A 138,602-nucleotide genomic window follows, 5' to 3' on the forward strand; every position below is an offset into this window, starting at 1 on the left:
GCAATACAGGTGACATCAGAACTTGATGTGCATTTTCCTCTCTGTTGGGTTGCCTTGACCACGTCCATTCTTTGCCAAAAGGAGTCAAGTATTGGGGGAAAGGATAAATAGAGATTTAGAATCCTTGAATTGGATAGAATCTCATTAGTTCATCCTCCTACCCACAGACAACGCTGTGCCTTTTTTTATTATTTCAGATTGATATGAGGGTACAAATGTTTAGGTTACATTGTTTTCAATCTAAGGTAAAGTTTAAGTTGTAGTTGAGCCCTTCACCCAAGGAACATGATGAACACCCTCACATGGCATACCAACACTGTACCTTAATCAAACAGATGCCTATCCATCTTCCCACCCATAAATTTTTCCCGAGGAGATTTCACAATCTGTGACTTGTTTTATGCAACCATACTGACAAGAACTTCTTTTATTCTCTATCCAGGCTGTCCTAAGGAAATGGCAAATCAAAATTCCTGTAATTTGAGGTGTTTGTATTCTTGGGGGATGGAGGCTGGAACTACAAAGAGGAAGAAGGGAGAAGTCTGGGTGTAAAAAAGAGGTAGAGCAGTGATGAAAATAAAAGAGCAGCATTCATATGTACAATCTGTTCTCCAGGGAATCTGAATTCAGAGTTTCACTGCCTTTCTGCAGAACTCCTCTCTCTTTCCATACATACTGTTACTTTTAGTGTCTGCTCCCCTTCTCAAAGTTCGTTTAATCCTAATTTCATCTGGCACCTCCCTGGGGGTAGTCTCTATTTTAAATCCCTTCTGAAAATTGTCAGTTCACTGTTGATAAAATGCCCTTTAAATACTCAACTTGTCTACTTAAGTCGATGATTATATTTATTTTACTGAAGTATCTCTGGATCACCTAAGGGTGTGGGCAATCTGGGAAAAAGTGGTATGGTCTAAGTGTGTGAGTGTCTATGCATGTTTATAGAAGTTGCTAAAGACCTAACCCATCAGCTGACAAGAGCCTGAGCTCCAGCTTCCATAGAGGTGTTCATTAATTACACAATTAATTATCTAGGGACAGTAAGATCTGGAATGATAATAATGTTGAAATTAGCCAGCCTTCTTCCCTTAGTAAAAGCTAATATTTATTGAACACATATTATATGCCAGGTACTATTTTAAGCACTTTACATGTTTTAACTCAGTTAATCCTTAAAATAATCCTATGACATAGGTGCTATTTTTATATCTACAATGTACTGATGAGGCATATACAGATGAAGTAACTTGCCCCAAATCACACAGCTAACAAGTGGTAAAGTCAGGATTTGAATGCAATCTGGTTTTGAACTCAGGGTTTTAACCTGTCTCTCAGAGATGTTTTTAGCCCTTTATGTCACTACAAAGAGATGAAGAGGGAAAACATATTGAAAAAGGAAAAAGAGGCTCAGAACCTGTAGCTCAAGTGGCTAGGGAGCCAACCACATACACGGGAGCTGGTGGGTTCGAATCCAGTCAGGGGCCGCCAAACAACAATGACAACTATAACCAAAAAAATAGCCAGGCATTGGGTGGCGCCTGTGGCTCAGTGAGTAGGGCGCCAGCCCCATATGCCGAGGGTGGCGGGTTCAAACCCAGCCCCGGCCAAACTGCAACCAAAAAATAGCCGGGCGTTGTGGCGGGCGCCTGTAGTCCCAGCTGCTCGGGAGGCTGAGGCAAGAGAATCGCGTAAGCCCAAGAGTTAAGAGGTTGCTGTGAGCCGTGTGACACCACGGCACTCTACCCGAGGGCGGTACAGTGAGACTCTGTCTCTACAAAAAAAAAAAATAGCCAGGCATTGTGGCAGGTGCCTATAGTTCCAACTACTTGGGAGGCTGAGGCAAGAGGATCGCTTAAGCCCAAGAGTTTGAGGTTACTATGAGCTGTGATGCCACAGCAATCTACATAGGATGACAGCTTGAAAGTCTGTCTCAAAAAAAAAAGAAAGGAAGAAAAGAAAGAAAGAAAGAGAGAGAGAGAGAGAGAGAGAGAGAGAGAGAGAGAGAGAGAGAGAGAGAGAGAGAGAGAAAGAAAGAAAGAAAGAAAGAAAGAAAGAAAGAAAGAAAGAAAGAAAGAAAGAAAGAAAGAAAGAAAGAAAGAAAGAAAGAAAGAAAGAAAGAAAGAGAAAGGGAAAAAAAGAAAGAGAAAAGAAAAAGGAAAAAGAAGGCAGGGCCTAGTGGCTCATGCTTGTAATCCCAGTATTCTGGGAGGCCAAGGTGGGCAGATTGCTTGAGCTCACAAGGTAGAGATCAGCCTGAGCAAGAGTGAGACCCCGTCTCTAATAAAATAGCCTGGTGTTGTGGTGGGCGCTTGTAGTCCCAGCTACCTGGGAGGCTGAGACAAGAGGATTGCTTGAGCCCAGGAGTTTGAGGTTGCTGTGAACTATGACACCACAGCACTCTACTGAGGGCAACAAAGTGAGACTCTAAAAAAAAAAGGAAGGAATGAAGGGAGGGAGGGAGGGAGGAAGGAAGGAAGACGGACTAGGCGTGGTGCCTCACACCTGTAATCCTTGAACTCTGGGAAGTTGAGATGGGTAGATTGCTTGAGTTAAGGAGTTCAAGACCAGCCTGAGCTAGAGTGAGACCCCACCTCTAAAAAATAGCCAGGCATTGTGGTGGGAACCTATAATCCCAGCTACTTGGGCAGCTGAGGCAAGAGGATCACTTGTGCCCAAGAATTTGAAGTTGCTGGGCGGCGCCTGTGGCTCAGTCAGTAGGGCGCCGGCCCCATATACCGAGGGTCGCGGGTTCAAGCCCGGCCCCGGCCAAACTGCAACCAAAAAATAGCCGGGCGTTGTGGCGGGCGCCTGTAGTCCCAGCTACTCGGGAGGCTGAGGCAGGAGAATCGCTTGAGCCCAGGAGTTGGAGGTTGCTGTGAGCTGTGTGAGGCCATGGCACTCTACCGAGGGCCATAAAGTGAGACTCTGTCTCTACAAAAAAAAAAAAGAATTTGAAGTTGCTGTGAGCTATGATGTCACAACACTCTACTGAAGGTGACAAAGTAAGACTCCGTCTCAAAAAAAAAAAAAAAAGAGGCGGCGCTGGTAGCTCAAGCGGCTAAGGTACCAGCCACATACCCTAGAGCTGGCAGGTTCAAATCCAGCCTGGGCCTGCCAAACAATGACAAATACAACCAAAAAATAGTTGGGTGTTGTGGCGGGCACCTGTAGTCCCAGCTACTTGGGAGGCCGAGGTGAGAGAATTTGCTTAAGCCCAAGAGTTGGAGGTTGCTGTGAGCTGTGATGCCACAGCACTCTACCCAGGGAGATAGCTTAAGGCTCTGTCTCAAAAAAAAAGGAAGAAGGGCAGAAAGACAGACAAAAAAGTGCTTATGGTGGGAAAAAGATAGAATGACACTAACAACTGCTCGGTAACATCCTGCTATGAACTGCCTACTCCTGCCTACGTGCTGTTCTTCAACAACAAGAGTTTTAAGGAGAAGCCAATTCACTTTTTGTTGTAAATTCTACCCTATTATTAACTACGAGAACTTTGAGCCTATTTAATTTCTGCCCATCCTTCAGAGCCCAGTGCAGGTCCAGTTTTTAACAAGTTTTAAACTGGGCTGGGTGCGGTGGCTCATGCCTGTAATTCTAGCACTTGGGAGGCCAAGGAGGGCGGATTGCCTGAGCCCACAGGTTCAAGACCAGCCTGAGCCAGAGCAAGAACTCATCTCTAAAGAAAAAAAAAAAAAAAATGGCCGGCGCCTGTAGTCCCAGCTATTTGGGATGCTGAAGCAAAAGAATTGCTTAAGCCCAAGAGTTTGAGGTTGCTGTGAGATGTGATGCCACAGCACTCTACCAAGGGCTACAAAGTGAGACTCTGTCTCAAAAAAAAAATGCTTTAATATAATGTTCATTTGGCTCTCACATTTGTATGTCTCGTCTTACCAAGCATATTGTAAACTCCATAAGGATAGGGACCAAGACTTATAATTGTTAGCATGGCATATTGCAAATAATAGGCACTCAGTAAATATTAGTTGGTTGACTAATTGATTGGAAAAGGCCAGAGACTGCATCGAATCTTGGTTAACCTTCGCATCATTTAGTGAAGAACTATACCCTCAATGTGTACTCAATAAACATTAATAGTATTACAAAATCATTCAAAAAGCTTTTATGGAGTTTCTACAATGTGGGAGAATGGTGCAATGGAAATAGAGATTAAATAGAAGACACAGCTTCTGCCTTTGAAGAGCTTAACTTGGTTCTCTTCTTCATGAAGTCATCTCTTCACTACCTCATGTACACTATCTCCTTTCTCTGAATTCCTAATGCATTTGAAGTCAAGACTGGTTATCACTCAATTGTTTTGTCTCCCTCAATTTGATTGTGAACTCCCTGAAGGAAATGGATAGCACTGTGCTGGGAACATAATAGAATCACAGAAGTGGAAGGAAGTTTACTGTTTTCCCTATCTTCAAACTTCCTACTTAATGCAAGAATCCCTTTTGCAACAGCTCTGATGCAGCTCTTATTTACATCTATGCTTCTGGTATCAGGAATTAACTGAAATAGGAAACACAGGGGTAAGAGGAGTTTTAAAGGCAAGATAATGAGTTGGATTTTGATTACATGCAGTTTAATGTGATTGTTAGGCAATCAGGCAAAGAAAAACAGATGAAATTCAAGTCTCAACCTCCGGAAAGAGGTCAGGGCTGAAGATAGAGATTTGGGGGTCTTGGACATGAAAGAGGTAGTTGAGTAAGATTGCAAAGTACAAAAGAATAAATGAACTAAGTATAGAGTCTCTGAGAATTCCCCTACTTAGAAAGTGAATGGAGAATCAATGAGGTGGGAGAAGAACTGGAAGACCAAAGAGTTTTAAGGAGAAGCTAGTCACCAGAGTTAATGGAGGATGGAGCAAAGAAGTTAAAAAGGATAAGATCTGGGTGGCACCTATGGCTCAGTGAGTAGGGTGCTAGCCCCATATACCGAGGGTGGTGGGTTCAAACCCAGCCCTGGCTGAACTGCAACCAAAAAAAAAAAAAAGAAAGAAAGTTCTAAAAGGATAAGATCAAAAAAAAAATTATTTTGGGTGGCACCTGTGGCTCAGTGAGTAGGGTGCTGGCCCCATATACCGAGGGTGGTGGGTTCAAACCCAGCCCTGGCCGAACTGCAACAACAAAAAAAATAGCTGGGCATTGTGGCGGGCACCTGTAGTCCCAGCTGCTCGGGAGGCTGAGGCAAGAGAATCACATAAGCCCAAGAGCTGGAGGTTGCTGTGAGCCGTGTGACGCCACGGCACTCTACCGAGGGCTGTAAAGTGAGACTCTGTCTCTACAAAAAAAAAAAAAAAAAATATTTTATCTGGTGATTGAGAAGCCAGATCTTTGACGACCTAGGAGAGAGCAGTCTCATTGACGTAGAGTCTATTTTTGCTTCCTCTTGATACCTATAACACCTAGCACAGTGTCTGGCACAATACACATTTGTTGAATAAATTAATGGATAGATGGGTAAATTATAGCTCCTGCCACAAATAGATGATGGGAAAAGGGGAAAAATAGACAAGTAGGCCCTTTTTTCCCTGAAGCAAGAGGAAAATATGAGTGATGATATACAGAAATGTTAAGGTAAAAAAGAACAAAGTTGAGAGGCCATGATTTTCCCCCAAAAATATGGAGTATGCTAACCTGAGACTCTCTCCCAGGTTCCATTCTCAGTATGATGGGTAAACTCTCAACAGATAATATCTATATATACTTACCTGGCAGAAGAGATATCATGATCACGCAGGTGGTTTTCCCAGGGCGAGGCTTATCCATTGCACTCCAGATGTGCTGACCCCTGTGATTTCCCCAAATTTGGGAAACTCAACTGCATAATTTGTGGTAGTGGGGGACTGCATTCGCGCTCTCCCCTGTAAAAGAAAAAAATAGATAACACCTGTAAACTCTGGACAAAATAAAGACACATACACACACAACCTACCTGAAGGCTCCAGAGAACAAAAGCAAGCAAGTTTCTACTTTAAAAATAACTAAAGAGTGGAAATGGAATGTTCCTAGCACAACGAATTTTTTTTTTTAGAGAGACAGAGTTTCACTTTGGTGTCAAACTCCTGGACTCAGTGATCCTCCTGCATTAGCCTTCTGAGTAGTTCAGACTACAGGCATAGTGCCTGGCTTTTTTTTTTTTATTAGAGACAGTCTCACTTTGTCGCCCTCGGTAGAGTGCTGTGGCGTCACAGCTCACAACAACCTCCAACTCCTGGGTTTAGGCGATTCTCTTGCCTCAGCCTCCCAAGTAGCTGGGACCACAGGTGCCCACCACAACGCCTGGCCATTTTTTGTTGCAGTTTGGCTGGGGCCAGGTTTGAACCCGTCGCCCTGGGTACATGAGGCCAACGCCCTACTCACTGAGCCACAAGTGCTGCCCAAAATATTTTTTTGTTTTGAGACAGATTCTCATTATGTCACCCTTGGTAGAGTGCCATGGCATCACAGCTCACAACAACCTCAAACTCCTGGTATTAAGCGATTCTCTTACCTCAGCCTCCCAAGTAGCTGGGACTACAGGCGCCTGCCACAATGCCTGGCTATTTTTTTTTTTTTTTTTTTTAGAGATGGGGTCTCGCTCTTGCTCTCGCTCTCGCTGTCACTCTCACTCTAGCTCGGGCTGGTCTTGAACTCCTAAGCTCAGGTGAGCTGCCAGCCTGGGACTCCCAGAATGCTGGGATTACAGGCACAATGCCCAGCCCTAGCACAAAGAAATGTTAAATGCCTGGGGTTATGGATACCCCAATTACCCTGAATTGGTTAATTCACATTAAACTCCTGTGTCAAAACATCACATGTACCCCCAAAGATATACAACTATTATGTACCCATAATAATTAAAATTAAAGCAGGCAAATTTCAAGAAGTCAATTGGAACTTGGAAGGGGATCAGCATGTGATAAGGACCCCATTTTATGGCTTTAGCCTGAGGACAGGCTGCAATCACTGGCCACATCACTAAAGATCTATTAAGAAACCCTTATCTTTCTAGCCTAAAGAAACAGAGGACAGAGCCTGTGACAACCACAGTCTTGGGAAAGTGAGAGAATATTCAAGAAAGGAAAGAGTCTGAGAAAAGGAACCCTATATTATTTGTATAAACTCTTCCCAAGAAGTAGCTTGAGCCATGAAGGCATGGGGAAGATGCAAAGAAGTTCCATCTAAACTGAAAGAACGGCCAGGCACAGTGGCTCACTGCTGTAATTCCAACACTTGGGAGGCCGAGGAGGGTGGATTGCCTCAGCTCACAGGTTCTAGACCAGCCTGAGCAAGAGCAAGACCCCATCTCTAAAAAATAGCAAGGTGTTGTGGCAGCCGCCTGTAGTCCCAGCTGTGATGCCACAGCACTCTACCAAGGGCAACAAAGTGAGACTCGGTCTCAAAATTAACTAATTAAAAAAACATAACTGAGACTTGATTTGCCACTCAGCATAGGCAAGCCAGAGCATAATTTCAATCTATGCAAGTCAACTGCCTACTGAAACAAATACATCCACATTCTTTAGAGAATATAATAGAATCCAGAGTGTCTACAACATAGCATTCTCACAATGTCCAGGAATCCCTCTAAAATTACTCAACACATCAGCCCTCCATATCTATGGGTTCTGCATGCATGGATTCAACCAACCACAGATAAAAAATATTCAGAAAGGGCGGAACCTGTGGCTCAGTGGGTAGGGTGCCAGCCCCATATACCGAGGGTGGCGGGTTCAAACCTGGCCCCAGCCAAACTGCACAAAAAGATAGCCGGGGGTTGTGGCGGGTGCCTGTAGTCCCAGCTACTTGGGAGGCTGAGGCAAGAGAATCACTTAGGCCCAGGAATTGGAGATTGCTGTGAGCTGTGATGCTACAGCACTCTACCCAGGGCAACAGCTTGAGGCTCTGTCTAAAAAAAAAAAAGAAGAAGAATTAGGAAAATGTGACCCATTCTCAAGGAAAAAGACAATTAATGGAGGCCAACCTCAAGATGAGCTTAAGAGAGAAAAATACCCTGGTAACAAATGAAAAAATAGGAAACCTCAGCAGAGAAATAGAAAAGGTGAAAAAAGGCCAGGCACAGTGGCTCACACCTGTCATCCTAGCACTCTGGGAGGCTGAGGCAGGTGGATTGCTTGAGCTCACAAGTTTGAGACTAGCCTAAACAAAAGTGAGAACCATCTCTACTAAAAATAGAAAAACTGAGGCAAGAGGATCACTTGAGCCCGACCTGGAGGTTATTGTGAGCTATCATGCCATGGCACTCTACCCAGAGCGACAGCTTGAGACTTTGTCTCAGTTTTTTGGCTGGGGCTGGGTTTGAACCCAGCACCTCTGGTATATGGGGCTGGCGCCCTACTCATTTGAGCCACAGGCGCCACCCGGGACGTTGTCTCAAAAAAAAAAAAGGTGAAAAAGAACCAAATGGAAATTCTAGAACTAAAAAATATAATATGTGAAATGAAAACTAACCTGATAGTCTTAATAGCAGAATTAAATAACAAAGACAGTGAACTTGAAGATATACATGTCATAATAAAAGGTATACAATTTGAAGAAGAGAGAGGAGAGAGAAAGGATTAGAACAAAAACATGAACAGAGCCTCTAAGACCTGTAGGACAATACCAGAGATCTAAAATATGTGTGATTATAGCTCCAGAAGGAAAAGAAAGAGAGAACAGGGCAGAAATATTATTTGAATAAATATAATAGTTGAACACATCCTAAATTTGGCAAAGACATACATTTACAGATTCAAGCTCAGAAAAGCTCGAGCAGAATAAATATGAAGAAAACTGCACCTACTTAAATCATAGTCAAACTGCTGAGAACCAAAATTAAGGAGAAAATCTTTTTTTTTTTCTTGTAGAGACAGAGTCTCACTGTACCGCCCTCGGGTAGAGTGCCGTGGCGTCACACGGCTCACAGCAACCTCTTAACTTTTGGGCTTACGCGATTCTCTTGCCTCAGCCTCCCGAGCAGCTGGGACTACAGGCGCCCGCCACAACGCCCGGCTATTTTTTGGTTGCAGTTTGGCCGGGGCTGGGTTTGAACCCGCCACCCTCGGCATATGGGGCTGGCGCCCTACTCACTGAGCCACAGGCACCGCCCTAAGGAGAAAATCTTGAAGCAGCCAGAGAACAACAACATTGCACATAATGATTCAAATTATCATAAACTTCTCAGAAACTATGGAGAGTACGGCCAGGCGCTGTGGCTCACACCTTTTAATCCTAGCACTCTGGGAGACTGAGGTGGGTGGATTGCCTGAGCTCACAGGTTCAAGACCAGCCTGAGCCAGAGCGAGACCTCATCTCTAAAAATAGCCAGGCATTGTGGGGGGCACCTGTAGTCCCAGCTACTTGGGAGCTGAGGCAAGAGAATCGCTTGAGCCCAAGAGTTTGGGGTTGCTGTGAACTATGATGTCAGGGTAGTCTACCAAGGGCATCAAAATGAAACTCTGTCTCGGAAAAAAAAAAAAAAAAGAAAGAAAGAAATTATGGAGAGTAGAAACCATGGGAAAACATCTTTAAACTGCTGAGCAGAAAACCACCATCAACCTAGAATTATAGTTATGTTCAGTAAAATATCCTTTAAGAATGAAAGCAAAGGGCAGCACCTGTGGCTCAGTGAGTAGGGTGCCAGCCCTGCCCAAACAAAAAAATAGTCGGGCATTGTGGCGGGCGCCTGTAGTCCCAGCTACTCAGGAGGCTGAGGCAAGAGAATCGCCTAAGCCCAAGAGCTGGAGGTTACTGCGAGCCGTGACACCACAGCACTCTACTGAGGGCTACAAAGTGAGACTATCTCTAAAAAAAAAAAAAAAGGCCAGGCACTATGCCTGTAGTCTGAACTACTCAGGAGGCTAAGGCAGGAGGATCACTGAGTCCAGGAGTTTGACACCAGCCTGGGTGATACAGAAAGATCCCATTTCAAAAACAAAACAAAACAAAGAACGAAGGCAAAATAAAGACATCTTCAGATATTGATAAAAGAGTCTCTCTCATGCCTATAAGACTTTACACATGCTATTACCTCTGTCTGAACACATAGTCTCTCTCTCCGTGCTCTCACTATCTTTGGCTTACTAACTCCTAGTCATCTAACCAGGAAAAAAGTCACATCTAACTTTAGATGCTACTTCCTCCAGGAAGCCTTCCTGATCCCTTAAGTTCAAGTTAGACAATCCTTTTTTATATACCTATTGCCTCCATATTTCCTCCTATCTTAGCACTTACCATGCAGTATGTAATAGCTTATTTGATTGCCCGTGAACTCCACTAAACTATAATATATGCTCCATAAGGGCAAACACTTTATTTTTATATTAGTGTATTTACATCCCCTTGAACATAATAGGAACTCAGTTAATGTCTATTGAATAGAAAAAATGTCTGGGACTCAGCGCTTGTGGCTCAAGTGGCTAAAGCGCCAGCCACATACACCTGAGCTGGTGGGTTTGAATCCAGCCTGGGCCCGTCAAACAACAATGATGGCTGCAACCAAAAAATGGCTGGGCATTGTGGCGGGCACCTGTAGTCCCAGCTACTTGGGAGGTGGAGGTAGGAGAATTGCTTAAGCCCAGGAGTTGGAGGTTGCTGTGAACTGTGATGCCATGGCATTCTACCCAGGGTAACAGCTTGAGGCTCTGTCTCAAAAAAAAAAAAAAAAAAAAGCCCTGTCTGGGCTGGGTGCCTATAGCACAGTGATTACAGTGCCAGCCACACACACCAGTGGGTTCGAAGGGCAGTGGGTTCGAACGTGGCCCAGGCCAGCTAAACAATGACAACTGCAACAAAAAATAGCTGGGCGTTGTGGCAGGTGCCTGTAGTCCCAGCTGCTTGGGAGGCTGAGGCAAGAGAATCACTTAAGCCCAAGAATTCGAGTTTGCTGTAAGCTGTGACGCCATAGCACCCTATGGAGAACAATATAGTGAGATTCTGTCTCAAAAAAAAGAAAAGAAAAAATGTCTGATTCCGGGCGGCGCCAGTGGCTCAGTGGGCAAGGCGCCGGCCCCACATACCGAGGGTGGCGGGTTCAAACCCGGCCTGAACTGCAACCAAAAATAGCTGGGCATGGTGTCGGGCTCCTGTCGTCCCAGCTACTCGGGAGGCTGAGGCAAGAGAATCGCTTGAGCCCAGGAGTTGGAAGTTGCTGTGAGCTGTGTGATGCCATGGCACTCTACCCGAAGGGCATAAAGTGACACTCTGTCTCTACAAAAAAAAAAAAAAATGTCTGATTCCAAAGTATTTTTTTTTCTTTCTACCACACCAAGCCGCCATCACAGATAGGGAAGTCCTGACAACACTGTAAGATTCACAACTATTATACTCTCTTAAACTTTATGGGAAAATCTACCATTCACTGAAAAGTTGCAGCTTTCAGGGCGGCGCCTGTGGCTCAGTCGGTAAGGCGCCGGCCCCATTTACCAAGGGTGGTGGGTTCAAACCTGGCCCCGGCTGAACTGCAACCAAAAAATAGCTGGGCGTTGTGGCGGGCGCCTGTAGTCCCAGCTACTCAGGAGGCTGAGGCAAGAGAATCGCTTAAACCCAGGAGTTGGAGGTTGCTGTGAGCTGTGTGATGCCATGGCACTCTACAGAGGGCCATAAAGTGAGACTCTGTCTCTACAAAAAAAAAAAAAAAAGAAAAGTTGCAGCTTTCATTGAGCTGTGATTACATGGGTAATTGCTGTTTTGGGACAATATATATGTGTTTAACATAAACCCTTGATAATTAGTGTTTGTACAAATACTCATTTTAATACCACTTCATGATAAATGGTTAATATACAAAAATGATTATACTATGGTACATCCAACTGATAGAATATTATACAGGTGCTAAAATTATATTTATGAACCTGCATAATCATTTGAAAATATGCTTATATGTTAAGAGGTTAAAAAAACACAAGAATATAAAATTGTACATACATCGTGATTACAACAATTTTTTTAAATCCACATAGAAGGAAAAAATCGTACTGGAAAGAAATATACCAAAATATTAGCTGTGGCACACATTGGGTAGAAGGTAAGTTTTTCTTCTGTATTTTACAATTTTTCTTTAATAAACATGTATTTCTCCTATAGTGGGGAAAGGGCTTTCTTTTTAAAATAGAAAGTCTCAGGGTAGGAAGAAGTCTTGGATATACCAAAGTACAGTCACAAGTAAAACAGGACTGTGTTTAAACCTCCTTTCTCTTTAACTTATATCTTAATGACCTGATACCACTTATAGATTAACTGAGTGCATGACCTTGTTGAAGGATGCTATAGGACTGGCCTCAAGAAAAGAAGAAAGGGGATCAGCAGTGGAAACTGCCAGAGGCAGATGGAGAAAGAGACTAAGCAAAGAGATCATAGAAAGTAAACATAAAAGAACGGGAAGTAGAAGAAGGAGGGAGAGACCAAAGACCATGTACTTTGGGGCCCATATGAAAAAGAAAAGCTAGTAATGGATTTTTGTAGTAGGCATATCTGGCACATTTTTTGTGTTATTTTATTGTCATCTGTATTAAAAGTGTACATATTTGTGCCTTTGAGCCTCTCAGTATTCCTCCCAGAGGCAGGCTGTGTATTTCTTCAGCTAACATGTGCTATCATATCTGCCTGATACTGCCAGGAAAGATCAACTGAACACAAGATCTGGACATTCTGGAGCCTGCTCTGGAAGCAAATTGCATAACCACGTGCCTATCTACGTGAGCTATAGATTTAGCAGGCTTCCATGGGACAGTCAAAGACCTTCTGGATGATAAAGGAGATCTGGATAGGGATTCAAGGAGCCCCAGAGGCATTTATGAAAACAAGAAAGTAAGTCTGTTCTCTCTGGGTCTAAATCCCATTTATGACACACAACCCAACTAAGTGAACAACACTAGCTCTTAGCCAAGACCATTTTTGTAAGATGTTTATTCTCTCCTGTTGACTTTTTGTACTACTTCTATCATTCTTGAAGCCTTTAGTGGGCTGGCGGGACGATGGGGGATTTTAGTTTATTAAATGTCAAGTGATGGTGCTGGTATTAGAAATGAATTTCTACATGTTTCAGTTTTAGTACAGTTATTTCCTGAAAGACAGGCTTTCTAGCTACCTTGTCTTTTTTTTTTTTTTTTTGAGACAGTCTCATTATGTCGCCCTTGGTAGAGTGCTGTGGCATCACAGCTCACAGCTACCTCAAACTCTTGAGCTTAAGTGATTCTCTTGCCTCAGCCTCCCAAGTAACTGGGACTACAGATGCCAGCCACAATGCCCGGCTATTTTTTTGCTGAGGTTGCCATTGTTGTTTGGCAGGCCAGGGCTGGGTTCGAACCTGCCAGCCTTGGTGTATGCGGCTGGTGCCCTAATCACTGAGCTACAGGCGCTGAGCCTAGCTACCTTGTCTTTTCTTTTTTTTTTTTTTGAGACAGAGTCTCAAGCTGTCGCCCTGGGTAGAGTGCCATGGCTTCACAGCTCACAGCAACCTCCAACTTTTGGGCTCAAGCGATTCTCCTGCCTCCACCTCCCAAGTAGCTGGGACTACAGGCGCCCACCACAACGCCCGGCTATTTTTTTTTTTTTTGGTTGCAGCCAAAATTGTTGTTTGGCGGGCCCTGCTGGATTCGAACCTGCAAGCTCAGGTGTATGTGGCTGGCGCCTTAGCCACTTGAGCCACAGGCGCCGAGCCACCTTGTCTTTTCAGTATAATGATACATCTTTAACTCATCTTGAGGCCAGTAATGAGGAGAATTATACTTTGATAAAAGGTGTGTAGGTGGACTGAGATATTGGCATCATCCATTGACCTTTAGAGGGTGAACACAATTTTCTTACAGCTTCTGATGATGTAACCTGTAATATAAAAGATTGTGGCTTTCATTACCATTTACGAAATCCTTTACCATCCAATATGGTAGCCACTAGCCATAAGTGATCAAGTTTAAGTTAAATTAAATTGCATTAAATCTTCAGCCCCTCAGTCATATTGGCCACATTTCAAATACTGAATGGCCACATGTGACTAGTGGCTACCTTCTTGGATAGTACAGATATTTCCATCATCACAGAATGTTCCACTCAACAGCACTATGAATCTAGATTCACAGGATGGTAACCTGGGGTCCAGGCATCTCTGCACCTGCGTGTAAAGTGTTTTTTTTTTTTTTTCTTACTCCAGATTGTCTCTTTGCCCTTATTTGATCAGAGTGACACTAGGGAAACTGAGGCAGATTAGCAGACCTATTAGCTCTCTTGCCACAGTCTTTCTAAAAAAGTAAGAATACAACCAGTTACAGATTCCTTTGTTCCTCCTCCACTCCCACTGCTTCACTTAACCAACCTAAAAAAAAGACAAATAAGGTGGCGCCAGTGGCTCAGTGAGTAGGGCGCCGGCCCCATATACTGAGGGTGGCGGGTTCAAACCCAGCCCTGGCAGAACTGCAACAAAAAATAGCCGGGCATTGTGGCGGGTGCCTGTAGTCCCAGCTGCTCGGGAGGCTGAGGCAGGAGAATCACAGAAGCCCACGAGCTAGAGGTTGCTGTGAGCTGTGACGTCATGGCACTCTACTGAAGGCGGTAAAGTGAGACTCTGTCTCTACAAAAAGAAAAAAAGACAAAATAAATAAATAAAAAGGTAAGAATTCTTCAGGAATGGCCAAATAAGTGTAGAATATTTACTAAATGGAATACAACACAGCAGTTAAGGGAATGAGCTAGATGTAACAATAAGGATAGACCTCAAAAATATTTGGAGGTGGCTTGGCGCCTGTAGCTCAAGCAGCTATAATGCCAGCCACATACACCGAAGCTGGTGGGTTCGAACCCAGCCTGGGCCTGCCAAACACAGGCTACAGCCGAAAAAAAAACATAGCCGGGCGTTGGGGTGGGCACCTGTAGTCCCAGCTACTTGGAGGCTGAGGCAACAGGATTGCTTGAGCCAAAGAGTTTGAGGTTGCCTTGAGCTATGATGCCATGGAACTCTACCCAGGGCACAGAGTAAGGCTCTATCTCAAAAATAAATAAATAAATAAATCATCTTTAAAAAAAAACAGATTTTTAAAGGACAATATACTAATGTGGGTGGCGCCTGTGGCTTAGTGAGTAGGGCTCTGGGTTCAAACCCATCCGGCCTTGGCCAAACTGCAACAAAAAAATAGCCGGGAGTTGTGGCAGGCACCTGTAGTTCCAGCTACTCAGGAGGCTGAGGCAAGAGAATCGCCTAAGCCCAGACGCTGGAGGTTGCTGTGAGCTGTGATGCTACAGCACTCTACCGAGGGCGACAAAGTAAGACTCTGTCTCAAAAAAAAATTTTTTTTTAAGAAAATATACTAATGGGGGCAGCGCCTGTGGCTCAAGGAGTAGGGCACCGGTCGCATATGCCGGAGGTGGAGGGTTCAAACCCAGCCCTGGCCAAAAACCACACACACACAAAAAAAAGAAAATATACTAATGAATTACTTGTGTAATTATAATTATTATTATTTTTTTTTTTTGTACAGACAGAATCTCACTTTATCACCCTTGGGAAAGTGCCGTGGCGTCACAGCTCACAGCAACCTCCAACTCCTGGGCTTAGGCAATTCTCTTGCCTCAGCCTCCTGAGTAGCTGAGACTACAGGTGCCCGACACAACATCCAGCTATTTTTTTGTTGCAGTTTGGCCAGAGCTGGGTTTGAACTCCCCCCACCCTCGGTATATGGGACCAGCGCCCTACCCACTGAGCCACAGGCACCACCTATAATTATAATTATTAAAATAGGACATAGGCCATATGTGATGACTCATGCCTATAATCCTAGCACTCTGGGAGGCTGAAGCAGGTAGATTGAGCTCAGGAGTTGAGACCAGCCTAAGAAAAATGAGATCATATCTCTACTACAAATAGAAAAATTAACCAGGCCTTATGGCAGATGCCTGTAGTCCCAGCTGCTTGGGAGGCTGAGACAGGAGGATCCCGTGAACTCAGGAGTTTGAAGTTGTTGTGAGCTAAGCTGATGCCATGGCACTCTAGCCTGGGCAGCAGAGTAAGACTCTGTCTCAAAAAAATGATAATAGGCTCAGTGCCCGTGGCTCAATGGTTAGGACACCGGCCACATACACTGAGGCTGGCAGGTTCGAGCCCAGCCCAGGCCTGCCAAACAACAACTACAACCAAAAAATAGCCAGGCATTGTGGTGGGCACTTGTAGTCCCAGCTACTTGGGAGGCTGAGGCAAGAGAATCGCTTAAGCCAAGAGTTTGGGGTTGCTGTGAGCAGTGATGCCATGGCACTCTACCAAGGGTGACATAGTAAGACTTTGTCTCAAAAAAATATATATAATAATAAAGGAGGTACACAAAACCCTAAGGAGACTTGTGCTAAAATGGTGGGATTATAATTATTTTCTTCTTTTTCTCTGTTTTAAAAAAGGTTTTTGTTTTGTAACTGTAATGTTTATACAATAAAAATCTTAAAATAAAAAGTGAATCTGGCTTTATACTGCTGACATAGCTATATTACTGTATATTAGATATAGTTCTTAAGAGGCAATTGGCTCTGGTATGTAATTAGTGCCAGAAATAACAGTTTAACATCATTTATGTAAAAAAAAAAAATTGGAGGGCCGTGCCTGTGGCTCAAAGGAGTAGGGCGCCAGCCCCATACGCCGGAGGTGGTGGGTTCAAACCCAGCCGTGGCCAAAAACTGCAAAAAAAAAAAAAATTTGGTGGGGGACCCAGAGTCTCAAGCTGTCGCCCTGGGTAGAGTGCTTTGGTGTCACAGCTCACAGCAACCTCCAACTCTTGGGCTCAAACAATTCTCCTGCCCCAGCCTCCTAAGACCACAGGTGACCGCCACAACGCCTGGCAATTTTTTGTTGTAGTTGTCATTGTCGTTGGCAGGCCCAGGCTGGGCTCGAACCTGCCAGCTTCAGTGTATGTGGCAAGTGCCCTAACCATTGAGCCACAGGCACCACCCTTTTATGTAAAAAATTTTAATTGTCCTTGGTGACAGCCTCCAAAATTCAATTGATCAATATAAACTCCATTCTGCAACTAATTCATACTAGCTGGCACACTGAGACCCTATAATTCCTAAAACCGAGGTTCCATTGGGATATTTTGAGACTTCTTTTCTTATGCTACCTTACTGGTTATGGGTTTTGAAAATTGTTTGGATCAAAAATCCCTCCTGTGGGGCATGGAATTCAGATCCAAAAACTACCTCCTAAGAAAAATCTGGCTTCACCTGCACTTTACCTTCATGGGGATATGAGATAAACTTCTACATGGGCAACAACACCAGTTAGGCTTCTCAACTTTCAAGCCAGAATGGACCTTGTCACCCAAACATACCATCTGTGTATCTGCTTTTCAAAACATATAGATCCTGCCTCAGTGAACAACACAGCATGCTAATGCTTTTGGCCCTCATCAGAGAATAGATGTAGTCAGCCTCCGAGATCCTGTTAAAAGCCTGGCCATGAGAATAGATATTTATGGAATATATTTTAAGGGACATTCTATCCATCTACTCCTTTAGGTGTCATTTTAAATTGTGTCCTCAGATCAAGTTGGAGCATCAGAAGGTTACATAGCTGAACCATCTGAGCTGAACTCAATCTTGGAGAAGTGCTTTAATGTTATGTATGCCCTTGGCTTTTATCCAGGGTAGTTATAAGAAAGTAATATGAAAATCTCTTCTGTGTGCATTATAAAAATGTTACTGAGGACATTGTCCCTTATGTTAATCCCACCTGAGAAACTTCTTATGGAATTTAGTGCCAGCAATAGACCATTATGTAGCTGTGAATAATTATAAGTATAGAAGACTAAATACGAAAACATGTTTATAAGTTTATTGAAAAAAACCAGAACACAAAATGGTATGTAGACTCTAGTTGTAATCATGTACAATTTTATGTGCCTGTGGATAAGGACTAAACGCTGATAACCAAAGATGAAAACTGAATGAGGGAAATGGGATTATAAGTGTTTTTGTTTTTTAAAAAAAAATTGTTTGCTGTAGTTCTGTTTTCTCAATTGGGAGATAAAAGAGTTTAGTAACAGGAAAATCTCTCTCTTAGGAATTGCTCTGCTTCTTTCCTTCTGATAACAAGAATTGTGTAATTTACTGCATTTCTCCCTTTCCCCTGACTACCCAAAAAGGAGAATTTAATGCTCAGACATTGCACATAAGCGTCCCCTTCCTTTCCATGTCTCTGATTTTCTATATCTATAATCTTATGACATTTGTACCCTTCTTTTGGAAAGGTACTTCAAATCCCTTGTAGAAAGACGGAAAATATAAAGCAGTTTAAAAGTTATACACAGTAACAGTAAATGGGAAAAATATAAAAAAGGAAAAGGAAAAGAGATAACCACTGTAAATAGTTTTTGGTATTTCCTTCTATAGTATCTCAATGTACTTTATTAATTTAATTTTTTTTTTGAGACAGAGCCTCAAGCTGTTGCCCTGGGTAGAGTGCTGTGGCATCACAGCTCACAGCAACCTCCAACTCCTGGGCTCGAGCGAGTCTCCTGCCTCCACCTCCCAAGTAGCTGGGACTACAGGCGCCCACCACAACACCCGGCTATTTTTTTGGTTGTAGCCATCATTGTTGTTTGGCGGGCCAGGGCTGGATTCGAACCCACCAGCTCAGGTGTATGTGGCTGGCGCCTTAGCCACTTGAGCCACAGGTGCCAAGCCTTTTTTTTAATTTTTTAATTTAAATTGCCTTGGCGCCTGTGGCTCAAGCAGCTAAGGCGCCAGCCACATATACCTGAGCTGGCGGGTTCAAATCCAGCCTGGGCCCACCAAACAATAATGATGGCTGTAACCAAAAAAAATAGCCGGGCATTGGCGCCTGTAGTCCCAGCTACTTGGGAGGTGGAGTCAGGAGAATCACTTGAGCCCAGGAGTTGGAGGTTGCTGTGAGCTGTGATGCCACAGCACTCTATCCAGGGTGACAGCTGGAGGCTCTGTCTCAAAAAAAAAATTAATTTAAATTAAATATACTTTATTAATTTAAATTAAATTAAATATACATTATTAATTTAAAAGTTTAAACTGGGAGCATTTCTCCCAGTTTAAAAGTTATACACAGTTGGGCAGTGCCTGTGGCTCAAAGGAGTAGGGCGCTGGCCCCATATACTGGAGGTGGTGGGTTCAAACCCAGCCCCGGCCAAAAACTGCAAACAAACAAACAAAAAAAAACAGTTTAGCCGGGCGTTGTGGCTGGCGCCTGTAGTCCCAGCTACTCGGGAGGCTGAGGCAAGAGAATCACTTAAGCTCAGGAGTTGGAGGTTGCTGTGAGCTGTGTGAGGCCACGGCACTCTACCGAGGGCCATAAAGTGAGACTCTGTCTCTACAAAAAAAAAAAACAGTTATACACAGTCATAAAAAATTGGAAAAATATAAAAAAAGAAAAGGAAAAAAGATAACCACTATAAACACTTTTTGGTATTTCTTTCTATAGTTTCTCAATGTACTTTATTTATTTATTTATTTTTTTTTTTTTTGAGACAGAGTCTCACTGTGTTGCCCTGTGGCATCACAGCTCACAGCAACCTCAAGCTCTTGGGCTTAAGCAATTCTCTTGCCTCAGCCTCCCAACTAGCTGAGACTACAAGCACCCGCCACAACGCCCGGCTATTTTTTGGTTGTAGTTGTCACTGTTGTTTGGCAGGCGGGGCTGGATTCAAACCTGCCAGCTCCAGTGTATGTGACTGGCACCCTAGCCGCTGAGCTACAGGCACCGAGACTCTCGATGTACTTTGAACAAAATTATGAGCATATGGTATGTAAAGTATTGCATCCTGCTCTTTTTTTTTTTTTTAATTGAGACAGAATGTCACTATGTCGCCCTCAGTAGAATGTCCTGGCGTCACAGCTCACAGCAACCTCCAACTCTTGGGCTTAAGCGAATCTCTTGCCTCAGCCTCCCAAGTAGCTGGGACTACAGATGCCCGCCACAACACCTAGCTATTTTCTTGTTGCAGTTGTCATTGTTGTTGAGCTAGCTTGGGGCTGGGCTTGAACTCACCAGCCTCAGTGTATGTGGCTGGCCCCATGCTACGGGCACTGAGCCTGTGTTCTCTCTATTTTAAACGTGACCTTATTTGGAGATATGCATCCTGCTCTTTTCATGTAACTTTAAAATAGAGCATGTTTTCACGTATTGGAAATTCTTCGGCAAATATCTCTGGTAAAAACTCTTTGATGAACAACTCTGGTAAATATTATATCATGCCCGTATGACTTTCAAAGGTCAGAACCATAGAGGTCTACCACAGGAAGGGTTAAAGAAGAAGCATGATGGTCCCTTGAAGCTTGAGGGATGAAGCATTGTAAGTACCAGGACCAAATTTGTCTGGGTGTGAAGTGTAAGCTCAGGGCAGCCTAAAACTACAGGAGCAATTTGGGCTCTTATACCCATATCCGGATTGGAAATCACAGGAAATCTAATTTTAGGGCTAGAAGTATAACATCTTACAAAAGAGCAAACCAAAGCCAGAAGGGGAAAATTGACTTACATTGGCTCTAGAGTCAGACTGCCTAGATATGTACCTCTGCTCTTACCAATTATAACTCTGGACCTTAAGCAGATCCCTTTACCCTCCTTAAGGCTCATTTCCCTCCATGAAATGAAAATGAAAAGGTAGTAATAGCATTTAGCTTACATTCTTGTTGTATAGATTAAATCAGATATTCATGTAAAGCACTTAACACAGTGCTTAGTATATAATAAAACCCAATAAATGTTACTTATTAATATTAATATAATTAGTATTATTATTCAACTAGTTAGTGACAGAACTATAACAAGGACTCACATTTCCTGATTCAATCAAGTGCTATTTTCACTGTCCAGAATGACAACTCAAATATATTTGGGGCTAAAATCTGAGTATTTTAGTCTAGGGTATACTTTATGGGAAAGCACCTACCCCTACATCTGGAAAATAATAGGCCCTTAACAAGTGTTTATTAAAACATCTCTCAGGCCTCAGGGGAGAGGCATACAGGTCTGCACTCTTCTCCTGCACATCTTGATGCCATGCCTCAGAAAAATGAGGAAATCAAAGACTTTCTACTCACAGCCAGGCAAAAGGATGTCAAGTCTGTCAAGATCAAGAAAAATAAGGATAGGCTGGGTGAGATGGCTCATGTCTGTAATCCTAGCACCCTGGGAAGCTGAGGCAAGAGTATTTCTTGAGGTCAGGAGTTCAAGACCAGCCTAAGCAAGAGCCAAACCATCTCTATTTAAAGTAGAAAAATTAGCCAGGTGTTGTGGTGGGTGCCTGTAGTCCCAGTTACTTGGGAGGTTGAGGCAGGAGGATTGCCTCAATCCCCAGGAGTTTGAAGTTGCTGTGAGCTAAGCTGATGCCATAGTACTCTAGCCTTGGAATCAGAGTGAGACTCCGTCTCAAAAAAAAAAAAAAGTAAGGATAATGTGAAGTTTGATGTTTGATGCAGCAAATACCTTTATATACCTTGGTCATCACAGACAAAGAGAAGGCAAAAAAACTGAAGCAGTCTTGGCAGTGAAGGAGCTGAAATGAATCACACATGATGGTTTGAATCGTATTACATTTTTAAAAAATAAAGAAGAATTGTTAATAACCAAAAAGTTTTTTTTTTATTTTTTGTAGAGACATTATCTCACTTTATCACCCTCGATAGAGTGCCGTGGTGTCACACAGCTCACAGCAACCTCCAACTCCTAGGCTTAGGCAATTCTCTACACTACAGGCGGCCGCCACAACGCCCGGCTATTTTTTTATTGCAGTTTGGCCCGGACTGGGTTTGAACCCGCCACCCTCAGTATATGGGGCTGGCGCCCTACCTACTGAGCCACAGAAACCGCCCAACTGAAAAGATTTTAAAAACAACAGGCAGGGTTGGGAGGGTGGCTGCTAAGACATGGTCTTTCACAAAAACACATAAGACTCAGGGGCCAGGCTCAGTGGCTCACACCTGTAATCCTAGCACTCTGGGAGGCCAAGGACTCTGGGAGGTGGAGGAGACTGGATTGCTTGAGCTCACTGGTTCGAGACCAGCCTGAGCAAAAGTGAGAACCCATCTCTACTAAAAATAGAAAAACTGAGGTGGGTGGCACCCGTGGCTAAGTGGGTAGGGCGCCAGCCCCATATACCAAGGGTGGAGGGTTCAAACCCAGCCCCGGCCAAACTGCAACAAAAAAACAGCCAGGTACTGTGTTGGGCGCCTGTAGCCCCAGCTACTTGGAAGGCTGAGGCAAGAGAATCGCCTAAGCCCAGGAGTTGGAGGTTGCTGCGAGGTGTGATGCCACAGCACTCTACCGAGGGCAATAAAATGAGACAATGTCTCTACCAAAAAAAAAAAAAAGAAAGAAAGAAAAAGAAAAACTGAGGCAAGAGGATCGCTTGAGCCCAAGTTGGAGGTTTTTGTGAGCTATGACACCATAGCACCCTACCCAGGGTGACAGCTTGAGACTCTGTCTCAAAAAACAACAACAAAAAAAGAAAACCAAAAAAAACAAGACTCAGGGAAAAGGGCAATCATACACATCTGTGAAGATCAGGGACAAGTAGAGGTGGTGCTTTCTGAGAGTCCTTGAAGTTTCTTATTGTTATTTTTGTTAACCTCTGTATCTTTCCAAGTGGTTACTAGCACTAGCAAAAATCCTATAAAAACTCTAGGTGGGGGCCGGGCACAGTGGCTCACACCTGTAATCCTAGCACTCTTGGACACCAGGGTGAGTGGATTGCCTGAGTTCATAGGTTCCAGACCAGCCTGAGCCAGAGTGAGACCTTGTCTCTAAAAATAGCCAGGTGTTGTGGCGGGTGCCTGTAGTCCCAGCTACTCGGGAAGCTAAGGCAAGAGAATTGCTTGAGCCCAAGAGTCTGAGGTTGCTGTGAACTATGATGCCACAGCACTCTTGACAAAGTGAAACTCTGTTTCAAAAAAAAAAAACCAACCCAGGGCAGCACCTGTGGCTCAGTGGGTAGGGTGCCAGCCCCATATACCGAGGGTGGCAGGTTCAAACCCGGCCCTGGCCAAACTGCAACAACAACCAAAAAAAAATACCTGGGCATTGTGGCAGGTGCCTGTAGTCCCACCTACTCGGGAGGCTGAGGCAAGAAAATTGCCAAAAAGAAAAAAGAAAATTGCCTAAGCTCAGGAGTTGGAGGTTGCTGTGAGCTGTGATGCCACAGCACTCTACCGAGGGCAATAAAATGAGACTCTGTCTTTACAAAAAAAAAACTCTAGGTGGGCAGAATAAGAAAGTAGTGGAGAAATGTTTATCTCAATTCAAATTTATAAAGTGAGTTTGGCAGCAGGCTTAGGGGGTGGCACCCTGTTAGAAGAGTGGGTGGTGGCAATGAAAGAAGCAAAAGAGACAAATCCCTATGACCTTCAATAGAGGGGAAAAGTAAATGGGGAGCCATGTAGGAACATAAACTCTGGGGTTTCAACTGGGAGAAAAGCCTATGTCTCCCATATCTTTATTTTTTTTTATTTTTGTGAGAGACAGGCTCTGACTCCATCACCCTAGCTAGAGTACAATGGCATTATCATGGCTCACACCAACCTCATTCTCCTGGGCTCAAGCAATCTTCCTGCATCAGCCTCCTGGGTAGCTGAGACTATAGGCACCCACCACCAAGCACGGCTATTTATTTTATTTTATTTTATTTTTTTTGAGACAGAGCCTCAAGCTGTCGCCCCAGGTAGAGTGCCATGGCATCACAGCTCACAGCAACCTCCAACTCCTGGGCTTAAGCGATTCTCCTGCCTCCGCCTCCCAAGTAGCTGGGACTACAGGCACCCGCCACAACGCCTGGCTATTTTTTGGTTGCAGCTGTCATTGTTGTTTGGCAGGCCCAGACTGGATTCAAACCCACCAGCTCAGGTGTATGTAGCTGGCGCCTTAGCCGCTTGAGCCACAGGTGCCGAGCCAGCATGGCTATTTATTTACTTACTTTTTGTAGAGACAGAGCCTTGCTCTTGCTCAGGCTAGTCTGAAACTTTTGACCTCAAGCAATCCTTCCCCTTCAGCCTCCCAGAATGATTTACAGGTGTGAGTCACTGTGCCCAGCCTCCATAACCTGCCTTATGTTTGTAATATATGACTACAGTGGTGTTCTGGGGGCCTCCTGTTAGCCCTCTTTCCTGACCAATGTCTCTTCTATTCTCCAAGGCCACCTTGCTATCTCTGTCTCTAGATTAACATATACTCTAACACTTCTACAAAAATAAGGTGAGCAACCCTGACCTCTCTAGCTGCACACTTTGAAATCATGGTGTTTTTTGTCTCACCAGTTCTTTGTCTCACCCTCCTAAATCATCTGGTCCTATGGCTGGTCATTTTTATTTGCCCAAGATTTCAAGATACATTCTCATCTTAATGTTCAAGGCTCCATAAACATCTGTTGATTGATGGCAGAGTTTATAATCTAGTTAGGGAGATAATTTACCTTTCTGAAATGAAAGGCCATGTAACCACGAGCATAAAATTAAAGAATAAAAATCAAGTTAGTAGAGATTCAGGAGCTACAAAGTAGATAAGTGATCTATTTTTTTTTTTTTTTTTTTTTGCAGTTTTTGGCGGGGGTTGGGTTTGAACCTGCCACCTCCGGTATATGGGGCTGGTGCCCTACTCCTTTGAGCCACAGGCGCCACCCGATAAGTGATCTATTAAGTTGAGCTAGTTGGGGAAAGTATCCAGGAGGCATGTAAGTTTTAAGCTTTGAATTGGAAATTTAAGGAGGTGATGGACAGGAGTTGGTGGAGAGGTAGACCTTTTCAACCAAATGTACAAAGGGAGACAATGTGTGCTATAACTCAAGCCAGGTTAGGTACCTGTCCCACCCTGCCATTTCCCTGTCTCAGCAGTTCTGTGTGATCTGCCACCACATCTGTTACAGTTAGAAACAAGCTCCTTGTGACCTAGTGCCCACCAAGCTTTAGCCTCTACTAAATTCACCACTTACGCAGCACTCACCAGATACTCCAGGCTAGGCTGCAGGAGGAAGAGGCATATGCAGGGAATACTTGCAGGCATTGTAATTATGTCCCATCTCTCTAGTCTGGACTTCAGGTAGGAATATATGGCCTTCTATATACTACCTAGGTGACAAATGCATGTTGGAGTAGAAGAAGGCAGGAATATGAAGAATCAAGACAGCTATTTACCATGAGTAGTTAATGTCACTTTGAAAGCCCAATGTATTGTCACTTCTGAAAATCCCAGGTTGCATGGATATCCACACAGGAGGAAGGCTTCATCATCACAGAGTGTGTATCAAGCAACACTGCAAATGGTAGACAAGTTATAGTCCCTGCCTCTAGGAGCTTGCTGCCTAGCAGAAAAGTTGAAAATAGCCAGGCGAAAAATACATATGATACATTTATTTAAAAGTTGTTAAGGGTGACACCTGTGGCTCAAGGAGTAGGACACCAGCCCCATATACCGGAGTTGGCAGGTTCAAACCTGGCCCCGGCCAAAAAACTTCAGCAACAACAAACAAAAAAAAGTTGTTAAATGTCCAAGTGCAATAAGATTTGATTTCCGATCCCATTCATTCATTCAACCAACATTTATTGTCTACTATGTGACCCTGAGATGGGGTCACAAAGATAAATAAAATTTGTTTCTGCCTTCAAGGAGCTCACAGTTTATTTTGAGAGACAGTTAAGTAAACAAATAATTACAATACAATATAGTTTATTCTATATAAGACTTCACAAAGTGCTTGGGGATGCTGAAAAGGGAGAATTAACTGCATGTGAGGGAGATAGGGAACGCTGAATATGAGTTTCCCACAATAAGAGAATGGAGAGTGGACCATGACAGATGAGAAGGATGACATCCCAAGAAGCAGAGGGGAAGGCAGAAAAGGGCACCATATTTCCAGGAAATAAAGCAAAACTCTGGTTGGAATTCAGTATGCCTGTGAAAGATGAGGCAAGAAAGGTATGAAGTGGCCTGAATCTGAAGAGCCTTGCTAGGGAGTTTGAACTGTGTTATATAGGCAATGGGGAAGATCAGAGAAGTTTTAAGCAAGGAAATTATATGATCACATATAAGTTATATGAGCCCAGTTCTCCAGCCTTCTTGGGTAAATCACTTAATCTCTGAACATTATTAGTATCTTCATCTATAAAATGGGGTTATAGTATCTACCTCACAGGGTTGATTTGAGGAGTAAATGAGCTAATGTCCGCAAAGCAACTTACAGAGACTAGCACATAAGTGCTCCATAAATTTTAACTGTAACTACCAGGCATGTTTCTTAGAAAGATAGCATTGTCAGCAGCATGAAACATAAACTGTAGTAGGAAAAAGATTAATGGAAGAAGGCTCAATTAAGATGATATTGCGGTACATGTGAAACTTACTAAATGTAGAATATGTCTTACAATAACTAAGAAAATGCCAGGAAGGCTATGTTAACCAGTTTGATGAAAATATTTCAAATTGTATATAAAACCAGTACATGGTACCACATGATTGCAATAACGTACACAGCTATGATTTAATTTAAAAAATTAAAAGATGATATTGCAATTTTTTATTTTTGTAGAGACAGGTTCTCACTTTATCACTCTCAGTAGAGTGCTATGGCATCACACAGCTCACAGCAACTTCCAGCTCCTGGGCTTAGGCGATTCTCTTGCCTCAGCCTCCCAAGTGGCTGGGACTAGAGGCACCCGCCCCAAAGCCCAGCTATTTTTTGTTGCAGTTTGGCCGGAGCAGGGTTCAAACCCACCACCCTCGGTATATGGGGCCAGCGCCCTGCTCACTGAGCCACAGGCACCGCCAGATATTTAAATCCAGTTATAAGGTCTTGACTGGGATTCAGAAGTAGAAAGTGAAGGAGAAATATTTTTTAAAAAAAGTTAATTATGGGGCGGTGCCTGTGGCTCAAAGGAGTAGGGTGTTGGCCCCATATGCTGGAGGTGGCGGGTTCAAACCCAGCTCCAGCCAAAAATTGCAAAAAAAAAAAAAGTTAATTATGGCTCAGCGCCCGTAGCTCAGTGCTTAGGGCTCTGGCCACATACACCAGGGATGGCAAGTTTGAACCCGGCCTGGGCCTGCTAAAAAGAACAATGACAACTACAACCAAAAAATAGCCGAGCATTGTGTCACCTACCTGTGGTCCCAGTGGGAGGCTGAGGCAAGAGAATCATTTAAGCCTAAGAGTTTGAGGTTGCTGTGAGCTGTGATGCCATGGCACTCTACCGAGGGTGACATAGTGACACTCTGTCTCAAAAAAAATTAAGGGTGGCGCCTGTGGCTCAGTGAGTAGGGTGCTGGCCCCATATACCGAGGTTGGCAGGTTCAAACCAGGCTCTGGCCAAACTGCAACAAAAAAATAGCCAGGAGTTGTGGCAGGTGCCTGTAGTCCCAGCTACATGGGAGGCTGAGGCAGGAGAATCACCTGAGCCCAAGAGCTGGAGGTTGCTGTGAGCTGTGATGCCACGGCAGTCTACCGAGGTTGACAAAGGGAGACTCTGTCTCAAAAAAAAAAAAATTAAAATTAATTATTTTTTGATACAGAGCCTCACTCTGTTGCCCCAGCTAGAGTGCAGTGGCATGATCATAGCTCACTGAAACCTCAAAGTCCTGGGCTCAGGTGATCCTCCTGCCTCAGTCTCCTGAGTAGCTGGGACTACAGGCCCACGCCTCCACTCCCAGCTAATTTTTCTTTTTTTTTTTCTTAGAGACAGAGTCTCACTTTGTTGCCCTCGGTGGAATGCCGTGGTGTCACAGCTCACAGTAACCTCCAACTCCTGGGCTTAGGCGATTCTCTTGCCTCAGCCTCCCAAGTAGCTGAAACTACAGGTGCCCACCACAACGCCCGGATATTTTTTGTTGCTGTTTGGCCGGGGCTGGGTTTGAACCCGCCACTCTCGTTATATGGGGCTAGTGCCCTACCAGCTGAGCCACAGGCACTGCCTAATTTTTCTATTCTTTTTTTTTTTTTTTTGTAGAGACAGAGTCTCACTTTATGGCCCTCGGTAGAGTGTCATGGCCTCACACAGCTCACAGCAACCTCCAAATCCTGGGCTTAAGCAATTCTCTTGCCTCAGCCTCCCGAGTAGCTGGGACTACAGGCGCCTGCCACAATGCCCAGCCATTTTTTTTTTTTTTTGGTTGCAGTTTGGCCGGGGCCAGGTTTGAACCCGCCACCCTCGGTATATGGGGCTGGCGCCTTACCAACTGAGCCACAGGCGCTGCCCTAATTTTTCTATTCTTAACAGAGACCGGGTCTCACTCTTGCTCAGGCTGGTCTCAATCTCTTTTTATTTATTTATTTATTTTTATTATTTTTTTTTTTTTTAGAGACAGAGTTTCACTTTATTGCCCTTGGTAGAGTGCTATGGCATCACACAGCTCACTGCAACCTCCAGGTCTTGGGCTTAGGCGATTCTCTTGCCTCAGCCTCCGAGCAGCTGGACGACAGGCGCCCGCCACACAACGCCCGGCCATTTTTTTGTTGCAGTTTGGCCGGGGCTGGGTTTGAACCCACCACCCTCGGCATATGGGGCCGGCGCCCTGCTCACTGAGCCACAGGCACCGCCCTGGTCTCAATCTCTTGACCACAAGCAATCCTCCCGCCTCAGCCTCCTGGAGTGCTAAGATTACAGGCACAAACAACTGTGCTCAGCTCATCTTTCCAGTCTTAAAAAAATTATTGGGGTGCTACCTGTGGCTCAGTGAGTAGGGTGCCGACCCCATACATTGAAGGTGGCAGGTTCAAACTCGGCCCTGGCCAAACTGCAACAAAAAAATAACCAGGTGTTGTGGCGGGCCCCTGTAGACCCAGTTTCTCGGGAGGCTGAGGCAAGAGAATCGCCTAAGCCCAAGTCCTGGAGGTTGCGGTGAGCTGTGACGCCACAGCATTCTACTGAGGGCAACAAAGTGAGATTCTGTCTCTAAAAAAAAAAAAATTATTATATACATTATTACAAATGATATCATACTACAATATGTCTTACCAACTTCTTTTACTTTTTCATGAATATCATTTTATATTATCAAGCATAGAACATTATTTTAAGTTGATAAATATGAGAACCTGAGAGAGTGTACTTTTGGATTTCTCTGAAGGCCACATTTCCCAAAAACAAAAAAAGGAAAAAAAAATAGGAGTAGCCAAGTTTGTCCATTTACACAAGAGACTTAGTTTTATGATAGAGGTGATTGAGATAAAAAGTCTTGTAAAATATAAAATCCACTACTCCTGGGCGGCGCCTGTGTCTCAGAGGAGTAGGGCGCTGGCCCCATATGCCGGAGGTGGCGGGTTCAAGCCCAGCCCTGGCCAAAAACTGCAAAAAAATAAATAAATAAATAAATAAATCATGGATTACATTAAAAAAAAATCCACTACTCCTTATAAAGGACTTGCAATAAAGCCCAAGTGCCCATCGATCCACAAATGGATGAATAAATTGTGGTATATGTATACCATGGAATATTATGCAGCCTTAAAGAAAGATGGAGACTTTACCTCTTTCATGTTTACATGGATGGAGCTGGAACATATTCTTCTTAGTAAAGTATCTCAAGAATGGAAGAAAAAGTATCCAATGTACTCAGCCCTACTATGAAACTAATTTATGGCTTTCATATGAAAGCTATAACCCAGTTATAACCTAAGAATATGGGGAAAGGAGAGAGGGAGGAGGAGGGTGGGTGGGGGGAGGGTGATTACACCTACGGTACATCTTATAAGGGTACGTGTGAAACTTACTAAATACAGAATATAAATGTCTTAACACAATAACTAAGAAAATGCCAGGAAGGCCATGTTAACTAGTGTGATGAAAATATGTCAAATGGACTCAGTGCCTGTGGCTCAAGTGGCTAAGGCGCCAGCCACATACACCTGGGCTGGCCGGTTTGAATCCAGCCCAGGCCCGCCAAACAACAATGACGGCTGCAACCAAAAAATAGCCAGGCGTTGTGGGGGGCGCCTGTGGTCCCGGCTACTTGGAAGGCAGAGGCAGGAGAATTGCTTGAGCCCAGGAGTTTGAGGTTACTGTGAAGCTGTGATGTCACGGTACTCTACCCAGGGTGACAGCTGGAGGCTCTGTCTCAAAAAAAGAAAAGAAAATATGTCAAATGGTATATAAAACCAGTGTATGGTACCCCATGATCGCATTAATGTACACAGCTATGATTTAATTAAAAAAAAGGAAAAAAAGAAGACTTGTCATATAAACAAATCCACAATTAGAAGAATATGGCTACAAAAATGTTGCATAAAACCAACAAATATTTCCTCTTTAAAAAGAAAGTGAAGGAGATAGAAAAATTAAGGGTGGCGAGGGCTGTGGCTCAAAGGAGTAAGGCTCTGGCCTCATATACTGGAGGTGGCAGGTTCAAACCCTGCCCGGGCCAAAAACTGCAAAATAAATAAATAAATATAAACAATAACATTTATTTTTTTAAAAAGAAGAATTAAGCGTAAGTCTAGCTCGGGAGACTGGGTAGATCAGGACAACCATTAACCAAATTCAGAGATAAGGGTAGCTAAATAGTTGGGTGTGGGTGCAGGAATGGATAATGAGTTTAGTTTGGAACGGGTTGAATGAGAAATGAAGCCATTGAAGATGGGAACCTGGAGAATACCAATATTTAACGGGAGGCCAGAAGAGCCAGTGGATCCTCAGTGTGAACTGCGTATGGCAGGAAGATTGCGGGAGCACCGTATCAGCTAACCATTTGCTTATGTTACACAAGCCCCCTACCCAACTCCTGAACGTGCATACATCCTATTTGCTAGTCGCTTCTTCCTTCTCAGTTTCCTGCTTCATGTAGAGACCGCATTTTCCCTCCTGTCCTCTCCTAACTGAAGGAGGGAAGAGTCTAGCATCTCTCAACACAGTCACCTAGGCGACCTCGAATTACAGGGAGGAGATAAAAAGAAAAAGAAAAAAAAAAAAGAATACAGGGAGGAGGGTGGCTCCTGTGGCTCAGTGGGTAGGGAGCTGGCCCCATATACCGAGGTTAGAGGGTTCAAATTCGCCCCCTGCCAAACTGCAACCAAAAAAAAAAAAAAAAAAACTAGCCGGGCGTTGTGGTGGGCGCCTGTAGTCCCAGCTCGGGAGGCTGAGGCAAGAGAATCGCTTAAACCCAGGAGTTGGAGGTTGCTGTGAGCTGTATGACGCCACGGCACTCTACCGAGGGCAATAAAGTGAGACTCTGTCTCTAAAAACTAAATAAATAAATAACAATTTTAAAAAAAGAATACAGGGAGGAGGTGAAAGGAGGTACAAGAGGGAAATGATTTTTTTTTCTTAGAACAAACGTGTTCCATTCAATACCTGGGATATAATTTTTTCAAATTGTATATAAAACCAGCACATTGTACCCCATGATTGCATTAATGTACACAGCTATGATTTAATTTAAAAAATTATTTTAAATTAATATAAGGGCACAAAATTTTAGGTTACATTGTTCTCACTTCCAAGGAAAAGTTCAAGTTGTAGTTGAGTTCTTCACCCAGGGGGCATGCTGAACACCCTCACATTGTGTACATTAGGTGAGAGCCCGCCACTTACCCTCCCTCCTCCCAGGACAACGATTTTTAAGAAAAGAGAGTCTGCGGCGACCGCTAATAAATTAAAATTCCACCTCCCTATATCCTGCCACGCCGCTCTCCTGCCGCTGTATCGGGCTCCTGGCCGCGAAGTCGGACGGGAGATGTAGTCCTCAAGACCGATCAGGGTGGCACGACTGAAGAACTCGGTTTCCCAAGTGGCTCTCGAGGCGCGTGCGCAGATGGCTGCCCCAGCGAGTGGTAAACAGAGACGTCAGGCGGGGGCCGCTGCTTGGAGCAAAACAAAAGGGAAACCCGGGGGGCGGGGGGTGGGGGGGGTTGATAGGGGAATTGGTGCGGGAATAGAGACGCTGGGTCTGCGGGGACCTGGACCCTGTCAGGAGTGGGGAGAAGGGAATAGGCGGGGGGAGGGGGAGTTAGGGGAGGGACAAGTGACGCGGGGAAGCGGGGCGTGGGGGAGGGCAGCGATCCGGGTGGAGGAAATTTGGGAGGAGTGTCCGGGGGGCAGCAACTTAAAAGGGGAGAGAACTGCAGCTAAGGAGACGTTCGGTGATGGGAGTGCAATGTACGACGAGATAGGGTGCCTCAGGTTTAAAAGAGCAGGAAGCTGAGTGAGAGGTTGGAGAAAAAGTGTCTTCGCTCAGCCTAGGTTACAGGTGGTGTCTCAGAAAGAGCTCTGAGCCTGCAGGCTGTAGTCGGGAAGAGGATCAGAGAACTCTGTGTAAGGGACAGTTTCGGGGCTTAGCGTCCTGGGGCGAGGGGAAGTTCACGACTTTCTGAGGACTGGCAGGAATGTGCCTCCCGGCCCTCGGTGCTTCCCCCCTCGGGGGAGGCATCGTGAGGGACTGTGTCAGGCTTCACTGAATGCTGAACCGCGGAGGTCCAGCTCCACGTATGGATCCAGGGAATGAGAATTCAGCCGCAGAGGCTGCCGCGATCATAGACCTCGATCCCGACTTCGAACCCCAGAGCCGTCCCCGCTCCTGCACCTGGCCCCTTCCCCGACCAGAGCTCTCTACAGAGCCGTCCGAGCGGCCCGAGGTGGAGCCAGGTCTGGGAGAGAAGGTACACACGGAGGGGCGTTCAGAGCCTATCCTGTTGCCCTCCAGGCTCCCAGAGCCGGCAGGGGGCCCCCAACCCGGGATCCTGGGGGCTGTAACAGGTCCTCGGAAGGGAGGCTCCCGCCGGAATGCCTGGGGAAATCAGTCATATGCAGAACTCATCAGCCAGGCCATTGAAAGCGCCCCTGACAAGCGACTGACACTCGCCCAGATCTATGAGTGGATGGTCCGTACTGTGCCCTACTTCAAGGACAAGGGCGACAGCAACAGCTCGGCAGGATGGAAGGTAACTATGACCCCCATGCATTCTTCCCAACACCATCTACCCCTGGTACTCTGCGCTCCCTTACTTCTACTCCAGAGCCTCTTTTGTTGTCTCCCCTCCACCCTTTTGGGAAGCTCAGAGATCCACCTTCAGTCTTCTCTTACAGAACGTTTACTTAGTACATAGTATAAGCCACTCAGTGATTGATGCTAGAGGATCACAGATGAATAAGACACTGTCCCTGCCCTAGAGAAAATCAAATTCTGTGCTCGCTGCTCAACACTCCTAGTACTTTGGCTTGGGCTGCCCCAAACAATTATTCCCACAGAGGAGTCTTTATCCTACATACAGCAGAAACTGTGTAGATTTCCCAAACAAACCTAGCTTTCCCTCTTTCCGACATCCCACTCCAACACCTTTTCTCCCATTCCTGTGGGATTACTTGGATTCCCTGTTTGCCTTCTTGTACCTCAATGTAGAAGTACTATTCTAGGACCACTCTACCCAAGAGGAGACAGTGGGTTGTCAAAGGGTAAAAACAGTGATATTCATGGGGAAAGGTAGCTGATCTTATTATGCATTAAGAAAAAAAGGGGCTGTGAGCTGCTTTGTTGACCTTGTAATGCCAAAAAACTCTCCCTTGTGCAGTACTAGTCAAGTTTTGGAGGAAAGTCTTCATTTACTGTTGAAGAATATTAGTCACGAAAAAGGAGGTAGGGCTCTGATTTTAGAGCACAAGGTTGGGGGTTCCCTTGGACTTCCATGAACTGTGAGGAAAGATCTCATAGGATACTCTGGAAAATGTACCCTGAGAAGCACAGGGCTCTAATCACAGAATTGAGGAGCTTAACCCCTATTGCAATCTTGTACCTCCATAGGTGATGAGGTCAGAATATAACAAAGTACTGAGGGTTGAGTGAGCAGAGAGTCTTCTCTTATGTATAAGAGATTGAGGGATCAGATCTGTGGTATCCCCAGGGACTGGGAAAAACAGAAGATGGGTCAGGTGACTGAGGGGCACTATTTCTGGATAGACTGCCACACCAAAATCTCAGCTCATATAGAACTGCCCTCCTTGGACCCAACCTATGTAGCTATTTTTCTATTCCCTTAGGTTCACTTTCCAGGTTAGAAGAAATAACCATAAGTTGTGCAGCACCTGTGACTTAGTGGGTAGGGCACTGGCTGCATACACTGAGGGTGGCAGGTTCGAACCCAGCCCCAGCCAAACTGCAACAAAAAAATAGCCGGGTGTTGTAGCAAGTGCCTGTGGTCCCAGCTACTGGGGAGACTGAGGCAGGAGAATCACCTAAGCCCAAGAGCTAGAGGTTGCTGTGAGCTGTGACACTATGGCACTCTACCAAGGCAACAAAGTGAGACTCTCTCTAAAAAGGGAGAGAAATAACCACAAATTGTTGGTTATACTATGGGAATATGGTCCCTCCTTATAATTTACACTTATACAATACTTTATAGTTTACAAAATATATATTTTTTGAGACAGAGTTTCACTTTGTCACCCTCTATAGAGTGCTATGGCATCATAGCTCACAGCAACCTCAAACTCTTGGGCTCAAGCAGTTCTCTTGCCTCAGCCTCCCAAGTAGCTGGGACTACGGGCACCTGCCACACACCCGGCTATTTTTAGAGGTGGGGTCTTGCTCTTGCTCAAGCTGGTCTCAAACCTGTGAGCTCAGGGCAATCCACCCACCTCAGCGTCCCAGAGTGCTAGGATTACAGGCGTGAGCCACTGCACCTGGCTACAAAATCTTTTTTAAATATTTTGTTTTATTAATCTTTGCAGCTATTTTGAGAGTCCACATTTTACATATTAGGAAACTAGATACAGAAAGGTTAGGAAACTCACCTAATAGCAGCGGAATGAGAACTTGAACTCAGGTCTAACTATAAATTATTCTTCAAAAGCATGGCTTGCTCTCATTGGAATGATAGCAAAGCCAAATCAGGCTGAGCCTGGGACTTGCGAGGCTTCCCTACCCTTTCTGAGGGGAAAGTCTTACACCTGAACTGGCTTCCCTGAAGATGTGCCAAGGTTACTCCCACCCCAGCAGGGGGCATCGCTCACTTAGAACAAGAAAGCTTAGGTTAGGTGACTTGGGGAGCAATTAGCAGTCACCCCCTCTTTCACACATAGGAGTTATAGGCTTCTAGAGAACTGACCTCTCTAGTTAAGAGGCTGTGCCATAAGTAGTAAGGAAGGGAATTGGCCTTCTCAGTAGACCCAGAGTTAGAGGATGAAAGGGGAGGAAATCATGGTGCCAGAAGTTACTGTGATCCTCAGTTACTATGAGCCCAGATGGACTGACAAGTGTGACTCCATGAAGGAGCTAGAAGCATCACCACAGCCAGAATAGTTGCAGTGCCATTACAAGAAGGTCCCAGGGACACAAGGACTTTATTTGGCTGAAAAGCCCTGGAACAGGAAGCTGCTCGAGCATCATTCCCCAGGCAAGGGGTCTGCTGTTAGAGCACCAGTCAGAGAAACACAAGCGGTTTCTGATTGTCCATTGCCTCAGCCTCCTAGTTTCATCAAGCCTTTCAGGGCCTTCCTGAGTTTCTAAACCAAAGAGCTCCGTGTGGGAGGTCAAATGGCCCCAAGGTTAGAGAGTTTATGCACAAATTCCTGAGAACTGGGGGAAAGGAGCTAGGAAGTAGGTAGGGAAAAGAAAGCAGGTTCCCAGAGGGGGAAAAAATCAAAACCATGGTAAAACTAGCCTGCAGCAACCAGTAAAAATAAGCTGCACTGGCGCAGCGCCTGTGGCTCAAGTGGCTGAGGCGCCAGCCACATACACCTGAGCTGGCAGGTTCAAATCCAGCCTGGGCTGCCAAACAACGATGGCTGCAACCAAAAAAAAATAGCAGGGAGTTGTGGTGGGCGCCTGTAGTCCCAGCTACTTGGGAGGTGGAGGCAGGAGAATCGCTTGAGCCCAGGAGTTGGAGGTTGCTGTGAGCTGTGATGCCACAGCACTGTACCCAGGGTGACAGTTTGAGGCTCTGTCTCAAAAAAAAAAAACATAAGCTGGGCAGCGCCTGTGGCTCAGTTGGTAAGGCCCCGGCCCCATATACCGAGGGTAGCGGGTTCAAACTCGGCCCCGGCCAAACTGCAACCAAAAAATAGCCAGGCATTGTGGCGGGCGCCTATAGTCCCAGCTACTCGGGAGGCTGAGGCAAGAGAATCGCTTAAGCCCAGGCGTTGGAGGTTGCTGTGAGCTGTGTGAGGCCACGGCACTCTACCGAGGGCCATAAAGTGAGACTCTGTCTCTACAAAAAAAAAAATAATAATAATAATAAGCTGCACTGGAGGCTTCAAATGCTGCCAATCCAAGTGGGCCACTGGAAGAAAAGAAGCATAACCCTAATAGAATATCACCTTCCTCCTAGAAGGAGGAAGGAAAAATACATAGGTTCCAATACTCAAGGCACTCAAGAGCTGGCAGAAGCTAAAGGGGAACCTCATGATTGTCACTCAGGGGCCTTTCACCAGTCAGGCAACAAATATTGATTATATACTCTGAACTTGAGTACATATTGGGTATGTGCTGTGTTCTTGGCACTCTGAGAGGGCACTGTTGGGGGGTGTGGGACTGGAGGACCTTATCTGTGACCTTGGCACTTACTCTTGATGAGACAAATTACATGAAACCATAAACAACACAATACAGATTGGGTGTAAAATTGTGTGGAACATATTTAATATGTTTTACAAGAAATTTGAAGGTCCTAGCACTCTGGGAGGCTGAGGCCGGTGGATTGCTTGACCTTCGAGTTCGAGACCAGCCTGAGCAAAAGTTAGACCCCCATCTCTACTAAAAATAGAAAAACTGAGGCAAGAGGATCGCTTGAGCTCAAGTTGGAGGTTACTGTGAGCTATGACGCCACTGTACTCTACCCAGGGAGACAGCTTGAGATTCTGTACAAAGAAAAAAAAAGAAGAAATTTGGCGGTGCCCATAGCTCAGTGGGTAGGGCGCTGGCCACATACACCAAGATTGGCGGGTTCAAACGGGCCCAGGCTGGCTAAACAATGACAGCTGCAATAACAACAAAAAAAAAATAGCTGGGTGAGTGCCTGTAGTCCCAGCTACTTGGGAGGCTGAGGCAAGAGAATTGCTTAAGCCCAAGAGTTTGAGGTTGCTGTGAGCTCTGACACCAAGGCACTCTACCCAGGATGACAGCTTGAGACTCTGTCTCAAAAAAAAAAAGGGCAGCGCCTGTGGCTCAGTGTATAGGGCGCCGGGCCCATATACCGATGGTGGCAGGTTCAAACCCGGCCCTGGCCAAACTGCAACAAAAAAAATAGCCGGGCGTTGTGGTGGAAGCCTGTACTCCCAGCTACTCGGGAGGCTGAGTCAAGAGAATCACCTAAGTAGAAGAGCTGGGGGTTGCTGTGAGCTGTGACGTCATGGTACTCTACTGAGGGCAACAAAGTGAGACTCTGTCAAGAGAGAAAGAAAAAAAGAAAGAAAAGAAAGGAAGGGAAGGAAGGAAGAAAGAAAGAAAAGAAAGAAAATTTGAAGGCTATGCTAGGGACGGTGGCTCACGCTTGTAATCCTAGCACTATGGGAGATTAAGGCAGGTGGATTGCCTGAGTTCACAGGTTGCAGACTAGCCTGAGCCAGAGACCCCCATCTCTAAAAATAGGTAGGCATTGTGGTGGGCACCTGTAGTCCCAGCTACGGGGGAGGCTGAGACAAGAGAATCACTTGAGCCCAAGAGTTTGAGGTTGCTGTGAGCTGTGACACCATGGCGTCAAAGTCAGACGCTGTCTCAAATAAGTAAATACATAAATAAATGTGGCTGCTGAAGTCAAGCAACCACCCTTATAAAAGAGGTGGAACTTAAGCTTGTTGAACTAATAGAATTTAGAGACAGGAGATCTTTCCTAGGAAAAGGGAAGAGGGGTTGTATTTTGTGTATCTAAGGCAGAGTGAGAGAAGCCTGGACTGAATGTAGTTGAGGGTATGTGTCATAGATTGGGAAAAATAAGGCTGAGATTCAGAAAAAAAGAAATCTTCAAATCCTATAGAGCCCAAATGCTCTGTGGGGAATGGAGCACCAGCTGTGCTGAGATTCTAGCTCTTCAGCCTATTCAGAAAACTGGCTCAGGGCAGGGTGGTGAGTCAGTCCTGGGCTGATGTTACACCACTGTCCTGTAAACTCCACCTAAACCTGCACTCAAGGAAAGGGATGGAATGCTTTTTCCCAGCTGAATCTAGTTCTTCCTGGCCCAGGAGGACATCTCCCCCACCAGAACCAGACACCCTCCCTCTCCCAAGACCCAGGAGTAGCATAGTGCTGGGAGCTTTTCCAGGGTGAGCACCATGCCCTCTACAGTAGCTTGTTATCGCATTGTCTCCCCTGCCCCTGTGAAGAGAAGTCTGCTAGTCTTGGGGTAGTAACTGTGTTTGGTTTCCTCCCCCACATTCCCCACACCCATTCGCACTTCAGTCTTGCCAGTTTACCCCCTGGGGGAGGAACCAAAATCTCCAGGAACACCCCTGTTGTATCTCACCATCCTTTAAGACTACTTCTAGCCACTGACCTCCCCTATGTACACCTCATGCCCCTTTCCTGCTGCTTCTGCCCCCTCCAGAACTCAATTCGCCACAACCTGTCCCTGCACAGCAAGTTCATCAAGGTTCACAATGAGGCCACTGGCAAGAGTTCTTGGTGGATGCTGAACCCAGAGGGAGGCAAGAGTGGCAAGGCACCCCGCCGCCGGGCTGCCTCCATGGATAGCAGCAACAAGCTGCTCCGGGGCCGCACCAAGGCCCCCAAGAAGAAACCACCTGTGTTGCCAGCTCCATCTGAAGGTGCCACTTCAACGAGCCCTGTTGGCCACTTTGCCAAGTGGTCAGGCAGCCCTTGTTCTCGAAACCGTGAGGAAGCCGATGTGTGGACCACCTTTCGTCCACGAAGTAGTTCAAATGCTAGCAGTGTCAGCAACCGACTATCCCCCATGAGGCCAGAATCAGAGGTGCTAGCAGAGGAGGAAATACCAGCCTCAGTCAGCAGCTATGCAGGTGTTCCTCACACTCTAAATGAAGATCTAGAGCTGTTAGATGGGCTCAATCTCACATCTTCCCATTCCCTGCTCTCTCGGAGTAGTCTCTCTGGCTTCTCTTTGCAGCATCCTGGGGTTACCGGCCCCTTACACACCTACAGCACCTCCCTCTTCAGCCCAGCAGAGGGGCCCCTGTCAGCAGGAGAAGGGTGCTTCTCAAGCTCCCAGTCTCTGGAGGCCCTGCTCACTTCTGATACGCCACCACCCCCTGCTGATGTCCTCATGACCCAGGTAGATCCCATTCTGTCCCAGGTTCCAACACTTCTGTTGCTGGGAGGGATACCTTCCTCCAGTAAGCTGGCCACAGGAGTCGGCCTATGTCCTAAGCCCCTAGAGGCTCCAGGCCCCAGCAGTCTGGTCCCCACCCTTTCTATGATAGCACCACCTTCAGTCATGGCAGGTGCTCCCATCCCCAAGACCCTGGGGACTCCAGTGCTCACACTCCCTACTGAAGCTGCAAGCCAAGACAGAATGCCTCAGGATCTAGATCTTGATATGTATATGGAGAACCTGGAGTGTGACATGGATAACATCATCAGTGACCTCATGGATGGGGGCGAGGGACTGGACTTCAACTTTGAGCCAGGTACAGCACCTCCTAATCACCATTGCTTTTACAACTTATGGCCCTCCTCCTACGTGCCCAGCTAGTTCCATGATCTGAGCAAGGGGGAGCTTTAGAACAAGGGATAGCTAGAGCTCCAGAAAATGATGTCAGATTACAATGGCATAGTGTCCAGATGAGACCTCCAGATCCCTCAGCAGTGCCCACCCCTGCAAGGTAACACAGAAGAGGTGTGTGTGGAGGGAGGGAGGTGTTTCTATTTTCCTTGGTGTGAATCTTGATGGAAAGTTGACATGCCCCAGATAAGCCCCTTACTTTGTCCTCCATTTCTTCTTCCCACAGATCCCTGAGTCATGGCTGGAAGCTTTGTCTCCTGCTTGAGAGGTGGACCCAAGCGTGTCCAGTGTCCATATCCACTTTTTACCCTTGAGCCCTCTCCAGGAAATTGGGATCCTGCTTTAGAGCTAGGGTGGGGTCTAATCATGCACGCAAGCAAGCAAGCACACAGGCACACGGGTGTTGAGGAAATTATAAAGATAAAGCTGCCCTAGTGGGGACTATGGGGGGAGGAAAGTGGGAGGGGGAAAGGGAGAGGGTTTATTTTCACTGTGCCAATTTAGGGGGTAAGGTCCCCTCTCAGGAGCCATCCTTGGCTTCCCCATTCCCACCCCCTAGGCTTTGTAGCAGGGGCGAGCAATGCTGTTGGAAATGTGAAGTCACCAGTGGCCTTACCCCTGCCTTTGGAAGCAGGATTTTTTGTAGAGAGTCTTATCTGAGCTGGACCAGGCTAGGTCAGCCTGGAGTTTTTATGCAGTGGCCCCCTTAGGCCAGTGGTGTGGGTGGGGGGTAGAAGGGATCTGAAATGGCCAAGATCTGAGCACAGAGCTGCAGATAACAGAAAGGCTTTTTATAAACTTTTAAAGAAATATAAACACAAATATAGAGATTTTTAACAGTGGCAAGGTGCTAGTGATGGAGAGAATGCTTTTTCTTTCTGAAGGCTTTGTCATAGTGACATGATACAAACACTACAGACAATATACTAGCTGAGACACAGGGAAATGGGGGAGGAGTGAGAAGTAACAGTGAACAAGGAAGGGGAAGACCTCTTACCTGGACCAGGTCTAGAAAAAGGTCTGTGCATAATGCTTTAAAGTTTCCCTAAGGAAAAGCCATATCCCCTCATTCTGTCAACTTGTGCTTGGGAGTGTGTGGTGTTGGGGTGCAGCCACACTCTTCTAGTGTGAGTTAGTGCTACAGTGGGAGAGTGCATTGAAAGCCTGGAATTAGCTTGGGGCCTGGGAAGGGGGGGAGAGAATAGAATGAGGGAAAGATTTAGGGTGGTAAAGTTAGGTATGGAGGCCTCCCTGCTCAAGGTCCCTTCCCTTCTTCCCCTTCCCTGACTGCAGGGGTTATGTAGAAGTGTGTGGTGGCAGGCAGGGGGGAGGGGAGGAGCGTGGAAAGGGGTAGCTGAGAAGCTTGGCTGAGGGTCTGGGAAATGAGCGCGGATGGGGGAATGTGGATCAGGTTTACTAGCACCTGCCAGGGAAGCCATCTGGGGCTCCTCCCCCCCAGCCCCCAAGCGGCCCCTCCCCTAGTGCCCTTTGCTTTGTCCTCTCCCCCGCCCCTGCTGTGGGTTCCCATCATTTCCTGTGTCAGTGCCTGGCCTACCCAGATTGTATCATGTGCTAGATTGGAGTGGGGAAGTGTGTCAAATCAATAAATGAATAAATTCAATAAATGCCTATAACCAGCTCTCTTGTTTCTGCTGCCTTGCTGCTCTCCTCGGATAAAGGGGAGGATGGGAGGAAGGCAAAGGAGGAGAGAGCAGGCAGGGTGGAGGAACTGCCCAGAGGCAGAGAGGTGGGGGTGGAGGAATTTCAGCCCAGGGAGGTGGTGGAGTGTGGTGGGGGAGGGACACCTAACCTCAGCCTGAGTAGGCTGGCTATGAGATAGGGGAGGTAGTCTGGTTTGAGAAGACCCCACCCCCACTCAGTCCCTCAAAGGTTCATTGTACTAAACTTCACAGTCTTTCCTTACCCCCACCCAAGTGCTGGCCCCAGCCCTCTCCTGCTGCTCCCATCCAGCCTCAGAGCCTGGGGCATACTTAAGTCTTAGTGCAGATATTAGGCGAAGGAGTCTTCCTAGAAAAAGAAGTCTCACATTAAATACCAGTAATTTCATACCTAGTAATACTGCTCTCACTTGGTCACTTTATTGAGTTAGCGATGTTTATCCCTCCTACTGAGAAAGTCTGCTCTGGTCTTAAAGAGCGGACCCCTGCGAGTGGGCGCCTCTTCATCTGATTTTCCTGGTGATTTGGGCTAGAAAAGAAAGTAAGTAGATAAAAAAGAGGCCCCTTCAGGGAAGGTTTCTCCAACCTAGGGCCAAAGGAAGGACAAAAACGGTTGGAGGCAGATCTTGAACATAGATGTTGGATTTGGAAAGGAAATTTATCCCAGGGCCAGGGTGGAGGAATATTCAGTCGGGCAATGGGGAGAGGGGCGTGCTGGGACAGACCATATTCAGGGAGACTTACTGGGAGGTTCACAGAAGATTCAATTGGAACGACCTTCTTGGCTTCTTGGGTTCTAAGCAACTTCACTCTGCTTCTCTCCAGGAAGTCACATTGTGTGCGCAGGGCATCTAGGAACAAGGAAATGGCATCTGCACCTCTGAGGCCTAGAAACCTTACCCATCCAGACCCTCCCATCATTCAAACAAACAGTCAACTGGAGCAATCTGGCCTAAGATAGAAATGATGAGGTGGTGGTAGGGAGATAGACTGAGAAGGTAGCCAAGAAATGGGGGAACAGGGGAGTAACACATGCATATTTGACCTAGTTTGAGCTAAACATCCCTCCTAAAGTGGACCTGGATCCTGTACCCCCTTTCCCAGGCTCCTATGACCCTACCTGTCATGTGGGGGATCTTAGTCTCACTCTATGTTCTTCAACACACAGCTATATACAGACCCCTCCTTGTTCTTCCTTCTCCCATTACACTCCTTACCAATTAGCTCAGGCTCTGGATTCTTCAGGAGGGGCACGAAAGCTCTGTAGGAATTCTCAAGTCTTGTCCCTGTGAACATAGCAGTTTGCTGTCCCCAACCCCTTTTGCCCAGTCTCCACCTCTCTGAAGCCCAAGATTTTAGGATCCTAACACTAAACACTACCTTGAACTAGTTGAATCTTATTTCTTCCCCTTAGATATGGAAGAGTTATGGTATGGACCCTAGGACAGACGAGGGGATATGGTATGTGTGAACTTAACCTATTGGTACAGAGACAGTGCCTTTTCTTTTCTTTCTTTTCTTTTTTTTTTGAGACAGAGTTTCATTATGTTGCCCGGTAGAGTGCTGTGGTGTCACAGCTCACAGCAACCTCAAACTCTTGGACTTAAGCGATTCTCTTGTCTCAGCCTCCCAAGTAGCTAGGACCACAGGCGCCCGCCACAATGCCTGGCCATTTTTTGGTTGTAGTTGTTGTTGTTTGACAGGCCTGGACTGGATTGGAACCCACCAGCTCCAGTGTATGTGGCTGGCACCTTAGCCGCTGAGCTACAGGCGCCCAGCCTTTTTTTTTTTAGAGAGAGAGAGTCTCATTCTGTCTCTCGAGTGCCCTAGCATCAGCCTACTTCACAACAACCTCAAACTCTTGGGTTCAAGCAATCCTTCTGCCTCAGCCTCCCAAGTAGCTGAGACTGCAGGTGCCCACCACAATGCCTGGATAATTTTTCTATTTTCAGTACAGATGGGGTCACACTCCTGCTCAGTGCCTTTTCTTAGACTAACTTTTTTTTAATTTTTTTAAATTTATTTATTTTTATTGTTAAATCATAGCTGTGTACATTAGTGCAATCAAGGGTACAATGTGCGGGATTCATATACAATCTGAAATATTCTCATCAAACTGTTCAACGTAGCCTTCATGGAATTTTCTTTGTTACTGTATGTAGGCATTTGTATTCTGCCTTTAGTAAGTTTCGCCTGTACCCATTCTAAGATGCACGGTAGATGTGGCCCCACCCATTCTCCTCCCTCCATCAAAACCTCCCTTCTTAGACTAACTTGAGATGGTCGATTTGGATCTAATTGAGGCTGCCCTATTTTAAAGACAAGGTTCACAATTCATCTTGATGGCCTTGTTCTATTTCTGGGGAACATTCCCAAACCACTACCTGGTGCCCCACGCTCCACCTTACAAACGTAATAGGTGCTTCGAGCTGTAAGGAATTTGCTGGCATTGTCTCCAGGGGTCTTCATCAGGAAAAGCAACTTCATTGTCCCCGTTTCATCACACAAGTCGATGGTGTCTGGAGGGAGGCCACAGGGTAATTGGGGAAGCTAAGGAAAGAGAGTGGAAGCCAAAGGGGCCAGTGATCCTATACAGAATGAATTGGAGGAAGCTGTAAGGATGCAAGTGAGGGACTTCCTTCTTGCCAGGCCTTCCTTCTTCTAAGGATTTGGGGGCTAAGGATGACTCTACTACCTCTGACCCTTGGCCATTAGTCCCCTCCCCCAAACTCCTCACCTGTTTTAGGCAACCCCACTTTATTTCGGGTGTAATGTAGCAACAGGAGGACAGAGCAATTGACATTGACCAGAAACTGCTGATTATCTGAGAAGAGATGGGATGAGGCATGTGGCCTCTTCTCTAGTTGTACCACTTCATTGGTCTCTACTTCCCCCCATACACAGACTCCAATTTGGTGCTGCCCCTCACCTCCATGTTTGATGAAGATGAACATGCTCTCAAGATGGTGTCACTGCTTGGAGAGTACCCTGATGAGTCATGGAGAAGGAGGGTGTTTAGGAGGTCTTAGAGAACCAAGTAGACCCATGGGGTTGGCGGACTGGAGAGTCAGATGGATCTCATAGGCTGAGGAGGCCCAGACTGGGCAGGTGGAGAGAGTTATTAGCAGTTGTGGATAACCAGCATTCCCTAGGGGTGGGGCCTGAGGCTGCAGTTGAGGGATTATGAGGTCAGAAGTGGTATATGAGGCAGAAAGTGGAGTAAGGATAAGGAGAGAAGAACTTGGGTGGAGCCTGTAACAGATTGGTTAGGCATGGGGGCAACATGGTAAATCCAACCCTAAATTGGACAAGGGAATGAGTGCAGGACACCTGGCGATAAGTTTCCAGAACAGTACTCTTTTACCACTTCCACAGCAGGTCTACTACTTTTTGCTACCCTCAGCACAACTCCCACCCTCATTGCACCTCATATTCCCTTTCTCCCTGGCACGTAATAGACAGTCTTGATGATTATCAACAAAAACTTTATTTATCTTTAATTCAGGAACAATTGAAGGGTAAATGGAAACAGGGATGGAGGGAGAAAATGAAGGGCTAGATTGAGGGAGATGAAAAACATGTACAGGGCAAAGGGGCAATTTTCAAATAGGGGATACTGAATAAAGGGACAGTTACACAGGGGCACAATATTTAATATCAGCCACAGAGGGGTCAGACCAAGACTGGTTGGATAAAGGGAAGTTAGTGCCTATAGTTCCTTGGGTTTCTGTTAGGGGGTCAGGGCTCAGGTTTCAGGCTTCAGGGTATAGCATGGGGGGGCCCAGTAGGGGCTATGCTGGTTGCCAGGGGAGCCCCCAGGTCCCTCCCCAAGGGTCCCTCCTTTTGAAGGAATCTCACTGACGAGGCAGAGTCTTTCACTGTAGTCTGGCTGCAGACTCTCCGCCAATCCCTTAGACACACCACTCCAGGCCTAAAGACAGATAAGTCCAGAGGTCAATTAGAGGCAGGAAGTAAAAGGACCCAGGCTCTGTGCCAAAGGAGCTCTCACGATGTCTGCAACCACTATGATTATGGAAGGGACGCACAGACTCTTGTGCCCCCAATACCACTGTTTCATTCACTTCATTCTATCTATAATCCTTTCTTCTGTGTGTCTCCCTCTCTGTCTAACCTATCCACCATTTGGTAGGCCACATCCTGACAGTTAGTGCAGGCCCCCTCTCCCTCCCCTCTACCCACCTCCCACCCCTGTCTGTCTTGCTAGCAGGCAGTTGGCAGTTGACAGACTGCAGCATGCTTATGACAGGATTCTCACCGAAAAGTTCCCATGGTATTCAGTAACAAGATCCTCTAGGTTCTTGAGGGTGGGAATTCGGGGCATTGTCCTTATGGAAGAGAAATAGGAAGCAGGAACACACAGGTTAAAGTTTTTTGCTTACTCTTCTCCCAGTTGTCCTATACAGAATGAAGTGATTCTGTGTTCTTTGTGCCTGTGGTTTCCTTCCATTATCTTGCCCTCTTTTTTTTTTTTGGCAGTTTTTGGCCAGGGCTGGGTTTGAACCCGCCACCTCCGGTATATGGGGATGACACCCTACTCCTTTGAACCACAGGCACCGCCCTATCTTGCCCTCTTGAGTGATCCCCCATTCCTTACTGTCCCACCTTCTACTCCTGGAGACCCTAAAATAACCCTCCTCTACTATTCCCAGCCATCCCCACCTCACTTTTCTAGGCTTTCCAAAATCTCACCGTTCCAGCCAGCAATACACACAGATGAGGCAAATAATCAATCCCATAGAACCAAGGGGGATAAGCACAGCTTCCAGTGTAAAAAATGAAGGATTCTCCCCACTTGACGTTAGCCAAAAGGCTGGGAAGGAATACAACGAAGGATTTTCTATAGGAAAATAGAAAAGGAAAATAAACCTTACATCTGTAGTACCCCTACTACGTGCCAACATTTGTAAAGCTCCAACTTGGGGCTCCACGCTAAACACATTCCCTATACTTAATCCTCACAACAGCTCCTGAGCGGAAGGGACAATTATTATTTCCTTTTTATGGGTGAAGAAATGAAGAGGTTAGTGACGTGCTCAAGGCCAAAGAAGTAGTATGTGGGGCAGTGCCCGTGGCTCAGTGAGTAGGGCACTGGCCCCATATACCGAGGGTGGCAGGTTCAAACCTGTCCCTGGCCAAACTGCAACAACAACAAAAAAATAGCCGGGCATTGTGGAGGGCGCCTGTAGTCGGGCATTGTGGAGGGCGCCTAAGTTTAGGGGGCTTAGCTACTCAGGAGACTGAGGCAAGAAAATAGCCTAAGCCCAAGAGCTGTAGGTTGCTGTGAGCTGTGATGTCACAGCACTCTACCGAGGGTGACAAAGTGAGACACTGTCTCTAAAAAAAAAAAAAAAAGAAAGAAACAAAAGAAGTAGTATGTGGCAGAGCCTAGATCTGTCTGATTCCAAATCCTTCTTCGCCATGCAGGCTCTCTGGGAATGCTGTAGGGAAATCCTACTCAGTCTCCTTCTCAATCAACTCCCCTACTGCAACAACACAGCAATCCAACCCTACCCAGAAAAGCCCTGTTTTCTAGGGGCTGGGGATGAACAGCCAGGGGAGATAGATAAGGCACTAAGTTTAGGGGGCTTAGAGATGGGAGGTACAGCAAAAAAAACAGTGGTATTACGAAGGTTGGAGTGTTGGCTTGGCGCCTGTAGTTCAGCAGCTAGGGTGTCAGCCACATACATTGGAGCTGGCAGATTTGAATCCAGCCCCGGCCTGCCAAACAACAGTGACAACTACAACCAAAAAATAGCCAGGCGTTGTGGTGGGTGCCTGTAATCCCAGCTACTTGGGAGGCTGAGGCAAGAGAATTGCTTAAGCCCAAGAGTTTGAGGTTGCTGTGAGCTGTGTCACTACCCAGAGCGACAGCTTGAGACTGTCTCAAAAAAAAAAACAAAAAACTAGAATCATGTTTTTTTTTTTTTTTTTTTGAGACAGAGCCTCAAGCTGTCACCCTGGGTAGAGTGCTGTGGCATCACAGCTCACAGCAACCTCCAACTCCTGGGCTTAAGCAAGTCTCCTGCCTCTGCCTCCCAAGTAGCTGGGACTACAAGCGCCCGCCACAACGCCTGGCTAGTTTTTGGTTGCAGCCATCATTGTTGTTTGGCAGGCCCTGGGCTGGATTCGAACCCGCCAGCTCAGGTGTATGTGGCTGGTGCCTTAGCCACTTGAGCCACAGGTGCCGAGCCTGGAATCATGTTTTTAACATTTTAAAATAAAGCTTATTTAATACTAAAAAAACAATGGAAAGGTTGGAGTGTTGGACTCATAAATTGGGGTCATGTACATAGTATTAGACCCATTTTACCCTTTGAAGTATTGCTTCCCCAGTGGATTGGATGGCTCCATTCACTCCAATGCTGAGCACTTCCACAGAGTGGGTTAAAGCGGCTCCGAACACGGAATGTGTAGAGTTTCTGCCCATCCACACTAGGTAGGGAGAAGTGATGTCTGTGATCCACTGATTGTTCCTTGGGGAGAAAGAGGGTGAGGAAAAGGTGTCTATAAAAGATGATAGAATTAAAATGTACTCCTTCACTCTATTCCACCCCATGACATCTCTGATTCTTCACAGTTCCTCCCTCCTGTCTTGACTACTCAAGCCACACTGACTTCAATCTAATGCCTCCTCTACAGATCCCCATAATGAATTCCTTTTGTTTACTTGTTTATCTGGTATCCAAAAGAGTATGGGTAGGCAATCCTCAATGAAGACTCACTGCTGAAAATAGGGAAAGGATTTGGAGGAGGGTGGGGATGAGTAGAGGAACTGGGAGGCAGAAAACAGGAGCTTGATATCAGGTTTTTCTATCTGGCGAATTGAATACTTGATCCCCACTTGCTTGGGCTCAGCTGCTACATTGACTTCCCCAGTCACTCACAGTCCAGCTGTGGTCCCGGTCACTCCGGTACTGCACCAGGTGCTCCAAGCAATGGTCCAAGTATGTGTTGTTCCAGCTCAGTTCTAGCTGAGAGTCACTCAAGTTGCGAAGGGTTAGATTCTTTGGAGCCCAGGGGATCACTGGAGATATGTGTGCATGTGTGGTCATTCCCCTGGCCTAGATAAGTCAGGATCCTGAAGGTAATGCTCCTTACCCCTCCTCCCTTCCCATCCTAATCCCCTACCTCCTCTTTTATGCCCATGTACCCTTACAGTGAAAGAATACCACTGCTTAGACTCCAATATCCCACACTATCCCTGGCTCTTGACTTCTTTCCAAATTACCCAGATTCTGCAGTTTCAGTATCTGTGTAGCCTGCCTCATGGGTTCCCGTGGGTCCTGAAGCTGGACAACAAATGTTTGGTAGAGATGGATTTCCTTTTTTTGTAACCAACAGCCAAAACTAATCTCTTCGGAGAATAGATAATGGCCACACTCCTGGACATCATTATCAGAGTTCTTGTACCTGGAAAAGGGTTGGAAGGAAGAGGAACAGTGGGACCAATTTGGATACTGCAGAGATCCATAGCCCAGCCTTACCTCCTCTGAACTGATTTATGCCTTACACCATGAGAAAAGAATGGGACACCTGGGGGGCTAGCTACCCTGTTTCTTGGTCTCTGATCCAGTCTACCTCTTCTTCCACCCCTGTGCTACCCGCCTTCCCTTCTTATACCAATAGCGCAGAGTCAGGTTGGTAGGCTGAGGCTCAGAGCTGATGTTCCAAGTACAGTTCATGTATTCAACATTGAACACAAAACACTGAACCTCTGGGAGGGGCAGGGAGGAAACATTGAGGGACCTAGGAGGCATAGAGATCCGGAAGAAATCTAGATTGAGGAGAAAACGAAGAGGGGGAGGAGAAGAGAAAAAAACAATGGTCAGAAAGAGTAGCATGAGAGAAAGAACATTTTCCCCTTGCCCTTCCCATTCTACTCTTCATTCTGCCCGCATGGTTGCAGTGGCCAGTGGCAGACTGCAGATTTTTGCTTGGCCTCTTCCCACAACCTCCCTTCTCACCAACCCCCACCAGTCCCAGATTTCCCACCAGCTGTGATGTCTTCATTCCCATTGAGCGTCAGGACTGTTGTGTTCAATCCCACCCCCAGCAGAAGGAGCTGCAGGAATAAGAGGGATCTGAGTGGTGATGATGGCCCCAACATGGCGTTTGCTCTTCGTTCCCTAGGTATCGTCTGTGTCAGGAACCTGGGCCCCTCACCCACTACCCCTCCCCACCCACACATTTCCTTCTGTCATAGCTTCCGGTGGAAAGAACCTAGAAACCAGGGCTTTACAGAGGGCGTGGCAAATGTGTAGGGTGACATAGGCTAAGTTTCTAGGAGATTAGGTTCTGCTATAGCAGTGGTTCTCAACCTTCCTAATGCTGTGGCCCTTTAATACAGTTCCTGTGGGTTGCAACCCACAGGTTGAGAACCGCTGTGGCTATAGGGTGGTATTAAATAAAGTCTGGGTATCTAGTAGTGTCATAGACTTAAGAACCTTCCGCCACCTAAACCCTGGGAAGGATCTGTTCGGTACCACTACAACCATTCCCAATCACTTCTCCTCTAAATTATTATATCATATAGTAGAGGGTCTGAACCTCTACCCTCCCCATTCTACACTACGCTCCTTCTTTGGCTCATCACCCTTTTTTTAATTTTTATTTATTTATTTATTTTTATTTTTATTTTTTTTATTTGGCCGGGGCTGGGTTTGAACCCGCCACCTCCGGCATATGGGACCGGCGCCCTACTCCTTGAGCCACAGGGGCCGCCCAATTTTTATTTATTTATTTTTTTGAGACAGAGTCTCATTATGTTGCCCTCAGTAGAGTGTCGTAGCATCACAGCTCACAGCAACTTCAAACTCTTGGGCTTAAGTGATTCTCTTGCCTCAGCCTCCCAAGTAGCTGGGACTACAGGTGCCTGCCACAATGCCCAGCTATTTTTTGGTTGCAGTTGTTGTTTATCTGGCTCCAGTCGGGTTCAAACCTGCCAGCCTCGGTGTATGTGGCCAGTGCCCTACCCACTGAGCTACGGTGACCACCCCACCCTTTATTATTTTTAATTTTAATTTTTTTTGAGACAGAGTCTCAACCTATTGCCTTGGTTAGAGTGCTATGGTGTCACAGCTCACAGCAACATCAAACTCTTGGGCTTAAGCAATTCTTTTGCCTCACCCTACCAAGTAGCTGGGACTGCAGGCGCCCACCACAACTCCTGGCTATTTTTTGTTACAGTTGTCATTGTTTTTTTTTTTTTTTTTGTCATTGTTTTTTTTTTAGAGACAGAGTCTTATTTTGTTGCCCTCGGTAGAGTGTTGTGGCATCACAGCTCACAGCTCACAGCAACTTCAAACTCTTGGGCTTAAGCGATTCTCTTGCCTCAGCCTCCCAAGTAGCTGGGACTACAGGTGCCTGCCACAATGCCCAGCTATTTTTTGGTTGCAGTTGTTGTTGTTTAGCTGGCTCCAGTCAGGTTTGAACCTGCCAGCCTCAGTGTATGTGGCCAGTGCCCTACCCACTAAGCTATGGGGACCACCCCACCCCTTATTATTATTATTTTTTTTTTGATGCAAACAGCAAGAGGATTTTATTCCAGCATGCTGGGGCTTGACTCACAACTCTTTTAGGAGCCGAGGAGTCAAGCCCACCCTTTATTATTTTTAATTTTAATTTTTTTTTGAGACAGAGTCTCAACCTATTGCCTTGGTTAGAGTGCTATGGCGTCACAGCTCACAGCAACCTCCAGCTCTTGGGCTTAGGCAATTCTCTTGCCTCAGCCTCCCGAGTAGCAGGGACTATAGGTGCCCACCACAGTATCCGGTTATTTTTTTGTTGCAGTTTGGCCGAGGCCTGGTTTGGACCCACCACCCTCAGTATATGGGGCCGGCTCCTACTCACTGAGCCGCAGGTACCGCCCAGTTGTCGTTGTTTAGCAGGCCTGGGCCGGGTTTGAACCCACCAGCCTCGGTGTAGGTGGCCAGGGCCCTAACCACAGAGCTACGGGAGCTGAGTCATGGTCTCTCTTTCTAAAGGCCCTGTGCTCGTGAATCCACTTTTCATCCTGTTACCAGATTTACCTTTCCCCAATACACAAAGCTGATTGGAGAAACAATTTATAAAAATTGCTTATTCAGCAAACATTTATCGACTCTTTCATATGTGGCACTGTGGTTATGTTCTGGGAATATACAGTCAAATATGACATTCTTGTTCTTCTAGAACTCATAGAAAAGTGGAATGCATAAACAAATAACACAATATAGCATAATAAGTTCTATAGCATAGATGTGGAGATAATACAAAGTATATGAGCACAAAAGAGGAAGTAACTAAATTTACTAAGATGAAGAGGGGGGTAATTCAGGGAAGGCTGTGCCAAAGAAGTGCTATTTGAGTGGAATTTTAAAGAATGAGTATAATTTTATCAGACAGAAAAGAAAGTAGGACATCAAGCAAAAGAAAAGAGCACTCGACTGGGAGTCTCAGGAAAACTGGATTGTATGGTCCAGGGTGTATTAGACTGCTAGGGCTGCTATAAAAAATTACCTCAAGGGCGGCGCCTGTGGCTCAAAGGGGTAGGGCGCCGGCCCCATATGCCGGAGGTGGCAGGTTCAAACCCAGCCCCGGCCAAAAATCACAAAAAAAAAAAAAAAAAAAAAAAAAAATTACCTCAAACTGGGCGGCACCTGTGGCTTGAGTAGGACACTGCATATACCAAGGGTGGTGGGTTCAAACCCGGCCCTGGCCAAACTGCAACAACAACAAAAAAATAGCCGGACGTCGTGGCAGGTGCCTGTAGTCCCAGCTACTCAGGAGGCTGAGGCAAGAGAATCGCCTAAGCAGAAGAGCTGGAGGCTGCTGTGAGCTGCAACGCCATGGCACTCTACCAACCAAGGGTGACAAAGTGAGACTCTGTCTCTAAAAAAAAGAAAAAAAATTACCTCAAACTAGGTGGCTTAAAATAATAGAAATTTATTTCCTCACAGTTCTGGATCCCAGAAATCTGAAATCAAGGTGTAACTACGGTTGGGAAGTTCCTTCTGAATGCTTAGAGGAGGAATTTGTTTCATGCCTCTGTCTCCTAGCTTCTGGGTTTTGTTTTTTTTTTTTGAGACAGAGTCTCAGTTTGTTGCCCATGGTAGAGTGCAGTAGCTTCATAGGTCACAGCAACCTCAAACTCTTTTTTTTTTTTTTTTTTACTAACTCATAGCTGTATACATTAATGCAATCATGGGGTACAATGTACTGGTTTTATATACAATTTGAAATGTTTTCATCAAACTGGTTAACATAGCCTTCACGGCATTTTCTTAGTTATTGTGTTAAGACATTTATATTTTACACCTAGTAAATTTCACATGTACCCTTCAAACTCTTGAACTCAACAATTCTCTAGCCTCAGCCTCCCAAGTATCTGGGAGTACAGGCGCCAGCCACAACGCTCAGCCATTTTCAGAGATGAGGTCTTGCTCTTGCTCAGGCTGGTCTCAAACCTGTGAGTTCAGGGCAATCCACCCAACTTGGCCTCCCAGAGTACTAGGATTACTGGCATGAGCCACTGTGCCTGGCCTTGCTTCTTTAAAAAAAAAAAAAAAGGGTATCTGTCACCCAGGTTGGAGTACAGTGGCACAATCATAGCTCACTACAGACTTGAACTCCTGGGCTCAGGTGATTATCTTGCCTCAGCCTCCCAAGTAGGTGGAACTATAAGGGCATGCCACCAGTTTTTTGTTTTTTGTTTTTTTTTTGAGACAGAGCCTCAAGCTGTTGCCCTGGGTAGAGTGCTGTGGCATCACCACTCCCAGCAACCTCAACCTCCTGGGCTCAAGCGATTCTCCTGCCTCTGCCTCCCAAGTAGCTGGGACTACAGGTGCCTGCCACAACGCCCCGCTATTTTTTGGTTGCAGCTGTCATTGTTGTTTGGCGGGCTTGGGTTGGATTCGAACCCGCCAGCTCAGGTATATGTGGCTGGCGCCTTAGCCACTTGAGCCACAGGCGCCGAGCCTCTTTTTTTTTTTTTTTTTTTTTTTTTAAGAGACAGAGTCTTGCTATGCTGCCCAGGCTGGTCTTGAACTCCTGGCCTCAAGCAATCCTCCTGCCTCAGCCTCCCAAAGTGCTGGCTTTACAAGCATAAGCCACTGTGCTTGGCCTCTCTTCTCTCCTAAGGACACTTGTCATTGGATTTAGGGCCCACCCTAATCCAGGATGGATGTTCTCACCTGGAAATACTTACATTAATTATAGCTGCTAAGAGCCTTTTGCCAAAGAAGGTCACATTCATTGATTCTGAGTGGTCATATCTTTTTGGAGGCCACATTCAACCCACTACAGAGGGCATTCTCCAACATAAGTCTTCAAAAGCTACTCATGGACTTCAGAATAAAGTCCAAGCTCCAGTCATCATTTCCAGCCACACTGCATTTGTCATATGCATTTACTGACTGGAATTAGCCTCTCCCTAACTTTCTGTTGGTTAAAAGCCTTCAGGTTTGGCGGCGCCTGTGGCTCAGTCGGTAGGGCGCCGGCCCCATATACTGAGGGTGGCATGTTCAAACCCGGCCCCGGCCAAACTGCAACCAAAAAATAGCCAGGCGTTGTGGCGGGTGCCTGTAGTCCCAGCTACTCAGGAGGCTGAGGCAAGAGAATCGCTTGAGCCCGGAAGTTGGAGGTTGCTGTGAGCTGTGTGAAGCCACGGCACTCTACCGAGGACCATAAAGTGAGACTCTGTCTCTACAAAAAAAAAAAAAAAGCCTTCAGGTTTTCACACCTATTTGAATGACCAAAATCAGGCAACATAGCAAGACCCTTGTCTCAAAAAAAGAAAGAAAGAAAAGAAAAGAAAATCAACAATTGGCTGTCATGCTGGGTGTGGTGGCTCACGCTTGTAACCCCAGCACTCTGTGAGGACCATAAAGGTATATTGCTTGAGCTCAGGAGTTCAAGACCAGCCTGAGCAAGAGTGAGACACCATCTCTATTAAAAATAGAAAAATTAACCAGGCGTTGTGGTGGGTGCCTGTAGTCCCAGCTACTTGAGAGGCTGAGGCAAAAAGATCTCTTGAACCCGTGAGTTTGAGGTTGCTATGAGCTATGATGTCATGATACTCTACCCAGGTTGCTATGAGTTATGATGTCATGATACTCTACCCATCAGAGTGAGACCCTGTCTCAAAAAATAAAATAAATTAAATTAAAAAAAGAATGACCTGGCTCTGCACCCGCAGTTCAGTATTAAGGTGGCAGCCACATACACCAAAGGTGGTGGATTCAAGCCCAGCCCGGGCCTGCTAAAAAATAATGCAACCAAAAAAAAAAAAATGATCAGGCATTGTGGTGGGCACCTGTGGTTCCAGCTACTCGGGAGGCTGAGGCAAGAGAATCACTTGAGCCCAAGAGTTTGAGGTTGCTGTGAGCTGTGACGCCATAGCACTCTATGGAGGGTGACATAGTGAGACTCTGTCTCAAAAAATAATAATAATAAGAAGAAGAAGAATGACCAAAATCCAGAAAACTGATAACACCAAATGCCATCGAGGATGTGGGGCAACAAGAACTTTCATTCATTGCTAGTGGGACTGCAGAATGGTGCAACCGCTTTGGAAAACAATTTGGAAGTTTTGTACAAAACTAAAGATACCTGTCCAGAACTCACACTCACTCCCTGGTATCTACCCAAAGGGGTTGAAGACCTATGTCCATATAAAAACTTGCACATGAGTGTTTCTATCAGTTTTATTCATAACTGCTCAAAAAGTAACAAAGATGTCCTTAAGTAGGTGAATAGGTAAACTGTGATACATTCTGAAAGTGGAATATTATTAAAAAGAAATGGGCTATTGGCTGGGCGTTGTGGCTCACACCTGTAATCCTAGCACTCTGGGAGGCCGAGGTGGGAGGATCCCTTGAGTTTAAGACCAGCCTGAGGTTCAGTGCCTGTGCTCAGTGGTTAGAGTGCCAGCCACATACACCGGGGCTGGTGGGTTTGAGCCCAGCCCCCTCCTGCTAAAAACAACAATGACAACTACAACAACAACAACAACAAAATAGCTGGTCATTGTGGCGGGCACCTATAGTCCCAGCTACTTGGGAGGCCAAGGCAAGAGAATCGCTTAAGCCCAAGAGTTTGAGGTTGCTGTGAGCTGTGATGTCACAGCATTCTTTACCGAGGGCAACATAATGAGACTCTGTCTCAAAATTTAAAAAAAACAGCCTGAACCTGAGACCCCCATCTCTACTAAAAACAGACAAAATCAGCCAGGCATGGTGGCATACACCTGTAGTCCCAACTACTCAGGAGGCTGAAGGAGGAGGATTACTTGAGCCAGGAGTTTGAGGTTGCAGTGAATAGTGATGATGCCACTATACTCTGGTCAGGATGACAGAGTAAGACTCAGTCTCAAGAAACTAAATTAAATTAAATTTAAAAATAAAAATAAAAGAAACAAGCTATCAAGCCATCAAGAAATGTGGAGAAGGGCGGCGCCTGTGGCTCAGTTGGTAAGGCACCGGCCCCATATACCGAGGGTGGCGGGTTCAAACCCGGCCCCAGCCAAACTGCAACCAAAAAATAGCCGGGCGTTGTGGCGGGCACCTGTAGTCCCAGCTACCTGGGAGACTGAGGCAAGAGAATCGCTTAAGCCCAGGGGTTGGAGGTTGCTGTGAGCTGTGTGAGGCCACGGCACTCTACCGAGGGCCATAAAGTGAGACTCTGTCTCTACAAAAAAAAAAAAAAAAGAAAAAGAAATGTGGAGAAAACTTAAATGCATATGACTAAGTGAAAGAAGCCAATCTGAGAAAGCCACATACTGTATGATTACAACTATATGATATTCTGGAAAATACAAAACTATAGAGACTGTAAAAAGATCACTAGTTGCAGGAGGTTAGGGGAAAGGGAGGGATGAATAGTGAGCGCACAGAGGGTTTTTATATCAGTGAAAAATATTCTCTATTATAATAGCAGATACATGTTATACATTTGTCCAAACCCTTAGACTGTACAACACCAGGAGTGAACCCTTATGTAAACCATGAGTTTTGGACAATAAATTATCAATGTAAGTCCATCAACGGCAATAAATGTGTCACTCTGGGGCGCACCTGTGGCTCAACAGAGTAGGGTGTCGGCCCCATATGTCAGAGGTGGTGGGTTCAAACCCAGCCCCGGCCAAAAACTGCAAAAAAAATAAAAAATGTATCACTCTGGTGGAGGATGATAATGGGGGAGGTTATATGTAGGTAGGGGGCAGAGAGTATTTGGAAATCTTTGTACCTTCCTCTCAATTTTACTGTGAACCTAAAACTGTTCTAAAAAATTATCTTTTTGAAAAATATCCTCCAGGGCGGTGCCTGTGGCTCAGTTGGTAGGGCGCCGGCCCCATATACCGAGGGTGGCGGGTTCAAACCCGGCCCCGGCTGAACTGCAACCAAAAAATAGCCAGGCGTTGTGGCGGGCGCCTGTAGTCCCAGCTACTCGGGAGGCTGAGGCAAGAGAATCGCTTGAGCCCAGGAGTTGGAGGTTGCTGTGAGCTGTGTGATGCCATGGCACTCTACAGAGGGCGATAAAGTGAGACTCTGTCTCTACAAAAAAAAAAAAAAAAAAAAGAAAAGAAAAGAAAAAGAAAAATATCCTCCAGAGTTAGCTCCTTCAATGTGTTTTCCTCTCCCTAGTCATTTTTCTTCCCATCATGATTTAACAGAACTTTGTTATTGTTGTCACTTACGGTTTTTTGTGTTTTTTTTTTTTTGGCTGGGGCCGGGTTTGAACCCGCCACCTCCGGTATATGGGGCCAGAGCCCTACTCCTTGAGCCACAGACGCCGCCCACTTGTACTTTTTTTTTAAGAGATGGGAGTCTCACTTCGTCGCCCTTGGTAGAGTGCTGTGACGTCAAAGCTCACAGCAACCTCCAGCTCTTGGGCTTAGGCGATTCTCTTGCCTCAGCCTCCCAACTAGCTGGGACCACAGGCGCCCACGACAACGCCCGGCTATTTTTTGTTGCAGTTTGGCCAGGGCCGGGCTCGAACCCACCACCCTCGGTACATGGGGCCGGCGCCCTATTCACTGAGCCACAGGCGCCGCCCATGTATTGTTATTTTACATTTATTATAGCACTTTGGCTTCCTTTTCTCTAAATGGCAATACCATAATAGAATTTTGGCCCTGAAATAAAGAAAGAATCCTAGTCCTAGTTCTGTTACTCACTGCTTTATTGGCAACTGAATTTTCACTCAATTTTGAGAATCAACGGTTCTCATCCACAAAATGGAGACAATAATTGTCCTTAACTCATGGGGCTGTTTGCAAATCAAAGGAGGTAATGTCTGGAAAATGGCTGACACAGTAGGTGCCTCTTTCGCTAGAACAAGGGTTCTTAACCTGGAGTTCATGGATTTAGGGAACACACGCATGAGCTTCAGGGGGTCTAAGAAGCTCCCTATAAGTGCATTTTCCTGGGAGGAGGGTCCATAGCTTTCATCTGCATCTCAAAGGGTTTGTGAATCCGAAAAGGTTAGCTAACTCAGGCCATAAAGGCCTTGAGAGATTAGAACCAGCCTTTTTTTTCTTGGTTGGGGGGGAGTTAATAGGTGCTTTCTTATGCATATTTAGTTTCTAATCGTTACAACAGTCCTTTGAAGGAGGTGTTAGCCACCTATTTTTTTTTTCATATTCTACAGCTCCTAACCAATGTAAATATTATTGAACACTTTCCCAGGCCAAGAACTCAGCTAGGCTCTGAGAATCCAATTCTAGTCAGAGCTCAGCATCACAGCTGCCTCCCACTTTGCAGGTTTGCAGCCCCAGCACACTACGGGGCTAAGGAACGTCTTTGAGATTTTTGCAACAGTCTTTACCAGGCGGGGAAAAGCTTCCCAGGCCCTAGAGCTCCGCCCCACACATGACCAAGTCCCGCCCCCTCTGCAGTCGGTATTGTCCGATGATTCCCGGCGTCCCTCGGCTTCCCTCGGTAGTTTCCGGCAATGATCGAGAGTTTCTAACGTGCCCCCTTGTTGTCTCTCGGCTGGCGTCCTCCCTTACCGCCCCCCTCCCCGCCTTTTCGGCTCCCTCTCCCCCTTCCCCCCACCACCCGGCAAGCCTGGTCTTGCTGGCGCCTTTGGCGCTACGGGCTGGGCAAGATGGCGGCTTTCGGGATCTTGAGCTACGAACACCGGCCCCTGAAGCGGCCGCGGCTGGGGCCTCCCGATGTATACCCTCAAGATCCCAAACAGAAGGAGGTGCGTTTGAAAATCGGGGCCCACGGGGGTCAGGGACACTCAGTCAGCAACAGAGGAGGCAATGACGGTTTGGGGAAGGGGGGGCGGGGCGGTTAGATGAGAAGGAAAGTCCCAAAAGGGGGAAGAGTAAAAAGTGGGCTCTTGTGGGCAGCAGGACCGGGATGGGGGTTGGGTTCCAAGTGTGAATAGGGATTATGTAGGGGCCACACCAGAGGCTCCCCAGTCCACACACATACACCCTAGAAAGTTGTTTGAGGTAGCTTGGTGAGATACAGCTGCTCGCAAGGGAAGAGTAATTAATGTTGAGGGCTCTCTGGGTGGCAGGGAATCCTAGTGACTATGGGGGTGAGGGTAAGGTCCAAGTGAATATAAGGGCCCAGCTTTAAGTAATAATCTGCTCTACTCAGAATCTTCCTCCTCCCTTCTCCTGTTCCTTCTCATCTGCCCCTCCTCTCCTACCACCTGCCCCCTTGGGGGGAATTAAAATGCCCTTTTCCTGCCTCAGGATGAACTGACGGCCTTGAATGTAAAACAAGGTTTCAATAACCAGCCTGCTGTCTCTGGGGATGAACATGGCAGTGCTAAGAACGTCAACTTCAATCCTGCCAAGGTGAGACAACTCTGCCAGGCTGAAGAAAAAGGCTGGAAGAATCTGAGCAGGAGCAAAGGCCTAAGTGGCTGAGCTTGCCTTCGTAACCTAATGCTACCTCATTGGCATTTGCCCATCAAAGGCAGGACCACCTTTCTGCCCCTTCTTCCCACCCTGAGGTGTAGTTTTCTTCCCTCAGATCAGTTCCAACTTCAGCAGCATTATTGCAGAGAAGTTACGTTGTAACACCCTTCCTGACACTGGTCGCAGGAAGCCCCAAGTGAACCAGAAGGACAACTTCTGGCTGGTGACTCCACGATCCCAAAGTGCCATTAACACCTGGTTCACTGACCTGGCTGGCACCAAGCCCCTCACACAACTAGCTAAAAAGGTAAGGTACTTTTTCCTGTTCTTCAGGCCAAGAGGGGAGCATGGGTACTAAGTACCCTCTCACAGATTAATCTCCATGGGTGCCAGCTCATGGGGGTAATAGAGACCTCACTAATTGTGATGTCCATCCAGGTCCCCATTTTCAGTAAGAAGGAAGAAGTGTTTGGGTACTTAGCCAAATACACAGTGCCTGTGATGCGGGCTGCCTGGCTCATTAAGATGACCTGTGCCTACTATGCAGCAATGTCTGAGACCAAGGTTAAGAAGAGACATGTTGACCCCTTCACGGGTGAGTAGCTCCTAACACCAGGTATACCACTCATCAATTCAAGTAGCCATAGACCCTCAGACCCATTCTCTTTCTTGTTTCTGCTTGTATCTTGCATTCACTCAGTAATTTGAGTATCTACTGTGTGGGCTACAAAGATGACTGGTACATAATCTCTGCCCTTAAGATGCTTATAGTCTTGGGCAGTGCCTGTGGCTCAGTGAGTAGGGCGCTGGCCCCATATACCAAGGGTGGCGGGTTCAAACCCGGCCCTGGCCAAACTGCAACAAAAAAATAGCCGGGCATTGTGGCAGGTGCCCGTAGTCCCAGGTACTTGGGAGGCTGAGGCAAGAGAATCACCTAAGCCCAAGAGATGGAGGTTGCTATGAGCTGTGACGCCACGGCACTCTACTGAGGGTGACAAAGTGAGACTCTGTCTCTAAAAAAAAGAAAAGAAAAAAGATGCTTATAGTCTAGTAGGGATGCTAAGGCATATGTATAAGTAACAATTAAATGAAAGTGGCAAATGTTGAAAGAGGTGGCAGAACGTTCTTTTAGGCTTCAGTGAACAGATTACTTTCTTTGGGAGATAACTGGAAAGGCTTAGGAAGGTGGCATTTGGCAAGAGCCTAAGAGAATGAATAGAATTTAGAAGTATGGTTATTGGGAGGGGGGAGACAGAAGGTATTCTAAGCAGAAGGATAGTATCATAGTGTCAAATAACTTTTTTCCATCTTTCCTCTAGAATGGACTCAGATTACCACCAAGTACTTATGGGAACAGCTACAGAAAATGGCTGAATACTACCGGCCAGGGACTGCAGGAAGTGGGGGCTGTGGTTCCACAATAGGGCCCTTGCCCCATGATGTAGAGGTGGCAATCCGACAGTGGGATTACAATGAGAAGCTGGCCATGTTCATGTTTCAGGTAGGAAGTAGGGCATGTTGTATGGATCATTGGATTGAGCCTGACCTTGCACTCTGCCAGTATATAACAGAATCTGTCTGCCACCTTGCCCCAGTTGTGATTCTCTTCACCCTTTCATTTACTTTATCTGCCTTATAGTCCTTGTACTGAACCAATACTCTTCCCACCCCTGATACTCATAGGATGGAATGCTGGACAGACATGAGTTCCTGACCTGGGTGCTTGAGTGTTTTGAGAAAATCCGCCCTGGAGAGGATGAATTGCTTAAACTGCTGCTGCCTTTACTGCTTCGAGTAAGGCCTAGGATTTGGGGTACATAGGGAGGATTCGAAGAAGAATAAGGCTTTAGAACAGAGTCCTTTGGAGAAAACTAAGCCTCTGATGGTCATGTCTTTACAGTACTCTGGGGAATTTGTTCAGTCTGCATACCTCTCCCGCCGCCTTGCCTACTTCTGTACCCGGAGACTGGCCCTGCAGCTGGATGGTGTGAGCAGCCACTCATCTCATGTTATGTCCTCTCAGTCAACAAGCACGCTGCCTACCACCCCTGCTCCTCAGCCCCCAACTAGCAGCACACCCTCAACTCCCTTTAGTGACCTGCTTATGTGCCCTCAGCACCGGCCCCTGGTTTTTGGCCTCAGCTGTATCCTACAGGTAGGTACTCGGTGAATCCAAGGAAATATTAAGAGATAGCCTGAGAAGAGTTGGGTGCCCATCCTGGAGAAAGGGAATAATTCCAAACTGGAGGTGAGAGTAGGCACTGAATACTTGCTTGGAGATTGTTTCTTCTTAGTAATGGATGTTAGTTTCCTTTGGAAGTTTTGGCCAGCCTCTCTCTCTTCGGGGGCTAAATAGTAGACATAAAGCCTTTTAGCAAAGTGAATGAAGGAAAGGGATCAGGGATGAAGTGATGCCTGCCTCAGGAACTCAGTCCTAATAACTGTTTTTTTCTTTGATTTTTTTTTTTTTTTTTTTTTTGAGACAGTCTCAAGCTGTCACCCTGGGTAGAGTGCTGTGGCATCACTGCTCATAGCAACCTCAAACTATAGGGTTTTAAGTGATCCTCTTGCCTCAGCCTCCCAAGAAGCTGGGACTACAGGCGCCCACCATAACCCCTGGCTATTTTTTGGTTGTAGTTGTTGTTTGGCAGACCCAGGCTGGCTTCAAGCCCACCAGCTCTTGTGTATGTGGCTGGTGCCTTAGCCCCTTGAGCTACAGGTACTGAGCCATAACTTTTTTTTTTTTTTTTTTTTTTGTAGAGACAGAGTCTCACTTTATCGCCCTCGGTAGAGTGCTATGGCATCACACAGCTCACAGCAACCTCCAGTTCCTGGGCTTAGGCGATTCTCTTGCCTCAGCCTCCCAAGTAGCTGGGACTACAGGCACCCACCACAATGCCTGGCTATTTTTTTTTTTTGTTTTGTAGAGACAGAGTCTCACTGTACCGCCCTCGGGTAGAGTGCCGTGGCGTCACACGGCTCACAGCAACCTCTAACTCTTGGGCTCACACGATTCTCTTGCCTCAGCCTCCCGAGCAGCTGGGACTACAGGCGCCCGGCTATTTTTTTGTTGCAGTTTGGCCGGGGCTGGGTTTGAACCCGCCACCCTTGGCATATGGGGCCAGCGCCCTACTCACTGAGCCACAGGCACTGCCCAACCTGGCTATTATTTTTGTTGCAGTTCGGCTGGGGCCGGGTTTGAACCCGCCACCCTCGGTATATGGGGCCAGTGCCCTACTCACTGAGCCACAGGCGCCACCCGATAACTTTTGTTTTGAGACAGAGTCTTACTTTGTCTCCCTCAGTAGAGTGCTGTGGCGTCATAGCTCACAGCAACCTCAAACTCTTGGGCCCAAGCTATTCTCTTGCCTCAGCCTCCCAAGTAGCTGGGACTATAAGCACCCGCCACAATGCCCAGCTATTTTTAGGGATGAAGTCCCACTCTTGCTCAGGGTAGTCTCGAACCAGTGAGCTCAGGGCAGTCCAACCGCCTCAGTGTCCTAGAGTGCTAGGATTATAGGCATGATCAGCCATGCCCAGCCCAGTCATAATAACTTTAGATCTGAAGTGTAAGAGTTGGGTCTAGTAATGGGATTCCAGAGAGATAGCTATGGTAACTGAGTTTGACTTAGCTGTCTCTGTCCGGCAGACCATCCTCCTGTGTTGTCCTAGTGCCCTGGTTTGGCACTACTCACTGACTGACAGCCGGATTAAGACTGGCTCACCGCTTGACCACTTGCCTATTGCCCCCTCCAACCTGCCCATGCCAGAGGGGAACAGTGCCTTCACTCAGCAGGTAAGTCTGACCACTAGCCTGGCCCTCTGATACTGAGCTGTAAGGCTGAATTACTCTTTCAGAAATAGTGATTTGGAGTTTGGTACTGTCCTTTCAGCCTCGGGCCCTAGCCTTTTGTATGCCTTGGTACATCCTTAAAGAACTTCCTTTTTGATATTGCAGGTCCGTGCGAAGTTGCGGGAGATTGAGCAGCAGATCAAGGAGCGAGGACAGGCAGTTGAGGTTCGCTGGTCTTTTGACAAGTGTCAGGAAGCTACTGCAGGTGGGTTTCAGAAGATAGATAGCAAGAAGTAAGTTTGAGGCAAGGATGAGCATAGTAAGGACATATGGATCTGAAAGACAGAATGAATTGGGCCTCCAGTTAAGTCTCCTTTACCACTTTTCCTCCTTAGGCTTCACCATTGGACGGGTGCTCCATACTTTGGAAGTGCTGGACAGCCATAGTTTTGAGCGCTCTGACTTTAGCAACTCTCTTGACTCCCTTTGTAACCGAATCTTTGGATTGGGACCTAGCAAGGATGGGCATGAGGTAAGCAATAAGGGAAGTCAAAGGAGCAAAATTATTGCAAGAGCAACAGTATGTATGAGGGGAAGTGATGATGAGGCATTGAAACCAGGGGATGTCTGCAGAGATGATATTGTTGGGCCCAAGATGTTTTTAGATGGGGCCCAGTCTTTAAGAAATTAGAATTCATTTTTTTGTTCCCAACCCTGCCTTACTTATCCCTGTCTTCATTTGGTCTCCAGATCTCTTCAGATGATGATGCTGTGGTATCATTACTATGTGAATGGGCTGTCAGCTGCAAGCGTTCTGGCCGGCATCGTGCTATGGTGGTAGCCAAGCTCCTGGAGAAGAGACAGGCAGAGATTGAGGCTGAGGTTAGGGGAAAGAGATAAGAGAATGAGACTTGCCAAGTGGAAGGAATCTAACTGGGGTTGGAGACAGAGAGATTGAGGTGGTAGTGGGACCAAAGTTGAAGGTATGAGAACAGAGTAAAAAAGTGATAGAGAATGTAAAGGGAAAGTTAAGGGTAGGAGGTAAAGGTAGAAAGGAGTGGACTGATGTCAGAGAAGAGATTAAAGTTTCAATTGGGAGGTGGTAAAGATAATGGAGATTGGAGGGAGAATGGAAGTGAAAAGCATAGGATAGAGGCAAAACAGGTGATAGTTCAAGAGTTACATGTTTAGGAGTGAAGAAACAGGTAAAAGTCACTTCTGCAATTTGTTCTTTCATCTTACAGCGTTGTGGAGAATCAGAAGCAGCAGATGAGAAAGGTTCCATCGCCTCTGGCTCTCTTTCTGCTCCTAGTGCTCCCATTTTCCAAGATGTTCTACTGCAGTTTCTGGATACACAGGCTCCCATGCTGAGTATGGACCCCTGCCACCCTCTAGTTACCTCTGCCTAGACCCAGTTTCCAACTGCTGTCTTCAGAAAGCATAATTAAAGGCCTTCTGGTCTATATTTCTGTCTTGGGCTCTATGCAGAATGACGTTTAGATGTAATTCTAGTCCCTGATCATCTTACAGTTTAACAAAGTAGAGAAATACAGAGAAGAATAAAAATAAGAATGTGTGATTGAAGCATTTTCACTGTCAAAATAGCAGCAAAGATGCAATGTTCCTTTCTGAGATGGTATGCGGGACAACAGGTGGGGTAACCAACCATACTTTGTCCTCAACAGTTTCTGAGATTTTTTTTTTTTTTTTGTCATTCTTATTATTGCTTTGGGTGTGTCCTTTTCTCATATCTTCTAGGATCACCACACCTTAGGTGTGTCCCTCTCTTTTTGCCTACCTCTTTTGTGTTCTAACTCATTTTTCCTCATTCCCTCCCTCTCCCTCCCTCCAGCGGACCCCCGAAGTGAGAGTGAGCGGGTGGAATTCTTTAACTTAGTACTGCTGTTCTGTGAACTGATCCGACATGATGTTTTCTCCCACAACATGTATACTTGCACTCTCATATCCCGAGGGGACCTTGCCTTTGGAGCCCCTGGTCCCCGGCCTCCCTCTCCCTTTGATGATCCTGCTGATGACCCAGAGCGCAAGGAGGTTGAAGGCAGCAGCAGTAGCAAGCTGGAGGTGAGTGGGCATTGCCCTGAATCGTTCCTTTGGACATCTCTATCTTCATGGCTTCCCAGGGCTCTGAGAATCTCTTGCCTAATAAAGGTGGTGCTTTCTTAGCACTTTGTGGTTTACAGTTATAAAACAACTCTCATATCAGTTATTTCATTGGATCCTCACATCAGCCCCGAGATACAGTCTTACTCTGTTTGACAGCTGAAGGAAAGTGAGGCCCATATGGTTTAAAGGACTGGATGAGACTTGAACGTAGATCCTGCACTTTCCACAATATGGTCTCCTTTCTCTAGTTCCCTTGTGAACTTTTCTTTTTCTTTTTCTTTCTTTTTTTGGAGACAGAGTCTCACTGTCACCCTCAGTAGAATGCCGTTGTGTCACAGCTCATAGCAACCTCAAACTCTTGGGCTTAAGCGATTCTCTTGCCTCAGCCTCCTGAGTAGCTGGGACTACAGGTGCCCGTCATAACACCTGGCTATTTTTTTTTTTTTTGTGGTTTTTGGCCAGGGCTGGGTTTGAACCCACCACCTCCGGCATATGGGACCGGCGCCCTACTCCTTGAGCCACAGGCGCCACCCCCGGCTATTTTTTTGTTGTAGTTGTCATTATTGTTTAGTAGGCCTGGGCTGGGTTCGAACCTGTCAGCCCTGGTGTATATGGCTGGCACCCTAACCAATGAGCTATGAGCGCCAAGCCCCTCTGTGCACTTTTCTAGATGGTCGGGAGCAGTGCCCTGGGACTAAGGCAACTTCTCTTACGTTCTATGCCCTCAGGACCCAGGACTCTCAGAATCTATGGACATTGACCCAAGTTCCAGTGTACTCTTTGAGGACATGGAGAAGCCTGATTTCTCAGTAAGTTAATCCTGAGCGTGGATGACTCCACCTCTTTAGATCATCTCATTATGCCTCTTTTTGGAAATTATGTTTCCTCAGCCCTTTTTCTTCTTCTAAATGTTCTGTCCTTTCACCTTTTTCTTAGTTGTTTTCCCCTACTATGACCTGTGAAGGGAAGGGCAGTCCATCCCCTGAGAAACCAGATGTTGAGAAGGAAGTGAAGCCTCCACCCAAGGAGAAGATTGAAGGGACCCTTGGAGTTCTTTATGACCAGCCACGACATGTGCAGTATGCTACACACTTTCCCATCCCCCAGGTACTATTCCCCAACACCTTCTGACGATCTGCTTTGGACCCAGATTGCTATCCAAGGAATTTGTTGAGGGGTTGAAGCTGTTCCTTAGGGTGTGGATATGTTGAGAAAGGGGCTCGAGCCTGGGGATCCTGAGGTGTATGGAGCATGCTTTTAAGAGGAGAGAAGGAGATCCATGCTAGAGCCTGACGGTGCTGCTGGGATACAGGAGGAGTCATGCAGCCATGAGTGCAACCAGCGGTTGGTCGTACTGTTTGGGGTGGGAAAGCAGCGAGATGATGCCCGCCATGCCATCAAGAAGATTACCAAGGATATCCTGAAGGTTCTGAACCGCAAGGGAACAGCAGAAACTGGTAGGTTTGAGGCTTCTTAAACAGATATCCCCCAAAGAGTGCCCTAGTCAGTGTTCCCTTCCCCAGCATAGGGAACTCCCCAGTCATGTCCCAATGTCCTGTCTCTTGGAGTCTCCTGAGAGCTCTAGTCCTTTTGAAACTTCCCCCCTCATTCCCCTCCTCTGCAGACCAGCTTGCTCCTATTGTGCCTCTGAATCCTGGAGACCTGACATTCTTAGGTACCTCACAGTAAGCCCCATACTGCCCTCCCTCCCTCTCTCCCTTCCTCTCCCATCCCTCCCTCAACCTAGCACCTCCCTGTACATATTCCTCTAAGGTCCACATAGTCTGTGGTCCTCTAAACCTTTGCTTCACTGTCCCCTTCCCTTAATCCCTCCCCCATCCCTTTCCTGACCCTCCCTTCCATGCTTCCCTCTTCCTTCCCTTCCTCCATCCGTCCCTCCCTTTCTCCCTCCCTCCCATAGCCTTCTCTCCATACCTCCCTCCCCATCCCAGTCAATTAGTTATCTTCCCCATCCTGACTGGTCCCTTTCAACTGTCCCCTCAGGTGGGGAGGACGGGCAGAAGCGGAGGCGCAACCGGCCTGAAGCCTTCCCCACTGCTGAAGATATCTTTGCTAAGTTCCAGCACCTTTCACATTATGACCAACATCAGGTCACAGCTCAGGTGTGGGCCTAAGCCCAGCCCCCTTCCCACAGTCTGGCCTCCTATTCTGTTTTCCTTTCCCCCTTATCTGTTTTCCCCCTAGGCAGGCTGAGCCTCCTGGTCTCATCCCCTTCCACCATCATCCTTTCCTCCTTCCCTCATTCTTCTTTCCTCTTTCCACTCTCCTCTCACTCCCACTGCCCTTATCAGGTCTCCCGGAATGTCCTGGAGCAGATCACAAGCTTTGCCCTTGGCATGTCATACCACTTGCCTCTGGTGCAGCATGTGCAGTTCATCTTCGACCTCATGGAATATTCACTCAGCATCAGTGGCCTCATCGACTTTGCCATTCAGGTGGGGAAGTTGGGGGAGATAAGGGTGGAGGAAGGAGTGTGTGCTATATAGGGTCATAAGGACAGAGGTAGAGGCTCCAGCCAGTTTCCCAGGCTATTTGGAGGGGCAGAAAAAACTAGCATGGGGGGAGTAGAACATGAGCTAAGACTGCAGGAATAGAGACTTAAGTGCTCCCTGGGGAGGCCCAAAAGGCAGATTAGAGCACTGGGTACAGACCATTCTCACACTGTGATGTTCATAGAACTATATTCTGGAGACTGGTTTATAGGTATTGTTTTTCTTTTTGTTTGTTTTTTTTTTTGAGACAGAGTCTCACCCCGTTGCCCTCAGTAGAGTGTTGTGGCATCACAGCTCACAGCAACCTCCAGTTCCTGGGCTTAGGTGATTCTCCTGCCTCAGCCTCCCGAGTAGCTGGGACTATCGGCACCTGCCACAACACCCAGCTATTTTTTTTGTTGCAGTTTGGCCGGGGCTGGGTGGGTTCAAACCCACCACCCTCAGTATATGGGGCCTGTGCTCTACTCACTGAGCCACAGGTACCACTCTAGTTTAGAGGTATTATTTATAGAATAAAGGACAGTGAGGCTGGGTGTGATGGCTCACTCCTGTAATCCCAGCACTCTGGGAGGCCAAGGTGGGTGGATCACTTGAGCTCACAAGTTCTAGACCAGCCTGAGTGAGAGTGAGACCCTGTCTCTAAAATAGCCGGGCATTGTGGCAGGCACCTGTAGTCCCAGCTACTTGGGAGGCTAAGGCAAGAGAATTGCTTGAGCTAAGAGAGTTTGAGGTTTCTGTGAGCTATGACCCCATGGCACTCTACCTAGGGCAACAAAGTGAAACCCTGCCTCAAAAAAAAAAAAAGACTAAAGGACAGTGGCATGTTGTAACAAGCGCCTTCTATCCCAGGAAGCACCAGCAGGAAGGGGCTCAGGGCTGTCCCTGTCAATGTTGTCACAGGAAGGTGGGTTATACATAACATGAGGGGCCTCTTCTCATCTCTCATCCCCATTCTCTGCTAGCTGCTGAATGAACTGAGCGTAGTTGAGGCCGAGCTGCTTCTCAAATCCTCAGATCTGGTGGGTAGCTATACTACCAGCCTGTGTCTGTGCATCGTGGCTGTCCTGAGGCACTATCATGCCTGCCTCATTCTCAACCAGGACCAGATGGCACAAGTCTTTGAGGGGTAAGCAGGACTTCGAAATAACTGAAGCACTTAGGGCTCCCGCGAATGCCAGTGGAGTAGCCTGGGAAGAACATGCACATGAGCTCACACTGTAGGGAAGTGCCTGCCATTCAGGTGGGGAGGGAATAGTATTACCAAAAGGTTTGAATCTGTTTCAAGTGCTCTTTACACCCCAGGCCCTCACCATCTGCTGATCCTCCCAACTTTCCTTCTTCGTGACAGGCTATGTGGCGTAGTGAAGCATGGGATGAACCGGTCAGATGGCTCCTCTGCAGAACGCTGTATCCTTGCTTATCTCTATGATCTGTACACCTCCTGTAGCCATTTAAAGAGCAAATTTGGGGAGCTCTTCAGGTAAGAGAGGTAGGAGGTAAGGGATAAAGAATGGGATGTAGTCCCTTCTTCCCATTACCACCCAACTTAAGCAGAGCACAGCCTGGGACCCTGCTGCCTGTCCAGGGTCACTTGTGGACTGTTGTCTTCCATGTGTTGTTGCATTACTGAGAGTGGGTCCTCTTCTGTATCACCCATCTCTATGGGGCCCACACTCTTCCTCCTCTTCCCTGCTTCCAGAGGCCCCTTCATTATTCTCAAGTAGTTCCTTTCCTGTCCAGTCTGCTTTGTCCCATCTCTCTTTTCCTGTCCCAAAGTCCCTCACTTTCTTTTTTTGCTTTTCTCCCTCTACCTCACCAGACCTTCTTCAACATTACTATCTCCTTTCCCCCACCCCTGCAGTGACTTTTGCTCAAAGGTGAAGAATACTATCTACTGCAATGTAGAGCCATCGGAATCAAATATGCGCTGGGCACCTGAGTTCATGATTGACACTCTGGAGAACCCTGCAGCTCACACCTTCACCTACACAGGGCTAGGCAAGAGTCTTAGTGAGAACCCTGCTAACCGCTACAGCTTTGTCTGCAATGCCCTTATGCACGTCTGTGTGGGGCACCATGATCCCGATAGGTATGGGGTGTGCTGAGTGAAGAATGGGCACCACGCCCCTACCTCATATTGGGAGGGCTAAGATACCCGGGAGGTACTACAACCTTGATTATTACAGGGGCAGAGATGAAAAGTTAATGAGTCTGAGATTTTGTAGAGCATGGTTTTTCCTGAGGGCATGTGTACTTTTCCCTAGGGTGAATGACATTGCAATCCTGTGTGCAGAACTGACCGGCTACTGCAAGTCACTGAGTGCAGAATGGCTTGGAGTACTTAAGGCCTTGTGCTGCTCCTCTAACAATGGCACTTGTGGTTTCAACGACCTCCTCTGCAATGTAGATGTGAGACTTGGGATAGAGTCTTGCTGGGGAGGAAGGCACTGACCAGGGCAAGGGACTGGTCACAATCATCAAGATAGTAGAGGGACAGAGTTTTGTAGAGTGAAGGCACCTTCTCTTTACACTGAGTCATAATGTCTATCTGCTTTTCCTCCAGGTGAGTGACCTGTCTTTTCATGACTCCCTGGCTACTTTTGTTGCCATCCTCATTGCTCGGCAGTGTTTGCTCTTAGAAGATCTGATTCGCTGTGCTGCCATCCCTTCGCTCCTTAATGCTGGTGAGCTACCAATCTGTAACCCCTACAATTTCTGGACCCCAAATTTCCATACACACTCAATATTCGTCCCCTCATTGCTCAGTGTGAGAGATACTACTGTGGGTCTCTGGTCCTTACAAGAAGGCCAGTTATCTGGTATGCCTCAGGCTGAAAGAAGCCTATTTTATAATTATCCTGGATTTGCAACCCTGCCTTTCTGATTTTTGACCCTTCAACTACATAATAGTTCTTTGCTGTATCTCTCCTTCAGTATTTTTTCTTTTGAGACAGAGTCTCACTTTGTTACCCTTGGTAGAGTGTGGTAACATCACAGCTCACAACAACCTCCAACTCCTGGGCTTAGGCGATTCTCTTGCCTCAGCCTCCCGAGTAGCTGGGACCACAGGTGCCCCCCACCACAACACCCAGCTATTTTTTGTTGCAGTTTGGCCAGGGCCGGGTTTGAACCCGCCACCCTTGGTATATAGGGCCAGCACCCTACCCACTGAGCCACAGGCGCTGCCCTCTTTCCTTCAGTATTATCTTGCTTTTTCTCCTCTCCCCTTACCTCATCTTCCTTCTTATCCCCTACCCCCCCCACACACACACACACAACTTGGCTTCATCTCTTTGTGCTTTGTCTTTTAGCTTGTAGTGAACAGGACTCTGAGCCTGGGGCCCGGCTTACCTGCCGCATCCTCCTCCACCTTTTCAAGACACCACAACTCAATCCTTGCCAGTCTGATGGAAGTAAGTGACCCTGATTTGAGCCAGCCAGCGGTAGAAAGTGTGGCTCCCCACCTCCCACAGTTTCGGCTTTGGCTTCCCCTGACATTAGCTCACTCCCCAGACAAACCTACAGTAGGAATCCGCTCCTCCTGTGACCGCCACCTGCTGGCTGCCTCCCAGAACCGCATCGTGGATGGAGCTGTGTTTGCTGTTCTCAAGGCTGTGTTTGTACTTGGTACGGGAGTAGGAAGGGAGTGGTGCCAGAAGTGTGTATAGGGTGGAGTGCCAACTAAACTACAAGGGACAGTCTTTCTCCCTCCTGAAGGTGGTCTTTCTGACCTTTGGGGAGAAAGGGAGGGAGGGAAGTATATTTCTGTCCCATAGGGCAGGATTTGGGGTGTTTCTGCCTCTGGGCCTGGGGTGGATCTCCACACAGGGTTCTGATCTCACTTTGCCCTCCCTATCTCCCACCCATGAACCGCAGGGGATGCGGAACTGAAGGGTTCGGGCTTCACTGTGACAGGAGGAACAGAAGAACTTCCAGAAGAGGAGGGAGGAGGTGGCAGTGGCGGTCGAAGGCAGGGTAGCCGCAACATCTCTGTGGAGACAGCCAGTCTGGATGTCTATGCCAAGTACGTGCTACGCAGCATCTGCCAACAGGTCAGTTTCACCTTCCCCCCATACCTCCTAAATGCCTCTGTATAATATAGTCCTGTTTCCAGCCCATGATTGCGTCACCTCCCTACTATCATCATACCACCTCCCTACTACCAACCCTGAGCCCATCCCCTTATTCCTAACCCCCTCACTGGTTGCCCTCAGTCCCCTGATTATTAGCTTCCTCAGGAATGGGTAGGAGAACGTTGCCTTAAGTCTCTGTGTGAGGACAGCAATGACCTACAAGATCCAGTGTTGAGTAGTGCCCAGGCCCAGCGCCTCATGCAGCTTATCTGCTATCCACATCGACTGCTGGACAATGAGGATGGGGAAAACCCTCAGCGACAACGCATTAAGCGTATTCTTCAGGTAGGTCAAGGTGATGGAAATCTTAGAGAAAGCAATCCCAACCTGGGGAGATACAATGAGGAAAAAAGGAGAGTCAAGTAGGGAGGAAGATGAACAAGGATATAGGAGAAAGGTAGTGGGAGAAACAGTTCCATTGTGGGTTTCAGAGTAAATCCACTATGGTCTAGACTCTAGAGTAAGACTGTTAGGTGAGGGCACTACTGTCTGGAGTGAATCTAGCTTATCAGTGAGAAGCATAGCATCTGGGAGGCCTAGTTTATGCCCTTGTATATTTGGCATTTTGGTCATGACTGAGAAAATGTAGTAATAGCTACTACTTGTTGAGCGTGTACTTAGTGGCAGGTATTCTGCAGTTTTTGTTTTTTTCATTTAATCTTTGCAACCCTATGAAGTAGGTATGGGTAGTGCTGTGTGACCAATGAGGGAACTGAGGCCTGAAGAGGTTAAGTAACTTTTTTGAGGTCATAGTGGTCCCTTTCAGACCTCTAGGAGTCTGTGATTCAAGGTTGTAAGAGATCAGGAATTGGCCTCAGGATGGTAGGTAGCTAGGGGTGACACAGTGATGACTAGCTTGGGGGTGGGATCTCTATCACAGAACTTGGACCAGTGGACCATGCGCCAGTCTTCCTTGGAATTGCAGCTCATGATCAAGCAGACCCCTAACAACGTGAGTAGTGCCTGGGCTCTCCCTTTCTCATGCCTACTTCCAGCTCCTTGTGTCAGGGGAGTAGGTTACCATAGAAGAACCTAGATCCTACTCTTGGACTGTTGAGCTGAGAGAAAAAAGAGGGGATAGGAAAATGGCAAATGTGGAACTGATGATAGGGGAAAGGGTTGGGAGTATTGGAGTTCCGAGCTGAGAAGAAGGTTGGTGGTGGTAATGGAGTCTGTTTCTGCAGCCACGTATGTAAGGAGGAGCGTAAAGAAGAAGACAGTGGGTAATTAAAGAATATAGAGGTGCTAGAGAACATGACTCCTCACAGAGTTGTATCCCTACCTTCCCATCAGCTCCTCCCAGCTGTCCTTCACTCTCATCTCCCATCTCTCCTATCATTTGTTTTCCTTTGCCCCACCTACCCATATGAGCACCTCTGTGCCTTTTATCCTCTCCAGGAGATGAACTCCCTCTTGGAGAACATTGCCAAGGCCACAATTGAGGTTTTCCAACAGTCAGCAGAGACAGGGTCATCTTCTGGAAATGCTGCAAGCAACATGCCCAGCAGCAACAAGACCAAGCCTGTGCTCAGGTTGGATAGAAACATGTTAGGGCCCATTCCTCATGAATTTCTCTTCTGGTGCTACAAATGATGTCAGCTTCGTGGAGATGCCGGCATGTCCCTCAGGGGAAGGGAGGATGAATTGTTGTAACCTCACCTGGCTTCCTTGTAACCTTGTGTCCTCCATCTCTTCTTCAGCTCTCTAGAGCGCTCCGGTGTATGGCTGGTTGCCCCCCTCATTGCTAAACTGCCCACCTCAGTCCAGGGACATGTATTAAAGGCTGCTGGGGAGGAATTAGAGAAGGGTCAGCACCTGGGTTCCTCTTCCCGCAAAGAACGGGATCGACAAAAGCAGAAGAGGTAAAGGGGGTTGGGGGTGACCAGGATTGGGGAGAAAAGAAAAGAGGCAGGCCCAGCAAAGATAAAATTTGAGGCTGAGAGCAGAGGATAAACATCGTAGGACAGTGGAAAATCAGGATAAGAGTGGGTATGGCTCAGCCAGAGGCTACATCTTAAAAGACCGAAGTCTAGGGCTTAGAGGAATTAAGTTGGAATTTGGCCTGATTCCCAACCCATGGTATCCCTTTTCTTTTTCTCCTGTCTCTAGCATGTCCCTGTTGAGCCAGCAGCCCTTCTTATCCCTGGTGCTGACATGTCTGAAAGGGCAGGATGAGCAACGTGAGGGACTCCTTACCTCCCTCTACAGCCAGGTGCACCAGGTATAGGTCTCTGGGCCATGGAGGTGGGCAGGAGATCAGGGAAGGATGCACCTAGAAGGCCACAATGTACTCAGAACCTTTAGTACTTTCTGTTAAACACATGGGATACTTTGGAATGGAAACAAGAAGATCATTGAACTGCACATTATACTTGTTTCTGTCCTAGATTGTGAATAATTGGCGAGATGACCAGTACTTAGATGATTGTAAACCAAAGCAGCTCATGCATGAGGCACTCAAACTGCGGCTCAACCTGGTGAGAGGGCGAGCTAGGGAGAAGAAAGAAGGGGATAGGGCTGGAAATACAGAATTAAGAAGCCCCAGATTGGGGCTTTGGGGGATGAGGATAGAGGTCCTGGGTTTTTCTGGGTCTTCCAGTGTTTTTTTTTCTTTTTCTTTTTTTTTTTTTTTTTTTTTTTGCCAAACTCTTAACTAAGGGTAAGGTGGATGTTCCAGTATTAACCCTGCTCTCCTAAAGGATATCAGGCCTGAAAATGGTTAAGGAGACTGTATCATCGTGGTCAGAATCCAATAGGTTATATACCTTGGATCCTTGCATGGACTCTGCCTCTTTGTAGATTCTGACTGGGCACTAGAAACACTGGGCTCAGTGGCTCACGCCTGTAATCCTAGCACTCTGAGAGGCCAAGGTGGGCAGATTTCTTCATCTTAGGAGTTTGAGACCAACCTGAGCAAGAGTGAGACCCCTACTCTACTAAAAAACTAGCCGGGTGTTGTGGCAGGCACCTGTAGTACCAGGCACTTAGGCTGAGGCAAGAGGATCACTTGAGCCCAAGAGTTTGAGGTTGCTGTGAGCTGTGACACTACAGTACTCTAGCCTAGGGCAGCAGAATTAGACTCTGTCTCAAAAAAAAAAACAAAAAAGAAAGAAAGAAAGAAACATTAGAAAACCACTGTGGAATGCTGAATGGAATCTTGGGAATCATTTAGCACAACTCCTATCATTTTATAAGTAAAAAAACTCAGGCCCAGAGATGTTAAGAATTCAGGCATTGGCTTGAGATCACATAGCAAATCATAAGTACAACTGCAGCAAGACCTCAGATATCCCACATCCCGCCCAACCCAGGTTCTAATGTAAGCTTTCCTTAGAAAAAAGTCTACAGGTTTCCACCAAACAAAATGCTGGCCTTCACACCCCTGAGCCATCTGACAGACTTGTTGTGGCCCTGACAGGTGGGGGGCATGTTTGACACGGTGCAGCGCAGCACCCAGCAGACCACAGAGTGGGCCATGCTCCTCCTGGAGATCATCATCAGTGGCACTGTCGACATGCAGTCCAACAAGTAAAGCATCCCCACCCCTCCCCTGCAGTTTTGTACCCGTGAAGATCCCCCCTACGCCCACACCAGGTGCACAGCCCACTGAGATCAGTGTGACTGTTACTGTGAACTCCATAGCCCTGGGCTCCCCACACAATTTTAATGCCCTTAGGATGACATTAAGCACCTCTCCCTACTTGTATCCCCCGCTGAGGCCTTTTTCTGTATTAACCTTTTTCTTCTCTGGTTTTCTCCCTGCCTTCCTGTCACAGTGAGCTCTTTACTACTGTGTTGGACATGCTGAGTGTGCTTATCAATGGGACATTGGCTGCAGATATGTCTAGCATCTCACAAGGCAGCATGGAGGAAAACAAACGTGCATACATGAACCTGGTGAAGAAGCTGCAGGTGAGCAAAAGAGGCAGGTGCAAGCTTTAAGGGTACTAGAATCTGGTGTTTAGCCTCAGGGACTTCATTATGGACCTAGCTGTCTTCCCTTCTCTGTCTCATCTGTTTTTTCTTTGTTATTCTTGGGATGAGGATTTACTGAGGGTCTTTTTTATGCCAGATTCTATGCTATCCTAAGACCTCCTATCTCCTTTTTTCTGTTATCTCTGAACTCCTATTCTATCCTCCTGTGCCTATAGAAAGAATTGGGGGAGCGCCAGTCGGACAGTCTGGAAAAGGTTCGCCAGCTGCTGCCACTGCCTAAGCAGACCCGAGATGTCATCACATGTGAGCCACAGGGCTCCCTCATCGACACCAAGGGCAACAAGATTGCTGGCTTCGATTCTATCTTCAAGAAGGAGGCATGTTCCTTGTCTTTACATGTCCTCTGCTTTTGTCCCTCTTTGGGCAAGAGCCTTTCTTGCACCAACCTCATAGCTACATCAGACTCAGGAGTCCATCAAGCTCTACCAGTGAAAACTATCTCTGTTTTGAGTGAATCACTTAATTTTCCTTACATTTCATCTCCCCATCTTCGGAGTCCCACCATCTTTCCTTGGTCTGTCTCTTTGCTCCCACCCAACTTTTAACATACCACCCTTTTCTCAACACCCTACTACCCTTTTCTTCCTTTTGCTTCACCTGTACATGTCTGGCTGACCATCTACATTTCTTTTGTTCTCACATTTCTCTCCACAACCACCCCTCTCTGCACAGTTTTCTCTTTTCCCTCTGTCAGTTGCAGTATTTGTTGAATAACTATAATCATGGTGTTTACTGGACAGTGAGAGTAAAAGGAGATGCAGGATTTAAAATCCAAAGTCTGGCTTGGCACCTGTAGCTCAAGTGGCTAGGGTGCCAGCCACATACACAAGAGCTGGTGGGTTCGAATCCACCCAGGGCTGCCAAACAATGACAACTACAACCAAAAAATAGCCGGACATTGTGGTGGGTGCCTATAATCCCAGCTACTTGGGAGGCTGAAGCAGGAGAATCACTTAAGCACAAGAGTTTGTGATTGCTGTGAGCTGTGACACCACAGTACTCTACTGAGGGCAACAGCTTGAGACTCTGTCTCAAAATAAATAAAATCCAAAGTCTAAGCCCTTCATATATGCATTCTTTTTATTTCTCATTCTGGTCCATCTGACTTTTTTCTCTCTGTCTTTCTCTCTGCTTTTCTTTGTCTCTCTTCACCTGTTTCTCTCTCTCTCTGCCTGTCTTTAGTCTCTCCGTGCATTTTCTCTACTTTTGTGTTTCTGTCTCTATTTTCCTCTGAATAACAGATTTCTCCCTCTGCCACTCCCCCCCCCCACTTTCTACCTCTCCTTTCTCTCTATACGTCTGCCAGCTCCGCCTCTCCTGCATCTCTTTCTCTCCTGGCTTCATCTTCTCCTCCATGTCTCTTCTTACTTACCCCCACCCATTGCTCTCTCTCCTCTTTAACTCTCTTCTGTATGTGTGTGTGTCACTGCGTGCCCATGTCTGTCTGTCTGTCACCATCTCTGAATCAATGACTTTTTTTCTTTCAGTATTACCAACAGATATTTTAGCCTCTCCTACAAGTGTTCAAGGTCTGTCTTCTGTTTTCTAAATTGTTTCTCATTTTCCGGAGCAGGGTTTACAGGTTTCCACAAAACAAAAGATCTCTCCCTGGGATCTTTTTGAGGGGTTGAAGCCATCAGCACCACTTTCTTGGGGCTGGTTTGGAACAGTCCGGGTTGACCGACGAGTGGCTCGAGGAGAGGAACAGCAGCGGTTGCTGCTCTATCACACACACCTGAGACCCCGGCCCCGTGCCTATTACCTGGAGCCACTGCCACTACCACCAGAAGATGAGGAGCCCCCTGCTCCCACGCTGCTAGAGCCTGAGAAAAAGGCTCCAGAGCCCCCTAAAACAGATAAACCTGGGGCTGCTCCTCCCAGTACTGAGGAGCGCAAGAAGAAGTCCACCAAGGGCAAGAAGCGTAGCCAGCCAGCCACCAAAACAGAGGTTAGTGCCTCTCCTTGTCACAGTTCTCCCACATCCTCTTTCCTCATGACTGTTTCCAGTTTCTGGTTTGTGGGAGGGGTGGGGAGGAATGGGGAAGGTGTGCTATCAGAATCATAGTAACAATTAACCAGTAAATCCAGCTCATTACCTCATTCTACCCTGCCTGCCTCCACCCAACTCAGCTGTAGTCCACTCACTTTCTTCCTCTGCTGTTCACACAGGATTATGGAATGGGCCCAGGTCGGAGTGGTCCCTATGGTGTGACAGTGCCACCGGACCTCCTGCACCACACAAATCCTAGTTCTATATCCCACATTAGCTATAGACAGAGCTCCATAAGCCTGTATACCCAGAACCAGCCACTACCTGCAGGTGAGTGCCAGTCACTAGGAATGATGGAGTGACTTGGACATTCCTCCTGCCAAAAGGATGATGTCACTCTGTAGAGGAGCTATTGTGACTTAGGACACTGAATAAGGGAAGAATGAGGATAAGTTTGTTCTCCTTTCTAGGTGGCCCTCGTGTGGACCCATACCGCCCTGTGCGATTACCAATGCAGAAGCTGCCAACCCGACCAACTTACCCTGGAGTGCTACCCACAACTATGACTAGCGTCATAGGCTTAGAACCTTCCTCTTATAAGACCTCTGTGTACCGGCAGCAGCAACCTACAGTGCCCCAAGGACAGCGCCTTCGCCAACAGCTCCAGGCAAAGATAGTGAGAGGGGCAGTAGGGAGGGCTATCAGGGAGAGGGGCTTTTGAGGATCACAGGGCTAAGGAGACACTTGGGATCTTCACAGGACAAGCAGGGTGGGAGATATAAGAGATGAGATGTCAGAGTTTCCTGAATATGAGTTTTCCCCCTTTTTCTCTTTAGCAGAGTCAGGGGATGTTGGGGCAGTCATCTGTCCATCAGATGACTCCCAGCTCTTCCTACGGTCTACAGACCTCCCAGGTAAGGGCCATGAGGATCAGAGAGAGTGAGACAAGCCACTCTGCACGCTCTTAGTCCTGATTCCCTCTCCTCTTTTCCTCCAGGGCTATACTCCTTATGTTTCTCATGTGGGATTGCAGCAACACACAGGCCCTGCAGGTACCATGGTGCCCCCCAGCTATTCCAGCCAGCCTTATCAGAGCACCCACCCTTCTACCAATCCTACTCTTGTAGATCCTACCCGCCACCTGCAACAGCGGCCCAGTGGCTATGTGCACCAGCAGGCCCCAGCCTATGGACATGGACTAACCTCCACTCAAAGGTACACGAAGTAGTGGTGAGCTGAGAAGAGACACAGAGGCTTTTGCCTGTGACTGAAGGTGATGGGACTACTCAGAACTTTTGGAGATGTTGAAAACACTTAATTTGTTTGGCCACATAATCCATAACCACAAAAGGCTGGAGCTGGAAGTGAGTCTGGAGACCATTCGTCTCACATCTACTTCCTTGACATTTCTTTGAGGCTTAGAGAGGGGAAATTGTTTCTCCAACTCTGATAAGAAAAGATCTGGAGTTCATAAATACACTACATGATAAGAAGTCATAAAGCTCATATTAAAAAGTTGAGTACCAGGGGGCGGCGCCTGTGGCTTAAGGAGTAGGGCGCTGGCCCCATATGCCGGAGGTGATGGGTTCAAACCTGGCCCTGGCAAAAAACTGCAAAAAAAAAAAAAAAAAAAGTTGAATACTAGGAAGGATTAATGAACATGATCCTTCCACCATGGTTAGTCAAGCCTTACTTAAGACTTTGTAACCATATCTTGAGGCTCCAGAGCTTAGGATTTGTAACACTGGAGCTGTGCTGGGACTGGTTGAGATGAGGAAAGATAGCAAAATAAATAAATAAAATACCTAGTCCCTCATCACAAAGAATTTTTACTAAAGTTGAGGAGATAAGACTTACATAGAACCTGTAGAGAACACTCTGAGTAAAGATATAATCAGATGTGCAGTTGTGTACTGTGAAGCCAAGTCAGAATTCAGAAAAAAATATGGGGTAATAACCACGTGGGCCTGAGTCATCAGAGAAAGTTTTATGAAGGAGATTAGACTTGAGTTGACCTTTGAAGGTTAGGTATGATTGGGATTTGTGGAGAAGAGAAGGAAGGACATTCCAGGTAGAGGACGTATGTAGTATGAAAAAGACATGGGGACCAGAATGAGTAGGGTATCTGGAGAGAAGAGCTAGGATGGCATGTCATATTTGTGTTGGGGAAGTAGTAAAGGCTAGGGGGGTGCAGATTGACAGATGGCTTTGAATGCTCAGCTGCAGAATTGAGACACAATCCCAGAAAGGGCTCTTTAGATCAAGAAAGTGATAGGAGGAGTTGAACATGTTGAGAAATTCATGTGGAATGTGTGGATATGATGCATAGTGGAAGGTGGGAGAGGACTTGAGACAGGGAGCCCAGCCCACAGATTGTTGCAGTGATGTACAGATGTAGAACAACTTGAAATGTTATTGAGGAATAACCACAGCAACAACAGAAAACCTCAATGAGTGTTTATCTATCTTGCCTATCGTGTGCTAAGACTGTTTTTCACTTTCATAAGAGAAAAATAGCTTAAAGCAGAATTGAAAAATTTCTACCCATTAAAGTCATGAGACAATAAGTGAAATTGAATTCTTTAACCTAGAAATTTATCAGATCCTAAAAAGGGCTCTTCTGGTTAGTGACAAAAGGAATGAATGAAGTAACTTGTTAATATTCTTTTAGGTGGGCGGCGCCTGTGGCTCAGTGAGTGGGGCGCTGGTCCCATATGCCGGAGGTGGCGGGTTCAGACCCAGCCCCGGCCAAAAAAAAAAAAAATATTCTTTTAGGTCAGGGATCCAAGGTTTTCCTTACCCCTTTTCTCTCCCCTCCCCCATGCCTTGATCTCTGGACCTCTTGTCTTTGGAGGTTTTCACACCAGACACTGCAGCAGACACCAATGATAAGTACCATGACTCCACTGAGTGCCCAGGGTGTCCAGGCAGGTGTCCGCTCAACTTCCATCCTACCTGAGCAACAGCAGCAGCAGCAGCAACAACAACAGCAACAACAGCAGCAGCAGCAACAGCAGCAACAGCAGCAGTACCACATCCGGCAACAGCAACAACAGCAGATGCTGAGGGTAAGGCACTAGGATTTCATCTGGTGCCAAAAAGCCCAAGGAGAAGGAGTGGCACAAGCTCTTCCCATGCTGTTACTAAGACTAAATGAGACAGTATACTAAAACAGCCAGAAGAGTGGCTGGCCAATAGTGGTTGGTGCTTAATAAGTTAGTATCTTACCCTCTCCGTTTTTGTTTTCTGGGGATTATAGTAGGAAAGAGTTGGACATTGTCTTCTGGGTATTCTAGAATTGGTTTCCTTCTGTGTAGCTGTCTGAGAAGGGAACATAATAGACCCAGAGTTCCCTCCCCCTGCCTCTTCATCCCCTGTCTCCATCCTTCCAATACTGAATCTTATAATCTCTTATTTCTCATACCAGCAACAGCAGCAGCAGCAGCAACAGCAGCAGCAGCAGCAGCAGCAGCAACAGCAACAACAGCAACAACAACAGCACCAGCAGCAACAGCAACAACAGGCGGCTCCTCCCCAACCCCAGCCCCAGGCTCAACCCCAGGTAGATGCTGGACTACAACCCCAGGCTTATGAACAGCTGCACAGGTTGGGCATGCAGCCAATGAACTGGGTTGGGGACAATATGGAATGGAGTAGAGGTGGGAGACAAGGCATAGCCCTCTAAAAAGGGATTGAGAGATGAGGATGAAGAAGGAGGTGGAAGGTCAGAGTTCAGTGTTCCACTTTCCATTTCCACCTTAGTTCCAGCGCCAGGGGCTTCAGCAGACCCAGCAGCAGCAACAGACAGCAGCTTTGGTCCGGCAACTCCAACAACAGCTCTCCAGTAAGCCATCCTACCTTCCCAAAGAGAACACCATGAAATGAAAGGGGGGTGGGGTGGGCAAAAGTAGCTGAGGTAATTGCTTCAGGCCCAGGTTATGGGGAGAAATATTCCATTCTGTTCCCTTCCCTTGCTATCTGAATAGCTTTCCTCATGCATACCCGTATCCTTGCTTGGTCTTCTAGCCTTGATCATCTCTGGTTTTTCACAGATACCCAGCCACAGCCCAGTACCAACATATTTGGACGCTACTGAGCCACCTGGAGGAACTGCTTGTGCACTGGATATGGCCCCAACCTTTCCTCTTAATTCCCAATCCCCTTCCCAGGCCAGCACCAGTAATGGTTGGGGCTCTTCCCTCAGGCTCCATTTTTAACGAGTTTTTAGTATTTTTGTTAATGTGAGGCATTGAGCTGTTGGGTTTTGTATATTATTTATATAGAGAGCCCAGAGCTGTTGCACCCAATACACAGAGCTTCTTTGCAAAGGGAGTGTGTGAGTTTTGCATGTCTGGGAAGGGTAGCCTCTCCGGAGAGTTCTAAGGGCTGGACCAGTAAGTCAGTCTTCATTCTATTCAGATTTTCTCCCCTGTTAACCTTCTGCCCCCTCAATTTCTGAATTCTCATTGGATTGTTACCCTCTCTTCCCTTCTTCAAGCTACTAACATACTAAGATATGGGCCCTTAGTTCCTTAAGAAGGACAGCTTACTTTCTTAGCTAAATGTTGCAGCTTCTTTACAACTTTTCTCCGTGGGAGATACACCACTGGGATTGGGGAGGGACCATTAGACCAGAGAAAAATACAATGGAATCTAATTCTCTTTCCACAACACCTTAGATGCCGAGTCTCAAGCTGAGAAGGGTGGAAATGGCAGACACTGCCTACCCTTTTTGCCATCTTGTGGGGTCCCTATCATGTACCAAGTAGCATCCTTAGGACAGAGAACTTCCCTGAGAGTCACACTTCTGGATGGAAAGTCGCCCTCTTTTGGCTTGTGTCATCATAGAATAGGTGATGGAAGAACAGTATGGTGCTAGAAGGAGAGAACAGTAAAAAGGAGTGCCCCTTTCTTTCTGCCCTGCTGCCAGAACTGCTCGTTTCACATGACCCACCTTGGCAGTTACCCAGGATGACTGTTGCTCACTCCCATTCTACCACAGAGAAAACTCAAAACTGTTGGTCCAGAGTCACATTTGGAGTTGTGACAGGGCCATTCTTGGTCCCCTTGCCTTCTGGTTTAGGCCTTAGATCAAATGGTGTCCAACAGAGCCAGCTGGTTACTACAATGGAGTCTTCTGGTCTGCCTAGATGGGGCTGGGAGAGGGTCAGCTCCTGCCTTGTGGGTGGGTGAGGTACAGGATAATTTGGCAACTTAAAGATAACGTCCAAACCATAGTTGCACTGTTTGACTGGGAAGTGTCAATTGTGCTGGTAAAACCAGGAATACCAATCGATACTCAACTTATAACAAATAAAAAGTAAAATCCTTCTTTGAGGCCCAGGAAGCCCTCCCCCTCATGGGACTAACCAAGTTTAAGAGCTGTGTGCATAAGGAATGGAACTCCCTAACAGGGTAAAGGCAAACTTGAATGAAACTGTTTTATTCTAGCCTGATCATAAATGTTCTGAGGAGCCACAGGGTTAGAGATTCTGCTGGGATAAGGGACATTCGCAGAGGTTTCGGGGGGGTGCTAGACAAACTGGACAGGTGCACTGCATACAGAGACACAAGGGACAAACATACCGGATCTGGAGGGGAGAGACTGAAATGGTCAGACAACTGGCTCGCTGACAGTCTGAGTCTGACATGCCAGCAGGAGCAACACAAGGGAACGAGCACCAATCTTTGGGAGTGACAGAATGAGGGCATACCGTTTGCTGCTTGGATAGTACAGGTGCTAAGAAGAGGAAGAGGATGCCACCTGAGGTGGAGGTGTTTTTTTGTGGAGCACAACTAGGGACTCCTGCAGGCAGTGCCTCAGTTTTTCCCTTTGGGTCAAGGTCTCAAGCTTCACAGGTAAAGTTTGGACTAGCTGGCCTGGAAGAGCACCTATCTGATAAGCTTGCAATTTGACCTGTGAGTGAGAGAAAGAGTGCAAGCGGAGTGTGCCTGAGCATGGGGGGAATTGGGCCATGCCCCAGGACTTGAGCCATCTCTGGCACAAAAGGAGTTAATGGCAGGGACCGCGCCCCCCCAAGTCTGGGCACGCGCAGCGCGCCCCCTTGGTGCGCGGGCACAGCAGCCAGGCTGCCGGAGAGCTGATCTCGGGGATTCGGGTGCAGAGCCCTTGGCCTGGAGGCGATATGGGTGGTCCGTGGCCTGGTTCAGTCGCTTGCAGCAGCCCGGGGAACAGGTGAGGCCGCCTGCCCCGGTCTCTCATCCTCTAGCTGACCATACCTTGCCCTTATCCTATCCCCTCCCAATCCCAGGCTCCTCCACTTCCCAGCCAGTGGCCCCTATCTCTTTCAACCCCATGTTCTCCATCAGCACCCCTGACCCATCCACTCCTCCCCACTTCTCCACCTCCTCTCTAAATCCCGCATCCCCATCATCCTCCCTATCGTTCTCCCGCCACTGGTCACTCCATTTCCACAGTCTAGCCCGCATGCTCATCTTAATACCCCTATTGAGGGCCCCCAGCCCCATTCCTGTATTGCACGTTGCCAGTCCCCCCTCCCCTGCATTGCAACCCCTTCCCCCTTCCATCATAGCATCTCAGAGCCAGGCACCCTCCCCCACTCTCTGCAGCCCCCCCACCCAATGGAGGCCTTTATCCTATCTTTCCCCATTCCAGTGCAACTCCATCCCCCAATACCATTCCAAACCCGCGTAGTCCCCAATACTGCAGTTCTCAATACTGGTCCATTCCTACACAATGCCCCTCACCGAATAGCTCTCCAACCCCCAAAGTACCCCCAGATGCTATTCTCCTCCCCCAGCATTGCTGCCTCCCCTGTCTTCTCCAAAATTACAAGTTGGACCAGGATAGAGATCTTGGCTTTGGAGATTCACAGTGGGTCCTAGAGTACAGAGGGCGTTTGGGGGTCGGTCTGTTTGTCTAGGTGTTCACAGGGGAGGGGCTGCGGGGAATTGACTCAAAGGGGAATTTGTCATTTGGCACTGCTGAAAGGTTACTGGAGAAGGAGGCATCCTGAAAGGGTTAATGGTATTTGTGGGGTGGGGGGTGGCACCGAGGGGGTTAATGGGGGGGGTGCGGTGGGGAAGCCGTGTGAATGAGCGGTCTGTGCCCCGGAGTTGCCATGGAGATGGTGAATGGGGGGATTGTGTGAACTCAGCTGCGGACTATTCCCCCCCCCAATACACACACCCACCCACTCCCTCCTGCCCCACCTCCCTACTCCTACCCATTCCTTCCCTTCCCCCCCCACCTGGGTGCATTCTGGGCAGTGTCTGAGATTCCCCCCCATACTTTGCTCCCCATTTCCCCATTTCCTCTGAGCCCCCACTCCTTTAGCCACTTTACCCGCCCTCCCTCCTCTTCCTTTTTCTTCTGTCTCTCAATCTCTCCGTCTCTCTCATACACACACACACACACACACACACACACACACATTCTCATTCCTCTCTCGTGGTGGCGATTGCCGGGCGTTCCCAATCTCCCTCCCCAACCCCTTCAGCCAGTTCTTAAAGGAGCAGGCCTGCAATCTTGGAAGGCGGGAGAAATGGGGGAAAACTAAATGTGCACGCAATGTACATGTGCGTGTGCGTGTGTGTTAGACCATGCAGGAGTGTCTGTACGTGCCTATGTGTATGTGTTGACTGTGTAACTCAGAAGGCCTGTATGTCTGAGTGTGTTGCTATTTCTGTTTCTGTCCCCACCTATGTGTCACCATTATGTTGCATGTGTCTCTGGATATTTACCTATGTGGGTATGTCTGGATTATATTTCAGTAAGTCTTTCTGTGTGTCTCTGAATGTATCACTCTTTGAGGCTCTGGCTGTGTGAGGCACTCTGTCTCAGAATGTGGGACTATATGAGGGGATCTCTGTGGGTTTGGAATATATGTCTTTTTTTTTTTTTGCAATTTTTGGCCAGGCCTAGCTTCAAACCCACCAACTTCGGCATATGGGGCTGGCGCCCTACCCTTTTGAGCCACAGGCGCTGCCCCTGGAATATATGTCTTTGTGAATGAATGTCAGAGTGTCTGTGACCTAGCCACTGTGATATTCTCTCTTATTACCTCTTTGAGTCTTTGTGAGTTTATTCCTGAGTCTCTGAATGTATGTCCCCCAAACTCCATTGTTTATTTTACACTGGACGAGCATTGACAATGCCTAGGCAGGACAATTTCTGCCTTAGTTCTGGCATTCATTCTTAATTAACAGATGGTCAACAGAAAGGACCAAAGCTTCAGGATAGGAACAGTGAGGGCTGAGGAGAAATGTACAGGAGGGACTCAGGACGGTCTGGGGGAACTCTGGTGAATGGCTGTCTTGCCCCTAGCCCTGCCTGAGAGTGAGGAGGTCTCCCTGTGATTCCCTCTATTTGCTGCTTTCTCTTCTTATGCTTAGTGTCCCGGAGTGAGGTCAACAATCCTACCTACTCCTTATGTGGAGATCCTTGTATGGGATGACTGGGTCCTTGGAGCTGGACAGCTCAGTATTCATGCAGCATGTCCAGGCACCCAAGCTCCATTACTAGTTCTTCCCACCTCCTAGCTATCACATGCCACTCTGGCTCCAGCCAACCCCAGTGAACTCCATTGGCTGTGGGGTTGAAGTTGGGTCCTTTGAACTTACAGTGGTAACAACTGTCATTCCTGCCAATCTCTTTGGATTTTCCAACCTTGGCCAGGCACATAGAATGCTTCTGACTGGTAGTGTATCATCTGTGAGTTGCTGGAGACTTAGGCATGTGAAACTTCTCCTAATGGTAGGAAAATAGCCCAAACCCAGCATGGCCCCCAACCCTGTAGCCCTCCCAGACCATCTTGGATAATGCATACTTCCCTCTTTCCACAGGCCTGTCCGGCCCTGAGGGAGTCCTCCTTCTGAAGCTGTGGTGCTTGGACGACCTGCTCTCTACGTTCATTGCTGGGCACCTGTAGGTGTCCCTCCAGAGCTCAGTTTTGAGGTTCAAGTCAATGTGGCCATGAAGGGGCTGCCTACTGGGTTGATGCTGTGACCCTGGAGTCTGCTTCTCCTGCCAGTCCCTCTGCCCGGAACATGTGGCTGTGGCTTGGCCCGCCGTCGCTGTCCCTAAGCTCTAAGCCCACATTTGGCCGGAGCCTGTGCCTCACCCTCTGGTTCCTCAGTTTGGTGCTGAGGGCCAGTACCCAGGCCCCAGCACCCACAGTCAATACTCATTTTGGGAAGCTAAGGGGTGCCCGGGTACCATTGCCCAGTGAGATCCTGGGGCCTGTGGACCAATACCTGGGGGTGCCCTACGCAGCTCCCCCAATCGGCGAGAAACGTTTCCTGCCCCCTGAACCACCCCCATCATGGTCGGGCATCCGGAACGCCACACACTTTCCCCCAGTGTGCCCCCAGAACATCCACACAGCTGTGCCCGAAGTCATGCTGCCAGTCTGGTTTACTGCCAACTTGGATATCGTAGCTACTTACATCCAGGAGCCCAACGAAGACTGCCTCTACCTGAATGTCTATGTGCCCACGGAGGATGGTGAGTGCTGTGACCAGGCACTGTGCCCTCCCTGCCTCCCGCCTGCCCTGTTGTGTTTGTGGCTTGCATGTGGTTGTGTGCCCTGCAGCATGCGTCTGTCTGTGAAAATGCTTCTAACCATCACTCCGCTTGGCCTCCCACTTCCCTTTCCCTGTTCTTCCCTTTCCCAGCATTGTCCAAGCTCCCATGTATGAGTGACACTGTTGCCAGGAGGGGCCTGGCCAGGCCTGAGAGTTTTGACAGGTCTAGGTCCAATACTGGATGGGGGTTCCCTGGGGGAGTATGGGTCACTGCTGGCAGCTACCCGCGGGAGGATGCTGGCTCCACCAGGCCCCCCTGTTGCCATTCCACCTGCTTCAAAAGGTGGTAGGTGTGTGTAGCCAAGGGAGCTGGGTGTGTGTGGGGGGCGGGGGACAAGCCTGGTGGGCAATGCTTAGATGCCTCCTCTTTCACTAGCTGATGCCTCCTCCCGCGGGGGTCACACTAAGGTAAGTGACAGAAACAAGGAGATGGTGGGACAGGCTCTCTGCCATGTGCCGCCTGCAGAGCAGTTCAGCTCTTGGGTCCTGGTGGGTGGGGGGGGGTGCATGCCCCTGGGCAGAGGCCTCCTGTTATTTTTTAGTTTTTTATTCATTTTACAGTAAAGCGGATTTCCAAGGAATGCGCCCGAAAGCCCAACAAGAAAATTTGTAGGAAAGGAGGTAGGTAGCGAGCCGGCGGGGAGGGAGAGAGAGAGAGAGGGAGGGCTGCCTGCCCACATACCCTTGCCCCTGAGGACCCAGCCTTCCTTCAAGTAGCCCAGGCTCAGGGGGCAGTGAGCAGGCATAAGCTCTACCTCACCTGAGAGCTCTGGCTGCTTTTCAGGGAGGCTTTGGTGACTTAAGGCAGGTTCAGAGCAGAAGGAGCAATCTCATTTCTTCCAATCTTCCCAGCCCCAAATTCCACCCTCAAGTGTGTGCCCAAGATAGAGTCAGTGGCTCTCTCAGTGACACTTCAGGAGAAACTCTAGACAGCCAAGATGGAGCCAGAGGCTCCACCCATTTTCCAGTGAATAGAGCCACAAGGCCACCCTTTTTGTACTTTTTCCACTTCCATCCCCAGGTTGAAAGTCTAGACTCAATTCTTCCCCTCTGAAGCTTAGACCAAACATGTGTACAAAGGTTTAGTAACTCCTGCCACACACACAACCCCATACCCCCTCCCTCAGCTGCACCACCTCTGGCCAGGGCATAGCTGAGACCCAGGCTGCTCTGGTGGCAGAACATGGACATCTCTGAGAACTATGGACTCTAAAGGAGGCATAAGATCCTGAATTTTAAATTCATCCTTTTGCTGACAAGAATTTATCCCCATGTATAATAATTCTTCCTGTTTGAATACCACTTTGTTTTTGCAAAATGTTCTTGTATTTACCTCATAAAATCCTCCCACATCTCTGGAAGCATAAAAGATAGGAATCAGTACCCCAATTTTATGGATGAGGAAACAGGCCCAGGGGAGTGACTTGCTGCCACTCAAGGCCCCATCACTGGTCAGTGGCAGAGCTGGGACCAAAACCTATGTCTCTTGACCCTCAGGGCGTGTTCTTTCCACTGTAGCACACAGAAGCAACTCCCATCTGATCATTTCTACCTCCCCAACTTTAAAATGGGCCAAATTGGAAACAGTAACAGCTTAAGGATCAGGTGGAAAGTCACAGCTTTATCCCTACAACCCTTTGGCATGCTTGGAGTTTGTTTTCCTTTGATGTCCTAGGGCAGGGTTCTTTGAGTGGGGTTGTCAGGATTCCTAGGATGGGGGTGCTCCCTACTGAATAAGAATCTCTGGGGGCAGAGCCCAGGAATCTACATGTCAAACATGAGCCCTGAGTGCTTTTTTTTTTTTTTTTTTTTGTGATTTTTGGCCGGGGCTGGGTTTGAACCCACCACCTCTGGCATATGGGACCAGCGCCCTACTCCTTGAGCCACAGGTGCCGCCCAAGCTCTGAATGCTTTTGATGTACACTGAAGCATGGAGTGAGACCCACTGCCCTAGGGATAGTGTTTCACCACATCTCTACACCCAGCCCAGGACCTCACACACTGTAGGCAATGTTTTTCACATGAATGCAGAAGCACTATGATTCTGCAGAAAGAGAACAGTCTGGGAAACACAAATCCCGACTGAGTCCCAACTCTGCTGCCAACTCACAGTGAGACCTTGAGCAAGTATTTGCCTTTAAGAACATTTGTTTCCACATCCGAAGGTGGTAGGGGACAGTTCTGGCCTCAACATTTCATTCGCCTATAAATGAATTCAGATAGACAGTCTCTTTAACCTGCTCCAGTAACTTGGTGGGGTGAGGAGAGGAGATGATGCTGACATTATTTCTTAAGAGTGACCTCCCTAGGGTTCCAGTAAGAGCCTAGGGAAGTTCAGTTCCACCCTGAGAGTTTGGTCAAAGAGCTAACTGGAATTCCCCCTCCCCTCAACTACACACATTTACCAAGCTGCGTTATCGACTGTGGGCAAGTCTATATGCTTAGGTGCTGTTAGGATGTGGAGGGATGTGAGGCAGAGGAAAAATCTAGAAATGAGTAAAGAATGTAATCACTGCTATAAAGAAGTTCCTAGCGGGTGGCGCCTGTGGCTCAGTGAGTAGGGCGCCAGCCCCATATGCCAAGGGTGGCGGGTTCAAACCCAGCCCCGGCCAAACTGTAACAAAAACAAAAAAATAGCCGGGCGTTGTGGCGGGCACCTGTAGTCCCAGCTGCTCTGGAGGCTGAGGCAAGAGAATCGCGTAAGCCCAAGAGTTAGAGGTTGCTGTGAGCCGTGTGACGCCACGGCACTCTACCCGAGGGCGGTACAGTGAGACTCTGTCTCTACAAAAAAAAAAAAAAGAAATTCCTAGCCTGATATTACAACTCAGCTGTTTTCCCTAAGCCCCATAGGCCAGTCTGGGAAGTCAGATCCAGACTGTGGGGGAGGGCATTTGGTCATTTAGCTATTCAAATTAGTCCCCTATGCAGGACCTGTTGACCATTTGGAACAGTTACAAATCTTGCCTCTTGGGAGAGACCCAGACCCAGAAGTTGTTAGAGTTGTGCTGTGCATAGATCAGGCAAGCTGACCCAGTTGGGATCCTGCAGCAGCACAGTGTCTGGGCATGGGGGTCAGTGGTTGGTGGTTGACTGGCCTGGGTAAGAGGCATGGCCACAAGGAGTTGCTCAGCAAGTGCCAAGCTGGAGGAGCAAAGACATCTGTGTGAAGGAGGCTGGAACAATGCAGCAACCCAGGAACACTCTTAGAAGGGGGCATAAGGGACAAATCTTTTAAGTCAGGGGTGATGGGAAGTGAATGGTTTCCTGGGGAAGACCTGCCCTTCGTCCCGATCAGCCCCCAGTGAGTTAAAGGGAATTCATGTCTGGGGTGAGTAATTCCTTTCAGTTTGGTGAGCTGTCCACTGTGTGGGTGATGATGCCCATGTCTCATAGGGTTCCTGAGGACAGTACTGGCAAGTGTTGAACTAACTAACGCATTAAGATGGTAGGCCCACTGAAAAGAAACTTCAGGGCTCAGTGCCTGTAGCTCAAGTGGCTAAGGCACCAGCCACATACACCAGAACTGGCAGGTTCAAATCCAGCTTGGGCCTGCTAAACAACAATGACAACTACAACCAAAAAATAGCTGGGCATTGTGGCGGGCGCCTGTAGTCCCAGCTACTTGGGAGGCTGAGGCAAGAGAATCACTTAAGCCCAGGAGTTGGAGGTTGCTGTGAGCTGTGATGCCACAGCACTATACCCAGGGCGACAGCTTGAGGCTCTGTCTCAAAAGAAAAAAAGAAAAAGAAAAACTTCAGGGAGCTAAAGGCAGTTTTTACCCTAGAGCTGGGCTCTTTCCCTAGTAGAAAAGCTATTTTGTGGTATGAGAGCAGTTCCTATTTTGATTAGTAACTGTAAGTAAATCCAGTCAGCAGAGTCCAGGCTGAGAGTATCTGGTATCATGGACACAAGAGGGCAAACCACGGGGAGCCAGCACTTCTATTTCCACACATTAACCAGCATCCAGGAAGTAGGTCCTCTCTCTCCACAGCCATTGTCAAGATGCACTCTTAGCCTCCTTCAAACAGAAAGAAGAATTGGTACTAGCTTATCCCTGGCATCTAAATGTCTCTCTTCTCCCCCTCTAGTCTTTTCTTTTCTCTCCTCCTCTCCTCTCCCCTTCATGCTCCACCACTTTTCTCATTTAGTTCTTCTGTTCCCTTTCCTTTTCCCCACTCCAGAAAGGTGGCATGGGTGCAGTGGAAAGACATGGGCTTTGGAGTCAACCAGACCTGGGTTTGAATCTCACCTCTAGCACTTCCTAAGCCGTGTGATCTTAAGCAAGTCACTTTACCTCTCTGAACCTCAGTTTCCCCATCAGTGTAACAGGAGTAAGGATAGTACCTACCTCACTGGAGTGTAAGGATGGAATAATATGGCAGAAGTAGTGTCTGGCACATGGTAAATATTCAGTACATGGTTGGAGCTATTACCATTATTCCTACCTTTCTCTCTCTCTCTCTCTCTCTCTCTCTCCTCTCTCATCATCCCTTTCTCCTTTTCTCCTTTCTTCTTTCCCTCCCTCCCTCTCTCCATATCTCAGAGCAATGCTTGCTGCTCTCAAGACTGGTTCCTGTGGGCAGGAACCCCATTACCATTAACCAGAGCAAGGGGTTCCAACAAGGAAGACCAGAGGGAAAGCCTCATCTCCCATTTTCTCCTGTGGGAATTAGGGTCAGCTGAGGCCCAAATCAAGCCAGCCCACTGGGCCCCAGTCACTCAGGCCTGAGGTCCCTGGTACATGTCTCTGCCCTAAATATATCACATCGATAACATCCACACATGCTGGTGGTGTCACCCCTCACCCTCAGTACCTGCCTCTTCTATCCAGTTTGACCTGCCTATGTACACACGTGCAGCCTTTTCCACCCAGAATGAATTTTTCCCCTGAGTGGGTCCCTGGCTCTGTGCCCTGGTCCACTTGCTGCTACCTTCTTCCTAACTGGAAAGGTAGTTGGTTGAGATGGGCTGTTGGGGACAGGGAGGCAGACCAGGGAGGTGCAGGGAGATCAGCACAGCAGGGGCCTGCAACACCATCATCCTGATGAAGGTCTGGGCCTCAGCCCACCCATTCCCTCAGTTCTTACCATCCCTCCTGCCTGTCCTGGGCCCAGGCCCAGAGCTGGCTTGCTGGGCCACACTGCAGTCATGCTGTTTTTGAATTCTCTCTCTGTTTTGTTCTCTGTTCTGTGCTGTTGTGTCTCCCCGTGTCTGGTCCCCAGGATCCGGCGCTAAGAAACAGGGCGAGGACTTAGCGGATAATGACGGGGATGAAGATGAAGGTATTTGGGGGCTGCAGGGCGTGGCGGCTGGTGCATGGCACAGAGCCCCTCCCCTTCTCAATGGGGAGAAGCCCCGTCTGTCTGTCTGTCCGTCCGTTGGTGTGTTTCTGTTCCTGTACAAGGCTGTTGGGCTGTTCATCTGTCTTTGGCCTTGTTGGCCACTGGGAGTTCTGGGGTGATGAACATGGCTGGCAGGAGCAGGGGACCACAAGCAGAGCCATGGGGGGGCATCTTTCTTACCCCAGACCCTATCCCTCCCTCATCTTCTGTGGTTCATGGGTATTTGCCCATGAACAGGGAGAGCAGAAAGAAAGCAGGGCCAGGGGAGAGTGAGGAGAGGCAGGAAGCAGAAAGGATGGTGAGGAGATAAGTGTTTCATTAATTTAAGGAGACCCCTGTGTCTTGCAGGCAGTGTTGTCCCTGGAAGAGGGGCCCAGCAGGATGGCAAACTGAGGAGTATGACAGTGATAACCAAACAGGCCAGAGAATAGCAGTGCTTAAAACTTCCTTATCCTTCTCCCAGAGAGAGATGGTCTAAGGGCCAGGGGCTTTAGTAGGTTCAAGACAGAGCCAAAAAGACTGGGCTAAAATGCCAGGCTGAAGCTAGGACACCACAGCTGTCAACAGATGGCATAAGATCCTTGGGTGATGATCAGGCCAGCCTTCCTCCTTAGGGAAACAGTTTCTATTTACTCCACAGTAGAGAGCATTCTCTGTGCCCAAGCCCTGCCCCTGTACCCCCAGAGGTGCCAGACAGATCAGAGGGGCCACAGGGGCTGTGCTGGTGTGGCAGAGTGTTGGTCCAGCTCACAGACTGAGAGGCTACAGGCAGAGGTGATCAGGCCTAGAGCCTTCTCTTAACTGCCCCAGCCCCAATGCTGTGCTGCCTGGGTTTGGGAGCAGCTGCTTGATGGTCCTTTGTTGAATGGCCTCTGGGAAGGTTCCATCTTCATCTTAAAGCTGATCAGGAGGAGGCTCTCTCATTCTTAGTTTCACCCCATCCCCAATGTTTTTTATTAAGTCTTCCCAGGGAGAAGGGGGTAAAATGGGCACATGGCTGAGAAACTATGCCAATAAGATCCCCCCCCATCTCTGCCATTCGCTCCCTTTTCCCCACGTCCTTCCTTGTTCTCTCCCTGTGCTACCCCTTATTCCCACACCTCTTGTCTCTGTCTGCACTGGGGGGGCCAGCTGCTGCCAATGGCCGTTTTTTCCATGTAACTGGTCTAGTCTTGGGGGTTTCAGGTCTCCCTAGCCCCTACTCTGTAAAGCCATATCAGGTCCCAGGACTCCTGGGTGCCCAGGGCAGGGACTTACCTGATGCAGCTTGGGGACCATCCCTTCCTCTTCCTGCTGCCCCAGCCTCCAGGGCCCAGCCATGGCTCACCTAGGCCTAGCTGTGTCAGGCATTTCTGGCTGCCTTCAGCTGGGAGGCACTTGAAACCAGGGTCTTTAGAAACATCATTGAAGTCCTGCTGTTTCTGACAGATGCTTGAGCTTCAAACTGAGCAGCTCCATGAGTCCTGCCCTCAGGGATGGCTGTGGTATCCTGGCACCTGGGATAGCTTTGCTGCCTGCACCACTCCCCCACCCCAAGGGCTGGTGGGGGTGAGGTAGGAAAGGCATCCTACCTAGCCTGCATTTCACCCCTTCTCCTTACAGACATCCGGGACAGTGGTGCTAAGCCCGTCATGGTCTACATCCACGGAGGCTCTTACATGGAAGGGACAGGCAACATGATTGACGGCAGTGTCCTCGCCAGTTATGGCAATGTCATCGTCATCACCCTCAACTATCGTGTTGGGGTGCTAGGTATGGTTCCCTGCCAGGTGCCTAGAAGGAAGGCTGGCTTCTCAAGAGGGGAGGGAAGAATGTTGGGTTTAAAAAACAAACGAAGAAAAAAAAAAACAAAAAACAGGCAGCCTTGGTTCTCCAGCTGGTGCTAATGACCATAGTCAAAATGTTGTTATCCCATGGCCCCTACCCAAGTGCTGGGAGCTTCCCCATATCCCCAGGCCCTTTTTTAGAATGTTTAGATGCCACGGGAAATTCAACTCAAACTTCACATCTTCTCTTATGTCCCAAGCCAGATCTTGGCTCCTAGACTTTTGTTTGACTGAGTTTTATGAGGTCTGTTAATTTTCCAGTGTCATATCTTCATCTCTACCCACACCCCCAAGATCTCTAAATACCTTACACACACAGATATTCCTTCTAGTTTACCCCACGTCCACACACCCATTTACCTTCAAATGTCTACCCACCTCCCCTCAAGCATACCGTTACTTCTTACTCCCACAAATCCCACACACATCTAGCCCCAAGTCCACATCTAAAGGCCTCCTCACACATAAAAACATTATCCCATGCTCGGCGCCTATAGCTCAGTGGTTAGGGTGCCAGCCACATACAGCAAGGCTGGCGGGTTCAAACCCAGCCTGGGCCTGCTAAAACAACAATGACAACTACAACAAAACAAAACAAAAAAAAATAGCCAGGCATTATGGCGGGCACCTATAGTCCCCGGTACTTGGGAGGCTGAGGCGAGAGAATCGCTTAAGCCCAAGTGTTTGAGGTTGCTGTGAGCAATGACTCCATGGCACTCTACCAAGGGCAACATAGTGAGACTCTGTCTCAAAAAAAAATATTATCCCAGAATTCTATATACCCTCTCTGCATATTGTCTCCCCCACACACATAGCCACATACTCACACATTCTGTACATGTCCACACCCCAGATTTCTTTCACTTTCCATATATATATACACACACACACACACACACTCTTATGTGCTTCTCCCCACATCTCTATAACCACATCTACATATACTCAAATATACCACACACATAGCCACACTCATACTTGCCTTTACCCCCATATTTACACCCCATGGGAAGACCTACCCCCTGCGTGTCCACACCAAAACTCCACACATATATACCTTAAATGTACATAGATACCACCAATTCCCACATATACCCACACATACCTATATCCCCTACGCACCCCACTGCTGCATCCACCACACACACCCAAATACCACACACGTATACACATCTGTCCCTCACCTTCCTCACATAAACACAAACCAATATTCACCTTTCCCATATGCATATACTCTTACCTGTATGTTCATACTGCCGTACCTCATGCCTATGTAAGTACTACACACACACTCATATCCTTGTTTCCATGTCTACACAAGTCCCATGTACTACACATATATATTCCCCTATATATACACAGACCCATAGACCTCCCTACACATATATCCACACAAATATACACATACACACATATACACATATAACTCTTACCACACATAACTTTGCTTATATGCACACAGTACACTCACCTCACCTCACTCCACAAATATATACACATTTATGTACCTAGAGCTGCAGCTATATCCATGCATGCACACACACTCCTACCTACCCCACCACACTCTTGCAATACCCCAACACTTCCACACCCCATTACACACATACACATTCCTTCTATTCTATAGACACATATCTCCATACACTCCCACCCCATCACACATACAGACTCCCATGCATGTACACTCATTTCCCACACACCTGCTCACATATACTCCTGTACACACACCCTCACATATTTTGCCATGTACATACTTATTTAGTGATTTAGGCTGCCCCTCAACCCCATGCCTTCCTTGGTGACTACCAGGGCCTATCTATGGCCACAGTCTTGGGGATCACAAGTGACACAGAGAGGGTGACTAAGCATATAGGGCCTTGCTCACTTTAAGATGCTTTCTCAGGCCCCATATCCCTATAGCAGCCTGAAGAAGTCAACTTTGCCTGGAGAGTTTGCATCCTCAGAATTCCAGCTTGGGTCTAGGCTCTTTGTCAGGTACGTAGGTCTGGGAGCTAAACCAGAAGTTTGGCATGGCTTGCTCCTTTGTCACTTGGGGGACCTTGTTTTAATTTGTTCTTGACTACATTGCTTTGTCATTTCCAATCCCAGAGGTTCTGGTGCTGCATTTCACTTTCAGGTGCTGTTATTTCATGCACAAAATGGTGATCTCTTCATTTATTGTGAACCAGAGCTTCAAGCTATCACCCTGGGTAGAGTGCCATGGTGTCACAGCTCACAGCAACCTCCAACTCCTGGGCTTAAACAATTCTCTTGCCTCAGCCTCCCGAGTAGCTGAGACTACAGGTGCCCGCCACAACACCCGGCTGTTTTTTGGTTTTAGTTGTCATTGTTGGGCAGGCCTGGGCCAGATTTGAACCTGCCAGCTCTGGTGTATATGGCTGGCACCTTAGCTGCTTGAGCTATAGGTGCCACCTCAGTTTTTCTATTTTTAGTAGAGATGGGGTCTCTCTCTTGCTCAGGCTGGTCTCAAACTCCTGAGCTCAAGCAATCTTCTGTTTTATTAGATAGTTCACTCTGTTGCCCCAGGCTAGAGTACCTGGCATCAGACAAACCAGCACAGCAACCTCAAACTCCTAGGCTTAAGTGATCCTCTTGCCTCAGCCTTCTAAGTAGCTGGGACTACAGGCACCTGCCACAATGCCTGGCTAATTTTTCTATTTTTAGTAGAGAAGGGGTCTCACTCTTGTTTAGGCTGGTCTTGAACTCCTGAGCTCAAGTGATCCTCCTACCTCCCAGAGTGCTAGGATTATAGGTGTAAGCTACTACACCCAGCTGGCAATCTCTTCTTGACTTATCATTAATATTATATGGGAAAGGAAGACACATTTTGGGGTTTGGTCTGGAAAAATGATATTCCCTGAAAAAAGCAGAGTCTGTGTCTCCTTCAGTGGAACCTGGGATACTGGGTATGGAGCATGTAGGGAATCACCTAGTCTCTCCATGGTGTGGTGGGCTCTGGATTTCATGGTCCTGCCCCTGCTCCTCTGTCTTTCTGCATTGCCTCAGACACCATGATGAGGCTCTCATTTGGTTCTGTCCTGTTGAGGAAGGGAATCTGAATCTCATGGTACGAAGGTGGCTATAAACCTACATGCTAGGGATGCACAGTTCTTAAAGGAGAATGAATGCACAGATGTGATCACACACAGATACACATATATAGTAGTTGAAGGCCAAAAGTAAGTTTACTATTTTCTTTTAGAGTGACAGAAAAAATTCAATTCAGCTGGGTTGTTTTTTTTGTTTGTTTTTTGACAGACTCTCACTTTGTCGCCCTTGGTAGAGTACTGTGGCATCACAGCAACTTCAAACTCTTGGGCTTTAAGTGATTCTCTTGCCTCAGTGTCCCAAGTACCTGAGACTACCAGCGCTCGCCACAATGCCCAGCTATTTTTAGAGTCGAGGTCTCACTCTGGCTCAGGCTGGTCTCGAACTCGTGAACTGAGGCAATCCACCCACCTTGGCCTCCCAGAGTGCTAGGATTACAGGAGTGAGCCACCTCGCCTGGCCAATTCAGCTGTTTTTTAAAAAATTATATATAGCCGTGGGCGGCGCTTGTGGCTCAAGGAGTAGGGCGCCGGTCCCATATGCCGGAGGTGGCGGGTTCAAACCCAGCCCCGGCCAAAAAAAAAATAAATAAAAGAAGAAACCAAAAAAAAAAAAAAATTACATATAGCCGTGCTCGCTTCGGCAGCACATATACTAAAATTGGAACGATACAGAGAAGATTAGCATGGCCCCTGCGCAAGGATGACACGCAAATTCGTGAAGTGTTCTATATTTTAAAGTAGCTATTTGGTAACCATAAAAAAAAAAAAAAATTACATATAGCCGGGTGTGGTGGATTGCCTGAGCTCACAGGTTCCAGACAAGCCTGAGCCAGCGTGAGACCTCAATCTCTAAAAGATAGCCAGGCATTGTGGCGGGCACCTGTAGTCCCAGCTACTCAGGAAGCTGAGGCAGGAGAATCGTTTGAGCCCAAGAGCTTGAGGTTGCTGTGAGATATGAAGCCACAGCACTCTACCAAGGGTGAAAAAGTGAGACTGTGTCTCAAAAAAAAAAAAAAATTACATATACAAAGCTCCATTTTAGGCTGAGAGTGGTAGCTCATGCCTATATTCCTAGCAGTCTTAGAAGGCCAAGGCAGGAGGATTCCTTGAGCTCAAGAGTGAAGACCAGGGCGGCGCCTGTGGCTCAGTCGGTAAGGCGCCGGCCCCATATACCGAGGGTGGCGGGTTCAAACCCGGCCCTGGCCAAACTGCAACCAAAAAATAGCCGGGCATTGTGGCAGGTGCCTGTAGTCCCAGCTACTCGGGAGGCTGAGGCAAGAGAATCTCTTAAGCCCAAGAGTTGGAGGTTGCTGTGAGCTGTGTGAGGCCACGGCACTCTACCGAGGGCCATAAAGCGAGACTCTGTCTCTACAAAAAAAAAAAAAAAAGAGTGAAGACCAGCCTGAGCAATAGTGAGACCCAATCTCTACTAAATATAGAAAAAATTGCCAGGTGTTGTGGCAGGTTCCTGTAGTCCCAGCTACTTGGGAAGCTGAAGCGGGAGGATCACTTGAGCCCATGAGTTTGAGGTTGCTGTGAACGAGGCTGAAACCACGGCACTCTAGCCTGGGCAACAGAGTGTGATTCTGTCTCAAAACAAACAAACAAACATACACACACACACACAAAAGTATATTTTTATGAAGGTTTATTGTAAAGTACAGAGACTACTAAGTATAAATATGCTTCAGGACCATATTATCAGACCAGTTAGGAACAAAGAAAGAGAGGAGAAAGAAGAGAAGACGAGCCAAGACAGACACAGGGAAAGTAGGTAGAGAGGAGCCAGAAGGAAAGACTTAGGATCTGAGGAGAAACTCAGAATTTCACATAGGATATGAAGTCTCCACAGCATGTTGGGAGCTGCGTGCTGCACAGAAGGCTGTCGCTGGTGAGCGCTCCATATAATTGGAGCTCCATATAATTGGCTGTCGCTGGTGAGCGCTCCATTCTGATTTGATGATTGTTCACAATCCTTCAGCTGCTCTAATACGTAAGCTTCTATATCAGAAATTCTTAACCTTTTGGTGTGTCTTGGGCCCTTTTGAGATTTGAAGAAAGTTATGGACTCTCCTCCAAAACAATGCACACACACACATGCACATAAACTTATAAAAACAACTTTACAGATCCCCCTGAAGTTCATCCATGAAACTCAGTTTAAGAAACCTCACTTTATGGCTTGGCACCTATAGCACAGTGGTTATAGCGCCAGCCACATGCACCAAAGCTGGCGGGTTCAAGCCTGGCTCAGGCCAGCTAAACACCAATGACAACTGCAACAACAATGACAACAAAATATCCAGGCATTGTGTGGGTGCCTATAGTCCCAGATACTTGGGAGGCTGAGGCAAGAGAATCTCTTAAGCCCAAGAGTTTGAGGTTGCTGTGAGCTGTGATGCCATAGCACTCTACTGAGGGTGACATAGTGAGACTCTATCTCAAAAATAAATAAATAAAAATAAAAGAAACCCCACTTTATACCCTTCTCTCATTTGAATAACAAGAACAGCACATGTAGGGGAGAGGAATATTATTCTTTGGGTTTAAGCAGTTTATGATCAAAATAATATTATCCAAAATTCAGAGGGAATCATAAACTGAAATTTGGTTAGAAGTTCCCCACCACTTCCTGTGTACCCTTCAGTTCCTGTTCTAAAACACAAATATAATCAATCATCCACTCATTGGATTCTGGGTACATATAAAATATTTTCGTCTCTTGGCACCAGATGTAGAACATGGGTTTGTCCTTGACACTTAGGGATTTTCTATGTAGTGGAGGCTTTATTGTTTTGTTTCTCAAAACATCCCAGAACATGTGGCCAGTTTTGAACCCTAATTAAATGCATTCATTCACTATCCCTCCCATCATCTTCCCCTGAGCACTGAGCCCAAACAGATGGTTTACTCTAACATGCTTCTCTGGGCATCTTAGATGATTCACGTATGTTGAGAAAGTAACAAGCTAATCCATGGATCCCCTCCAAGGCAGAGATTCTATTATAGTAGAACCTAAATAGTTCACCACCTCCTTAAGTTGACTTAATTTCATAGACTGGACATGCACCACATGTACGCATATCAGTACAGTAAGGCCTAGTTCCTTATGTTGACTACCTCCGTATGTTGATCAGTGTGTTACAGTCCCTTGGATAGTCAAGTTGCAGAGGCTCTACTGTATTTAAGAAGGCCCTCCCTGGGCTTGGGGTCAACAAAGGAGACTCCAGCAGGATATTGAATGAGGGTTATCCCTGGAGCTGAGGAAGTAGGGACTTGCCTAATTTTATTCTGGATTCCAGAGTTTAATCCCACATCTTTGGTCAGGTACACTCCAGGCAAACATCAAGCCTTGAGTGACACAAATATCTGTTTGTTGTTGTTGTTCTTTTTTAGAGGCAGAGTCTCACTTTGTTGCCCTCAGTAGAGTGCTGTGGCGTCACACAGCTCACAGCAACCTAATCACTCTTGGGCTTAGGGATTCTCTTGCCTCAGCCTCCTGAGTAGCTGGGACCATAGGTGCCTGCCACAAAGCCTGGCTATTTTTTGTTGCAGTTTGGCTGGGGCTGGGTTTGAACCTGCTACCCTCGGTATATGGGGCTGGCGCCCTACTCACTGAGCCACAGGCACCGCCCAAATATCTGGTTTTGTTACAGCCTGCTAGATTCCCCCACCTTCTTTTGACAAGCAGTTTACCATGTACTACAGTGTAAACTTGGGCCCAGAGAGACTGGCTCAGATTTATTCTGACAGTTTATGGTGTTTGGTATTTCAGCCTTCATTTCAACATGGTTTCTGTGGAATAGCTGAGTTACTGAGGAACTAACAGTGAATGAGTGCTCTTCCAGACTGGCAGATTTTGTGTGCCGGTGGCTGATCAGGTTTGTTGTGTAGGAATACTACTTCAAGCAGGATTCTTCTTATAGTAGAGACTTTTGGCATGGCATTATCCACATGTTTCAAGGGCCTTTATTTAGAGACTCATGGGATATGAAGGAGCAAAGGGTGAAAATCAAATCCCCCATCCAGCCCTTTCAGGCCTTTGTTCCTTACCCAGGAAATAGGTACATGTTGGAGAAATCTACCGCATCCAAATATAGGATTTTTCTGGTGGTAGGGACAGACATATTTGACACATTTCATTAAATGATGCCTTGTCAAGGGTTGAAGCCAAGTCTTCTATTGCCTACATGAGAGAAAAGAAAAAAAGAATATGGGGTAAGGAGAGAGAGGGAGGGTGGCTAATAGAAGCACATAATGATTTTTTCCAGAGGGTGTCAAGGCTTGGGCAGCTGGGTTGGATCTTGGTATATATAGTCTTTAAGACTTCCAGGAGCAGCTTCAGTTTCTGAATGGGCCAGGCAAAGGAGAAGCTGATTTCCTTGTCGAGAAAAACAAGGGCTCCTCTGTTCATCCTCATTCAAACTTTCTCTAATTTGTTCTCATTGTCTCATCTGGAACCTGGTCCTAAAGAAGATGTGTGACTAGGTCCTGGGAGGGATAACTAAGCACTTTACATACTTAATTGTACCAAAGGTAAATTAATAACACACTTGAAGAGCATGAGATGAGCTCTTTTGCAGAAGCTAGGTACAGAAGGACTTGAGAGACACTGATGAGGTTTTGGGCCTGCTTGAGTCTGTTTGTATTCAGCTTCTGTCCATGGACTACAAGGACCACCAGAGAGCTCTCCGTGAGCTGTAGGAGACTCCTCAAACATGGTCTTGCACAAAGTTATTTCCAGGTGCTGTGAATGAGCTTTTAACTATGGAGTCAAAACAAAAAAAATACCGATCCAAGTGTGGGTTTCTAATGTGTAAGAGCTCTACGATTATCCACCTGGAAAGAACCCTTCCAAAAGCATCTGGCAGGAGAAGATAGTCTTTGAAGGAACCTAAGGATGAAAGGATCAGTCTAAAATGGAACTGGTGATGGTGGTGAATATAGGACATCTCTGTGGGATAGCCAGCAGGTGGGCGGGAAGGTAGTCTCCATGGCAACAAGTCTTCACAGCAGCAAATCCCAGCAGGTGGGTGGGAAGGTAGTCTCCATGGTGACATGTCTCCTCAGCAGCAAATCCCAGTGGGGGCGGGAAAACCTGTTTCTGTGGTAACCCACTACACTGGCTTCCCCATTTCTCCACCAGATGAAAAAGATGGCCTAACCCAGTGGTTTCTCAAATTTAACAGGCATCAGCATCACCTGGAGAGCTTGTTAAAAAGCAGAGATTACTGGGCCTTATCCCCAGAGTTTCCAATTCATTAGTCTCAGGGGAAGGGGAAATGCAGACTTTCCCTGAGAATGAGGGCTAAAAGGCCATCAGAGGCCCTGGAGCAGCGGTTCTCAACCTGTGGGTTGCAACCCCTTTGTAACAATGAAAATATATCCTGCATATCAGATATTACATTATGATTCATAACCGTAGTAAAATTACAATTATGAAGTAGCAACAAAAATAATTTTATGGGTGGCACCTGTGGCTTATTGGGTACGGCGCTGGCCCCATATACCAAGGGTGGTGGGTTCAAACCCGGCCTTGGCCAAACTGCAACAAAAAAATAGCCAGGCGTTGCGGCAGGCGCCTGTGAGACAGAGTCACTTTACCACCCTCGGTAGAGTGCCGTGGCATCACACAGCTCACAGCAACCTCCAACTCCTGGGCTTAGGCGATTCTCTTGCCTCAGCCTCCCTAGTAGCTGGGACTACAGGCGCCTGCCACAACGCCCGGCCATTTTTTTGTTGGAGTTTGGCCAGGGCCAGGTTTGAACCTGCCACCCTCAGTATATGGGGCCAGTACCCTACCCACTGAGCCACAGGTGCTGCCCCCTATGAGGTACTTTTATCTCCATTTTGAAGAGAGGAAACTGTGGCCTACAGATTTTAAATAACTTGTCCAAGGCTCCACGATAGAGCCAGGATTTAAACCAAGGATAATCTGACTCCAAGGTTCCTATCATTTCCACTATATTTTGTCAGATGTTAGGGTCTGTCCCTGGTACATCAGGCCAGAGGATACTGATCAGTGCAGTCTCCCACCTGGACGCATCCACTTCAAATGGTCTGCAGACCGTGGGTGGGAGGCAGAGACCCTACACTGATGATGTTGAACCTTGCAGAAAGGAACAGTGGTTTATGACAGCTAGGTGGAAAGAATTCCCACTTCCTCAACTCCTGCCTGCCATCATAACCCAAATCCTCCATCCCTCTGCCTTCACCATCCTCATTCCCTTTCTCAAATCCAGGTTTCCTGAGCACTGGAGATCAGGCTGCCAAGGGCAACTATGGGCTTCTTGACCAAATCCAGGCCCTCCGCTGGGTGAGTGAGAATATTGCGTTCTTTGGAGGAGATCCCCGCCGTATTACTGTCTTTGGTTCAGGCATCGGAGCATCCTGTGTCAGCCTCCTCACATTGTCACATCACTCTGAGGGTGAGTAGCTCTACCCACCCGGAGCCCTAGGCCTTCCCTAGCTCCAGCATGCCCAGCTCCATGCCCCAGGGCCACCCAAGGGAATCAGTTTGTCCTCTTCTACCAGCTTAGTATTTTTTTTTTTTTTTTGAGACAGAGCCTCAAGCTGTCACCCTGGGTAGAGTGCTATGGCATCACAGCTCACAGCAACCTCCAACTCCTGGGCTCAAGCGATTCTTCTGCCTCCGCCTCCCAAGTAGCTGGGACCACAGGCGCCCGCCACAATGCCCTGCTAGTTTTTGATTGCAGCCGTCATTGTTGTTTGGCGGGCCCCGGCTGGATTTGAACCCACCATCTCAGGTGTGTGTGGCTGGCGCCTTAGCCACTTGAGCCACAGGCGCTGAGCCCAGCTTAGTATTTCTTTGGGGAGAAGTAGAAGAGAAATGTTTCTCTGGGGGAAGGAGTACTTCTCCCAGTGTGATAGAGGGAAGGGAGAGAATCCTATTTACATCCTTTCCTTCTAGGCCAGACGTGATGGCTCACACCTGTAATCCTAGCACTTTGGGAGGCCAAGGCAGGAGGATCCCTTGAGTTCAGGAGATTGAGACCAGCCTAAGCAAGAGTGAGACCCTGTCTCTACTATAAATAGAAAATGTAGCTGGGCATTGCAGTGGGCACCTATAGTCCCAGGTACTTGGGAGGCTGAGGAGGGAGGATCTCTTGAGCCCAGGAACTTGAGGTTGCTGTGAGCCGGGCTGATGTGTGACACTCTAGCCTGGGCAACAGAATGAGACTCTGTCTCAAAAAAAATTCTCCTGACGTGGGAGTCTCATTTGGGAGAATGGGAATAGAACTATTGACCTCTGAGGGGACAATATGAATATATACATAATTCTTTTGGGGCAGGGGAAATCTTTCAGTGTGGGATGGACATGTTACTTCAGGGTAGAGATCTAGGATGGAAATTGGTTGCTAGGTGTAAGAAACTCATTCTCTGCCTTTCTCTCTAAAGAATAAGTCTATTTAAGAGGGGAAACGTCCTTGAAGGGGAGGTGGGTCCAAAGTAAGAAATCACTAACCTGTGAGGTGGGCTTCTTCTAAGGGAGTATGATCTATTATCAGACTCCAGATTTCCTCCTGGGCTGTGCAGGCCACCTAGGGGACACTTATTTTGTAGCCTTTCTCCTTGTGGTGGGTGCCTTTGTCAGTGACACTTCCAAGGAAGCTGAATAGGCCCTTTTCCCTCAGCAGGAAATATTCTCTCCACCTCTGGACTAAAGGGGGTATTCTATCTCTGATAAGCAAAGCCAAGCCTCTCATGAAAAGGTCTTCCTGAAATAGGCACACTTCTCTGAAGTAAGGATCTATCTATGTGCGAGAGGACACTTTTTTTTTTTCATTGAAAACAACCGTATGAGTTAGTGATATTCTCATAGGAAGACTTTCAATCTCTCTTTGAAGAAGGCCTATCTCCCTACCTCTAATGTATGATGCCCCATGATCATATCAATGTACACAGCTATGATTTAATAATAAAAAAAAAAGACAGGGAGGGAAGAAGGCCTATCTCTCTGAGAGAGAAGAACCACCTTCTCTGACCTAGAAATTCTGTCTCTGCCCCTCCAGGGACTAGCCTGGTAGGGTAAAACTAAGGTAGGATCTGCATCTCTGAAGAGAGAGAATGTTTCTAGGTGACAGTAGTGGGAACAAGAATCTCCCTTTTTTTCCCCAAAGGAGAGTGAAATGTCTGGCTGTAAGGGTGCCTATCTCTGAAAAGAGGTCCAGCACCACCTCTGAGTGGGTATTCTTTCCCTAGTGGGAGAAGGCCCTTCCTGGAGTGGTGCTGCATAGTACGCTCTGTTTCTGGAGGCTTGGCTTCTTTAAAGATTTGTTCTCTTGTCTTTCTATAATTGACTTTGGAAAAGCAAGGTTTTCTCTTTTTTTTTTCAGTTTTTGGCCAGGGCTAGGTTTAAACCCGCCACCTCTGGCATATGGGGCCGGCGCCCTATTCCTTTGAGCCACAGGCGCCGCCCAAGGTTTTTCCAACTACTAATCTATATTTCTCTCCATCTCTTTTTGCCCGTGCAAACTGCCTGTCTCTGAGAGAAATAGAATTGTGTGTCCGAGGGCCAAATTCTCCCTTGAGAATGTCAGGGCCAGAGAGAAAACGATACCCCTTTTTTCCTTGAGAGGGAAGAAGAATCATTTTCTTCTTCTTCTTCTTCTTCTTCTTTTTTTTTTTTTCCATTTAAGAGACAGAGTCTCACTTTATCACCCTCAGTAGAGTGCTGTGGCGTCACAGCTCACAGCAACCTCCAACTCCTGGGCTTAGGTGATTCTCTTGCCTCAGCCTCCCGAGTAGCTGGGACTACAGGTGCCTGACACAACGCCTGGCTATTTTTTTGTTGCAGTTTGGCTGGGGCTGGGTTCAAACCCGCCACCCTCGGTATATGAGACCAGCATCCTACCCACCGAGCAACAGGTGCCACTCAGAATCATCTTCTTTTTGTATTTGAGGGACTGGCTCCCTCTCAGCTAGGAGAAAATCTGCATCTAAAGCATTCTTAGAAGCTTCAGGAAAAGAAAAGTGTCCATGGGAGACTACAGACTGGGAGTGCAGGTTCTTTGGACACTTACAGACCCTAAGGCCTTTGCCCTCAGGATCCTTCCCCAAACTCTCAGAATGTGGGGCTCTCTCCTGCCTGCATTTCTCATCTCTCATGAAAAAGACCCCTTTGTGGTGTAAGCGCCAGCTCCCTGGTGGTGCGCTGGCACAAAACTGGGCCCAGCTGGGCAGGAAGCAAGAGGGGAAGACAAGGAGAGATAAAGAGACAGAGCATAAGGAGCCTGATGTCTAGGATCCCAGGGGTTAATTCTTCCTGCCATTTTCTTAACCCCTAAGTTACCAACTTTTGCACTGGGACAGGGAAGCAATGGAGGAACCAGGCAGGGGATCAGTCAGGGAAGGGGCCGGCAACCCCTCCTCTAGCCGTACCTCATCCCCTGCCAAAAGAGCCATTCATTCTTCCTTCCTAGCCCATCCAAGCTGTGGGGCAGTTACAGGTACAAAACAATAAGGTATTGTATGGCTGTATGTGACACAACAGATCTGAACTGGTGCTGCCTATCTTCTGTAGGACTTTTCCAGAGGGCCATCATCCAAAGTGGTTCTGCTTTGTCCAGCTGGGCTGTAAACTACCAACCAGTGAAGTACACCAGCCTTCTGGCAGACAAAGTGGGCTGTAATGTGCTAGATACCGTGGATATGGTAGACTGTCTTCGGCAAAAGAGCGCCAAGGAACTGGTAGAGCAAGACATCCAGCCAGCCCGCTACCATGTGGCCTTTGGCCCTGTGATTGATGGTGATGTCATTCCTGATGACCCTGAGATCCTGATGGAACAGGGAGAGTTCCTTAACTATGACATCATGCTAGGTGTCAACCAGGGTGAGGGTCTCAAGTTTGTGGAAGGGGTGGTAGACCCTGAGGATGGTGTCTCTGGCACTGACTTTGACTATTCCGTCTCCAACTTTGTGGACAATCTGTATGGCTATCCTGAGGGTAAGGACACCCTGCGAGAGACCATCAAGTTCATGTACACAGACTGGGCAGACCGTGACAACCCTGAGACTCGCCGTAAAACTCTGGTGGCACTCTTCACTGACCACCAGTGGGTGGAGCCCTCAGTGGTGACAGCCGATCTGCACGCCCGCTATGGCTCACCTACCTACTTCTACGCCTTTTACCATCACTGCCAGAGCCTCATGAAGCCTGCTTGGTCAGATGCAGCTCATGGGGATGAAGTACCCTATGTTTTTGGGGTCCCTATGGTAGGCCCCACTGACCTTTTCCCCTGCAACTTCTCCAAGAATGATGTCATGCTCAGTGCTGTCGTCATGACCTATTGGACCAACTTTGCCAAGACTGGGTAAGGAGAAAAATGAGGGTTTTTCTTCTTTGGGACCCCAGCATGCCCTCCCCTCTGCTCATCTGACTAAACCTCTTCAACCATTTCCCTTTCCAAGATATTCCCAAAATCTTGCTTGGTAACTCCTTTACTCCTCTTCCTAACCTCCCTTTCTAGAATCTTTCCTGCCATTTCCTTCCTTCAAAAATTATGTTAAGTCTCAGAACTCGATTAGCACCAACACTGGGCAGGAGTGAGAGTTACTGGCAGAAGTAAGGTTAGCTGGTCAGACACATGTGAGATGGGAATAGAGTACATTCTGAAAGAGCCTTTAGGGGGCTCTTGACAAAACTGGGCAACTGAAAATATTGATAGACACTCAGTAGCATGTGAAAAAAAATGTCTATAGCCTGATCTTAGAGGATGAGCATAAGGAAGGATGAGATAGGAGTTCAAGCTCTGGGAAAGAAGAGGGGTGGACAAAGGGAGGTACCCTGAAAAAGATGGAAATGGTGGGAAATTTTGGACTAGGAAGAGGTTTAGGGGTGACTGTGAGAGGAAGAATGCTGGGCCCTTTCCTCATCCAGGCAGAGTGGTGACCCCAGATTTCCATGTGGTATTTCAGGGATCCCAACAAGCCGGTTCCCCAGGATACCAAGTTCATTCACACCAAGGCCAACCGCTTTGAGGAAGTAGCCTGGTCCAAATACAATCCCCGAGACCAGCTCTACCTTCACATTGGGCTGAAACCAAGGGTCCGCGATCATTACCGGGCCACTAAGGTGGCCTTTTGGAAACACCTGGTGCCCCACCTGTACAACCTGCATGATATGTTCCACTATACGTCCACAACCACCAAAGTGCCGCCCCCGGATACCACTCACAGCTCCCACATCACCCGCAGGCCCAATGGCAAGACCTGGAGCACCAAGCGGCCAGCCATCTCACCTGCCTACAGCAACGAGAATGCCCAAGGATCCTGGAATGGGGACCAGGATGCAGGGCCACTCCTGGTGGAGAACCCTCGTGACTACTCCACTGAATTAAGTGTCACCATCGCTGTGGGGGCCTCCCTCCTGTTCCTTAATGTTCTGGCCTTTGCTGCCCTCTACTACCGTAAGGACAAAAGGCGCCAAGAGCCCCTGCGGCAGCCCAGCCCTCAGAGGGGAACCGGGGCCCCTGAATTGGGAGCTGCTCCTGAGGAGGAGCTGGCAGCATTACAGTTGGGCCCCACCCATCATGAGTGTGAGGCTGGTCCCCCACATGACCCACTTCGCCTCACTGCATTGCCTGACTACACCCTGACCCTGCGGCGCTCCCCTGATGACATCCCACTCATGACCCCCAACACCATCACTATGATTCCCAACTCCCTGGTAGGGCTGCAGACATTGCACCCCTATAACACCTTTGCCGCAGGGTTCAACAGTACTGGGCTGCCCCACTCACATTCCACTACCCGGGTATAGCTCCAATCCCTGGAGCACAGCCTATCTTCTGGCTTCCCTCCTCCTAGATTCATGAACACGTGCACACACACACATACATACATATATGTATACGCATACACCCACACCCTACAGCAGACCCACCTGCACAAACATAGATGTGGACATGCACCCACATGTACAAAAACACAAATACGGAAGTAAACCTGAAAAACCCTTCAAATGGTGACGAAAATGGTCCTCCATTAAGGACCCATGGAACAGCAGCTGAAGCCAGCTCCCTGACCCTGACTACAGACACTCCTGGGGGGCCTGAAAGCAACAGCTGGACACCCCCTTGGTGCTTGCCTTCGGCCTCTCTTGGAACTGCACCACTGACCAACTCCAGACTTGGGAGCTTTAAAGAGCAGAGAAGCTCTTCCTCCCCCAGACTTGGTCTTTTTTCTGGGTCTTGTTTTTGTTGATTTTTTTTTTTTAATTTTGAAACAAATGCTTTTCCAACCTGTGAGTGCTAAGAGACAGCTTAGCACTGAAGAGAGGGCTTCAGGCCCAGGTTTCTCTAGCTCTGGAACCCTCAGTGCTCACATATTCAGACCAAGGGACAGGACCCCTAGGAAAGAAACAGATTTGAGCAAGACTATGGGGTGGAAGGAGAGAGGGGCTAATGCTGTATGGGGGAGAGCCATAGGGGAGAGACCTCCAACTATCAGTGTCCCTGTGGAGGACTGCAGAGCCTGCAGAGTAACCTGCTTCCCCCCAAAGGCCAGCAGCATCGGCCTGACTAGACCAGAGGGCCCTAGATTTGGTGAATGAGGTACTGTGGAGGCCATGTCATTATTGATCCCCCATTGGGCCCTGGTATGATCTGGGTTCTGCCTCTGCCCTTGGGGAAATGCTATCAGATATTCCTCCCATTTTCTTTAGTCTCTTTTGTGTCTGTCATTTCTCTTTCAAAAAGGCAGTGTTTTTTGTTGTTGTTGGCTTTTTTTTTTTTTTAAAGAAAAGTTCTTAAAACACTAACGGAAACCCATGGAGTTTGTCCTTTGTAAAAATTTTAAACACAGTGTCTTGATATAAAAATAAAAAATCCAGTTAGCACTCCCCACCTGCCTCCCTTGCACAGGCCTCACCCCAACAGACCTCTGAGCAGGGTGCCTCTGCAGGCTGGGAACCACTTAGGTAGCCTCTATCTGCCCCCTGTACCTTTAAGCTGATACAGGTCTGGGCTGCACCCTGCTGGCCCCCTGCACAAGGCCTCTCCAATCTTGATCAGGTTGCTGTCCTCAAACCCCCGCCCCCAATGCTCTGGGTTCCTGCAGCTGATGCCTCTTCTCAGCACCTTGGACCTCCTAATGAAATGGCAAAAATAATACTTCCTTCTCTGCTAGGAGCTGCCTCCTCCTCCTCCTCTTCCACCCTTCTCCTCTTACCCCTCCCCCACTACAACCACCTTGCCCTCTTCATGGACTGGGAGCTGGGAGAAGGTTTGACTTCTAACATGCCAAATTTCTTGTACTGAATCCAGTGAGGCATCAGACATGTGAACTCCCTAGCCTTGGGTAACTGACAGAGCAGGGCCCATTCATTCCCCAAGGATACTTGTTTTCTGTTCTGTGAATTAGAATTGAAGAAGTCATCTGGGCCCTGGGAGTGATTTCTTTCCAGAATTGTGGTCAGTGGCTCCTTGTCAACCCTGGGGCATGGATTCAGTGGGGCCCCACAGGGTTAGCATTGTGGGATTTCATATTATTCTCAGTGACTTGAGGGACCAAACTTGGAGTCTGCTCTTCAAGTGTGACAGTTGGGTAGAGTTGCTGATACCTCAGAAACCAGGAATAGAATTCTTCAAAGTGATCCTGAGAAAATGAGGGACATGAACCGTCACAAGCAGGATGATGTTCAGAAGGAACGGACACAATGTAGTATGTACAAAGACCAAAACCCAGAACTAATATACTAATATGGCACATGAAACAAGAGAGGTGGGTAGTGACTGAGTTGACACATGTACAGGTTTTGAAAAAGAAAAAACCAGGGGAGAGGCTGTCAGGGTGGGTCACAAGTTGAATGAATCCATAATGTAGACCAGGTTTTCTCCCTCCTTTGCTCCCTCCCTTCTTCCCTTTACCCTTTCCAAAACTAATATGGATACTAGCATATAATAACAAAAATATAGCATGGAGTTGCTGGGAAGTAATCAGAGTGTGAGTTTTAGAACTAGAAGTAACCTGAGTCATCTAGTCCAACCCATTTATTTTATAGTTAGGGAAATGGGCCCAGAAAACCCCATCATTGTTAGTGTTAGAAACAGACTTAGACCTTCCCATGGTCCTACTCAACTTGTTCCACTCTACCTGCCATTGATTATGTCTCTCAAAGTATGTTGGGTCTACCCTTGGTCAACACATTTGTAGTACGTATAGAAAGCCGGAGAGAATCTGGAAAAGAGGAAAGACAATGTGCCAAAGGACTAGCTGGGGAGTGTGTGTATGAGTGTGTGTGTGTGTGTGTGTGTGTTAATTTAGAAAGGAGAAAACTGATGAGGTAACTAACATTCAATGGTGGGGAGCACCTACTATGTGACAAGTGTGCTATAACCATCTTCAAAAATTTAGCTCCTAAATAAGGACAAAGATGATGACTTGTTCTCCATTTCTTCTAAGAATGATAGAGGGGGAAATGAGATTAAGGAAAACACAAGGGAAAACTTTGCTATAGATAGGTGATCACAAGCACCTAGTGAGTCCTTGATAATAGTTGCCAAATTGAATGAAAGGAAGCATTGGTATTTTTCTTTTTTTTTTTTTTATTTTGTAGAGACAGAGTCTCACTTTATGGCCCTCTGTAGAGTGCCGTGGCCTCACACAGCTCACAGCAACCTCCAACTCCTGGGCTTAAGCGATTCTCTTGCCTCAGCCTCCCGAGCAGCTGGGACTACAGGCGCCTGCCACAACGCCCGGCTATTAGCATTGGTATTTTTCATCTTACTGAAAGCAGAGGGTTAGATTACATGAGCTTTTTTGTTTGTTTGTTTGGGGTTTTTTTGTTTGTTTGTTTTTTTGAGACAGAGTCTCAAGCTGTCGCCCTGGGTAGAGCGCTGTAGCATCACAGCTCACAGCAACCTCCAACTCCTGGGCTTAAGCAATTCTCCTGCCTCTGCCTCCCAAGTAGCTGGGACTACAGGCGCCCGCCACAATGCCCAGCTATTTTTTGGTTGCAGTTGTCATTGCTGTTCGGCAGGCCCAGGGATTCGAACCCGCCAGCTCCGGTGTATGTGGCTGGTGCCCTAGCCACTTGAGCTACAGGCGCAGAGCCAGAGATTTTGAGGTCAATTCAGAGTCTTTTTTGTTTGTTTGTTCTTTAATGTTCCATCCTTTGGTTGCTCCATTTGAGATACTACCAGACAAGGCTTCCTATTTTGGGGGGAGGGAAGGTGTGGATCCCAGTTAGGAGGCTGTCTATTTGGGGAAGATTTGGACATGCCTCTCCTCTAAAAATTCGAGGCACCATAGCAAACCCAGCTCCAATCTTATTAGGAACCCATCAGTGAGAGATTACAATTGGTCCTTATACCGTTGAAGGGTCTAAGTGGAGGATGTGACCTCCAAGACAGGCAGGAATTCAATCTAACTGACAATTCTATGCCTATACAGCTTGGAGTTCTCAGCCCTTTTTTCTCTTCTCTTTTCTCTTCTCTTCTCTTCTCTTTTCTTCTCTTCTCGTCTCACTCTATGCTCTGGGTAGAATGCCATGCCATTATAGCTCACGACAACCTCAAACTCTTGGGCTTGAGCAATCCTCTTGCCTCAGCTTCCTGAGTAGCTGGGGCTACAGGCATGCACCACCATGCTTGGCTAGCTTTTCTATTTTTAGTAGAGATAGGGACTCACTCTTTTTTTTTTTTTTTTTTTTGTAGAGACAGAGTTTCACTTTATGGCCCTCGGTAGAGTGCCGTGGCCTCACACAGCTTACAGCAACCTCCAACTCCTGGGCTTAAGCAATTCTCTTGCCTCAGCCTCCTGAGTAGCTGGGACTACAGGCGCCCGCCACAACACCCGGCTAAGGGACTCACTCTTACTCAGGCTGTTCTCGAATTCCTGAGCTCAAGCAATCTGCCCACCCCAGCCTCCTAGAGTGCTAGGTTTATAGGTGTGAGCTACCGTGCCCAGCCAGTTCTCAGCCCTTTTGCTGACTGCCAGCCTTAAGCCCAGCTCCAGCTCCTTGTTCAAAGAAGCGGAGGATATATTTGGATTTTATTTCACATTGCAAAACTTATTAGTACCTAGATTGGGTCTATTCTGCATCCTTAGATTTATCTGGTTTCTATTTTGGTCCTTTAAGGAGCCATCATGGCATCTGAATTTGTGGTGTGCGTGAAGGGTCAGAGGTTGGTTACTGTGGAAATCTCCATAGGAAGTATGATTACTAGGCTGTAGGCTAGTTTATGTACTATGTGAGGGATAAAAGATACCCACATTGGGGTGCATACTGTCAGGAAAACGAAAATGAGCCATGATAAAATGAATGACATGCATAATTTTACCACATGGCTTCACTTATATAGTAAAGATTAATGGGACCAGAGAAGTTATTAGGAAAGGCTATGGTGGGATTCAGGTTGGTAGAGTAGTAGGCATTTCAAATTGGGGAAAAAACCTTAGCCAGAGTGTGGAGATGAGTAATTCTAGGCATGCTTGAGGAGCAGTGAGGAAACTGGCCTGATGGAAGTTAAATGATGGTGGGAAATCAGTTTGGCAAGGCAAGTTGTGGAGGTCTTCATCACAGCAGAAGAGTTGGGCTATTATTGGATGAACAATGAGACACCTAACTGAATTCATTTGCTAGTGTTTTCATAGTGAGAAAACAAAACCTCCTGGGCTCTTCTTTTGCTCCTTCTCTTCTTTTTCTTTTTTCTTTTTTTTTTTTTTTTTTGCAGTTTTTGGCCGGGGCTGGGTTTGAACCCACCACCTCCAGCATATGTGGCCGGCGCCCCACTCGTTTGAGCCACAGGCGCTGCTTTTTTTTTTTTTTTTTTTTTTTTGGTTTTTGGCCGGGGCTGGGTTTGAACCCGCTACCTCCGGCATATGGGACCGGTGCCCTACTCCTTGAGCCACAGGCACTGCCCTGCTCCTTCTCTTCTGTAAGAAGGATTTTAAGAGTAGAAATGACCACGTGAACACCGGAGAGAAGCTCCTGAAGGCAGTCCAAGAGAGCTTTGAGCTGGTCTGTGTAACTCCATCTCATAGTCTGAGTCAGTAACAGCCCAGGGCACTTCAAGGACTTGCAGCTCAAGTTGCAGGACAGTAGTAGTGGATTTACAAACCCCATGGAGAATGGAAGAGATGCTCGCTGCAGCCTATAGATGGACAAACATGGCTCCACCATTTTACAGATGGGAAAAAGTGAGCTCCACATATTATAGATCAATACATTTGATATTAATTGAAAGCAAGACTCAAGGACAAATGACTAAAAGGCTGGTTGGTGAAGTCTTTAAAAAGGAAGTGAAGATCACTCACTCCCTGTATGGATTTAGGACAAGCAAATCATGCCCCATTCAGCTTATTTCCTTAGACAGGGTGACTGATAAGGCAGCTGAGGTGAATGCTATACCCACAATGTATCTGGAGTTCAATAAAACATTGTCTCAATGCTCTCGGGGCAAGACAGAGAAATGTGGGATGGGCAAAGGTAAACCTAGGTGGATTTTTAAATGGCTGAAAAGTTACTGTGTCACTAGATCAAACTTACAAATTGGTAAAATCCTTTATTTGAATTCTAAAATGTAACAGTATGAATATAAGATGCAAGAGATGTTGCTTAGAGGGTTTTTAGAGTAAATTAAAACTCGTCATGAGGGCGGCGCCTGTGGCTCAGTGAGTAGGGCGCCGGCCCCATATGCCGAGGGTGGCGGGTTCAAACCCAGCCCCAGCCAAACTGCAACAAAAAAATAGCCAGGCATTGTGGCGGGCGCCTGTAGTCCCAGCTGCTCGGGAGGCTGAGGCAAGAGAATCGCTGAAGCCCAAGAGCTAGAGGTTGCTGTGAGCCATGTGACGCCACGGCACTCTACCCAAGGGCAGTACAGTGAGACTCTGTCTCTACAAAAAAAAAAAAAAAAAACTCGTCATGAGTCTTCATGTGTTGAAAGTGGGGTTTGGTTGCTACAAAAAGCATTGTGACCTTGGGCTGTATAACATTCAGAAAAAAGGAGGTGATCGCCTTGTGCAGTTCTGCATTAGTCAGACCACACCTGATGCCCTCTGTTCAGTTACAGGTGCCAGACTTCAAGGGAGATGTTAACAAAAGTATATTCAGAGAATAGTTGCGAGAATAATGAGAGGACTGGATAATCCCAGGAGAAATTTTTCTACTATCAGCAAATCATTACTGGGCTCATGGGGAAGAAGCTATAGATTTGTTCTGCAATACTCCAAGAGCTCTAAGGTCTAATAGATGGAAGTAATAGGAAAGCAGATTTTGGTTCAACATAAGGAAAATGTTCTTTTTTCCTTTCCTTTTATACAATGAAAAATTATAATAAAAGTTCCAGTTCATGATTCCAGCCTCTTGAAGTCCTTTTAAACTTACCATCAACAGTTTCAAAAATGGATGACAAAAGTGTCATAATCTCAACATGCTCATATAAGCATTTTGCTGTGTTTAGAAAGAACTTTCTGAAGAAAGAGCTTTCTGATGATTGATAGTATTCTCTGTGATTAAAATGGACTGCCCCAAAAGATAGGCAGCTATCACCATGTAGTTAAATAGTGACTCCATGTGGGTGATGTAAAGGCAACAAAACCATCTGATAAAGGACTGAACCAAATGACCTCTAGGGTTACTGAGATTCTATCATACTTGAGTTAGAAGGTTTCATGGCAGAGTATTCAGGAAAATATCCCTAAAGCCTGGATATGGGTGGGCTGTAGGAGAAGAGACTAGAAACAGAGATGATAACTAGTTAAGAGGTACCTACTCGAAGGACTATAACAATTTTCACCTCCATCCCCCCTCACACTTGAATCTCCAAATTATTATGTCATAAGTAATCTTTTTTTTTTTTTTTTTTTTTTTTAATTTGGCCAGGGCTGGGTTTGAACCCGCCACCTCCGGCATGTGGGACCGGCGCCCTACCCGCTGAGCCACAGGCGCCGCCCTGTCATAAGTAATCTTAATGGTTGCCTAGTTCCCCTCCCTTAGGATCTGGTGCTTGATTCCCTTCGGTAACCTCCTTGTCGAGTAATTATCTTGCTTCTGCTTAAAAACTTTCTTTCTTTTTTTTTTTTTTGAGACAGAGTCTCACATGGTCACCCGTGGTATAATGCCATGGCAGTAGAATGCTGTGGTGTCCTAGCTCACAGCAACCTCAAACTCTTGGGCTCAAGCGATTCTCTTGCCTCAGCCTTCCAAATAGCTGGGACTACAGGCACTTGCCACAACACCGGCTATTTTTTGAGATGAGGTCTTGCTCTGGCTCAGGCTGGGCTCAAACCTGTGAGCTCAGGCAATTCACTCATTCAGCCTCCAAAGTGCTAGGATTAAAGGCATGAGCCACCATGCCTGGCCTGCTTAAAAATTTTCAGTGATGGGAAAATCTTCTCCTCTCCGAGCAGACCAGTGCATATTGGATCATCATGAACCATTATGAAGTTCTACTTTAGGTTGAGTCAAAATCAATTTTCCCATACCACCCACCCTTTGCTGCTGATTGTGCCCTCTTAGAAAACAAAACAAGATGAATCCCCTTTCTATATTATGAACCTTCCAATACCTATATTTGAAAACTTGTTCCCAGGGCGGCGCCTGTGGCTCAGTGAGTAGGGCGCCAGCCCCATATGCCGAGGGTGGTGGGTTCAAACCCAGCCCCGGCCAAACTGCAACAAAAAAAATAGCCGGGTGTTGTGGCAGGCGCCTGTAGTCCCAGCTACTTGGGAGGCTGAGGCAAGAGAATTGCGTAAGCCCAAGAGTTAGAGGTTGCTGTGAGCCATGTGACGCCACGGCACTCTACCTGAGCATGGTACAGTGAGACTCTGTCTCTACAAAAAAAAAAAAAAAAGAAAACTTGTTCCCAAATAACCACCATCATGCTGTTGATCCCTTCTCCAGGTTAAACAGCTCCAGTAGGTCATACACAATGATTTTTAAGTCTTCTCATATACCTGCTCTCTCTTTTGTACATGCTCCAGATTGTAACATCCTTGTTCGTGTATGGTATCCAAGGCTAAAGATAATTCTCATCCTCCACTGTGGTCAGAATAGAGCAGAGAAGAAAGCAGAACTGTAATCTTTCGCATTCTAGACCTGAACACATTAGCATTTGAGGCAGCTAATGTCAAGAATAATGAGTTTACAGTCACCTCGAACACCTAAAGCTTTTCACACAGATTGTTATGAAACCAAGTCCCTTCTCCCTTGTCCTTAAGCATTTGGTGTTGATGAATTCTGCTATGAAGCATTACATTTCATCTTTCTCGTTCATTATGGCCTCTTGGGATTTTTCTGAAACCGGGTTCACGTCATTTACAAATTTGATCAGCAAGACATCAATGTTGCCATCCAAGTAATTAATTAAATTATTGGATAGGCAGGGACCTCCCTCCAGACTGACAAAGATCCACTAGTCACCAGCTGTGAACATGCCCTGTTGTCCTGTCTTCAGCCCTTATTTTCCCTTCTTATCCTCAAGGACATCTCACACCAGGACATTCTTAAACAAAATAAGATTGCAGTCTGAAATTCTCTTTGGAAACCGGGAGTGGGGAGAAGGGAACGGGAATGAAGGAGAAGAATTTGACCTTTAGATCGTTTCTTCCCTTCATCCAGTCCCCAGGATGAGCCCTGTGGCTTCAGTCTCCATGCAAGAATTGCCAGACAACAGCACAGGTATAGAAAGTTGGAAGCACTGGATGTGGGGTCAGAAAACTTGTATTCAAATCCATCTCTGCCTCTTCCTAGCTATATGACCTTGGGCAAGCTGTTTAGCTTCTCTGTTTGCTCATCTGTAAAATAGGGGAGAAAACACCTACCTCACAGGGTTGTTGTGAGGATTAAATGAAAAAACCTATGTGAATGTTCTTTGTAAACTGTAAGCATTATACAAATGTGAGATTATTACTATGGTTGAAGGCCTACTGTGTTCATCAGTATAGAGTACAAAAAAGATAAATAAGATATAATTCTTGCTCTAGGGGAGCTCACAATTTTGTAAGAGAGATATGTTCACGGATAATCATAATATCAAGTAGAAGATAGGGCAAATGGCACAAGTTGTTATGGTAATTTAAAAGAGGAGACAGTTGTTTCAGACTGGGGGAAACCAAAAAGGCTTCAAGGAATTTGGTCTTTATCCTGATAGATGGGATGGATCTGATGTATAGAAATGCCTGAGGACAGCATTCCAGGTGGAAGACCCTCAGAATGGGGAATGGGAACTTAAGGAGCATGTCTGAAGTGCTGGAGTCAGTCCTTTTTTTTTTTGTTTTGTTTTTTATTGAGACAGTCTCAGTTTGTCACCCTCAGTAGAGTACCTGGTATCCTAGCTCACAGCAACCTCAAACTCTTAGGCTCAAACGATTCTCTTGCCTCGGCCTCCCAAGTAGCTGGAACTATAGACACCCGCCACAACACCTGGCTATTTTTATTTTATGTATTTATTTTTTTGTTTAGCAGGCCCGGGCTGGGTTCAAACCCACCAGCCCCAGAGCATGTAGGCAGCGCCCTAACCATCAAGCTATGGGCACCCAGCCTTTCTTTTTTTTTCCCTTTGTAGAGACAGAGTCTTACTCTATCGCCCTCGGTAGATGCCATGGCGTCACACAGCTCACAGCAAACTCCAACTCCTGGGCTTAGGCAATTCTCTTGCCTCAGCCTCCCAAGTAGCTGAGACTACAGGTGCCCGCCACAATGCCCAACTATTTTTTTGTTGCAGTTTGGCCGAGGCCAGGTTTGAACCCACCACCCTCGGTATATGGGGCTGACACCCTACCCACTGAGCCACAGGGGCTGACACCCTACCCACTGAGCGACCCCCACCCCCCTTTTTTTTTTGAGAGAGTCTCACTCTGTTGCCCCAAGCTAGAGTGCCATGGTGTCAGCCTAGCTCACAGCAGCCTCAAACTTCTGGGCTCAAGCAATCCTCTTGCCTCACCTTTCTGAGTAGCTGGGACTGACTACAGGAACCAGCCACAATGCCGGGCTATTTTTTCTAGTTTTAGTAGAGATGGGGTCTTACTCTTGCTCAGACTGGTCTGGAACTCCTGCACTCAAGCTATTCACCGGCCTCAGCCTCCCACAGTGCTAGGATTACAGACCTGAACCACTACTGGCCAGTCCTGTTTGATGGTAAGAGGCAATAAGGCTGGTCAGCCATATTACAACTCTATTAGACATGGTCATTCCCAGCATGCCCATAATTGAGAATTCAGTCCTTCAGAAGAAGGACCAGAATTTGAGCAAAGCCTCTTAAGTTTCACATCTGTTGTTCTTCAACTAACCTCCTTGGAGAAAAATAACTCTGGGGGGATAGAGGCATCTGAAAAGATTTTAGAAAAATCGCCTTTTTCCTTATCTAAAGCCAAAAAACACATCTCTGGGAAGAGCAGATACTAAGGCCACATTTACATCCTAGGAATCTTCAGCTGGAATTGGCTCTAAAGTATTCAAGCGTTTTCATTGAAGGAGTGTTATCCACCATTATCTGAAAGGCTCTTCTTAATCTACAATTCCACGTAGGGAGCAGAGAAAGGCAAAGAAAATAGTTCAAGGGCTCTCAAGGTCCATCTCATGGTTTCTTTGGAGCTATGGTTATGATTTGGTGCCACCTGGTGTCAAAAACAAAATATAGCATCCTGGTGTAGCAGCCTCCTTCCCCCTCAAATCTAAAGCATTGTAATGCCTGCTCAACATCTAGGGATGGGGCTGGCTTCTTGCAGTAGAGTACAGCCAGCCACTCTGGGCTCTGTATAAATGCAAAAGAACAAGAAAGAGAAATTGCTACTCCAAGCGTCATGACTGTCCTTTCCTGTGCTGTCAAAGTTTCTATTTTTCCCAGAGTACCCCTCAGAATGTGTATGATGGCTCGAATATCTGTCACAGATAATACAAGACCTCTCTCTCTTGACCAAGGGAAATTATTGTGACCCTCTAGGGTGGTGAAAGGAGTAACAGTAAGTGCGTCTGGTTCCTCCGTGTGAGCTCAGTTTTAAGTGTTGTTGCTTCCTGAATGGGCTATACTGTTCTAGAATGACTCCTTGGTAAGAAACCTTTTCCCTTAGAATTCCTGTAGCCCCTCTACAATGTTAGGGGAGGGAGAAATGTTGCCTCAGAGAATATAACAGATGGTGGCCCCCTTTCCCTCAAACCCCGTTCCTAAACAGATTCTAAGTGATCAATAAAACTAGAACTGGGAAGGTCTGATGAAGCCTCCTAAAGGGGTATTAGCAGAGGGTACCTTGAGGCGATGGCTGGAACTGAGATGGCCAGAGCTGAATAGGGACAACACTGAGCTAGTGAAAAAGTTAATACCTCTGCCACTGCTTCCATTCCCAGGTACTCTGTTGTCCCCAACCCTCCCAGGCTCTTTTGGGTGTCGGTAAATCCTGGGTCAGCTCTCAGTTTGTATTGTCAATTGCAAGCGGAGGCATGAAAATGGCCAAAGTACAAAAGAAAGAAATCACTAACTAGATTGCAATGCCTCAATTCTTGGATCACTACTATTTTTTTTTTTTTTTTTGCAGTTTTTGGCTGGGGCTGGGTTTGAACCTGCCACCTCTGGTATGTGGGGCTGACACTACTCCTTTGAGCCACAGGTGCCACTACTATTATATTTCTCAGGTCTTCCCTCCTCCCTACAATACAGGAGGCCCCCTAACTGTATCGGCCATAAGAAGTGAAGAAATCCTTTTTTACTCTTCAGTTAAGACAGGGTTGCAATTTTACAAAAGTAACATTCTCTAGGAAACGAATAGATAAGAAAATAACAACAAAGTAATGAAAGAACAAACAAATGGGTTTATAAAGCTCATGTGTCTTATCCTGGATCAGCAAGTTTAATCACAGAGAAACTTATTTAGTATAATGTACAGGGCACCTAATCAAATCCTGTTTTGCCAGGGCAACCTTCCCAAACACGAGAGGTCAGAAGTTAGACCAAGCTGCCTGACAGATCTGGTGTGGTTCACAGTCCCTAGTGGAATCGGCTTCTCATGTCACTCTTGGTGCAGATATCCTAATGGGGTGCCTTCCATCCTGGTCCCTGAGCTACCCCTATCCTTCCCCACCCCTTTCAAGCTCCCTGAAAGAGAAGATCCCTGGTGAAACTCCACCCTTCACATTGTTTTGATGACATTTTTAAGGACATGTGTTTTGACAAATACAAATGTGCTTACTATAAGTCCAACTGGGGGGAAAAAATTGGAATTGAGACTGCTTAGGAAGATCTGATTCTGTAGTGGCCATTCTATTGTTCTCAGCTACGATTTTGTTTTAGTTCACTGAAATGGCCATGTGACTTTGATGGCAAACGCCATCTTTTTGTTGTTGTTGTTGAGACAGAGTTTCACTTTATCGCCCTCGGTAGAGTGCTGTTGCGTCACAGCTCACAGCAACCTCCAACTCCTGGGCTTAGGCGATTCTCCGAGTAGCTGGGACTACAGGCACCCGCCACAACGCCCAGCTATTTTTTGTTGTTGTTGTTGCAGTTTGGCCGGAGCCGGGTTCGAACCCGCCAGCCTCGGTATATGAGGGCCAGCGCCCTACCCACTGAGCCACAGATGCCACCCAACAAACGCCATCTTTCTAAGTCCTGCCTACCTCGCGCCCAATTGCTCTGACGTCTCCCTCCCGCTCTGTCTTTTCCGATTTCAAAGGCTTTAGACCGCCCACCAACACCCTTTTTCCGGTCTGAGAGGCCTGGCAGGCTCTCAGGTCATTTGCGGAACAGACGTGATTGACACGCTCAGCGTCTAATGAATGCTCGTCTCTTTCTCAGCTCCGATTACTAGTTCCTCTCCCTTTCCCAGCTTCTTTTTGATGATTCATCCTTCAAATTCTTCGCACACTGGCCTTCCTTATGCCCGCCCCGCCCGTCCTGTCCCCCCTTGCTCTAGTTGACTCTCACCCCCACCTTGGGGGAATGGATTTTTGTGAATCCTCTTGGATACAGTTTTTACAGCATACTTTAAACATATAGAAGCAAAAAGCACAATTTCTGCCAGAGAGAGAGAAGATTCATTTCCTTATAAGGAACTTAACCTCTAGCTGTTCTTTACGCTTTCCTTTCCACCTAATGGGGTTAAGGGAGAGAGAAAAGGAAGCAGGGTATCTGTCTCTCAGTTTCCAGTTCAACTCCAGCTCCCGCCCCCCGCAGCTCTGAGTTCTTCCCAAAGGTCAAACTACCAGGCCCCCAATTGCTGACTTCATTGAGGGAGGAGTCCAGGGAGGTACGGTTAGGGCTGGAAGTTTTTGTTGTTGTTGTTGTTGTTGTTTTGTTTTTTTTTTTTAGGGCTGGAAGTTTACAAACATTTCCTTGAGTCTCCTGGGCATCTGCATCAGGCACAAGTGACAACATTGCGGGGGGAACGGGAAGGGAAGGAGGGGTCAAGAAAAGTAGGGGGCTGAGACTGAACTGGACCCAGACCATTTAAATAGATGGATGAATAGATTCTCACCCTGGCAAGGAACTCTTTCCTGGATAGGGTCGAGTGAAGACATAGAAGACCTATAGTGGGAAGCTGGTGAGGAACTGGCTAAATTTGACCCCTTTGGGCTACTTCTTGTAGTCTCAGTTGCTCTTTTATGCTCACTGCTCGTTTCTTATCCCACAGCTAAATAAAACATGTGATTGAAAGCTTCCAGTTTGACCTAGGCTTAACACCGCTGTGTATGGGGCTTTGTACATAGTGGGTGCGCAGTAAGTTCCGCTGAGTCTGAATATCATACCAAAAGCTAGAGATTCACGGGCCACCCAGTCTGACTCAAGCATATATTCTGAGAGAGATTTTGCACTTTGCTATTGGGTCTCTGGGACAGAAGAGTAGTTTGCCCCTGGGGAAAACAAAGTGCTAAGAAGTATGCAGCCATCTTCCTTTTCTGTTCCTTCCTAGCCAGCCTCCCTGCTGCTCTCCCTTTGGAGGCCCCTTGGCTGAGTCCTATCCCAGGCCTATTTGCATTGTCCGGGCTTGCCCCTCTGACCTCGGAGGAGAGGAATGTAGCCAATGAACAGGAAAGAGGCAGCATGCTTTCTGTCCATGCTGGGGTGAAGAGTAAGTAGAAACACAAAACCCACCCTTTCCCCAGCTTCTGCTTCCAGCTCCTCTGCATCATCATCACAAAACCATTTCTCAGGCATTTCTCTGTCCAAGTCTCTGCCATCATTAGTTTACACACTGTCCTTGCCCTGACAATCAGAGACAACAAAGGCTGAGTGACACCAAAAATGCAGAAAGTACATAGATGGGGGGTGGGGAAGAAGTGGGCTAATGTGTAAAATATGTAATCCAAAATTGGATTCGCACCAGTCACACATCTGTGGATCAGTGCAGTTTGGGGCTAAAGAATCAGGATAAATGCATGTAATTGTGGTGAAAATTGGGGGTGGGCAATTAGGAGAGTTTTAGCTCTATTTAGGTAGATAGGGACCAGCAAAGCTATTGGCTCTCAACCTCAAAGGATTCCTTGAGGAGGTGGGATTTCAGAAATAGCTGAGTGACAAAACCAAATGGCCATAAGGTATTTGCATCCTCAGGTCGGAACAGGATTAGCAGATAGAGCAGACTTTGATCAGGGAAACTAAATAAACAGTGATTGCTATTTTTTCTCCTCCTCCTCTCTAAACATACACTTGTTAAGTGTCGATTCTGTCCCAGATACTGAAACATAAAAACAATAATGCTGGAAAATATTCAGCATGATAGACAACATTGTGTTGTTTTCTCTTTTTGTTTTTTAAAGAGACATGGTGGCTCACACCTGTAGTCCCAGCTACTTAGGAGGCTGAGGCAAGAGAATCACTTGAGCCCAAGAGTTTGAGGTTGCTGTGAGCTATGACACCATGGCACTCTACCCAGGGCAATAAAATGAGACTCTGTCTCATAAAAAAAAAAAAAGACTCCAGTGGTCATTGCAACAACAAAAATTAACAAATGGGACTTAATTAAGCTGAAAAGCTTCTGCACAGCTAAGGAGACAACAAATAAAGCCAGGTGTCAAAAGGTCTGGCAAGAGCTAGATGAAACACTCTTCCTGTAAAGACTAAGGTGCCAAATATGGCACAAAGGTAGAACTCAGGAGCTGGGGGCACCAGAATAGGTGCTTAAATCAGGGACTTTTATGCAACAAAGCCATAAACAACCTTGAGAATGGGAAAATATATTTGCAGGGTATGAATCTAACAAAGGGTTGATAACTAAAATCTACGGAGAGCTCAAATTAATTAACAAAAAAAGGAGCAAACAATACCATCTACTACTGGGCAAGAGATATGAAAAGAACTTTCTCTGATAAAGACAGACGAATGGATAACAAACATTTGAAAAAATGCTCATAGTCCCTTATCATCAAAGAAATGCAAATCAAAACCACCTTGAGTTATCACCTAACCCCAGTGAGAATAGCCCACATCACAAAGTCTCAAAGTTGCAGATGCTAGCATAGATGTGGAGAGAAGGGAACACTTTTACACTGTTGGTGGGACTCCAAACTAATAAGACATTTTTGGAAGGAAGTATGGAGACTCTTCAAAGAACTCAAATTAGACCTCCCACATTTGATCCTGCAATTCCATTACTAGGCATCTACCCAGAAGAAAAAAAAATCCTTTTATCATAAGGACATTTGCACTAGACTGTTTATCGCAGCTCAATTTATAATTGCCAAAATGTGGAAACAACCTAAATGCCCACCAACCCAGGAATGGATTAACAAGCTGTGGTTAATAGCATGGAACACTATTCTGCCATTTAAAAAGATGGAGACTTGCTCGGCACCTGTGGCTCAAGTGGCTAATGCGCCAGCCACATACATCTGAGCTGGCAGGTTCAAATCCAGCCTGGGCCTGCCAAACAACAATGACGGCTGCAACCAAAAAATTGCCGGGCATTGTGGCAGGCACCTGTAGTCCCAGCTACTTGGGAGGTAGAGGCAGGAGAATCGCTTGAGCCCAGGAGTTGGAGGTTGCTGTGAGCTGTGACACCACGGCACTCTACCCAGGGTGATAGCTTGAGGCTCTGTTTTTTAAAAAAAAAGATGGGGTGGCGCCTGTGGCTCAAGGAGTAGGGTGCCGGTCCCATATGCCAGAGGTGGCGGGTTTAAACCCAGCCCTGGCCAATAACCAAAAAAAATAAAAAAATAAAAAAAAGATGGAGACTTTACATCTTTTGTATTTACCTGCATAGAGTTGGAATACATTCTTCATAGTAAAGTATCACAAGAATGGAGAAGCAAGAATCCAATGTACTCAATTCTAATATGAAGCCAGTAGATGATTTAACATATACCCACATAAGAGAAAGACTCAAATCAATTCCAGGTGGGAAGCAGGGGAATGAGGGAGCAGGGAGAGGGGAAAAAGGAGGAGGATGGGGGGTTATGGTATATGCCACACCTCTTGGGAGTGGGACCCAACTCTAAGAGGGACTTTACCTAACAAATCAAGCAGTGTAACCTAATTCTTTGTACCCTCAAGAACCTGAAACAACAAAAATTTTTTTAAATGATAGAAAATAGATCTTGGATGTTTACTATGTGCTAGGTATTTTATTATGCACATTACCTTATTTAAATCTCACAATGACCTTAGGATATAGGTATCATTATCACAGACATTTTGCAGATGAGTCGGCCAACTGTGATTCAAAGAGATGAAGTGATTTGCCACAAGATCACACAACTAAGTGTAAGTGAAAGAGGTGAGATTTGAATCTAGGCAGTTAGTCTGGAACCCATAACTTGAACCAGTATGTTCCACCAAATCTTCTAGGTGAACAGTGATAGACATGGGGCCTCCTTTTGTGGCAGGAGAATCTAGAGCAGATAAATCAGAACTTTGAGAACAGATGGGCCAGGGTAAAGCAGAGGATCCCAGAAGTAGCAGCAGCGCCCCAGCCAGCTATTTAGACAGACAGGTAGAATGAGCATCTGGGTAACCAGGATGCAGCAGAATCTAGGAGGAAGTCCAGACAGGCAGGTGGTTGGCAGCAAGAGTGTCTGCCAGCCAGTGACAGAGGCCCTGCCATGGGGCCTTGGCTTCCAGAGCAGGATGCCAGGTGTCAAAAGGTCTGGCAAGAGCTAGATGAAACACTCTTCCTGTAAAGACTAAGGTGCCAAATATGGCACAAAGGTAGAACTCAGGAGCTGGGGGCACCAGAATAGGTGCTTAAATCAGGGACTTTTATGCAACAAAGCCATAAACAGGCCAGTTATGAAAGCTAGGGACAAATTCCACTCATTCACCTTTCCATCTATTCTTTCAACAACCTTTTTTGAGCCCTTGCCATGTTCCAAGTGTTATGCTAGGCTCTGAGGTAACAAGTCCAGTAGGGGAGACAGACCTGTAAAACAGGTATCTATAGTACTGTGTGATAAGTTCTGTATTAGAGGCACAAACCAACTATGTGTGTGTGTGTGGGGATGTTAACTTTCCTTGAGAGAGTTCAAAAAGAATATTAACTCTGATCTAGGTCTTCAAAGAAAGAAGAAATTTCCCAGGCTCAGAGTACCGAGGAAGATTTCAGGCAGAGAAAATAACATGGACCAAGGCCCAAAGTTTTGAAAGAGTAGGGGACATTTGGGGAGCAGCAAGCAATTCATACAGGACCTTGTATCATATGATAGGGAAAGGTGGGGAACATAATTTTTTTTTTTTTTTTTTGTAGAGACAGAGTCTCACTTTATGGCCCTCAGTAGAGTGCCATGGCCTCACACAGCTCACAGCAACCTCCAACTCCTGGGCTTAAGCGATTCTCTTGCCTCAGCCTCCCAAGTAGCTGGGACTACAGGCGCCCGCCACAACACCCGGCTATTTTTTGGTTGCAGTTTGGCCGGGGCCGGGTTTGAACCCACCACCCTTGGTATATGGGGCTGGCGCCTTACCGACTGAGCCACAGGCGCCGCCCTTTTATTTTTTGAGACAGAGCCTCAAGCTGTCGCCCTGGGTAGAGTGCTGTAACATCACAGCTCACAGCAACCTCCAACTCCTGAGCTTAAGCGATTCTCTTGCCTCAGCCTCCCAAGTAGCTGGGACTACAGACTACCTGCCACAATGCCCGGCTATTTTTTTTTTTTTGCCTGTAGTTGTCATTGTTGTTTGGCAGGCCCAGGCTATATTTGAACCCGCCAGCTCTGGTGTATGTGGCTGGTGCCTTAGCCACTTGAGCTACAGGCACTGAGCCGGGAACATGAATCTTTTTTTTTTTTTTTAATTAAGTCATTTGTACATAGATCATAAATACATTTATGCCATCATGGGATCCAATGTGTTGATTATTTGTACAAATTGGAGTGCTTACATCCTACTAATCAACATAGCCTTCACCTCATTTACCCAATTACAGCATTAAGACATTTGTGTCCTGAGCGGCGCCTGTGGCTCAGTCAGTAAGGCGCGGGCCCCATATACCGAGGGTGGCGGGTTCAAACCCGGCCCCAGCCAAACTGCAACCAAAAAATAGCTGGGCGTTGTGGCGGGCGCCTGTAGTCCCAGCTACTTGGGAGGCTGAGGCAAGAGAATCGCTTGAGCCCCGAAGTTGGAGGTTGCTGTGAGCTGTGTGAGGCCATGGCACTCTACCGAGGGCCATAAAGTGAGACTCTGTCTCTACAAAAAAAAAAAAAAAAAAGGACATTTGTGTCCTATACCTGATAGATCCAACTTGTACTTGCAATATGCTCCATAGGTGTGGTCCCCCTATTAACCCTCAGGGGAACGTGAATCTTAAAAAGATCTGAAGCCATAGGCACAGTGGCTCACACCTGTAATCCATTGTTTATAACTTTGAGACCAAACCACTGGACTAAATCAGGATTTCTAGAACCCCAGTGGAGAAGCTGACAGATTTATAAAACTGCTAGCCCAAGATCAAACAGAACAAAAATTAATTACAAAAGAATGAATGAACCAATGAAGGATTACTATGGGCTTTTGTTTTTGTTTTTGTTTTGAGACAGAGTCTCAATCTGTTGCCCTAGGTAGAATGCTGTGGCATCACAGCTCACAGCAACCTCCAACTCTAGGGCTTAAGAGATTCTCTTGCCTCAGCCTCCCAGTAGCTGGGACAACAGGCATCCGCCACAAAGCCAGGCTATTTTTGGTTGCAGTTGTCATTATTGTTTAGCAGGCCCAGGCTGGGTTCAAACCCACCACCCTTGGTGTACGTGACCAGTGCCCTGCCAACTGAGCTACGGGCACTGCCGACTATTGGTTTTCTTTTCTTTCTTTTTTTTTTTCTTTGAGACAGAGCCTCAAGCTGTTGCCCTGGGTAGAGTGCTGTGGCATCACAGCTCACAGCAACCTCTAACTCCTGGGCTTAAACAATTCTCTTGCCTCAGCCTCCCAAGTAGCTGGGACTACAGGCGCCTGCCACAACACACAGCTATTTTTTGGTTGTAGTTGTCATTGTTGTTTGGCAGGCCAGGGCTGGATTCGAACCTGCCAACTCAGGTGTATGTGACTGGTGCCTTAGCCACTTGAGGTACAGGCACCGAGCCAACTATGGGTTTTCTTTAGATATTGCTGCTGAATTTAAGGAACCCCCTTCTCTTTTCTCTTCAGTTGTCTATATTTGTAATAATTAGTACATTACACTTTTGTTAAAATAAGCCGAAATGTAACATTTATCTTTTCTTCCTGCCTGGTCCTTCCACAATCTGCAAACTCTTATTGAGTATTATTTTCATGATATAATTATTTGCATAAGTTTGATAAGAACCTGTCCTCCTTATAACAAGACATAATCAGAAACATTGGTTCTATAACCTAGACTTTAGAATGTCATATTTGAGTACGATGCACATACAATCAGATATTACCAGTTTTAAGGAACTAGGGTTGACTTTATGGACCAAATACTTACAAAGCCCTCCTGAGAAAAACTGCCTGGCACCTGGCTTACAAGGTTCCCAGTCTTACAGGTAAGTAACAAAGTCACTTCCTGGATATTTGGGGGACCTTAAGAAGAGAGGACTTCACCCAAATCTATAGGTACCACAGGTGAAATCTGCTGGCAATTTTTTGCCTTGGCTTCCTAGCCTCTAGAAGGTTTTTAAAAATCTAATCTGAGAGTTCCAGCAAAGCAAACTGAAAAAGGACTATGTGGCCAAACACCATTCTTGCTGCACTTATGTAAACAATCAAGCCAAATCTAATGGGACCAGATTTATTTTGTAAATAAAAATAACCTTACTTTTGGCCTGGTATGGTGACTCACACCTGTAATCCTAGCATTCTGGGAGGCCGAGGCTGCTGGATTGCTTGAGTTCAGGAGTTCGAGACAGCCTGAGCAAGAGTAGACTCCATCTCTACTAAAAAGAGAAAAACTTGGGCGGTGCCTGTGGCTCAGGAGGGTAGGGTGCCGGCTCCATATGCTGGAGGTGCCGGGTTCAAACCCAGCCCTGGCCAAAAACTGCAAAAAAAAAAAAGAGAGAGAAACTAGCCAGGCATTATGGCAGGTGCCTGTAGTCCCAGCTACTGGAGAACCTGAGGCAAGAGGATCATTCCAGTCAGAGTTTGAGGTTGCTGTGAGCTATGATGCCATGGCACCCTACCCAGGGCAATGGGTGTGATTCTGTCTCAAAAAAGGAGGTGGTGACTGTAGAAAGAAATTTTATGTTTCAATAAAAAAGTATACTTTGGCTTGGTGCCTGTGGCTCAAGGGGCTAAGGCACCAGCCACATACACCTGAGCTGGCGGGTTTGAATCCAGCCTGGGCCCGCCAAACAACAATGACGGCTGCAACCAAAAAATAACCAGGCATCGTGGCGGGCGCCTGTGGTCCCAGCTACTTGGGAGGCGGAGGCAGGAGACTCACTTGAGCCCAGGAGTTGGAGGTTGCTGTGAACTGTGATGTCACGGTACTCTACCCAGGGTGACAGCTTGAGGCTCTGTCTCAAAAATAAATAAATAAATAAATAAATAAAGTATAGTTCATCCTTGCGGGTTATTAGATTCTAGTTCTGTTCATTGTCTTTGAGCTATTTTTTACCCTTTGGCAAACTACATTTTACTTTCTACTTTGATATCTACCTGTAAATTGAACTGGGTCCTGATGTCTTGCACATTTTGTCTGTCCTTACGAAATTCTCAATTCTTCTAGTTTCTTTCAATATCTAGAAACAACTCTCCAAATTGATGTTTCCAATTTTTTCTCCCAGGGCTTGATATAAACCTTCAAAAGAGTTGTCACACCTAGCTGGGAGTTGTGGCAGGCACCTATAGTCCCAGCTACTTGGGGGGCTGAGGCAAGAGAATCACCTAAGCCCAGGAGTTGGAGGTTACTGCAAGTTGTGTGACGCCACAGCACTCTACCGAGGGCGATAAAGTGAGACTCTGTCTCTAAAAAAAAAAAAAAGAAAGCGTTTTCGCCGCCACAAAACCCTGTATGGACAGCCTTTGTGCCTGCTGCTGCATGGGCCGCTCAGGAAATTCACTGGAACACCTGCATCTTCCATGCTCTGCTCCAGGAAATAAGCAGGAGAACTGCAAACCAGAAAGTTCCTTGGATTGCCACTGTTGTCCTCACTCTACCATCTAAAAATGTCTTAAGCCCAGTGCATAGAAATCTTCTCAACTGGTTGCCCTCCGGACTCAGAAACTGAGTGTACATGTATAGTCTGCTCCAACCACCTATCTTTGTTTTTCTTTCATTTTTGTAGAAATACCCCCTCATTGGGGCAGCGCCTATGGCTCAATGGAGTAGGGCGCCAGCCCCATATGCTGGAGGTGGAGGGTTCAAACCCAGCCCCGGCCAAAAACTGCAAAAAAAAAAAAAAAAGAAAAGAAATACCCCCTCATTAAATGCCAGATGGCACACACCATCCTGCAAATATCCTCTACTACCAAATCTCAACATATAGTTTAGCCGATCCTTAAACAACAAAAGATAACTAAATGAGAAATGGACTTAAATTATTCAGAGGAAAGAAGAAAAGTCTCCCCTTAAACAAGAGGAAGAATTGGCAAAGGTGCTCTCTCCATCCAAACTTTAGCTAGGTTCTGAGCCCTCTTTTTGGCTAGATCACAACCTTGGCCCTTGTCCTGTCTTTGACCTCCCTAGCCAAGTCTTAGCAGAGAATTCTACTAAGCCATGCCGCTACTCTTTTTTTTGGAGACAGAGTCTCACTATGTCACCCTCAGTAGAGTGCTGTGGCGTCAACAGATCACAGCACACAGCAACCTCAAACTCTTAGGCTTAAGCGATTCTGTTGCCTCAGCCTCCCAAGTAGCTGGGATTACAGGCGCCCACCATAACGCCTGCCTATTTTTTTGTTGCAGTTGTCATTGTTGTTTAGCTGGCAGAGGCTGGGTTCAAACCCGCCAGCCTCAGTGCATGTGGTCGGTGCATAACCACTGTGCTACAAGCGCCAAGCCGATCCCCCTACTCTTGATACCTTTGATGTATCAAAGGTACATGCCTTTAGCATGATTGTTAGATCAGTTTAGCAAGAATCTCCCTACTCTTGATGTCTCCTCTCAGTAGTTGTTTGTCCACTGACCCCCTTCACCCTGCTCCTTAGATATAAATCTCCACTTTTCCGGGAGGAGCCTGTGGCTCAGTAGGTAGGGCGCTAGCCACATATACCAAGTGTGGCGGGTTCAAACCCGGCCCCAGCCAAATTGCAACAACAAAAAATAGCCGGGCGTTTGTGGCAGGCGCCTGTAGTCCCAGCTACTCGGGAGGCTGAGGCAAGAGACTCGCCTAAGCCCAGGAGTTGGAGATTGCTGTGAGCTGTGTGATGCCACAGCACTCTACCGTGGGCTATAAAGTGAGACTCTGTCTCTACAAAAAAAAAAAAAATCTCCACTTTTCCTTGTCATATTTGAAGTTCATCCCACTCTCTCTCCCTTATTGCCATAGTCTTAAGTAAAGTCTTCCTTACTATTAAGGCATGGTGGCACATGCCTGTGATCCCAGCTATTCAGGAGACTAAGCCAAAAGGCTCACTTGAATCCAAGAGTTTGAGACTGGCCTGGGCAACATGGCAAGACCCTTGTCTCAAAAAAAAAAAAAAAATCAACAATTGGCTGTCGTGCCGGGTAAAGTGGTTCATGCCTGTAATCCAAGCACTCTGGGAGGCTGAGGAGGGTGGACTTCTTGAGCTCAGGAGTTTGAGACCAGCTTGAGCAAGAGCCAGACCCCATCTCTACTAAAAATAGAAAAACGAGCTGGGCATGGTAGCAGGTGCCTGTAGTACCAGCTTCTTGGGAGGCTGAAACAAGAAGGTTGCCTGACCCTAAGAGATTGAGATTGCTGTGAGCTAAGCTGACGCCATGGAACTCTACCCAAGGGCTACAGATTGAAAATCTGTTTCAAGGCAAAAAAAAATTGGCTGCCAATACAAGCTGACTTCAGCATACCAGTGGAGGTGCCTGAGGAATGTCCAGGACATATATAGCAGGCCAGAGAAAACACGGGTCTAGAGCTAACAAAGTCAGGGCTATTTTGTCCTTGCCCTCATCCTTGTCTTGCTCTAGCTATTGCTGATGAGCCTGCCTGTGAGCCTGCCCTCTTGAGATAGGCTCTCTTAGCCTTCTCCTAAAGTCTAGCAGGTCAGGATCAGGAATCTGTCCCCCACAAACCAATTGAATTATGTTTCAATCTTTTTTGCAACCCAATGCATGATGTCTTGCTAAACTCTCCCAAAACAATTATCACCTGAATAGTCTGGCAATATTTTCCAAAATTTATTTATTTATTTTTATTTTTTATTTTTTTTTGAGACAGAGCCTCAAGCTGTCGACCTGGCTAGAGTACAGTGGCATCACAGCTCACATCAACCTCCAACTCCTGGGCTTAAGTGATTCTTTTGCCTCAGCCTCTGGAGTAGCTGTGACTACAGGCACCCGCCACAATGCCCAGCTATTTTTTGGTTGCAGCCGTTATTGTTGTTTGGCGGACCGGGGCTGGATTCGAACTCGCCAGCTCAGGTGTTTGTGGCTAGTGCCTTAGCCACTTGAGCCACAGGCGCCGAGCCCCAAATTTTATATTTATTTATTTATAAAGTAGCAATATCAACTACCCTATGTTAGATAATAAATGTACAGAAGATAAACATCAAAATTTCTTTCCATTCCAGCAAAGATTTATTGGATACTTGGCTGTTGAGGGTATGAAAAGGAACAGAATGTGGTCAGTCTCCAAGGTACATACAAGATAGTAGGAGACAGACATCAAAGTCCCGGAGGACAAAGGAGGCAATATAATTTCTATCAGAAGGGGTTGGGAATCTGAGAGGTCTTCAGAAAGGAAAACATATTAGATGGATGAGGCACGGTGGCTCACACCTGTAATCCTAGCACTCTGGGAGGCTGAGGTGGGTGGATTGCCTGAGCTCACAGGTTTGAGACCAGCCTGAGCCAGAGTGAGACCTCGTCTCTTAAAAAAAAAAAGCTTGGCACCTGTAGCTCAGCAGCTACGGCGCCAGCCACATACACCAGGGCTGGCAGGTTTGAACCCGGCCTGGGCCTGCTAAATTGCAACAATGACAACAAGAACAACAACAAAAAAAAAGAAGGAAAAGAAAATAGTGACTAATTCTCACATAAATTGGATTTAATTTTGACCAAAGTACATTACTTGAACATTAATTTTTTTTTTTTTTTTTTTTTTTTTTTTGCAGTTTTGGCCGGGGCCAGGCTTGAACCCGCCACCACCCCCGGTATATGGGGCTGGTGCCCTACTCCTTGAGCCACAGGCACTGCCCTTAAACATTATTATTTTTTTTTTGAGACAGAGCCTCAAGCTGTCTCCCTAGGTAGAGTGCCATAGCATCACAGCTCACAGCAACCTCCAACTCCTGGGCTTGAAATTATCTTTCATTTTTATTTATAAATATTAGTTGTCTATATTTTGAGACTTTGGGGAAAAAATAATAAGTTATTGATGAGTCCATACTGAACCTCAGAGACAAAGCATTCTATGATAAACATACTCTTATTTGACAATGTGAATGTTACTTTTTCTTCATTATTATTATTATTGCTCAATATTTCGTTGCAGCAATCATCTGATTTATTTTCCAAATGCATTTATCTTCCTTCGTTCTTTACGAGGTTTTGTTTCTAGTCCTTATCTTAAACACTGTTATTTTTATTAAATTTAAGCCTTTTTAATTTCGAGAAGGCAAAAAGTGGAAATCAAATAAACACATGTGTATGTATAGAGAAAATTAAAAAAAAAATAAAAAAGAAAAGAAAAGAAAAATAGCCGGGTGTGGTGGCAGGTGCCTATAGTCCCAGCTACTTGGGAGGCTGAGGCAAGAGAATTGCTTAAGCCCAAGAGTTTGAGGTTGCTGTGATGCCATGGCACTCTACTGAGAGCTACAAAGTGAGACTCTGCCTCAAAAAAAAAAAAAAAGATATTAGAATTTGAAAGACAAGTAGAAGTTCTTCTGGTGAAGGATGGGGAGAACATTCCAGGTACAGGGACACATAACAATGATTTGTAGATGTTAATATCTATGTCATGTTTAGGGGAAACTAAGTTCAGTATAGATAAACCGCAGGCTTCTAGGGGCTAGGCCGTGAAAGGAGTCTTTTAGATATGGTAGGGAGTCTGGACTTTATTCTGTAATGTAAATAATTGGGAAGCCTTCAGAGCTTTTTTTTTTTTTTTTTTTTTGAGACAGAGTTTCACTTTGTTGCCCTTGGTAGAGTGCACTGGTGTCATGGCTCACAGCAACCTCCAACTCTTGGGTTTAAGTGATTCTCTTGCCTCAGCCTCCCAAGTAGCTGGGACTACAGGTGCCTGCCACAATGCCCGCCTATTTTTATGTTGCAGTTGTTTAGCTGGCTGGGGCCGGGCTCAAACCCGCCACCCTCGGTGTATGTGGCTGGTGCTGTAACCACTGTGCTATAGGCAGTGAGCCAGAGAACTGCATTTTTTAAATACAGATTGGACACATGTCCAAAATCAGAAGGATAAAACTGCAAGTGGGGAGACCATTTGAGAGGCTTCCATAATTGCCTGAGTGGGGAGATGGGGGCCTTTTCTAAAGCAGTGGTAACCTGAACTCCTGGCCTCAAGTGGGGGAGAATGAAATAGAAATTAATAAGTAAAGGAGGTGAGCTGATTTAAGAAATAAAGATAATGACTTGATTTTAGATCAATTATAGTGAAATTATTAAGCTCTTGGCTCTGGAATCAGGAAGAACCCTGGCTCTGCAACATCCCAGTTATGTGGCCTTAGACATATTATTTAATATCTCTGAACCTCAGGTTCATCTGCAAAATGGGGATAATAAAATATCTACCTTACCTTGTAGGATTGTTATGAGATGTGAAGGAGATCAACATATGTGATATGCTTAATACAGGACCTAAAACAGAGTAAATACTCAATAAATGTTAGCTATTATTAATTTTACTGCTACCTAAATTGCACTGAGTAGTGGAAATGTTCAACAGACAACTGGAAATGTGAATTGAAGTACAAAAAAAGAAGGTATGGACTATAGATTTCTGATTCATCTTATAGAGATAACCGTTGATCTAGGGGAATGGCTGAGCCTCTGTGGAGGGCAGAGAACTGAATTTTGAAGATTATTCACATTTAGAGATGGTAGGAGAAAGGATACAGAAAATTAGTGGCATGAGGAAGGACAGCTTCTTAGCCTGGACGGGATTTTTAAATGGCTATATCAGGCTTGGCGCCTGTAGCTTAGTGGTTAGGGCACCAGCCACATCCACCAAAGCTGGTGGGTTCGAACCTGGCCCGGGCCTGCTAAACAACAATGACAACTGCAACAACAACAAAAATAGCTGAGCGTTGTGATGGGCACCTGTACTCCCAGCTACTCGGGGGGCTGAGGCAAGAGAATTGCTTAAACCCAAGACTTGGAGGTTGCTGTGAGATGTAACACCACTGCACTCTACCGAGGGTGACTCTGTCTCAAAAAATAAGTAAATGGCTATATCAGTGGTTTCTTCTGAGTCCTCAGTCTGACACCTCTGCAGCATTAGATGCAAGTGACCTCTGAAAGCCTTCTTTTAGAAACTCTTCTTCAGTTTCCATGGTGTTCTGTTCTCTTCAATCTTCTCTGATTATGCATAGATGTCACAGCTGAGAGCCTCATAGAGCTTACTTGCTCTAACCCCATCATTTTACAAATGAGGAGGCTAAAGAGCTTATCCAGTGGTTCTCAACCTGTGGGTCGTGACCCCTTTGTAACAATGAAAATCCATCCTGCACATCAGATATTTACATTACGATTCATAACAGTAGTAAAATTACAGTTATGACGTCGAAAATAATTTTATGGTTGGGGGTCACCACAACATAAGGAACTGTATTAAAGGGTCACAGCATTAGGAGGCATTAGGAAGGGTGAGAACCACTGGAATGTTCACAGTCAGTTGTTCCTTGGTTTTTCCCCCTTTTCTCGTTTCCCATGGTTCCTTGCTTTTCACTTTCCTATACTCACTTCCTCTTTCTATAAATTCATCTGTCTGCATGACTTCTAGTATTGTTTTCCGGCTTTTGATTGCCAAACTGAAGCCTCCCACCCTTGCCTCTCTTTAGAGCTGCCATCGTACCCTTCCTACAGTCAGCTAGATATTCCACTTACACCTCAACTTAGCATGTGTGAACATCATCTTTCTCTCTCTTTTTTTTTTTTTTTTTTGGCCGGGGCTGGGTTTGAACCCGCCACCTCCGGCATATGGGACTGGCGCCCTACCCCTTTGAGCCACAGGCACCGCCCAATAATTCTTTTTTCCTTTGGCTGGGGCCAGGTTTGAACCCGCCACCTCTGGTATATGGGGCTGGCGCCCTACTCCTTTGAGCCACAGGTGCCGCCAGAACATCATCTTTCTATCCTATTAATGACACCCCCATTCTCCTAGCCATCTAATCCTTTAGCAAGTCTAGTCAGTTAGTCCTATATAAATGTCCATGCAGTGCAGTTGTTACCCACATTGGAGCTGCCAGACACCTTAAAGATACTTATTTCTCTAAGCGTCATCTTTTTTTTTTCTTGAGATAGAGTCTCAAGCTGTTACCCTGGGTAAAGTGCCATGGTGTCATAGCTCACAGCAACCTCCAACTCCTGGGTTCAAACGATCCTCTTGCCTCAGTTTTCCTATTTTTAGTAGAGACAGGGGTCTTGCTTTTGCTCAGGCTGGTCTTGAACTCATGAGCTCAAGCAATCCACCCACCTCGGCCTCCCAGAGTGCTAGGATTACAGGTGTAAGCCACCACTCCCAGACTAAGCTTCATCCTTTTTTCTTTTGAGACAGAGTCTTACTTTGTTGCCCTCGGTCGAGTCCTGTGACATCATAGCTCACAGCAACCTCAAACTTTTAGGTAATTCTCTTCCCTCAGCTTCCCAAGTAGCTGGGACTACAGGTACCTGCCACAAAGCCCAGCTTTTTTTTTTTTTATTTAGAGACAAGGTCTCACTCTTGCTTAGGCTGATCTCCAACCCATGAGCTCAGGCAATCCACCTGACTCAGCCTACCAGAGTGCTGAGATTACAGGCGTGAGCCACCAAGCCCAGTCCCTTCATCTTTTTTCTTTTCTTTTTTTTTTTAGAGTCTCAAGCTGACACCCTGTGTAGAGTGCTATGGCATTATAGCTCACAGCAACCTCCAATTCTTGGGTTCAAGTGATCCTTTTGCCTCAGTTTTTCTATTTTTAGTAGAGACAGGGTTTCACTTTTTGCTCAGGTTGGTCTTAAACCTGTGAGCTCAAGCAATCCACCTGCCTCAGCTTCTCAGACCACTAGGATTACAGGTGTGAGCCACCACATCCAGCCCCCTTCATCTTTTTTCAAAAGGGAAAATAGAGTCTGTGGAAGATAAAGTCACACTGCCTGAAAATGGAAGTCAGGAATAGAACCCAGGCTCGGTGCCTGTGGCTCAAGCGGCTAAGGTGCCAGCAACATACACCTGAGCTGGTGGGTTCAAATCCAGCCCAGGCCCGCCAAACAATAATGATGGCTGCAGACAAAAAATAACTGGGCATTGTAGTGGGTGCCTGTAGTCCCACCTGCTTGGGAGGCAGAGGCAGGAGAATCGCTTGAGCCCAGGAGTTTGAGGTTGCTGTGAGCTGTGATGCCACAGCACTCTACCCAGGGCAACAGGTTGAGGCTCTGTCTCAAAAAAAAAAAAAGAATAGAACCCAGAGGCCAGGCACGGT

At 46.8% G+C, this 138,602-nt stretch overlaps 5 protein-coding genes and 2 non-coding genes across 20 annotated transcripts; 5 read left to right on the forward strand and 2 right to left on the reverse strand.

The window, feature by feature from the left end:
* The first annotated feature begins 5,702 nt into the window (after window positions 1–5,702).
* Window positions 5,703–5,866, forward strand: LOC128578822 (U1 spliceosomal RNA). Its single transcript, XR_008377927.1, has one exon. It is a non-coding gene; the product is annotated as a U1 spliceosomal RNA (small nuclear RNA).
* A 26,048-nt stretch (window positions 5,867–31,914) lies between these two features.
* On the forward strand, window positions 31,915–41,223 carry FOXO4 (forkhead box O4). 2 transcript variants are annotated; one of them, XR_008377691.1, is made up of 4 exons: window positions 31,915–32,842; window positions 38,435–39,136; window positions 39,297–39,491; window positions 39,813–41,223. XR_008377691.1 is itself a non-coding variant. In XM_053580850.1 (3 exons), the coding sequence occupies exons 1-3, from the start codon at window positions 32,360–32,362 to the stop codon at window positions 39,818–39,820; spliced, it is 1,548 nt and encodes a 515-aa protein (XP_053436825.1). In that variant the 5' UTR covers window positions 31,916–32,359; the 3' UTR covers window positions 39,821–41,223. The 2 variants fall into 2 exon arrangements, 1 of the variants encoding a protein (XP_053436825.1); XM_053580850.1 differs by having other exon boundaries at window positions 31,916–32,842; window positions 38,435–39,491.
* A 440-nt stretch (window positions 41,224–41,663) lies between these two features.
* Window positions 41,664–44,533, reverse strand: CXHXorf65 (chromosome X CXorf65 homolog). The gene is made up of 6 exons (XM_053579188.1): window positions 44,195–44,533; window positions 44,003–44,089; window positions 43,650–43,784; window positions 42,483–42,551; window positions 42,010–42,116; window positions 41,664–41,794 (listed from the first exon to the last, which is right to left on the reverse strand). Exons 1-6 carry the CDS (start codon window positions 44,217–44,219, stop codon window positions 41,693–41,695), a joined length of 525 nt encoding a protein of 174 aa, XP_053435163.1. The 5' UTR covers window positions 44,220–44,533; the 3' UTR covers window positions 41,664–41,692.
* Window positions 44,534–44,746: 213 nt separating this feature from the next.
* Window positions 44,747–49,450, reverse strand: IL2RG (interleukin 2 receptor subunit gamma). Its single transcript, XM_053579171.1, has 8 exons — window positions 49,279–49,450; window positions 48,907–49,060; window positions 48,515–48,696; window positions 48,171–48,310; window positions 47,597–47,759; window positions 45,976–46,123; window positions 45,542–45,611; window positions 44,747–45,196 (listed from the first exon to the last, which is right to left on the reverse strand). Exons 1-8 carry the CDS (start codon window positions 49,391–49,393, stop codon window positions 45,011–45,013), a joined length of 1,158 nt encoding a protein of 385 aa, XP_053435146.1. The 5' UTR covers window positions 49,394–49,450; the 3' UTR covers window positions 44,747–45,010.
* Window positions 49,451–58,164: 8,714 nt separating this feature from the next.
* Window positions 58,165–82,024, forward strand: MED12 (mediator complex subunit 12). 11 transcript variants are annotated; one of them, XM_053579141.1, is made up of 46 exons: window positions 58,190–58,470; window positions 58,976–59,080; window positions 59,259–59,450; window positions 59,582–59,738; window positions 60,463–60,644; window positions 60,827–60,937; window positions 61,044–61,298; window positions 62,793–62,939; window positions 63,102–63,201; window positions 63,332–63,468; window positions 63,687–63,818; window positions 64,181–64,307; window positions 64,789–65,018; window positions 65,789–65,869; window positions 65,997–66,167; window positions 66,373–66,517; window positions 66,685–66,735; window positions 67,065–67,183; window positions 67,373–67,516; window positions 68,536–68,699; window positions 68,922–69,053; window positions 69,435–69,662; window positions 69,838–69,982; window positions 70,137–70,257; window positions 70,885–70,986; window positions 71,087–71,200; window positions 71,450–71,625; window positions 71,812–71,991; window positions 72,587–72,658; window positions 73,105–73,238; window positions 73,407–73,568; window positions 73,816–73,927; window positions 74,094–74,183; window positions 75,125–75,234; window positions 75,483–75,618; window positions 75,858–76,019; window positions 77,276–77,650; window positions 77,872–78,022; window positions 78,163–78,368; window positions 78,529–78,606; window positions 78,690–78,744; window positions 78,820–78,907; window positions 80,547–80,760; window positions 81,120–81,254; window positions 81,455–81,536; window positions 81,745–82,024. In XM_053579141.1, exons 1-46 carry the CDS (start codon window positions 58,372–58,374, stop codon window positions 81,786–81,788), a joined length of 6,453 nt encoding a protein of 2,150 aa, XP_053435116.1. In that variant the 5' UTR covers window positions 58,190–58,371; the 3' UTR covers window positions 81,789–82,024. The 11 variants fall into 11 exon arrangements, 10 of the variants coding, with proteins under 10 accessions (XP_053435109.1, XP_053435116.1, XP_053435117.1 ...); XM_053579142.1 differs by having other exon boundaries at window positions 78,163–78,359; XM_053579134.1 differs by having other exon boundaries at window positions 58,165–58,470; window positions 78,690–78,907.
* A 153-nt stretch (window positions 82,025–82,177) lies between these two features.
* Window positions 82,178–110,362, forward strand: NLGN3 (neuroligin 3). Of its 3 annotated transcripts, XM_053579164.1 has the most exons (8): window positions 82,178–83,888; window positions 86,519–87,179; window positions 87,821–87,880; window positions 92,482–92,541; window positions 94,204–94,353; window positions 103,741–103,926; window positions 107,043–107,832; window positions 108,437–110,362. In XM_053579164.1, the coding sequence occupies exons 2-8, from the start codon at window positions 86,723–86,725 to the stop codon at window positions 109,278–109,280; spliced, it is 2,547 nt and encodes an 848-aa protein (XP_053435139.1). In that variant the 5' UTR covers window positions 82,178–83,888; window positions 86,519–86,722; the 3' UTR covers window positions 109,281–110,362. The 3 variants fall into 3 exon arrangements, with proteins under 3 accessions (XP_053435139.1, XP_053435140.1, XP_053435141.1); XM_053579165.1 differs by lacking the exon at window positions 87,821–87,880; XM_053579166.1 differs by lacking the exons at window positions 87,821–87,880; window positions 92,482–92,541.
* LOC128578626 (U6 spliceosomal RNA) lies at window positions 98,127–98,233 on the forward strand. The gene has a single exon (XR_008377765.1). It is a non-coding gene; the product is annotated as a U6 spliceosomal RNA (small nuclear RNA).
* Window positions 110,363–138,602: the final 28,240 nt, after the last annotated feature.

Source organism: Nycticebus coucang, chromosome X (assembly GCF_027406575.1).
Source record: "Nycticebus coucang isolate mNycCou1 chromosome X, mNycCou1.pri, whole genome shotgun sequence".
Classification (NCBI taxonomy): Eukaryota; Metazoa; Chordata; class Mammalia; order Primates; family Lorisidae; genus Nycticebus; species Nycticebus coucang.

Excerpts from the sequence above, each read along its gene's own strand:
- NLGN3 (XM_053579164.1), top strand. The coding sequence starts at position 86,723 with ATGTGGCTGTGGCTTGGCCCGCCGTCGCTGTCCCTAAGCTCTAAGCCC. Across the intron at positions 87,881-92,481 it reads GAAAATTTGTAGGAAAGGAG|GATCCGGCGCTAAGAAACAG; the intron begins GTAGGTAGCGAG and ends TCTGGTCCCCAG. Across the intron at positions 92,542-94,203 it reads TGACGGGGATGAAGATGAAG|ACATCCGGGACAGTGGTGCT; the intron begins GTATTTGGGGGC and ends TTCTCCTTACAG.
- CXHXorf65 (XM_053579188.1), bottom strand. The coding sequence starts at position 44,219 with ATGTTCATCTTCATCAAACATGGAG. Across the intron at positions 42,117-42,482 it reads TCCAGAGCCTGAGCTAATTG|ATGCCCTGCGCACACAATGT; the intron begins GTAAGGAGTGTA and ends CCTTGTTCCTAG. Across the intron at positions 41,795-42,009 it reads AATCTTCTGTGAACCTCCCA|CCCAAATCACCAGGAAAATC; the intron begins GTAAGTCTCCCT and ends TTTCTTTTCTAG.
- MED12 (XM_053579134.1), top strand. The coding sequence starts at position 58,372 with ATGGCGGCTTTCGGGATCTTGAGCTACGAACACCGGCCCCTGAAGCGG. Across the intron at positions 60,645-60,826 it reads TGGCCATGTTCATGTTTCAG|GATGGAATGCTGGACAGACA; the intron begins GTAGGAAGTAGG and ends TGATACTCATAG. Across the intron at positions 71,626-71,811 it reads TACGCAGCATCTGCCAACAG|GAATGGGTAGGAGAACGTTG; the intron begins GTCAGTTTCACC and ends TAGCTTCCTCAG.
- IL2RG (XM_053579171.1), bottom strand. The coding sequence starts at position 49,393 with ATGTTGGGGCCATCATCACCACTCAGATCCCTCTTATTCCTGCAGCTC. Across the intron at positions 48,311-48,514 it reads ACTGAAACTGCAGAATCTGG|TGATCCCCTGGGCTCCAAAG; the intron begins GTAATTTGGAAA and ends ACATATCTCCAG. Across the intron at positions 45,612-45,975 it reads GTGTATTGCTGGCTGGAACG|GACAATGCCCCGAATTCCCA; the intron begins GTGAGATTTTGG and ends CTCTTCCATAAG.
- FOXO4 (XM_053580850.1), top strand. The coding sequence starts at position 32,360 with ATGCTGAACCGCGGAGGTCCAGCTCCACGTATGGATCCAGGGAATGAG. Across the intron at positions 32,843-38,434 it reads ACAGCTCGGCAGGATGGAAG|AACTCAATTCGCCACAACCT; the intron begins GTAACTATGACC and ends TGCCCCCTCCAG.